At 37.2% G+C, this 144179-nt stretch overlaps 1 protein-coding gene and 1 long non-coding RNA gene across 2 annotated transcripts; both read right to left on the bottom strand.

Annotated features, from left to right (window-relative positions):
• Positions 1–85700: 85700 nt before the first annotated feature.
• LOC120749831 (uncharacterized) lies at positions 85701–86730 on the bottom strand. Its single transcript, XR_005699794.1, has 3 exons — positions 86691–86730; positions 86469–86564; positions 85701–85859 (listed from the first exon to the last, which is right to left on the bottom strand). It is a non-coding gene; the product is annotated as an uncharacterized LOC120749831 (long non-coding RNA).
• Positions 86731–89373: 2643 nt separating this feature from the next.
• On the bottom strand, positions 89374–136178 carry FRK (fyn related Src family tyrosine kinase). Its single transcript, XM_040058613.2, has 8 exons — positions 135748–136178; positions 115031–115152; positions 109299–109459; positions 108490–108658; positions 99491–99649; positions 94353–94534; positions 92189–92354; positions 89374–89613 (listed from the first exon to the last, which is right to left on the bottom strand). Exons 1-8 carry the CDS (start codon positions 136176–136178, stop codon positions 89387–89389), a joined length of 1617 nt encoding a protein of 538 aa, XP_039914547.1. The 3' UTR covers positions 89374–89386.
• Positions 136179–144179: the final 8001 nt, after the last annotated feature.

Genomic DNA, 144179 nt, shown 5'->3' with positions numbered 1-144179 from the left:
AATACAACTTTAAGTTTTGGGGTCTGCAGTTTGACATGTTACAAGGGTGGAAATTAAGCTTAGGTTGGCAGCACTGCAAATCAGAGTGAAAGTGATGGGCTGGATGTGTTTATATTTTCTGGGGAATAAATCCGTATTGGTTCATAGATCTGCAAATACAAATCTGTTTTTTTAAGAACAAATCTCTTCTTTTTTTAAAGAACAGGTCTACAAAAATACCTTAAGCATTAACAAAACACCTTAAACTCCAGTGTCTAAGCCATCTAAAAAGTTATCAGAATGCCTTTAGTGTTTTTTAGTAGTGCATAGGAGAGCTCATTTGAGCAGTGATACCGCTTTGAACAAGGGGTCAAGCTCAGCCACAAGATGTGAAATCAATTTGTAATAAATTTCCTAGAGAAATGGGCTATTTACTAAAGGGCACAAAACACCAACTTGTTAAGGAAAGCATTTTAAATATCCAGGGAAGGATCAGTTCTGCCCATTCTGTGGGAAATGACATGTAGTACAAGGACACTGGGAAAAAAAAGATAAGATAGTTCGGTTCTTCTGAATATAAGGAATGAGGATGTAAAGCTAGAAAAAATGGACAAGATTATGCATTTCCCAAGCTGTCTGACATGGTATGTCTTATTCCTCTGTGAAGGCTAGCTGCCTTCTGGTCTACAGAAGGCAGTCAATTAAATTAGAGGACAGACTATTTAACAATACTATTACTGCTTACACATCCCTTTCCCCATGTTTCCTGATATGGAGACCACATAATCCATAACTTGCAGTAGTGGAATTGTCAACTGTCTAAATATACTACTTTACTGTGTAAGATGGCCCCTTCTGTGTCTTCATGAGAGGACCTTAAAACATATTTTTACTGACTTAACAGGGCTTAATTTAGGGTCACCAGTCATCTGCCTCTCTGAAATACAAGGAAAAACTTTTGAAAGGAGTACGAAGCAATGCTGCCACAGAAACAAAAGGATTTGTAATATCTGTTTACAATCCTTCAAAAAGCTCCGTATTAAACTGAACTTTCCAAAGGACTCAAAATGAGACTTGAGATAAAAATCAGTTCCAATCTTTTCAGCTGGTCTGTTTAACATTTTAGTCATTTTGATTATGCAGTTTTTCATTTAAGATTAAGTACTGTATAGTCTGATGTATTTATTAGAAGCAAGATTGCCTCTCAAATAGACTTTATAAAATTAACTATACATGCCAATATAAATGTAAAATTGTTCAAAGTCAATGTTCTATGTAGGAGCATTCTGTATTTCCTCTGCTGGAAAATGATCAGGCTCTTACTGCATCATTCACGAAAGCTTTGGTTTGTATCTTGATTATCATTACACTTACTTTTCCTTTAAATGTAGGCTATGTTTATCCATAAAATGAGCAGTTTATTAATTCTAAATTAAGTGTTTGCTGAATTCTGAGGCTGACTGCAACAGGCCATCCACTTGTACATCTCTCACCTCTCATCCTACAAAATTATATTTCAGAGAAAAAAAAGGTAGAAAAGTACATCTTTTTATGATTTGTTTCAATAATTGTATTTCAGGAAAGTCTTTAATATCCCCCCTAATAATGATGAAGAGTATTACTCTTTATTCATTGTTGCTGGATTAGAATCAGTATGTCTAGACAAAGTTCATGTTTATCTCCTAGCAAACTAACAAGCAACAATTGTCAGCTTGTCCATTTTTAACAAATAAATAAATAAATGTTTATTTATTTATTTAACAAGAATGCTTTGAGAACTCAGACGCTCACAAAAAACCCATTCTTAGATGACAAACAGATCAATAGTGCTACATGATAAATTGCTTGGAAGTATCAGAGAGACGAAAGAAATTAAGCAATGAGGTCATTAATAAGATTTTTTACTTTGCATTTGATTTGCGAAGTTTGATGGCATTTGATTGCATTTGATTCTCTTGTCCTATGTAGAGAAGAAGTAAAGAATTCCCTTCTACATACAGCGAATATAAATATTTTCACATTTCTTGTACTTGTGTATTAAATTTATTATAACTCATCCCGTTACACTTTTTTGTAGAAGCATAGGGCAAGACCTAACATAAATTCCAGTTATATTTTATTGATTCCTATCCACACAACAGCTTTGCACAGAAAAATAGAATGAGTCCAATCTAATGTAATGAAATAGAAAGTTTATTTCTAAAGTCAAATGGCTTCTTTTACCAGTCATGACAAAGAATCAGAACTAAAACCTCCAGCAGTTACTCATATCCTGAGATTTTACTAACTGTCTTATTTTGTATATCTTGGATCATTTACTTCTTATTGAACTTCTTTAATTTTACAGTGTTGAGAAAAAAAAAAATCAAAAGACATTTTTAGATGTCTATAGCTAAGGTTTTGCACCTGAATTTTTTTTTTTATTTATTTTTTTTTTTTTTTTTAATCTGTGGGAATTTAAAAAAATTCCTTTTTTTTGTGGTATTTTTACGATATATGCAAAATAGATGGGTAGACAAATATGCAGTAGATGAGTAGATAGAAATTTAAAAGAAAAAAGACAAGAAACAAGACCATAGTTTCAGTGCATGTCTGAAGTTTGGTCTGAGAGTACTTGACATATTTCTGTCTCCTGAGAAATGCCCTTCTATTTCAACAGAGCTATTATAAAGAGAACACTGTGAGGAGTAGCAGGAGGTATGCCCTTGCTACAGCACTAGGACATACATAAAACTGATATAATATCAATTTGCTGATAATTCCCTCTTCCTCGTTCCTTTAATTAATAAACCTCTCTATATCCATGCTCTGCTGGTGTACTGTTTAACAGCTAGCATGTATTGACCCTGCGTTAATCGGTGTTTTGAAATACGCTATGTGAACAGCTTGCATAAATCACAGAATGACTGAGGTTTGAGGTTTTCTGGTCCAACTCTCTCTGCCCAGGGATGGTCAGCTTGGCAAGGTTGTACAGGAATATGTTCCGTAAGTCTAAACTTAAGTTTTGAGTATCGATATGATGGGAAACTCCATGATGTCTCTGGAGAACCTGCTGCAGCACTTGATCACACTCACAGTAAAGAAGTGTTTTTTTGCGTTCCGGTGATATTTCCTGTTTGGTTTTTGTTGTTGTTTATATTTGTGCCCAATGCCCAATCCCTTCAGTGTCAAGAAGCCACTGGCTTTTACCAAGAAGTGTCTGTCTGCCTCTTCTTCATTCCCTTCCATCAGGGATTTATCTACTTTCCCTCAAGCCTTTTCTTCTCCAAGCTGAGCAGCCCCAGCTGTCTCAGCCTCTCTTCACATGAAAGATGTTCCAGTACTTTAAGAAGAAGTGAGGGAGAAAGATGACATCTCAATATTAGTGGCAGAAGAACTGGATGCTGTATTTGTTTATTTGTTCTAAAAGATTGATTGAAAAGTCTTTTTCTTTCTAGTACTATGGATTGGAGAAGCCAAGTGAAGCTTAAATTTGCTGTTTGTGCCTGCTGCTCTACTTACTCTACTCTAACCAACATTTTTCCACTGCCCATGTTTATGTTCCTAGTAAGTGATTAAATGTTTTCAACAAAATATAAAGACTGTATTTGTGTGTTCATTTTTTTTAGTAGATCTGAACCACTTTAGCTGCATTTTTGGCAAACTTCATTCACTTCATCTTCTTGGCATTTCATTATATTTTGTGTGATCACAAAATCAACTCTCCAGCAACAAAGCGAAACACGACTCTTTGAAATAAATGTTGTCATTAACAAGCCATGCCAGGCACAGTGACAGATTTGCAGCTGTAATGAATAACATTTCCCACAAAGTCCTCCTGTCTGACAGAAAAGCTGTGACATTACTGCAGGCAACAGTGTTGGAAACTAAAAGATTGATTGATGCAAGTAGATAATTGAAACCTCAGCACTGTCACATGGATGCCAACCTAACAACCAAGCTAGCACTCTACAATAACATTTATCATACAATAGCCTCTCCATGAGTAATACACACACAGAGAAAACATGGAATATTTCTTCATGATCATGAATTACTGCTAATTTATCCTAACTAACTGATTAATTAAGTCTTGATCTCTATAACTTCTGGTATCTCAGGTTCCCAAATTCAGTTCAGAGCTGTTGTCAAAAGCCAAGGTTGCCTGGCAGGAATGAGGTGAGTAACACTCTACCTTTGAGACGGTAAGCGATAACATTGTTGTCATGTCTGATTTCCTGAAGTTAGATGCAATAATCCATATTTATTCTTGCCTAGATAAGGCAGTCACTGTCAGAAGTTCTGGGATTTAAGAAAGTATGACTAATTCATCCTTGTGCAAAAATGTTTCATACAAGACATCCACATGATTGTAGGATGGTTTTATTTTTTGTTTGAATGGATTTCAGAACACTAAAATTTTGTACAATAACCATAGTTAATTTAGATTCCAAAATCATATTTGAACATGTCTGTAAGGATACTTAGGACAGTTTGCATTTTGTTTTCATAATCTCATTAAAACTCACAATAGACATTTGCTCATTTAAGATAATTTTTCCTCTTTCACAGCTACTGTTAAAGAATGTTTTTATTATATGGTTTTCTCTCAAGAAAACATTAAAACCAAGTAATGTCTAACACATATCATCCTTGGAATAACTGGTGTATAATGTGATCTATGTGAAGCCGTGGGATCTAGTAGAATCATACTGTTTTGTAAAATTAAGTAGTAATTTACAAGTCCACCTTATCTTAACAAGTAACTGACAAAAAAATACATGGATATTTACAAAAAGACCACTCAGTATGTGGTATTAGCAAATTATCACATAGCAGCAGATCTGATGTGGCAAATGTCACTGATAGAAATACCAGGTAAAAAGGACAGAAACTATACCTCTAAAATCAGAAATAAATTCAAAGGTAGAGTAATTATTTTTTCTTTTTGTTTTTTATACCTTCACAGTATATATTTTAATTAATACTAAGGAAAAAAAGGAAAAACTAAAAATTGCAACCTTTTATTGTTTTATATCAGAAAAAATATGAAATTCGTCTAATAAAATGTCACCTGGAATAATACTCCAGATAAATTGTATCATTTTTACCCTGCTACTGATGTTAAATGTAATATATTTTACCTTTAGCCACAATTCTATAATCTATTTATCACTCTTCAACATACATGTCTGATAGGAACAGTCCATGAGATGGGTTAAATTGTCAGCCTCTGCTGAGAATCTGGCCCATGTCTTTCTGGTTTTGTCTTTTACTGATTGTCTCTGTAGACATTTCTTTCCTCACGTTCCCCTCAGGCTTCTTTCAATCTCCTTAAGATTTTTTTTTTCTTACTCTTCTCTCCATGAGCTTTGTTTCAAGTGTTCCAACAATCTGTTGACTGATTCCTGCAGTTCTTAAGCATTCATCATGTTCTAAGAAGCAGCTTTGGTTGACTTCACCAGGGGCAGCACAATTTTGCCTGTGGTTATTCAGTTTTCCTTACATCGCGTTTCCATTTCATTTCATTGACTGGAAATCTGATTCAATTTTTTTCTGCTCTGGCCTGGCGTCCTTCATTCCTACAGTACTTTGCTGCTGTCTTTATCCTTCATTGTTTTTCTGTCTCTCTTCTTTCCTACTGACAGAGTAACAGAAGAGTAATGAAATAGGAAGCAGTCTTTTGTTTGGGTAGGACCTCTAAAAGACTGAGACAAATACTGTCTGGGCTTAGGAAAGAATGAAGTCATAGAGAAATTTATTTCAATGAAATTTCTTACTTCCTAACTTTAAAAGCAGTTAAGCCATTAAAATGCTCAATAAAATGTTCAGTGTCTTTGTTTTCTTTTAAGGACTTTTTAATTCTTATGCTTGTTTAGGCTCACTCTCTTTTATTACAAGCAGGGAGTTACGTTGCTATTGTTTTTGACTGTTTAGATTTCATTTCATTCAGTATATTTTAGCTCATAGTCAGCTAAAAACCTCTCTAAGTTTAATACAGATTTTAATATTAGGAAACTAAATTTAAAGATGTGAAATTATTTTTAAAAAACCCACAAGCTTCCTTTTCTGATCAAATATTCATTTAGCTATTTTATAATCTGATCAATTTATCTGAAGTTCCTATATGTCAGAAAACTGACAGAAATTTGTTTTATGAGCAATATATGTGAATTAATTCAGATTAAACCTAATAATCGGATCAAGGTGCAGTTGCAGGGCTCAGTCTCAGCTGCCTTTGATAAGTCCCTGGACACAGCTCCAGGTTCCCTGTCTGGTCCTATTCTGCAGCTACAAATCTGCGTGTGAAGCAGGAGCCATCCTCCTGGGGCCACCATCTCCCAGTTCTGACCGTTCTGGGAGTCTCCATTTTGCAGCCTGATAAGCACAGGCTATCTTCTCCTTCACCACAGCTGGAGGTTCAGGCTCTTGGTGCTGCAGGGTCCCAGAGGAGATCCATCTACTCTTACTCCTTATCTCTGATGTTGCACAGTGTGCTGAGCTCCTCCCACAGTTTCTTTACCTGGTGGCAGAGATCCCTCACCAGCAGTCACACAATTCTGCTGGGAAGGTAAATTAGACAGCAGTCGCTGGGGCAAACCAGGAAATGCCACATCTTTTTCTCAGCAGAGGGTAAAAAACTTACCTTGAACTCTCCTCTCGTCTATAAAGACTCATTAATTGCACTCACAGGATGTGCTCTGGAATATCCTGTCTCTGTGATTGTACTTTAATTTCCCCATTTCTATGCAAAAAAGTCTTTGTACTGCAACAATACGTGAAACTAAGAGCATGACTAGTAGTTCATATTTTTAAATAGGAGACTGCAAGTACAAAAATAGAATTCTACGCAATTGCAATGAGAAAATATGCATGCTGTATTTATAAATAAATAATTGAATACATAGTGGAATAGCCATTGGAAAAGACCAAGTCATGACGTGTTCCTGTAAAAGACACAAACTATGAGAAGGTGGAGAAGGTGAGAATAGGAATCTCTTCTCTTTGTCTTCCTGCCAAGAGGCTGTCTTGACGTCAGTCTTTGTATTTTCCTTTCAGTTCAAGTGACTACCCAAATCTTCCACCATCTGCTCATGGCCAGCCCTCAAACTGGCAAAAAGCAGACAGCTTTCCTAGAACTAAACCATAAAATGCCAAATACCATATGAGACATAAAGCTCCTTTTTAGAAAAATGTAATGTTATATACCAATCAAAGTAATACAATAAATAGATAGATAAATAAATAAATAAACTACTCTGCGAGAAATTAACTCTTAATGCCATTAAAGTAATGAGGCATAAGGTCAAAGGAAAGGAAACGAGATTTTAAATTAGTATTTTCATTGTGGCAATGGAACCACTGCTGAGACCCCTAATCCATTCATGCTGACAGACCCATTATCTGCAATTATTCTTCATTCAAGTGTAAACCACCATTATGCATGGAGCTGTTGCTACTGCAATAAAAATTTTTAAAAGCCCTGTACTGTAAGGAGCAGCTGACTTCACCAAACTGCAGGGGCCTAATGTAAAAAAATATCCTTCTGTTTTCAATCACAACTTGGGTCTTACTGTGTCCATTCGAGTAAATGAAAATAAAATATTTTAAGTCTCTGCTTGAATCTCAGGGTCAGGGTCAAAGTTTATTTACCTATATCATCTGTATCACTATTCATGTATGTATTCATGTGTCTTCTGAAACATGAGGCTTCACGTGAGGCTCATTTTTGAAAAGTAGTAAACAAAGATGGTGTTGTGTTCTGTAGAAGGCACAATGCTTTTGAGAGTTTTCTTTGGAGAAGAGCTAGTCCTATCAGTTTCCATCTTCCTCAAACAATTGCAGGTTGTTCCACAGAATGAAAGTACCACTTCTTCAAATTTTCAGTAATCCTATTCCTTTCTAGTCTTGACCCTAAAAAAGTTATCTAAAAGTAGGGTGAAATCAAGAGGAATACTTTGCAAACCTAGGGGAGACTGAAGAAACTTAGTTTCAAAGAATTCATTTGCTCAAGTATCTAGGGCTATTGCCAAGAACTAGAAAGTATCTGAAATTAAAAATAAAATAAAATATGCATTCTTGTTATTAAAAAAAAAAAAAAAAAAGAAGAACACAAAAAAGTCGACAAAAAACCAAACCAAAACAAAGGAAAAAAAAAAAAATCAAACAAACAAAGCAGCAAACCCGCTTGTGCTATGCCATTGTTCACATGAAGATATATTCTGACTTCTAGTCATACCAGAAAAAATGATTTAGCTAGACTGGAAAACCTAATAAGCTTATGTCAGCTTTCTCATTTCTGACTTCATTCCTGTGAAACAAATAAGAGTAAGAAAATTAAGTATATAGAGAATATGGAAGTGTAGAATTGTTACCAGGGCTAAATAGATAGACATAATTATTGAAAATTAAGAAAAGACATATGTGCTTACAGGTGTGACGTAGACATAGAGAAATGTAAATGATGTCAGTAAAAACTCTCATACAAAGCTGATACAGTTTTTGATCTCATGATGAATATTCTGCCCTGTATTAAAATCTGTCACAGCATCATTATTGTATTTCTAAATCTGAGCCCAAATCCTCTAATAATCTATTAGATACAGACTTCCTTCCTGATACCAGAGAGGTCCTGTCTGAGCAAAACTAGTTCATATCATGGCCATTGTGCAAAGACATATTGCATCAAAATTAATGTATGGGAAAAAGGATTATAAGCAACCCCAGAAAAGCAATAAACTGAAGAAAAAACACTCCCTTTTCAAAATTCCTGCTTTATGACACAAAGTTCTTAACTATACAATCTGATGACATAGATTTTGTCTGATTTTTGTCTCATTGAGTCTGCTTGAACAGTAAGGATGCCAAGAGTGAGACCATCTCCTAATTTTCATTTCTTTTGCCTAGTGGTAGCACCCACAGCAAAGACCCATTTCAGTCACAGAAAGGCACCAAGGTACCTCTGTAAGGAAGATGGTGGTCACACATGTGCATACAGAGCTTGTCCCTTGGGTAGATATGGTGGAAAAAATGATGTGGGCTTCGTGCAAATGGTGTCTCTAAAGAGCTTGGTTCACACATGTTGAGAAGTCTGGTCTGAGCAGCTTAGTCAAATGCAGGCACATTTTCACCTGCTCAGCAGAAACCCTATCCAAGTGTGCAAAGCATTTAATTTCCTCTGTCACACCCAAATACATTGGAGTCACCAAAGATTTTCAATGAAATAAGTAAGAATAATTTAACAAGCAAAGCAACATACTCTTCTCTAATTATATACTTAAAAAATAAAAACTAAGGTTTTGTGGAACCGCTTCTAAAATACTCTGTTCTGAACTGAAGCTAATCATAGAAGATTTGAACCTTGATTTAATTCAAAGTTTAGCAGAGTTAAAGTAAAGTAAATGCATGAGTTTGTATTGTAAAGCATGAGGCAGCCTGAATGGGCTGAACCTGCATTTCCATTGCCAAAACCATACTGTCAAACTAAGAGACCAGAAGGAAAAGACAAGGGGAATTAGGTATCTTCCCATTTTTATATTTCTCAGACTTTCTTTTCTTAAATATATGGCCTTGAGCATGAAAGAGGTATTGGGACTTTAATGTACATCTTAAAATTATTAATGTCACCTAGTTAAACTTCTTCATCACACAAGGGTAATGGACAGTGGAAACAGGCAGGCTATTCATGTGGTATTCAGTATGATGACTTTAAAGTACCTACAAACAGTATGTTAAGCATGATTTCTGTTTAATTGGTGTAGGTGTGAATCTATCACACCCAAGCATCTTTGCTGCTGAGCAAATTGCTCGTACAGTCTTCTCACTGAAAATAAAGAAAGGCCATTACTATAGTAGCCACAGTGACATGAGATACCATTTTAAAGGGAAATATCCTGTACAAGAGATGCAGTTTGAATTCTTCAGTTTCATTTTTTATTACTTTTTCAGATGATAAAAGCACTTCTGGGTGTGATAAATGTAAACCTTTCAATGAAGGAATATGAAATTCAATTCCTTTGGGGATAATATGATATGATTTCACAATTCTTTAAGCGATATGTAGAAGGTCAAACAAGCATGAAAATTGTAAAGGTAAAATATCAGAAATAAGAATAATGGCCAAATGTAAAAACAGTAAAAAGAGATAAAAGATGGGCAATTTATACAATAGATGCGATATCTGTTAGATTTACTGAGTAATTTATACATGCAGTTCAGTGAAAATCCAGAATAATCATTCTGTGAACTTAAAATGTTCTTAGGATATTTGCATTCTGTGCTTTGCATCTTTCCCTTCCTATATTGAATTGGGCAGTACAGAAATATACTTTTACACTGAGGAGTTATACTCTGGAAATACAATATAAGATTTCAGAATATTCACTTCTTACAGGACTGTTTCTGGAAAAAGTGCTCTACCCCATCACTTGTGGGACGCATGGTCAAGTTTTGGACCCTACAAGGTATGGTGTCACCCAATAAGTGCTGGTGGTGATGGCTGGGAGACATTCCAGTGAGAGCCTGATGAAGTCATCGAAGTAGTGTTTGCAACACACAGAATGTAGAATAAACAGACCAAAACTAAAGCAATGACAGGTTTGATGACAAATAATTATGCAGCTTTCATATTTATTTTTCTTAGAGTCTTTTCTCTCTCTCATCATCTCTTTCATTCACTGTCACCAGTTGGCTATTTCCCTATCCATCAACACCTCTGTATTGGCTTTGGTTTAGTGTTTTCAATTTTTTTTCTTGTAGTTTGGTTTGATCTTCCATCCCAAGAAACAGTCATGTTAACCCATGTCATCTGCTGTTATATTTGCCTCAAATATATTGTAGGAAAGAAGAAAACAGAAACACATATTTCAAGGATTTAATATTTTAGAGATTTTATTCTCATGGTATAAACTGGGAATATTATGTTCTTAGGGAGCTGATTGTTCAGTATAGTAATTTATTACTTGCACACCTATGATTTATGATGCCTTCTTATATCCACTGCACTTTTATTACCAGTCATTCTCAGACAACAGCTTTTTCAAAGTGCTTTAATGAAGGTTGTTTTCTGAAACATAGCTGCAGAAGCTAGACAATCAAACTTGGACAAGATATTTTCCAAATTTACCAATGCTGAAGGATATGCAATTCCAGACCAAGTCAGAGTTTACTGCAGATAATGCTTGCATTAAAAAGGGTGTGATTAGTCTGTGACAAGAGGTGAGAGAGCTGAGTTATGCCCTGGGTTATGTTTTGGTGCACAGTTTAAAAAAATTAGTATTTGGCCTTTCCTATGCAAAGGTTTCATTGCCTTGAAGCACTCGGGCTCTGGATGCCTTCAGGAACAGCTCTCCCAGCAGCTACACTCCCAGATTCTGCTGGGGCTGCCAAACTTTGGCTTTGCCTTCAGCTGTTTTTCACCTCATTCATGAGCCCTGTTGTAGCACAAAACTCTGGAAGAACACCAGCACATTCTAAGCACCCTTCTAACTTCTTGTTCAGCCCATCTACAAGGCTACTTGGGGTTTCCACAGCCTCTGCTGGGGGAGTGGGCCTAAGGTGAACAATTCTCCCTCTTTCTTGACAAGAGGACAAAACTGCTGAAATTTAACTTCTTTCTGTATCAATGGACCAGATTGTCTGACAGAAAGAGAAAAGGGAAAGCAACAGTCTGCCAGTAACCTAAAACAGCTAAAAAAACCTAAATAACTGAAAAAAGTTCATTTTCCAGACATGGAAAAGCAGCATGAAAAATGTTAATTTCCCAAACATTGTACACAGAAAGAGTCAAAACTATTTGACATCAGTGTGATAACTCAGGGGATTCCTCTGATAATAACCATTCTGATAACCTTCATACACTGGTTGCTCATCCAGCTTACCATAAATACACATTTTGTCTATGTAACTTACGGAGACGTGACTAAAAACTACAAATCTTGTAGAGAGAAAAAAAAAAAAAAAAAGTATGATTAAGTGAGCTAAGTACTGCTTGGCAAGTATTTGACTGGCTCATCCTATGGCTGAGCCTGGATCTGATATCTTCTTTGGAGGAAAACACAGTCAATTTAGTCAATTTACGTGGCACTCTGCGTCATTCCTCTTCTCAGTTTTGTCTCAGTTGTTTTCACTAGTTGAAGGAATAGAAGTTGCAACACAGTTACTTAATGCCCAGCACAAAAAAGGGGGGAAAGATCTTTTAACTTTTTTTTTGTTCCTTTTTCGCCCATAGAGAATGAGGAAGGCCTACAGGTAACTTCTTTTTGAACCAATAGAAGCAGATACATAAAGTCAACTCACAGAGAGAAAATTACTCTCTCCTTGTAGAAAGTATGGAAATTCTACTACATCTTCTTAAACAGCACACCCTGGAACATCCTCTCTTTTATGAGAATACTATCTCACAAGCATTTACTTTCTGAAATTCTCGATTAACCTGGCTCTCTCTCCCTTGCTGCAGCTCATGCAGCAATTGCTATCTAATACTGAATAATTTTTCCAGTTACACATTTTCTCATTTGGAGTTATGTTCTGCTATAATCTGTGTTAGTTTCTGCAGGAGACTACTGTACTAAATTGCAGCTGTGACACAGTCCCTTTCTTGCTACATGAAGGTCAAGAACAGACTCATTTGTTTTTTTCTAAATGACTCTACCTAATTGCTCTTCCTTTCCTCATTGATTCTGAGAGGGGTTTCCAATTACATCCTCTTACTGTGGATAAATGCAGTGGGTGACAGACCCCAGTCTTGCAAGTATCCTCTGGTTTAGTGGGTCCTCATCAGTCTGCTTGGGACATAATTTTCTGTGTTATAATTCAGATTCATTAGTCCATATTAATATAAAGAGAAGTCATCCTTACAAGTCAGTTTCTTATGCTCTCTAATTCCTTTTCACCTTTTTTAAAACTGTCCTTGAAATAGGAAGAATGGCAGAGAGGTAAAAGCGCTATTTCTTAGATGATCATTGAAAACCTAGTGAAACAATGAGAGCAAAAACATGGATCAAGGCTCTAGTCTCATAAATTTTATGTTATTTTGAACAAAACACATTTCAGACTTCATAATAGTATCGCTTTTTTGAATAAATAGAAACAAATTTAATTTACAGCAAGGTAGCAGATCAGGGATTGAGCTTTTGAGGCATCTTTTCAATCAACTCCTTGCAAATACATTTACTTTTTTGATGAAAAAAAACCAGGCAGTTGGCCCTCAGGATTGCAGTTAACAGTGGATACTTACTGCAGAGCCTTGGATTAGGGAAAAATCTGCAGGAAAGCTCCCAAGTAATGTGGTTGTCAGATTCTCTACAACAATGGTTTTGCCCTCAGATCCTTTTGTACTGCACCACCCAGCTTACTAATTTAGTCAGAGATTTTCTGTGCTGCACTCTAATAACACAGTTAACCTTAATTGTTAAAACAGAAGAACTACCTGTAAAAAAGCTTACTGTATTTTTTCCATTGTGCTTTAAAATGTACATACCAGCATCTGATAAGAAAAAGAACTAAATGGTGGAGCTAAAAAGTAAGAAATTGCAGTGTAATTCTACCTTTATGGTCCAGGCAGTTGTTTCTCCTTGTGCAGAGATCTGTAAGAGTTTTATTTGTGATATAAAATTAGATCTAAAATGTCTAATAGTCTTTGTGAATGGGAAAGTAGCCTTATCTCAAGCATTACAAGTATAGGGGACCAAAGGACATCATGGAGCATTTGAACATGCACAGCTGTGTTGTAAAGAAAGAGCAAATGCTAACATGCACTTTATGTCTTTCATGAGCTATCCAATCCAAAATCAAAACCCTTGCAGTGCTTTAATTTTAAAACACCATGTTATTTTCTAGATGAGTACTGCTCATTTACTTCTGACAGAAACACAGGAAAGAAAACTTGAAAACACAGATATACAAGAAAGGTGGTTGCTGGTCCTTTTCCAGAGGAAAAGTGAGTTTAAGTTCCTACAACAATCAACTGTTCAATCAAGTGAAACCTCTTTCATGTGGTAAAATCCTTATAAATGCAAATCCTAATCATAAAATCAGACAGTAGGAGTGACTGTCCCACTGGGAACTTTAAATACAGCTTTTAATAAATGCTATATCCAAATTGCTAAAACCATAAGTCATTGTAGTGTCCCCACTGGTCTGATTAAAAGAAATGGTCAACATCATGAATATTTCAACAGAGATTTATTTCTAAATCTTGCTCACTTTCTTTCTCCAGAGACTGACAAACAACACAAAAAAAATTTTAGTGCAGAAATATTTTTGTGAGTACATAAAGCTGTAAAGACTAAGGAAGGATTTGTAGTTGCTCTGAAGTAAATGTGGAATTTCTTAAGGCTAAAGGATTGATACAAAAGCCCTAAAGATGAAGTCATACAAGAATTTGAAAAGGAGGGAACTCCCATTTTCACTGCCTGGTACTGAGACCAGGTCTGTGCATGCCTGGTCTAATCCCTTGGTATTCTCTTTTAGTTATTCTGATAACTAAACTATGGACAGGTTTAAGAGGCTATGAAAAACTATTTGAAAACTTTCTTATGGGTGAAGTCCCAAAGAGTGTTTACATCCTGAAGGGTTCCCTTCAAGCTGTAAAGGATACTTCTGTGATAGATTGGCTCAAATGCCTTGAAATTAGAAACTGCCACAAGGTAAACAGTGAAATTATATAATATAACTAGTATGTGTTTTTAAAACATTTGTTGCACTCATTTTAAAATAAATCTATTTAAAGCTCTTTCGTTTTTATATTAAATCTATTTAATCTTCTTCATTCTTCTTTAAACAGCAGTTAATAAGTGCACCTAGATCTTCATATGCAAACCTATGAAGTAGACAGACTTTACAACCTGAAGATCAATTACCCTGATGCTAGCCCCTCTTCTCAGCCCAACAGCTCCCTGGCATTGCCTCTGTTGCCTCCCTCCCCTTGCCTACCAGGTTAGAGTCACTGTACATTTTTTGTTTATTATTTGCCTCCTTATTATGGCCTTTACAATTAATTGGTTTTCCTTGACCAGATAACCATAGGGAATCAGATGATCTCACCTTCCATGTACCCTTACAGGAATCTCATCCCCAGGGTAACTCCTGAGTTCTCAGGTGAAGAAGAGCCCAACAGAACTCAGCAGAACTTCTGTCCCCAGGTCTCCTCTTTCTCTTTGGTTAGGCAGAGCTCTGATCATGATAAAGCCTCCTTGGATAGTTTTGATATTTGACGCTTGAGACCAGTAATGACCACTGCACCAAAAGACACAGTTAGGCATGCTCACCAATTTTCCTGTCTCTTCTTCCTGCTCCCTGCCACTCTCTAATTGCTCTGCCTGCAATCAGAAACCTGGATGTTTGAAGTTACATAAAAATATTAAGCATACACCACTGAAACCTGGCAAGAAGCTCTCACAGTGGGGTCTGGACAGGAAAAGAATTTTCAGTTCATCAGCAAAGAAGGCAATGGGATCACTCCTTAAGAACATAATTATTATTATAATTAAAAGAAAATTATCACAATTTTTTACGTTTAATTTACATTTTTGAATAATTATACTAGATTTTAAAATTGGCTGTTATGCAACAGAGCCTAAGAAGATTAACATAGTTATCTAAAGAAGCTTGCAGATCCTGATCTGTTTCATCTTTTCAACAAGGATAAATTTCAACTGTTTGTAAGTGGCAGCACTCACTCTTCTTATGAAGTACCATTTCATTAATAAAGGCTAGTATTTCAGAGTCAGACTTGCCAGAAATTCTGAAAACAAAGCTCAGCTCTATCACAGCCATTACTGTTGCATTGGGCAACCCTCTGAGATGGGTTTTAATGAAATCTGTTGATGACACTACAGACTTTAAGGATTCTTCATAGCTGCCAATTTTCAAGGTTGAAGGAACTTCATTTGAATGTTGAGGGGGTTTAACAAAGGCTTAATTTTTACTCAGTACTTCAATTTAAAACAGCAGTCCTCATTTATCACTAATTACAACTGATTCTGTTAATATTTTATGGCACTTAAGAAAAGAATGATGCAGATACTGATTTTTTTTTTAACTGTAGTTACATTCATCTGTCACATTGTACTTTTACACTGATTTTGTAAGCCCTTTAAAAAATCTAGCTTGACTATCATCTTTTTTTTCTGTCTTCTTTTGCACAACTGTTTTTGCTGTGTTTGTTTGCTTTTTCTGAAACTGAGTGCGTGCTTCAAGCTTTTGCCACAAAAGACAGAGGAATTGTAAATCATATTCTACTTTGTTAGTGCTGTGCATCAAAACCATTTTAATTGCTGTCAAGATTCCAAGTTATGCTATTAAACCTTAAAATTGTTACATACATTTTATATTATCTTGTCCTGTTTTGCTCAGTATTATGTTTTTTTTTCTGTTTTGTTTGTTGATTGGGGTGTGGGTTTTTTCTTGTATAATTTCTTGCTTCTCAAGTTAAAAAAAATTGAGAGAGATCAGGAGCCTTGCAGATTGCCTTTAGTTCTCAGGTCATTGTTATAAAGGCTTCAAAGTTACTGTGGGTATCTGGAACTGTAAATCTTGGCTGTTCTTGCAGATTGTTTATCTTTCAAAGCAACATTTCAAAGTCATGATAGGATTATGTTTTAAGCATCCTTCTAAATTCTCATCAAGGTGTTTTGTAGTTTCATTGGGGAACTCAATATTACGTCAATAAGCAGCATATATATGTTATCAAGGTGTTAGCATTACTAAGTCTAAAAATCACAAAACCTTTATAATGTTCAGCATTCTCCAGATTTTTTCAGTTAAGTTAGAGTAGAGAGAGCAACTATTCTCTTCCTTTTTGTTAAGGATTGCCAGACCAGTAGCTGGACAGAGGTGAGGTTGCTACAGCTCCACATCCCCAGACCAAGACAGTATTGAGGCTGAACATGTATTCCCAAGAGGCACTGATGCAGACATACAGGAATATACACAGGAGCAGCCAGCCTCACACAAAATGAAATCTTCTGCAAACACCGACATCACCAATGGCTTTGTCTCACTCCCGTCTCTGGTCAAAACCAGTGAAAAGCAAGTAGTGGGAAGTATCTACATTGTCTTAACCACTGACACGCACGTGCAAACAGGTTCCTCCAGCAGCTAGCCTTGACCCATGACCTTTACAGTAGCTGACCTCCAGATACCATGGTCTCTCCAGTATCTAGCATTGGCCTTCTGGACACTCCAGTAGCTGTCACACAGACATTCTGCTTTCTACAGTATCTGGACTTGTCAGTGGTCACACAGTCTCTGGCACCCCCCTGAACTTGAATCCACACAGCATTCACCGTTCCTTATGACCTGATCCTCTCCAGTGGCTGCACTCAGACCCCCTTACACATACACACAACACACTCATGCAGAGTCCCTCAACCAGGCAAACTGGTAGAAAAGGAGTTCAATGAGAAGCCAGGACCAACTGCAGGCACCAGGCACAGGGCACAACTCTGTACACAGAGAAGCGTATAACTTTGTGGGACGTTTACACCAAACAACCGCCTGTTACCTCCTGTTCCCTCTATTTTCCCTCATTTTTTTCCTTCTCAGTCCACTCTGATCCCTCCCTTCCTCAGCCTTTGTAATCTACATAAAATACCATAATTATTGCACAATTCCCAAATGCTTTCCACCCAGATGAGCTTGTACAACCAGCAGTGACACTCTCACACACACCCCCTGCCCCACTCTGTTGGTAATCTCAGGACAGCCTCTTTTAGTGGCTCACAATGGTGGGTGCCATTCCAAATTCATGGGGTTAATGCCCTCCTGGGATGCCCTGGAGGGCCAGGGCATGGGCCTATGTCTCTGGGTTATTGTGGTTTCCCTGCTTAGCTCCTTCCTGTCTGGAGAGACTGGCTCAAGTGTCACTCACAGCTTCCAGAAAAACAAGAAAAAATATGGGAAACTGTAGGGAAGCAGCTTCATTTCAGTCCCTGGGAACATGATGCTGCAAATAACTCTGGAAATTACAATACATGAAGGATAAGGAAGAGATCAGGAGTCATTGGCATGGACATATAAATGGGAAAATTTGCTTAGCCTACTTGATGACCTTCTACAATGATGGGAAGAGCCTGGTGGTTTAGGAGACAGCAGTGGTGCTTACATCTGTTTTAATCAGGCTTCCAACACAATTTCCCATAACATCCTCACAGACAAACTAGTGAAACTAATGAAATCTAGATGGTAGAGTAGACTGGACTAGACTAATGTCTCAATGGTGGACAATAGGGTCAACTGGAAACTGAATGGCTGGGCACAGAAGGTGGTGATCAGAGGCAAAAACGGTGTAAGCAGGTCTCGCCTAGTGTTATTTAAACTATTCATTGATGTTTTGAATTGGATTCAATGGCCTTGGAGGTCTTTTCCAACCTTAGTGTTCATGTGTGAGGTGTGACTGGGAGGTGTGACTGATATGCCACCAGCTGGGAAATTGGGCAGATAGGAACCTCATGAAGTTCATCAAAGGAAAATGCAATGTGCTCACCTGAGAAGCAGCAATCCAATGCTCCAGTGCATATTAAGAGCTGCCCAGGTGGAAAGCAGCTCCACAGAAAAGGACCTTGGCATCCTGGTGGACACCAAGTCAAGCATGTGCCAACTATAAAGCTTTATGTCAAAGAAGGCCCAAATCATCTCAGGCTGCTCTGGAAAAAATGCTACCAGCAGGTAAAGGGAAAGCGTTCCTTCGTTTCTACTGAGCACTGGTGGGATCACAACTGAAGTGCTGAGTCCAGTTCTGGACCTCCCTGTGCAACAAAGACATAGATATACTAAAGTGAGTCTAGCAAAGGGCCACAAAGATGATTAAGGGGCTGGAATGTGTCTTATAGGAGAGGCTGAGAGAGCTGGGACTGATCAACACAGAAATGTAGATATTCAGAGGGATTTATCAATCTGTTACTGGGAGGGTAGGAAGAGGAGCAGCTAGACTATTCTCTGTAGTGTTTGTCAGCTGTGCAAAAGGAAATGGGCACAGACTCCACCTGCACACAAGAGAATACTTTATTACTGTGAGGGTGGTCAAACACTGGAACTGGTTTCTCAGAGAGATTATGGATTCTCTCTACAATGAGATATTTGAAACCCAACTGGAAACAGTCATTGCCAATCTTGTCTAGTTAACCCAGCCTGAGCAGGGATTGAACTAGATCTCAAGTCCCTTTCAACGTGAATGATTATGTCATTCAGTGGGATGAGTCTTTATTCACAAAATCTAACACTTTTAAATTAAAATGTCCAAGTTGTTAATGTAGAAAAGTGCTAAACATCTTGAAATTCCATTTTCATTATCCAAGGAACACACTAGTAATTTTAAATATCTTGATACATTCACAATGCAGGCACGTTTACAGTACTACTGTCATGTACCAAATTAGTGTATTTTAGACTTCCAGTCACTATAATTTTTTCTTGGAATTTACATTATCTGTGTGGATTTGGAGTTATATATTTGTACAACTTTTAGGAAAAGAATATATGGTTGAATTGAAGCGAAAAATAAGAAAAGGTGACAGATTACTTTGGAGAATTGTAAATTTACCTGACATCTGTCCAGAACCACCAAACCAGGACAGAAAAGGAAAGCTGGCACAAAAAGGATTGAAGAAGGGAAATGCTTACTTATCTTCCTCATGCCAGAAACATCAAAAAAACCCAAAAAACTCCAAGTTGCTACTCTTGATTTAAAAAAATCTGAAAATACTACAGCTTTCATTGCATTATTAGCTAATTTAAACTGATTTGTAAGGAAACCTTTTTCTTTTGTAATGAGTCTGATTCAATGTAACTCTGTACCATATTCTGCTTGGTGAAGTCATGATGAATGCATGACCACAATATATTAGTAGAAATGTTTCAGCCTAATGGATGTATAATCCATGAACCAAATATCTTTGAGATATCATGATCTTAGAAGAGTTAGATATTAATGGCACCAAGGGAGCTATTATGATCTAGTTTGCTAAAAAGAGCATTCAGATTAATCAGATTCAGGGCCATTGTACTGTAGAGAGTGACTTATACTTCAGCTAATATGACAGTTGAACTCCCTTCACATGAAGTTGACTTGAAATTCTGTAGAGGTGTATTAAAGGAGATTTCAGATATATAAGCATAGCGAGGATGGTTGCATACTTTGTATTTTTTAGTTAAAATCACATTTGACTGGAGGATAAAATCTGAGACATTATAATTCAATTACTATTTTGACTTATTTTATTCCTTTACATACTGCTTTAAGCCACAGTTTGGGAAGTACTTAATTTTTTTCAATTAGGTTACACTTTATAAAAAACACTATAGATTAAAAAAAATATATAATGCATTTAGTAACTGATTTACAAACAGTCTAAGACATGCTTTTTATAAAACTCCTTGCCTTAAATCAACAAGAGACTGATTTCTGGAAAAGGGCTATAAAACCCTGCAATTATAATCAGGTTAAGAATGATGTTCCCATTTAATTACAAATCTTCATTAGAGTCTTCTATACTAAGTTCTCTTTAATATTAAGATTAAATAATGAGCTCCATAAAAGCTATCCAGTTTCCCTGACCTTTATATAACACTGGGTCAGATATCAGTGTACTGTAAAAGTGCCTTTTATGAGTCTGTTAGTTCAATCTATGTATCAACTGTATCTGAATTCCATTAATGCATCTGCTGTCAGAATGCAATCTAATAAAATAAAATATGGGCAAAAAATAATAAGAACCTGATTTTCTCAGTCTTTTGACCTAGAAAAGTATCCTAGGGGATAGTAAATTAGAGAATTTTCAGACATATGCCTCTGTCTTGTCAGAGATGCTTGAATTTGACACAAAGTATGGAGGTAATGCAGAGAAGTATAATTATTCATCGATAACAATCCTCTTTATAATTAAAGACTATTTTTAATCTTCTTAAACTCATTGGTTTAATTTTAAGATTCATAAGTTTATACATTTTATGAGACTAAAAAAAGTTAATACAGTAATTTGTCTACTGGAAAAAAAGATAACTGAGTGTTTTATGAGCATTCATTAAATACAGGGGGAAAAATACCATTGGGAAAGTCATGCTCAAGTTGTGATGATTTTCACAACCGTTTCAATGACAAAATTTAGCTTGCAAAAATGAATTTCAAGGTCACAGGCAGGTAAGTTCTAGCAACAAAGTTTAAAACAACTTCACTAGATCTGCCTGAAAATTGGCAATATTTCATAACACAGAAATATTATTAGCACTAAAGTGCAATTGCAATGTTTTTAAGTTCAAAATATAGTGCAATAATTTAATGTAAATCTCAAGTTGTTCTTTTCAAATGCGACTATCAGATACTTTGGGGATTAAGATTGCTCTTGCTCATTTTCTTAAGATTCTCTGGTCTTGGCTTTTTTCTTCATCAGAAAAAAGCAGTAATTAAGAAGGATACTTAGTAATTCTGGCCAGCAAATAGGAAAAGCAACACAAGTCACTGAGCTGCATTTTCCATTAAGTATCATTCAAGTATGCTCAAAACTGCAACAGTTCTGTTTTCCCTGCTCATTTTCAGCAGAATTTAAAATATTAGGTTTAAATGTGTTCAGTGTTTTCAACAAAAAAAGGAGGAAAAAAAAGGAGAAAAAAGGGAAGAAGAAAAAAAAAAAAAAAAAAAAAAAAAAAAGCAAATAAGCTCATTTGGTTAAAACATATGTTAGCCACAGTAGTATAAACTTGATATTAAAAGAATGGGATTCATGAAGCCTATGTAGAAAATTCTTTTCTTGTCATTCTTTTATTACAGGAGACTGAAAATGGCCCAAAACACAAACTGCTAGATGAGGACTTGTAAAAAAGCAGATTTGGCATTAGAAAACATAAAAATATTTTTCCATCCATTTAATATTGGTTCAAAAACACTGAAATATGAAAAATTACATTTTTTTCATAATGGCAACCTGTGCCAAATCCTTACTTTATTTATTTATTTATTATATATATTTTTATATAATATTTATTATATATAATATATAATATTATATATTTATTTATTATATTTATAATATTTATTTATATTTATTATATATAAACAGAATATTTATTATATATAAACCTCTTATTTCAAAACATATTTGTGTTGTAAAATTTTGCAGTACCTTTTACAATTTTAACCTGGAGTTCTCAAGATTTATGGTCAGATTTTATATCACAGTAGAAGTGTGATCTGGAAATCTGATTCTGCTATAAAATCTAGGGGAAAAAAATAAATAAAATAGAAGGTTGTGTAAATAGATCTCTTACTTGTCTGCAATGCTGTTAATGATTTCACTTTTGACATCTTTGCTTACTTTTGAGTCAATGCTATTGTCTCCTATATTCCCTCAGCAGCAATTTTTCTTCATTAAAAAATTCAGATTCTTCTTGTATAATATTATACCTGGGCATATATAATTTGACCTCTTCTGCTGACAATTGCGAGGTTCCTTTCAAATCTTTTAATATGTTTATATCACTGAAACCTCTGGGACTAATCAAACCAATTAAGTACCTCGCTGTGGGATGTATGTCAAACTGAACATCCTGAAGGAATTCTGGGACTGAATGCCATTTTGAAGAATCAGCTGTTCTGAACATTATATTCAACTTGAGACAAACCTGCCTCTGGAACTTGTTTTCGTCTCCATAGACTGCAGTCTGAAAAACCAGAGTAGGAGCCTATATTCTAAACATCTATCATTAGCTTGACTACTTGTTCTAAATGATGAACTGATTGTCTCCAACTCCTTTTCTCTTAAGCCAAGTGACATCTTCTCCACTGAAGGTGTTGACTCCAGTGGCTTTCATTTAGCTCTTCCTGAATCCTTCACACCTGTGTGGGTTCTGGCCAGGACAGGGTTAATTTTGCAGCAGCCAGGGAGGAGCATGGCCAGAACCTGAGATTGTTCTCTACCACCTGAGCTCATGCATGAATCTCTTCCCAAAAGGGAGGGGAAGCAGGGAGAGGCATCCTCCATTTAGGTGACAATCTTCAAGCCATCTCTCTCCTTATGACAAGTGAAGATGACAATGAATAAGAGCTCCTGTGAATCATGACATTAGCATAACATCTTACTAGATGACTGAAAGTACAAGGAGATCCTTGAAACTCCGAAGGGGTCAGTATTCTCTGTGATTGAATTGATGAAGTAGGTGCCTTACCGTGACAAAAACATGGGGTGAGCTTTCAGCACAAGCTGAAGTAGATATCCAGATAATCTGGGGAAAGCTAAATGCTATGATGTTGAAACTCTTACATGTTTTCAAGATTGCAAATAAGATGCAACAGAGTCTTTATAATTAGTAATCACAGTGGCACCAGAATCAAGTACAAAATCTGAAGAAAGACTATTTGTTTTAAAACAACCTTGCTTAATCATCCTGTGATCGCTCAAAGAATGATGAGACCTTTTAGAAAATCATTAGCAGTGCTGTCTTGGCCAGTACCTTAATTAGACTTTCTATGAACTTGGGAATTTCAGTAAAGGTGACATTTGCATCAGAGAATTTTCCCTTTTGTTTTTCAATGTATGATCATTTAAGAGAATACAGATCATTTATGCTGGCATTAAGAGCTTTTCATTCTTCTCCTGGTTCCAGGTATCATTCATGCAAATTAATTCACACAGCCATTAAAAAGCCTATTAATCTCTTTAATATCCAAGAGCCTACTGACTTAATCATTTTTACCTTTTGTTATGTTAGAAGAACTTGCCAGTTTTCTTGCTATTAACCTACAAATTTCATGATTTCATCAAGTTAAAGCCAGTTCTTCCAGTGAGAAAGGCAAGGGTGACACAGGTAAGTTAAATTATTTCCTTCTTAAGTATTGATCTTTACTTTGATATCTACTTAAGTTATGACATTCTTTTTTCCTTCTTGCTGTAAATGACATTTCTGTCACTGAAATTCTAATGTAGGATCTTCATATAAAATAAATATCTTATATTAAGGGAGTTTATTTTTAAAAATAATTTTTAAAAATTAAAAAAAAAAAAACAAACCCAAACAATTTCAGGTAATAGCATAGAATTGAAACGGATTTCCTTCTTCACATGTTTTGATGAAAATAAATTATTTTGATGAGAATGATTGTGAGGAAAAGATTTAAAAAAATATCTATTATGCATAGAAAACATCCAAAAAAGAAAAACCAGATACAGAAAACATCAAAAAGAAAAATTTCAAAGGTCTTTGTAATCATAGATTTCTTCTCTGCCTTGGCTTTGTCTATTGCTCTTATATATATGTGAATAGCACAGCTCCAATGAATGCATTATCAGTGTCTCTGTAAACAAGATCTTATTAATTTAATGCTTAAACACAGATCCAGGGACATTTCTTTAGGCATAGTGTTTCAAAAATATTGGTTCAAGTAAAACATTGCTCTGTCATGGTAGATTACTGGTTACATCCTCTGAGATATTTTGGAGTCATTCTGATCATGAATTCCTAATACTGATAAATTTTTGTTTGGCACAGAGGAAAGAACTACCTGAAATACATAAATACAAGTATAACGGGTCATATGTATATTAACAAGTGATGTACTGCTTCAGTATAACATAACATGAGTTTGAAGTAACTACCTTTAATGTCATAGGAAGACTTGTTTAAAACACCATCCCCTGCCTTTTTGTGGGTTTTGACAGATGAAGATTGCTTCTCAAAAATGTTTGTATAAAAAGTATTGGAAATAAATTTAATATGATGATAAACCTCCTGTCATGGCCTATAAAGCAGCATGCCTTTTTTGTCTTTAGGGCTGCTTAACAAGGCTATTGAACTCCTGTGCTCCATATATCCAAGTATACCAGTTTAACACAGAAATTATGAATGAATCATATAAGTACAGGACATCCCATTCAACTCAAATTTCAGGGAAGCATGGGGAGGATAAAGCCAAAGTTTTTAATGAAGTTCACCCTAAAGTCAAGAAGTCATGGTATATAAAAGAGACTAAGAATTAATATTTGAGTTCTCATATTCCTTTGCCAGATATGCTACTCCCATATGAAAGGAGTGATGACATTTTTTTCAGTTACTTTTGCACCACTAACAGTACAAGACAGACAACAGTGGAGCATCAGCGTGCAAAAATAACATCCCAGGTAATTTTGCATAGATTATCTTCTTTGTTTCTTTTTTTTTATGCCTTTGTTTTGTTAGGGGTTTGGGGCGGGGGAGGTGGGTGGCTTTTTAGAGCACAGGGGCAGAAGAGTCTTTCATAATTCTATTATTGCTGTGTTTGAACATTTATCCTCAAAATCTTCCTCCTTGCTTCTATTATTTACCTACCCTGTCCCCTCCCAAGAGAGATAAACACACATCCTCAATCATCTGGCAGCTTGAAGAATGGAAATACAGAGGTATAGCAATTTGCCAAGGGTCAAATAAAATACTTGTGGTGGAGCAAAGAATCATATCCAGGTCTCCTTGGAGCCAGATTAATGAGATAAACATTGAACTAGACACACTCTCTACACATTATCCATTTTCCATAGAGAAGTTTCAAGCAGCTTATTTTCAGTGCCAGAATAGTTTTAAAATAAAAACACAAAATCATTCAGCACCAGCATTCTTACTAGGATGCCTAATTTTAATACAAATAAGACAAAATGGATACATGCTTATATATCTATACATATATATGCACACATATGTGTACACACAGATGAAGAAAAATAAGATCTTTTTATTCAAAGTAAAAAACTGTTAAATAGAGAGGTAACTATTGCTTTAGAGACATTAATGCAAATAAAAGTGCACATAAAATAAGATTTAGCTCCATAACGAGGCGAAGAAATATTAAGAAATTCCATGTACGTTGATTTAAAACAGTATTTAACTGGAAAAAGAATGCTTAGGTATTGTTTTGGTTTGTGTTTTTATTGACTGATGAATTCATTTATTCATGTGAACAAAATCTCTCCAAATCCAATAGCATAAAAATTAATTTGAATTCTGAATCTAGAATATATCAAACTTTCAACAGGCATTTGTTTTCTCACCTTCCAACTATTAACAAAAGTTTTATGACATATATGATTTAAGTGAATGTGACAAAGACAAACATTTTGATTTACAGTATTTCCAGTGCTGCTACCCTGTTCTGAATTACCCTGTTCAGACTGCTAAAAAAAAAAAAAAAAAAAAAAAAAAGGAGGTAAAATGGTAAAATTCATATTTTTTAAACTTTCTTTTCCAAATGACCCTAACATTGCAGCTAGATCATGACCTAAGTCCTCCAGGTTTCTTTAATCAAAGCCTAAAAAACTGATTCTGAGTCCCTTGAAACTGATAAAAAGAAGATAAATTATTTTTTGGGTGACAGAGCTAGATCAGGATCTTAATAATAGTAGTGATTCCAGCCCACTGTTTTTGATTGTTTACTATTGGTTATTTCTGCCTATGTTAACACACACATTCTAATGTTTCATAAGCCACTGAAGTAGCTGTGCCAAGATACATATACCTCTGAAAAAATTGAGGGCAAATGTTAACTTTTTGGTTGTCACCATGGCACTAACATTAAGCCCTTAAGACACACAGTGAAACAAAAGGAAAGTCGAACTTTCTCATCAGCTTTTTTTCCTGGAACAATTCAAGAGAGAAAAATGTCACCACAGTTAATAGTGTAAAGCCTCTGAGTGGCCTGAAGCAAAAGCACCTGTCAAAACTGCAACCACAAAAAGCAAGGGTCACCAGAAGGACAAATGCTGTAGGTATATAGCTGTACAGCATTTCTCTGAAAAATCAAATTTGAATATGCTTTATTTCCACTGTTATATAAACAAATCCAAGTTTGCTGTGTTGGGGTTTTTTTCTAAGAGGAACTAAAGAATATCACAAAGAATATGAAGTCAGTGGGACTTGAAATGAAAATGACTACCCAGTAGGCAAGCTATATTGCTGAACGCCCTGTTGCAGTATTGAATTTGTGACTAAACTTGAATTAAACCAGAGAAAATATGCTTGTGGAATTTTAAACTCTAATGACAAGGAATTAGATGTTTTCCTACATTAAAATGCCAGCCTGCCTAATGGATTTTCTGTCTTCTATTGTGAAATCAGAAAGCCCAAAGAGGCAGTGTTCTTTTAGCAATAAGAAAAAAATACAGAACAAAAAGCATCTCGTTTATAAAAATTACAAATTCCATTTTGACTGGTGAATAAAGCAATTTACTAAATGGAAAAATATTGGTTTATCATAGCACTGGAAACAAACTAAACAATTTTTGTTTCCTTCCCTCAGCCAGGACTCAGCATTCACTTGAACTGGACTCACAGCCTCATCCTATCCCTCTCTCTGACTGATCAAGATTAGTATGATACATACATCTATATCTACAGAGAGATGAAGAATTGAAAAAGGAAGCAATTGTGCCAACAAAGTACTTCTGTTGCTTTGTTTTTCTCGTCCAAAAAATTTTTAAGATCTATTTGGTTGAAGTGGTGGGTCAGTCAGAAGCCAACTGCTGTGACAGTATCTTTGAATGACTCACAGGACCTGACTGGATAAGGACTGGCATGAAGTTTCTATGCCTCTGGGGTTCACAGACATAAACTGGGAAAGTTTTTACAAGCACTTAGTCCAAATATTCATCTAGCTTTGAGGTACTGAAATATCACCTTCAAGGTATTGTTCTAGAATATTTTTTATGGTAAACACTATTTTATGTAAAAGAAATCAATAACTGGACTAGTTCAGTTATTGATTTCTTTTACAAGGAAAGGAAAGGAAAGGAAAGGAAAGGAAAGGAAAGGAAAGGAAAGGAAAGGAAAGGAAAGGAAAGGAAAGGAAAGGAAAGGAAAGGAAAGGAAAGGAAAGGAAAGGAAAGGAAAGGAAAGGAAAGGAAAGGAAAGGAAAGGAAAGGAAAGGAAAGGAAAGGAAAGGAAAGGAAAGGAAAGGAAAGGAAAGGAAAGGAAAGGAAAGGAAAGTTGTGCGACATCAAGGGTTTACACATAAAACAAACTCTATAGAGAATTTTTTCCAGTAAAGACTAAATCTGCTCTGTTGTGTGTGGCCATTTAACCCAGGGCCCCAAATCGCTCTTAGGAGGCAGCTGCTTCACTGCCCTGGGGGTCTGGCTACCACACCCCCAGCCAGCTCTGCTGCTGTGTCAATGGGAGGTCCAACCCCGAACAGGGCTGGGCTGGGAGAACTCTACCAGCCAGGCTGCTGGGCTTTCCCATCACTCAGGATCTGGGATTCAGCCCCAGCCCTGCTGCTGCCCCTTGCCTGAGCTGCACCACAGGCATCCTGGCACTTGGCCCTTGGATGGCTGTTCAGGACCCTGAGTCAATGGTGCCACTTCCCCAGGCTGACCTGAGAGCACCTTGGACTTGGCACCATGAACTTGTCTCAATATCCAGACTCCTGGGTGGCCCTGGCCAGTGTCTGCCAACCTGCCCTGCTCTCCTATCCTGGTCCCCCAGCCCAGGCCACCACTGACCTGCTGGCCTTGCAAGCCAAACCTTTCTACAGCACTGAGCCTTGTGCTGACAAGTGCACAAAACCAAACTAGGTTGTGTCAGACTTTTTTTTTTCTTAGAGTTTTTGTACAACCTTAACGATAACAGGTTTTTAATGTAATAGTATCAGATTACATTATATTCACAACTTGCAATTTCTCATTTTCATTACATTCTTTTTTACCTAGCTGCTGTACTAAATTATTATTCTTCCCTATATATGAGATAAAATAATTTCATTCTTGCATCATGCAAACTCTCTGAATACTTTGTTTGAGATAGTCTTGCTGCTAGAAAATCTTAAATCTTTCTTTTCTAATTAATCTTCTTCTTTCTTGTCAACTTCCTTCTTGCATAGATGATGCATGGAATAAATTTCTATGCCCAAATGTTGCCAAGCTGAAATAGCTGACTGTTCTCACAGTCTGAAATTCTATCTGAGCATCTACTACTAGATTATTCAGTAGAAAGTATGCAAAGTAAGTGTAAGGATTGATGCATAAGCTCAGTTTTGGTCTCTGGAAGTCAACAGAATTGTTCTCAGTCTCCAAATTTAAAATTACGCTGACATTTCATGTCAGAATTTAATTCATATATATGTATATTTAAATTTAAGCACACATGTATGTCTTTTCATGATTATTTGGTTGATGGCTAATATGTAGCTGACCATCAAAATGGAAGGGCAGGAGCAAGCTGTAAGAAATAAAAATTATTTCCACCAAAATTTTTCATCTATATATTTCAATCATAATGTGGCAGGTTATTTGTATTACAAGCACTTTATGATATTAAAATTAATATATTTAGTTTCACAATTCATTTACCCTCAGTCATACCATGATAAACTTCACCACTACCCAGATTAACAAATCAGTGCTAATAAGAACAGAGCTCTCACTCCAGCTCATTGGTCTCAAATTGAACATCTGCTGGAAGTTACCCCACCTGATTTAAGAGGAAAGTACTTCCCAAAAGGGTGACAGACATAGGTTACATGACACCATGTAGTGGTTTAATGCTGGCTGGATACCAGGCACCCACCAAAGCCTCTTTATCACTCCACTCCACAGCTGGACAGGGAAGAATAAATGTAACAAAGTGTTCATGAGTTGATATTAGGGAGAGATCACTCATTAAATACTTTCACAGGCAAAACAGGTTAGAGTTAGTGATATTGATTGAATTTATTACTAACAGAATCAGAGCAGGATAATAAGAATAATAATAATGCCTTAAAAACACCTTCCCCCACCCCTCATTCTTTCCCACCTCTACCTCCTACCCCAGCAGGGCAGGGAAACAGGGAATGGGTGTTATAGTCAGTTCGTCACTCATGGTTTCTTCCACTGCTCAGGGAGAGGAGTCCTTCCCCTGCACCAGCATGGGTCTTCTCCATGGGCTGCAGGTGGATCCCTGCATCCCTGTGGTCCTCCATGGGCTGCAGGGGAACATCCTTCTTCACCATGGTCTGCACCACAGGCTGCAGGGGAATCTCAGCTCTGGTGCCTGGGGTACTTCCTCCTCCTCCACTGACCTTGGTGTCTGCAAGGCTGTTCCTCTCACATGTTCTCACCCTGCTCTTCTCCGGCCACAATTACAACTGCACAGTAACTTCTCTTCCTTCTTAAATATTTTATCCCAGAAGTGTTACCACCATTTCTGATCGGCCCAGCCCTGGCTAGTGACATATCCATTTGGGGCCAGATGGCATTAGCTTGGCTGGACATGGAGGAAGATTCCAACAGCTTCTCACAGAAACCACCCCTGTGCCCCTCCCACTACCAAAGCCTGGCCATGCAAACACAATACGCATCATTCCTAAATATTCTGTAAGTTATAGATATGCTAATACTATAAAAAAGAAGCTGTGAAGATTTAGTTTCTTTAGAAACAATAACACTAGGCAGCCACTAGAGAATAAATGTGAATAGCATAACAATAAAATTCACTGATCACACTGAATGTAAGAGGGATCCCAAATATAAGAATGATCATCAATCTCTTCGGACCAAATGTACCAGGCACTTTTGGCCATAGTTGTTACCTTCAACACCAGGAAGCTCATGATCTAATAATGTCCAATTATTGCATTTTGTCACATTTGACAATCACATTGTTCAATTACTGGTGCCAGTTCTGATTGTTTTGTCCAGTTTCTGGTTTCAAAACATGATTAAATCTATTTTCTCTGTATTGCAGAAATTAAATACTTCAGTGTAAAGAGGACAAAGATAAAGGCAAGCTCTATAACAATCAGAAATCTCCTTGTTAAAGAAATATCTGTACATTTAAAAGTTTATATGCATCTGGAAGAACCCATGAATAGCAGCAGATTCAAAAAAATACATTTTATAGAAGGTCGATGGAAACAATGGGGTTTCTGTCCCATGTGTAGATATAAAGTCTGAAAGGACAGAGTCCAAAAATTAGAGAGATTGCAAAACCCATCACAGTCTAATAGTCCTCTATCGATATTTAAGGTCAAAGTATATGTTGCATTTGCATCTGATACCAGGAGGAAGTTCAGAAGGGAGACTCCTACCTTTGCAGTGTGAGGCAATGATAAGTGCATCCAATGCTATTTTCAGTCTATTCCCACTTCTCTCCAGCCAGTAGGGGTAGAGAAAAAGTATTTTTAATTGCAGCATATAAACAGTTCCCATGCTTAGAGTGGGAGAGACATGTTTTCTCAGAGTTATGAATGAAAAAGGTGGTTCAGTCCCTTTCAGTCCAGAGGAGTGAGAACCCTCATCTCTAGCATTTCTTTTACTGTTGAACATCACAGATGGATGCACAAGTACTAGATCACCAGCCGGCAGCTCCCTGCTGTCTGTAAATCCTACTGCAATTCTTAGTCTAACTGACCCCTCTCCTCTCTTGCCACGGTGATCACACGTTGATTAAAAGTGACCAAAAGCAACCACTTCAGAGCAAAGTGCTTTGTAACTATTTACCAAGAATGTGTACCAGGTACAACATAGGCTATTTGTGTATTTTCCTCCTTCTAAAGCCCACTCATGCCTTGCATGTTCAGTAATTTCCCTTCAGCCCACTCAGTACCAACTTTTGTCTGAGACTGCTTTGCTGCTTCTTCCAAGCACTCCCTTTCAGGGGCTCCTGTTATTCACTTCATTGTGCCCTCCCATCTACCGGGACCTTTCTGAAGCAAGTATTGGTCTTTTCTGTATATCCAGCCTCGGCTAAGTAACTGCGTAACGCTGGAAAATAGCATTCTACAATTTCTAGCTGTTGTAGTCTTCCTCCAAATTTTGCACCTTGGTTTCTCATCTCATTATAATTTGATTTGCTGTTTGTTATCCCTTCAACAATTCCCTTCTGAATCCAGTTCCAGTAGGAAGGATAGTATTAAACATGAAAACTATTTTTCCATTCCAATCATTTAAAAGAAAATATCCTGATTTTAAAATTATAGTCTACATGTTTGCATCTAGATTGTTTCCCTTTTAGTGTACGGCTGTTTTTCAGTTATAGAAGTCTTCCTTAAGAAGATCATTTATTATTCAATGATGTTATGGAATACAACAGTAAGCTAAAGCTACAACATGTATGATTGCCCTTTTTCAGTTGTCAAGGACTGCTTTATGTGCAGCAGGTCACACTGTCAACTAGCCTGATCCCAATTAGGAACAAGATGTTCTTCAGAGGTTGAATCAGTCTTATCTTATGGATTTTTCTTGAATTAATCTTTGTGTTATGGTTTCTAGTTTCTGTTTCAGAACTCAAGGGAACATTTTTTCTTGTTAGGTATTTTTTTCACCATGACAGCCTGCTGGGTTATCAGCAAGGCACTCTTCTATCGATCCTGACTCCTCCATTCAACAGTTTTCATTACTGAATTTCATCTAGTCTCTAATCTTTAGTCCATATTGAGCTACTGTATTTCTAACAGGAAAGAGGGCGCATGCAGGGACCAGGCAGTTGTTGACATGCTTAACCTGGAATGAAATGCTCAACATTCCTATTTCTCCTGCCTCAGATCTGCCATTTTTCCCAGCCAGAGCAGGCACCCCTGGCCTACCATAAAACTCTTTTACATCATATCTCTAGATTCATTAAATCTCCAGTGTACTAATAAGCCCCTTACCCATACCTTTCCATTAAAAATACCCTAAATATTATGACTTGTAATATTAAAATATGAGATGAGAATTATATATTTTATTTTTAAATTATATTAAATAATGAATATGTACGTTGAATTTCCTCCTTCTTCCTACTGTTACTTTGTTCAGGTTCAGCTCTCCAGTAACCCTCCTAACCTCCTGCTTACTATATTCCCCAGGATCCTGGTGCTTGATGCCAAGGATTGGTGACAGCTGAAGCCAAGCCAAAAGTGTTCCACAGCCCTTCTTGCAGAAAACAAATGTTTCTGGCAGGAATATCAAGTAGACACTTCTTACAAGGAATGCAGAAAGCCAGAACTCCAGGAGCTAAATAATATAATGTGTCCAAAAAACCCTACAAACTGAGCTAAAATAATTTTAAACTCATAAAAATTTGAAATAGCCTGAAGGCCTCCAGGTGCAATTGTACTTCATTTTGCATTAAAAACTCATATAATCATGTAATTTAAAGCATACTTCTTTGCAAATTATCTGTATTTTTTAGCAAAACCTTAGGTATAGTTGCTGTTTCTTTGAGGTATCTTGTGTCAGAACTAGAAGATGTGTATGAGCAATATTACTGGCTACATCTATATGGCTATACATTTCTCAGGGATCTTTGTCAGTAACAGGTAACCCAGTTAGCTCAGTAAATTTTTTTCCACACCATAAAATAAACCTATTATTTTCCACCTCTGGTATTTCTGATTAGAAAATTTCATTTCTGTTTAACAGACACTATTAAGTCAGGAAGATTAATCAAAAAAAAAAAAAAAAAAAAAAAGGTATTAAAAAAAAATTCTTCAAATCCATAGGCTTTTTAAGTAATTATACCCAGAGTGGATTAGTGACTTGTAAATATAGTGACTCAGCTACCTTTCCTAGATCTCCAGCACTCCGCATTGTTGTCACACTCCACTGTGACTGAGACTCATCAGGCACATTGGGCTTAGCAAGCGATCTTGTCAAGTAAGCTTCAGTCATGCCTAAGGCTCAGAAGCTTGCTGCAGTCAAGCTGGGCTGCTCTGTCAGCAGAAACTGGAAGTAAAGCTCTAATTTAGATTTTGAATCTGAGGACCTGACTACCACAAAATACCCACGAGTTGCTCAAATGCTGTGCATTCAGAAAGTGTTAGTTTTGCTAGTTTGGTTTTTACCTTACACATGTTGCTTTTGTTGTGACACGTCTCCTCAGAGACACTTGAAAGGGAGAGAACTATCACCAGGATATACATAATTCCCTGAAGTGTTGAAGTAAGAAAACAAAAAGAATAGTACATCTTTCATTGTGCTCAATTATTTGCAGATCCACTGCAAAACAGAGCTATTTACTGCAGCGTTGTCTAGGTATTTCAGTAGAGGGATTATGCATTTCTTTTGAATTGAATGTACAACTAAGTGATTTTGGCAGTAAAATAAATGGAAGAACTGCTTGAAGAGTTTGGAATGTATTTCTGAAATAGTTAAATATACAGGATATACATGAACCATACTCTCTAGTTGTAGCTGTATCCTTTATATCACTCGGTAGTCAGGAGTACCTTCTGGACCACATCCTTCATTTCTGAAATGACAGAAGTTGCATTGCACATTTTGAGATAAGGGAGGAATACCAGAACAGAGAGGATTTATTCCTTTAATTTCTGCCTGTTCTCCAGTGGTTTATGTGCCTCAAAGCAAGCAGAAAAGAAACCTGACCCTAAATAAAAACCGTTTCCTGAAAATTTCAATTGCATTTCTCTGTGTAGATCTATGACACTGAACATAACATACCTCTTGATATTTACTATTTTTTTTCTTGTGATTTTAGGTAAACAAATTAATTTGTATAAAAATTGGAACTTTCTTTATAATTTAATACCATCCTAATGCATGTTCCTTGCTGAAATGTTCTCCTTCAAAGAACGGCTGTGACAATATAAACAGAAGACCATTGTTGCCATATTCTTTTTATTCTGATTGTTTGCATTTTTGTAGTGAAGTTTCTCATGGATTATAACATAAACAAAGTGATTGTTTTCACATTCTTCTTTAGCGGGGAGACAACTGATGGACTTCTAGTTTAACCAATGGGGTCGGAGAGGTGGCAACCTCATTCTCCAATCCCTGGTCACTGTCCAGAATCTATATAAATCGAGGTTGAGAAATAAACTGCCCTTCTTTTTGCTCTGACAATAGACTGCATGAGTATCATTCTTTTCATGTCCTCTAGCAACAGACCATCTTTTTGACAGATAAGCAAAAATCATTGATAGAGAAAATATCTGGCAATAAGATTCTGTGTTGCAATTCTACTGTTCTAATCCATGTCTGCACCCCTGTTGACTGAATTAGCACCAAACTTCAATAGGTATCACTATCACAAGGAGAAATATAGGAGGCAGTTAAACTCTGAAATTAGTTTTAAAGCTTCCAAATAAAATCTTTGTATCTCATTTCTGAATAACACAGAGCTGTTACATAAAGTAAATTATAAATTAATAATCACAAGTCTTCACAACAAAAACTCAATTCCCTCTGAGTTTCATGTGGACAGAAAGAGTAACATGACCTACTTTGCTAGTCAAAACAGTTTCTAATGGCAAATACTCACATGGAATGCATGGATCCCATACAGTTTAAGCTTACTACTAGTTGGAATTTGAAAAATTAATAATTATGTGCCTTTCTTGAATACAAAAAATACAATACATACGTGCTCACTTACACATTATGTATGCACTTGAATATGTGTACATTTAAATATATATTCATATCTTATTGAATTATAATTTAGTAATGGGAAAACCCAGCCTTCTTCACTATCTGCTTCTCTGTTTTATGAAAGCTGATGTTTTGAAATGGACTGGCAGAGTGTGGGTGAAGACATTCAAGTACAAGATCATTTAATTCATTCCTTGCAGACAGTCCCACTGTGCTAGGAGACTTTGGGCTGATTCAGCTGAAACCATGGCACGTGTCCAAATTATCTGGCATAAATTTTACCCTCTCATAAACCTACCCATGCTGTCCCTTCTCCTCAGAAGCCAAAGTAATCATCGGTGCCTTTTCTCTTCACTGTCTTCTCTGTTGACCTCAGTCATGGAGCCCTTGAAGAACTTAGCAGGCAATTTTCTCCCATTCAGTTTTTTCTTCATTGTTTAGGTTTGTATGAAGAAAGCCCTGCCCTCCTCCTTTCAGCGACCCCGATGTATTTTCGAGGGCCTTGGCTGTGCCCTCAGACTGGGGGCTATTAAGGCATAGAAATTTTCCAAGGCACCAGAAATTAATTCAGGATTTATGAAAAAGCAACCCCAAAGTTTGGCAAATATTTTCATGAAGAACTGTCTTAGCCACACAGGAAAACAAGCTTCTGGCAAGCAGTTAAAATTATTTCACTAACATATATAATTATATTAAGCTCTGGTAGTTACACTTCTGATTATGTAAGGAAATATTTATTTTTATTTTTTTAAAATAAGTATTCAAGGTTCACGCTTTTCTAGGAGGTGCAAGCACTTGAATTTGAACACACTGAAAAATCAATTAGTGATTACAAGGGGTTTTTAGTCAAGGAAATGTATATAATTTTATTAATGACATGAAATTAATATTTAGATAACTTAGGATTTCTTCCTCATGTTTTTTCAGTATTTGGAATGACTAATACATGGGAATACAGGTTCTAACATATTTGCCTGTTACAGTGACTGTCCTATCTATGCTATATGCCAGTCTTTTCAATGCGATCCTAGGCTCAACTCCAGACAAGCTTATTTATAGCTGTAACAAAAAGGTAACTGGTCTTTCATAACACTGTGCACAGAATCCTTTTTAGATGTTGCAATATAGCTCAAATGAGAAAAAATACAATATTTCATGTGTTTTGTAAATACCACCAACATATAAATATAATGTCATTCACTGGTGTTTAAGCTTCATGCCTTAGAGATGACCAAGATAAATAGCCAGAACCATGTTAATCTTCAAAAATAACTTGTTCTTCATGTTGTGAAAAATCCTTTCGTTCAAGTGATGGAGTTTACCCTGTAAATTAAATCTCTGAAGTAATGGAAGAAATAACCCATGACACTGGCAGGGGAAATTAAATTAGAGTCACTAATAGCAGGTCAGCACAGTACGACCAGAGGTAATAGAAGTGACCACATGAATGATAAGCAGGCCTTCCCAAGGCTGTGACATCTGTGTCCCAGTGACTGTGACAAACATTCATCCATGTGACAAGAAATTCCCAAGTCAGGTACTAGCATTTTTATTGTGCAGACTGACACTGGTGGAGCCAAAGCATGCCAGTCTTTCTCAACAGGGTGCTTTGATTCCCTAATGAAGACCACTAAGACAAGTAACAATCTTTGACCCCAGTCTCTGCTAAATCAATCTGCCAGTGCTTCAGATCATCTTTATGCTTTACTTATTTATTTATTTATTCATAAACACGGAAGATATTTTCAGAACTAATACAATTACCTTTCATCCCAACATTGCTAAGTTAATGTAATTCTACATTACAATAGAAGAAAAAAAAAAAAAAAAAAGAAAAAAAAAAAAAAAAAAAAAGGAAAAATACAAAGAACAGATTCTGGCTTGAATTGCAGAAATCCAGTGTATGCATTCTTTAAAGATTTTAACATCACTGCAATAGCCATTGGCAAAATAGCAGGGTGAGATTTTAAGGTAAAATGGAGTCTTGAATGTCGTACAAAGCACCCTTGAAGTTCACAGCTTTATTTATTTACTAATACCTGGGTATGATCACTGATCTTCTGAAGTAAACCTCATAGTGTAGCAAATAACATATGTCCAGAGAAAAAACAGGTTTCTATAAAACACAGAGATAAAGGATAAAATCATATTCTACCACGCCTTTTCTCTGCATTAAAACAACTTATTAATACACAACACCATTATTAGCAAATATTTTCAACAGGAATTAAGAATATAGACAGTAGAAGGAAGGACAGTAGTATGACAAATATCAAAGTACTTGGCAAAGTAGGCATGTAAGTAAGTAAACAAATAAACTAACCTCACAGCCTATGAGCCTCTGTTCAGAAAATAAGAGATTGAAATAAGTGCTAGTTTACATTATCTACAGGATACATGTGATCATGACCTCTTAGTCATTACATTGAAACAGACAACATATTAAAATGGAAATTTCCCCAGAGTTAGTGATTTACAAAGTGAAATAATGAACTTCACATTTCTCATTTTCTCATACTACTGTTTCCATTTAAGTGATGATTACACTTACTCAGATCAGGCTTACTAAAAATCATTTGGCAGTATTATTATGTGGCTTAAAAGTCCAGAGATACAACAAAAATGCCAGTCAGTGTTTTCTGGTGTTGCTGCAGATTTTGAGATTTCCAAACAACATCCTAGCACAACAGCTCCCTTGTTCCAAGACTCAGGCAGTTTTCAGAGGCAGAGTATCAACATCTCCAGCTCTGCAACACACTTCCTTACTACTGATAACTGCCTCCTGTGGACACTCTACACTCTCCTATGTGCACTGACATCTGTCCACTATAAACTGGTGTATGGTCATGTAGGAGAAGGGAATACAGGTGACCTCGTCCCTGATAAGTAACAGCTGTGTTAATTACCCAATGCAGCCTCGGCCCTGATGAGTCACAGCTGCATCCAATAAAGAAGTGAGATAAAAAGGAGAGGGTTAGCTGGTGAGAGGGAATCATGAAGGAGGAGGAGCCTTGAGGGGATGAGAGGATCAGGAAGTGGGAGGATCCTCAGGGGAGAGAATCACGGCTCTGAGGTCAGTCTGAGCCTGTAGTTGGAAGCTGCAGTCATAGTCTAGCTAGGTAAGAGCTAGTGTTCAGAGTCTGCAAGCAAATGCATGCAGGGAGAGTTTAGCAGGAAATAGCCAGCAGTCAGAGGCTGTGAGAGAAACCTACAGTAGGAGCTTGCTGCAGCCAGAGTCAGTGAATAGTTGGAGTCAGGATGGCTGAGCTTTAAGAGGAATAAACCAGGACCCTTTTCTTGTGGTGATGAAAAAGAAGTCTGTGTCTCAGCTCATTTCTACCCTCTAACAAGAGGGCTGCTGCAACAAGGTCAGACCGCACTGATAATAACAGGAGTCCTGAAGAAATGACCAGCTGAAGATTCATGAACAAAACAAAAATAAGGCATAGTGTGGATGTCAGGCAATACCCCACAATAAATTCTACTAATTAGTTAATTATTTAAAGCCCATTCAAAGCCCAGCTTTTATGTGTGCCATAGACTGGATTTCAGAGCTTGCTAACACTGAGATTCTCTTAGCTGAATTTTTTAAATTTTAACAACCAGTTCTAGAATCCATAAGCTTCACATGTAGTAATATCCTTTTTCTCAGATAAATACTCTGACAAAAGCATTGGACATGTCTTCCAAGAAGTCTAAAGACAAGGTGTAGATCTCCTTAGAACTAACTCTTCAGAAGCACAGAACTAATTAAAGTAAAGCCCTGTTTTGCTTCCAGATTTAGGAAAGAAAAAAATACTAGCTGCACATCTGTTTGAAAAAGAAATTTGATAAGGCAACTTTTCAAACTTCTACTGACCTACAGCTAAGGAAAATTTCAGGGATGACCAGCTGCAGAGTAAAGAGACGGGTAGACAGTTTCCTCTGGAAAGTTCTGGACATCAGAAGAGAAACAGCATCAGTATAAGAGGAAAAGTTGAGGACTCCATGTCTTCACAATTATTTTAGGACTGAATTTTCTAAAGATGTTATTAATCCTTTATGGGTTTTAACCATAAGAATTGTCCTTGTCAGACAGCCCTTTCCTAGGTCTGAGAAGCACTGCTCTGCTGCTTCCCAGCATTTCCAAATTTACTTCACACTTCCTTTCCTTCTTCAGAGAAACTAAGGCTGACTCTTTCATGAGTTGTAAGGAGGAAATTTAGCAAAATCAGACTTTCATCCTTTCTCCTGGGAAGCCTGTACTAGAAAGCAAAAAGAACTTTGAATGCAAAGAGATTTCTTTATGAAAAATTACACCAGATTTGGGGGGGGGGAGGGTTGGTTTTTTTGTTGTTTGTTTTGGTTTGTTTGTTTGTTTGTTTTTTGTTTGTTTGTTTTTTTAACTTGATGCAGCATTCAACACTTGAAATTGTCCTGGAGCTGATTCATGTCAGAAGGCTTTGAGAGCCCATCAAAAACAAGTATGGTGGCAGCCATGAGCCAGGAAAAAAAGGAAAAGTACCAGCTAGTTTAAACCTTTTAGCTGCCTCAATATGAATTATAGTTATCTGGGATGATAGATTATGTATTCAGACTCCTATGCACTTAGCTGGACCAAAACAATCAAAGGAGGCAAATATTTAATCTCATTCATACTTATTTTCTTATGTTAGTTTGATAACAAGTAAAGGCAAGAAGATAAACAAAAGCTCTTCTGAGCTCCTGATTCTCTTGGGATATGGACTCAAAGCAGATGTCGTCCTAGTCCATAGTTAAGTGAAGATTTGCATGGAAGTCCTGTGGCTGAGCAGAAAAAAGTATGCTGTAAGAATAGTGACTCTTTTTGCCTTCAGTGAGAGGTTCTTGGCATACAGATGTCAAATTACCCCCAAATACTGAGTCCTGATCATTTTTGGAAAATAAAAGCTTTGATCAGAAATTGATCTTCTGGGAGGTGGTAAAGAAAAAAAAAAAAAAAATTAAAAATTAAAACTAGTTGAAAATATCTTTCTCATGTATCCTTTTTCCCCTATGTCCAAACTTAAATCTAAAAATCGAGCAATAATGGGAAAGATTCTGACATCATGTCTAGTTACTTGAGTGTACTTACACTGGCTTGAGACCAGAATCATTTTTAGTGAAGCTTAGCTAATGATGTAATTTAAAAGCCAACCTAATTCAGCTCCTAATTCTTACAATTGTGAGCAAGCAGCATGTAAAAGGTAAGTTTTGAAGAAAGAAACTGTTTTAATTTAATTTAATTAAGGTTTAAATGATACACAAGGGAAAAGGACAAAGTGGGCACTGGGATAACAAAGTCCTTAAAAAGAACTCCCACACTTAAGTGCTGTGGTATATACAAAGATGATACCTGTGGTTTGAACTTTAAGATTTTACAGACATTTTTAGCTGCTCTAACTGTGAGTTGTAGACCAAAGAAATTATCTGGTTTATTTGCTCATCTTTGGGCACACATTCCCACTCCTCCTTTTGGGCTGCCTCTGGATAGTGTATATTTGAGATGCTTCCAGGGAATTTAGTATAATTTTAATGGATGTTTTGGTAGTTGCTTGCAGACCAGCAATGAATCACATGATGACAAGCACTGCAAAGAGACAACCTGAGAGTGGAAGCAGGTGAGGCAGGATTCCCCTTTTCATATGGAAATAGCCTCAGTTCGGTAAGTGTCAGAACTTGAGAGTCCGCCCTGAGTGGGGTGCTCTTTGCACTGGTCTGATGGATTTCTGGAATTTCCGTATTGATCCTCAACCCAGAGCAGAAGGAAATAGAGTTGGGGGCTTACACTAGCCTAGAAGCAGGCCCATGGCCATGAGCATGGCTTTGCCGAGGTATGTGTGTATATATTTCTGTAGATCTTCATGGTGTGACACGCAAGTTTGTCTATGTATGTTTATAAATATGTGCCTATTCAAATATATACATATCACATACAAGATACAGAGAGATGTTGAACATTCTTAAAAGCCTGTTCTCCTGCACTAGCAGCAGACTATTTCCAATATTACTTTGATTTGCAATACTTCTCTCACCTTCTAAAGACAATTAAGGAGGAAAAAGCTGCACATTAAGTAACACCATTATGAATTAATTTCCTACATTTTTTCATATTAGCATAGACAATGATGAATTAATTTCATATTCAAGTAATGCTCACTTCAGCCTCCAGTAAGAGTTCCCTCAAAACACCCCATTAGTTAAATGCACCATCACAACAGAAAAACTAACAAAAAAGGCATTTATGTTGCTTTAAATAATGACCTTAAAAAAATTCCAAACTTTGTTAATTTAAGTCATGAGCCCTCAGAGAAGCTGAATTAGCACTATAAATTAAGAAGCATTGCCATGTGGTAAGAATATATTTTTTTAGGTAATGTCAGTTCACAAGATCCAAGGTCAGTAGTTCTGTCATGCAGTTTAGAGAGGAGAAGAGGAGAAAAGTGAGAGAGGAGAAAAAAAAAAAAAAAAAAAAAAAAAAAAAAAAAAAAAAAAAAAAAAAAAAAAAAAAAAGAGAGAGAGAGAGAGAGAAAGAAAATCCTTCTCTGGGGCCCACACAGATTCCCCCATGTGCCCAGAGGGATAAAATGAAAATCATATATTCTAACTTCAGTATTATAAGAATAAATGCCAGACACCTACCCATGTGTCATTATCAAATTTCATTAGTACACACCTACTTGAATGCCTAAGCCTTTAATAGAAATATTATATAAGATAACATTGAAATACACATGCAGTCTATCCAGGCATGATTTTCCTTTTCAGTGCAACCAACTGTGCAACTGTCCTTCAGCTTGTTTCCTAATTATTGATGTACCAATTCACAGAGATCAATTTTACAACATAAACTTCCTCTAGTATATCAGAAATGCCATCTACACTTCTTTTTGTTTGTGCCATACACAAAATGCTGTAGAAATTCAGATATGTTTATCCTATGTATTACTCAGACTCTAAAATATCATGAAGGATATTTTTACTATTCTCCTTGATACTTCACTGTTTTTCCCTAAAATTTTTGTCATAAACAATGAAATTTTTCCTCAAGTTTCAAACTGCACCAGTCTACAGATTACAGATAGGAACAGTGAATACTCGCCCCAGAGATTTTGATGGAATTTTTCAATAAGAAAATCCAGTTAAGCTAAGAGATTCTATGGGCCTATGAATTTTTCATTTGATGAACACCTGCTCACCCATGCTCCGATGTAGACATAAAACCCAGTAACTAACACTGACAGCATTGAGCACAGAACAGGACCCAGGCTGTAAACACAGGCTACATCTATGCTAGTGAATTAAAAAACACAAGCAAGTTCCATGTTGTAGTTTTCCATACTCTTAGATGAATAGTGCAGTTTTGGCCTGAGCCAATCACTAATATACTTGGGAATGCCCAGAGTATTTCTAGAGTTGATCAGGCTGGAAACTATCAGGCTAACAAACTTTTTCACTGCAAAAAGGGAAGGAGAGCTCAGCCATGTGAATTCAAACTCTGCCATGGCAGTCAGCCTCAGGGCCAGAGAGCAATCTCTGGTTTACTTGCTGTGTAACTACAGACTTGCACCAGTAGAATACACCTCCTAAAAAACAGAGTTGTTCAGGAATTTCCAGCAAAATTATTACGCTTTTATTTCTTCTACTTCTTGAAGAATTTTATCAGTTTCAGCAAAGATAGAATAGCTGATCAAAATTAGAAACAATAATGAAATTAGCAACCAGAAAGATCAATGCTGATAGGATATTTACTTGGCATGTGGGGTAATGGAGTTCAAGTCCCTGTTTTGAATCAGCTAGAACAAAGGATTGTGCTTCTTACTCAACCTGCACAAATATTTTGAACTGCTAGTCTGAAATGAAATACAGACATTTTCTCATTCTCTATTTTTTAACCTGATAAAGTTTAGGTTTCAGTCCATGGGGAAGAGATTTTTAAGCCATTTCCTGCAAAGCTCTAACTGTAAATTATAAGTCCATCTTTACCCATTCTCTTCTTTGACATCCACCAAACACCAACTCAAAAATCTGTAAGCATTTCTATACATAGCAGGGGCTAAGTGCATAATTTTGATCCTTGATTTGATCCTGCAATAGGATTAAAGTGTAGATCAAAATAACAAGTGATTGACAAGAGTGGCAGAATGACATACAAAAAACATTCCACTAAAAGAAATGTAATCTGTACCTGGTTTCTTAGGGACATCAGTCAATACTTAATAACTTAGATAAGATGCACAACAAAAGATAAGGTTCTGATCACAGGAGTTACTCAATGGGAGATCACTGGAAAAAAATATAACGTATGGATATGGATACTTTCCTCCAAAAAGACACCATTTCTCTTGTCTTGGGAGTCAGGAAACAGGATGACTTCAGCAGTTCAGGCATAGCCAATAATACAACACTGAGCAGAAACAAAAATAAACAGAAGAATTGAAATTCATGTGCATGATTCAGTGAGGTTGTACAATGATTATATTACAATGTAGCTAACTTTCCTAAATTTATAGTATAGTAAACTGTGCGGAAAGTGTGAAACGCACAAGACAGGTTCGTCTGCAAATTGTTAAAATGATAACTTGCTTATTCTGTTTGTGTCTGTTTACTAGCAGTATTTATAGTCACCTAATTTTTTCATGATTAGTTATAGACATTTATATTTATGCTGGCTAAATTGAATAGTCCTGTCAGAAGAGTTCATGCTATATCCTTGTCCCAAAAATCTAATGTCTTCAATCTTATTCTGAACAAATTACATCTGTCGATAATCACTACATCTCTTAGACAATTGCCTCATCCTGGTGAACAGGAGATTTAAGCAGTTTCTTCAAAATAGGTCAGAGCTTCTCAACACCTCAACCAGCTCGTTTTCCATCATGAAGTGTCAGAAGATTCCTGCTCCACTTGCCTGTATATAAGGCCATGAGATGTGAATAAAAGTAGTCCTCTTTACTCCTTTGCATGTGCACGTGTCTTTATTCTATGTGCGAATTTATCCTTTTCTTTTTTTCCTACTTTTTCTTTTTTTTTTTTTTTTTCTTTTTTTCGGCACAAAAGAAGAAGCTTATATCTGTTCTTTTTGTTCTCACCATTTCATGTTCTCAACAACGAAAAAAGAGACTGAATTTAGTGCTTCTGTATTAGAAGATTTAGCATGCTTTTCAGCCTGTCACTGAACTGATGAAAGGCAGCGCAACTACACACTTTTCCCCACTGAGCTCAGATAGGTTTGTTCACTAGAGTTCAAGTCTCCTGCCAACAACTCACTGCAGTTCCAAAGTATTCTCCTTACATATTCAATCTGTATGTGTGGATCAGCCCATGCCCCTTCTTCCAGGCCATAAATTTGGTAGTTGTAAAGATTTAATAGCAAGGTTGCTGCAGTGACAGCTCTATTTGTGGCACACCTCCCTTCCCATAGTTGATAGAGGTCTGCTGATCAGCCATAAAGTTCAATTCTCCATCTCCTTATCAATCAGCTTTACTGTGTGACCCACCTCAGGAAAGATTTAAACAAGGTAGTGCAGATTCTTCCCAGTGAATATAATAATTGGAAGGAAGAATAAATCTTACATTGTTTTTCCAATACACCACTTCTTTCAATGGATTGTTTGTCTTTGATATTAATTCAAAGATGGTAAAGAATTTGGAATCTGCGGAATGGTGCAATAAGATTCTTAAACAAATTTAAACAAGTTATTTTTTGAAAATTCTAATGGCTTCCCTGTCATAGTCTAGGAATGGTACTCCCCAATTCTATGCCCCTACCAAGACTCTTCACGTGCTGTTCACCCATTCCCCTGCCTTCCCCTCCTCCTTCCCCTGTGGCAGGATGGAGAGGAGAATTGGAGGCACAAATGGTAAACATCATGGGTTGAGATCAAAACAATTTGCTGGAAACAGCAATGAGATAAGAAAATGAACAGTAACAGAAACAATACTAATGACAGAGGGTACTAGAGGGGAACAGTTCATGCAGACCCCCCCCTGGCTCCTTCTGCCGTACTCACTCTGGAAGGAACCTCTTCTCCCCCAAAGAGTTCCTTTTCCCCACATCCTACAATGATTTCATGTAGTATAGAATAACCTCCTAGTCCTGGGCATGCCCCCTCCTGGTTTCTGCAAAAATAAACCTTGTCTTAGACAAAACCAGGACATCTTCCAGCTTTAAATATTCTGTTCATGCCATGAAGCAAACAGCATTCTCTGTCAGTTTCATTTCAAACCAGCCAATCATAGTTCCCATTTTGAAATTCAAAAATATTGAGCTTCTCTCCCAGTCTTGGCTTATGTCTGCTACTCCAGAAAACATGAGTGGGAATAAATAGGGAGGTACTTCAGTCTTGTTGAGAAGTGGATTTCTTTCTCAGGAATAAAATAAGTTATCTGGCTTAACCAGTATAGATTTCCTTTCTCCCTTTATTAGTACAGATGGCACATTTGATTTAACTTGCTGGGCGGGGCTGCCTGGGATCTATTCTGAAATAATAGAACTTCCTGAATAAACAGATTTCCAGAGTGAGAGACTAGTTAAAAAAAGAGAACTCTCAGTCTCCTAAAAAGGAGGTGGGGAACAGTGCATGCACAAGCTGCAAAACTCTCATCTCCTTCATCATAAAGACTGTACTGAACTGTTTGGAAAAGGAAGCAAAGTTTCTCTCCATAGTTTCTACTTTCAGACCTGCCAACCACTGAGCAGTTACAACTGCTAAGGAATACATGGCCGTCTATCATAACAAAGGATATGGCAGAACTGTCAGTGTTAGGAAAACAACACTCACAAACCAAGCTGTAGACAGAAGAAACATGCAGAATTTCAATCAAAACCTACTGCTTTGCAGTTCTACCTATATTTGCATCTTTCAAAAACCTTATTGTCAAAATCTTTTTAATCAAGAATATGTCACTCCAGGTTTAAGGGTAATAAAATTATATATTTTGCAGTTAAAATTATTGAGAAGAAGCAGAAAATCAGAGAAGAAAACTAGAATATTAAGTAAACCAGAGAATAAGCCAAAATATTCTTGCATGACGCACTAAATTCAGCTCATTAACCTCTGCATCTTGTCCATTTCACATTCTTGCTTAACCTACTCTGAAACATTTGCAACCTTTGGTTAAGTTCCTGTACGCTGTCATGCACCCTTCTCCAAACCAGTCAAAAGGTTAAAACTTTACCATCTCTTGAATAGCATTAATCAAGCAACATCTTTTTAGAAAACTCTAGATTCCTGGTTTTTTGAATTAATGTCCACTTTGGAAACACAAAGGGGCAGAAATTCAGATCCAGACTGCTTTCAAAGTGTGAAACACAAAATAATAGAAAAGTGGCAAAAGTTAAAGCTGGTCCAGATACAATTTGCTGAACAGTCACAGCATTTTGAATCCTGACAGATTCAGGCCCTGCTTCAAACCAGGTCACTCATTTCTCAAGTATTTGAACCAACCACTGTGTTCCAGCAGTGGGGTTTCTCCAGTGCCCAGTGAGAAATAAAGAACTGACCTTGAACAATAAAGTTTAGAATATGAAAGACTAAATATCCCAGATACAGTGAGAAACCAAGGAGAAATCCTTGGTGTATCTTGATCAGTAAGTTAGGAATGTTGATGGATCCCTCATTCTGGGAATATCAGCCCAACAAATCTCATAAATTTGGACTCACCAGTGGTTATTTTATGTGTATGTTTTCAACTTTTCTTAAGTGATAAAAGACAGGTGTCTCCTGTACATGTCAGTGTAAACATTCCCAGCACTGTGGGACTGCGCTGCAGAAAGACATATGACTCATTATTAATGTTACTTGCATCTTCCTTGCTGACCAGCTCCTCAAAGAGAATTAGCACTTCTCCATTCCACTCTTGTTATCTCAGTCACAAGTCCAAGCCATGTATCTGAAACTTCAAATCTAGTTTGCTTTTTAACATGTGTGAGAGAAAAACATGTAATTTAATGTGAGAATAATGGAATAGCAATTTTTTAATAGAAGAAATATTTAGTGAAATTTTACCTAATAGTTAGTGTCAATTCATTAATAACAGAATCACAGAGTCAATTAGGTTGGAAAAAAAACCTCTGAGTCTGTGGAGTCCAACCTGTGATTGAACACCAGCATGTCAACCAGACTATGGCCCTCAGTGCCGTGTCTAGTCTTTCCTTAAAGACCTCCAGGGACAGTGACTCCACCACCACCATGGGCAGCCCATTTCAATATCTAATTTTCCTTTCTGTGAAGAAATTCTTTCTAATGTTCAGCCTAAATATTCCCTCTTGTGCTACTGTTAATTGTCTGTGAGAAGAGGCTTTTTTGAATAGCAGGTCACTAGGAGTGGCCCATTGACAATATTCTCACTGTTATTCATTTTGGTTAATGAATCATTAAGTCTTACATCAGTTTAGAGATACTGATTGTATTAATAAGCAATGGCTGAAAGTCCATCACCTGTATAGTTCTCCTTGAATATACCCTGACAGCCATCTTGTTTCCCTGCCTCCATGAATTATTTCTGGCAGCTGTCCTCAGACTTCAACCAAGTGACATGACTGCTTGAGATGATGAACAAAATGGAAAAGAAATGCTCAGAAGAAATTGAGATAAATTGAGAATGACCACACTGAAAGGTCTGGGGTTTATGAAAAGTAATGAAAAATCAAAATAAAGCAGTTGTTCTAGCTACTTTCAAAACAGAAGAATTCTGCACAGGAGACTCAGTTCTTACTGGTGGGATCACAGAAGAGGAACAAGTTTCTGGAAGAAAAAAATGCATTCCACAAAGCTCAAAGCATCTTTTCATGAGTCCAGGAACAAAAGCTCTTCCTAACTACTTATTTATATTTCTTTCACACAGTGACCCTCATTTCTTTTAATGTCATACTTCACTATATTTCGAATCAATCATGTTGTATGTGTTGATGTTGTAAAACCCATTTTCATGTATTTCATCTCCCTTCAATTTCACTGCCTTTGTTATAGAATAGAAACATACAAAACAAATCTCCCTTGAGCCAGAGTCATTGAGTTGGTTTTCAGAGATGCTAAATACTCACAGTTCACATCTCTGATTATCATGTCATTTATTACATTCCATGTCCTTGCACAGTTCAGCAAGGTATTCATTTTCACTGTTTCTCTCAATCACATCTATTCTTCTGGGTTTGGTTTATTTTCAGTATTTTGTACTCTTTCAAGGAGCTTTGTATCAGTATTCTCTTACTTTTTCCAGAAAGCTTCTGTAACTTTTTTATTGCATGTTCCATTTTGAACCTAGGAAACTTTTCCAGGAGAATGTCTACAAATGGGTAAAATTGACACAAAAATATATGTCACTATAATTGGCATAATCTTTGAGCACTGGTTAAGTTCCCTGCAGTCAGCCAAGAAGACAATTCTTATGTACATGCTTTCATAAGGGCTATAAACTGTAGCAGGCAAAACAGCCTCAACTGGGAGAATTTTTTTAATTTATTCCCAATAAACACAAACATGTATTCACTGATTCCAGTATTTATTTTTAAAAAAATCATTGTTTTGGCCACCATCTACAGACTGTCCCTCCAAATTGCTTCAGTAAGGTGACAGGCAGCACAGAATGCTGGAGTGGAGTGGATTGGTTTATTTCTGCTGTTTTTAATGTCCTAATGGCTTTTCCCTGCTCCTTTGTGCTCCTTACTGGGTTTTCTCCACTCCTCTGCGCATTTTAGTATCAGTCCATAGGCAACAGTCTTTTGGGGGTGTACTTGCCCCAGTTTGGGTCTGCTTGAGGGCCAAAGCCCCTTCAGACTGGAGTGCCTCCTTCCATGTGTACCCTGGGTACCATGTGCATATTTCCACAGCAGTCTTCCACCTCTCTGTGTGTTTCTTTGCATTTCTCCCAGCGTAACTCACCACATATCTCCTCATATGCCTCTTCCCCTCGTGGCTGCTGCCCTTTCTTTAGCAGGTTCGAGCAGATGCCTCATGCGCTTTCCTGGTTTACTGAATTTCTGGCACTGGATTGGTTTGGGCATGTGATTGATTTATTTCTCAAATAGATAACATCATTGCCACACTTTGCATCACTTTTCTAAAATTTGTTGAAATTAAGAAATGCAGAAGGTCTCCAAAAATATTAAAATAATTCTATGGGTTAACCATCAGAGTTTGCTGGAAGAATTATGCTGACCATATCCTTTTGTTTCCAAACTATACGCCACAACATTAATTTCAGGGATGTCTTAGCCCCCTTCCTGCCAATGAAGTCTACATTTAGTACACTCCCATGTATCAAGCTTTTCTGTGATGAAAATATATCTTGGTGTAAATGTTTCCTTAGTTCTATGCATGTTTAAGTTTTCCCATTTTAAACTTATCACATGCAAAAAAAAATATAGCAATCCCCCCACCCCTAAGCCCCTTCAAATAAAGGTCCTAATTAAAATCAAATAAAATATGCATGGAAGATATCAGACATAGTTGAAATTCCTGTTCCAAACTCTGTTTCTAACAGTCACTATCAGCTGTTTTTGTAAAGACTTCTCAGATTTAAGCCCAAATCACATCACATGGCATTGACCCTTAGAACAGCAAGTCAGCTATCCGTCACTACAGTACCCAGAACTGTAAACCCAGGAATGTGCATCAGCTTGTCAAATTCTCACAAAATATGTCCAGCGTGTCTCATCAGTCACAAACAGTGAAGGACAAATGCAACAACCACCTGGTCAAAGTGGTTGAGAGGAAGAGCAGTAAAATTAGTTCAGTTTCCTACTTTTCACCTTCCCAGCTAGAAGAGATTTGCATGTTTGCAAAGAGCAAGATAAGCTCCCTGTATGTTGTAGTGACTTTCAGAATTAATGCTCGAAGTCATCTTCATCTTCAAATACCCTTTATTCTTTTACTTACAATGTCTTAAAAGCAAAGGAGGGAGGAGGCAAATCAGTGCTTTCTCCTAATCTCTCTGACTGGAAATCCATACCAAGAAAATATGTGGACAAATGCTATTTTACATGAGTAAAAATACTATTAATCTGTCATCCTTTATCACACTTGGATGAACATTAAGCCAAGCAAGCAATCTGTTAATGTTTACAATATCTGATATTCCCTAAATTATACACAAACTAATAGGAGGAAAACAACTCTAATCCTGCCCTACTGTCAATGGGGATTAATTTCATTCAAATAAACATGTTTATGAAAATAAAGAAAAATTCTTTCTGCAAACAGCTGGTTAAGTTTGACTGGTTTCTTTAATTCATCCAAATAAACCATTTAGACTGGGTGCAGTAATTGTTCTTCTCCCCCTGCTGTTGCTTTGCTAATTGCTAATGTTGGTGTGTGTAAATACCAATTAAATCTGTTCCGATTTACTCTTTTCAACTGGTGTTTAGATTTTAAGGGGAAAAATGGTTTTCCAAATTTATATAGACAGTGTGTGTCCTTTGTGATTTTCACAGCCTGTTCCAGTTAACAACAAATGAAGATAAATACGAAGCAAAATCTGTTTGGTTCTTCTATAGAACAAATAGCCCCATTTACAAGGTGTTACCAAATACCTGGCATTTTCTTATCCTTTAGTTATTTATATTTTGACCATTAAATTCTAACCTTTTAGCCCATTTGGTCACTTGCTTGTGATTTTCTATGTATCAACCACAGAATAATGACAATGCCAAGGTAAATGTTATCTCACCAATTTACCTCAGTGTTAATTGCTAGTGCTTTGTTGGTGAAGGGTGACAGTAATGACAAAGCAGGTGACAAAGAGAAATGAAATTCAAGTGGAGCTAAAGAAAGTATGAAAATGACTCCTTGGGTTTTATGTGTTTTACCTGACCCAAGTAAACATCATTCCTTTATACCATCATTTCAGACTGCTTTCTTCTGACATTCAGAGGATAATTTAGCAAGCTGGTCTGGTAAGGATGATTGACTACAGATGTAGTACTAGGTAGACCAAACCAGAGGTGAAATGAAAGGAATAAGAAGGAGGGGGGAAAAAAAAACCCAAACTCAAACATTATTTCATTAAATTCATAGAGATTCAAGAGTGGATTTCAAATAAAAACTATGTGACACATTTTTACTTAGCTATGATTAAATGGCGAAAACAGAAAGGAATCTGAAAATTGTGTTTTCTCTGCAGCAATTGTTTTATTAAGTTTAGAGTGGTGAAGATCTATCACAGAGTTTTTGTGTTCGACAGTCCCATCAGTGCATCTTATTCCTGATCAGTGGGGTTCAGTCTACAGTAGAGAGTGCCAGGAGCCACACAGAGATTGTAGATTCAGCCAGCTCTGAGAGCCTGCTGCTGAGGGCAACACTGGGAATAGATGGGCAGCAACAGAGTGGAGTAATGAAATCAAAGGAACTTGTTTCACACTGGATTCCTCACAGCTATCTGACCTTTTTTTTTTGTTTTTTGCTTCTTGGGTCAGGGTCTGTTTTCAACCTCCAGTTATCCACTGGGGTTGTAACTCTGCAAACTGGGTCTGTGCATTAGAGCTGTGCTCATTGCACTTACTTAAACCATAAGAGAAGGTGGAGACAGCAAAAAAATAAATTGACAACTTCTGCTCACAGAAAGAAGAGCAGAACTCTCCAGTTTCCATCAAGGACTAAGATGAAAAAATCTCAAACATTCAAAAGTTCTACAGCTGGTTATATAGCTGTGACTAGTTTCTGATAAGCAGAACATTTACTCTAACTCTTAGTTGCAGTGCACTTCAAATACAACCCCCCTCATTCACCTTTTTCTAACATTAAAAATCAAGATTTACACCACTGAAGTGCTCATTTTCAGATTGACTACCCCCACTAAATGTTTCTAGTGGAAGTGGAGGTATTCAATAGAGGTTTTACAGACACGGATAGTAATACTGCTTTTTCTTTTGTTATGTTCAATGAGCACTTTAGAATGATTTAAAGGATACATTTTAAAGCAGAATCTGAGATCTATTCTTCATTGTTTGGATAAAAATTTTAAAAGATGCTAATATCCAAACTAGGATCTTCATATGTAATAAAATCTCTACAGTATCAGAAGTTATGTAGTAATTTACAACCAAAGTAGATGCTGATTTCTCCAGTGGGAATTCCCAAGGCTTTTCCTCAGGAGCTGGGCTATATTATGCTGCAGCTTTTCATGGTATTTGGTCAACACCTAGGTTATCAGCACAGAAGATCACAGAATCACAGAACCACTGAACAGTCAGGGCTGAGGCTCCCTGGGACCAGGTTGCACAGGATCACATCCAGGTGGGTTTTGAACATCTCTAACAGAGGAGACCACACAACCTCTCTGGAAAGCCTATTCCAGTACTCAATCAGTCTCAAAATAAGTAAATTTTTCCTTTCATTCAGATGAAACTTCCTGTGTTTCTGTTTGTGCCTATTGCCCCCTCTCCTGTTGCTGGGCATCGCTGAAAAGAGCCAGGCCCCACCCTCCTGACACTTACTCTTCAGGTAATAAGGGCACCCTGGCCTGGATCAGCAATGGTGCGGCCAGAGGGACCCGGACAGTGATTGTCCCAATGTACTCGGCACTGGTGAGGCCACTCCTTGCATGCCGTGTCCTGTTCTGGGCCACGCAATTCAGGAAGAACATTGAGGTGCTGAAGTAGCTCCAGAGAAGGACAGGGGAGCTGGGAAAGGTTCTGGCGCACAGCTGTGATGAGGAGTGCTGGGGTTGCTTAGCCTGGAGAAAAGGAGGCTCAGGGGAGCTTAATCACCCTCTACAACTGCCTAAATGGAGGCTGGAGTGAGGGGCTGCTTGGTCTTTTCTCCAATTTGACAAGTGATTAGACAAGAGGAAACAACCTCAAGATGCACCAGGAGAAGCTTAAATTGATAGTAGGAAAAAATTGCTTCACCAAAACTATTGCTAGTGAAGCATTGGGCCCAGGGAAGTGCTTGTCCCTGGAGAAATTTAAAGAATGTGTGGATGTGGCATTTGGGGACATGGTTTAGTGGTAGACTTGGCATATTAGTGATTGGACTCAATGATCTTAAAGGTATTTTCTAATCAGAAGTATTCTGTGATTCTATGATTTGCTAACCAAATAATTTGTTATGAATTTAATCTCAATTGGTAGAAAAGGTTCCATTTATTTCTTACTCATCCCTCTAAGCAAACCTGCAGTCCATGTCTACTTGTTAATAACTTGTAGAAACTGTATACAAAATTACATTTTAAATAAGGGAAATCAACTTCACATCATATATCCCTGTTTTCCTCTTTCCATTTTCACCATCTTCACTCACTGATGAGGAAGGTTAGTACTAAACATTCTGTTAATGGTTGTCAAATCAATCATGGTTTTCACTGCTAGAGTTATTCTAGAAAGAAGCAACACACTTTAGGAGAAATCAGAGAAGGCCTGAATGAGATAATGTAAAATCACTTAAACAGACACTCTGGAGATGGAACCCCATTTAATATTTAATACAGTCATTAACCTGAGAGTGGAAGGAAGAGGGTAATGGATGGCCTATTGCTTTTACCTACAGGACAATTTTCTGAAGCAAACTGTCTCCCTTGGGGTAGGGATCACACATGCTGAAAATCTATAAAGAGGGTCACAGATGAAAGGAGATTGAGCAGATTCGAGATTCCCATGTGAGCATGGTGAAAACTGCAGACAGACCAGGTGGTGAAACTCGTCATACTACACACAGCCGTGGGCCATTGCCATCCAAATGCTCAATTAGTTTATTATGGCAACAGACACACCATGCTGGTCAAATAACCAGCGCATCTGTGGAAACTACAGAAAACAATCAATTATTGAAGAAAGTTATCCACAAGGAACATTACTCTTACCCTTTCTTGTTCTTTTCTTTCTTTTTTTTTTTTTTTTCCTCTGCCCAGATGTCCAGCTGTTAGAGATTACCCCAGAGAGCTAGAAATCCATGAACTATATTTAGATATGAGACACATGGAGGGAAGGGGAGGAGAGGAGGAGCAATGGGGAGGGGAAAGGCATTAGGTTTCTTTGATTGGCTGATTTGGTTTGGATTGGATTTTGAGTGGGTTTTTTTTCAAGAAAAAGACTAAAAAACACATTAAACATTTCCAGATGACCTTCAAAATACTGTGAATATTTCCTATGTGGAAACAGCACAGGATACAATCTGTCTTTATGCAGTGTAGCATAATATACGTGTATATATATATATATATATGTAGGTCATAATAGACAATTTCTGACCTGAAGGAGAGTGAAATTTTTCCACAACAGGAGTGTCAAATCCTTAAAAAAAAATACAGAAATTGAGGTCCAGGGGTGCTAATATTTTACTGGCTTTTGCCACAATATTTTATATTGTATTAATTCTATGTAGTAGAGCTGGTTTCTTCCCTTAGGACTTCTTGCTATAGGGAACAAATGTACAGAAGTCGAGGTCATTTTTGGTGGGTTATAATTCATTATTTTTCAATTAATAGATTAGTTTGATAAGCATCGAAAAATATATTTTTTCTTGCAAGAGAAAGACTAGTTTTCTAAGAATTATCTCTTCCTAAAGAAGTTTATCTGTATTTTGAAATCTCATTATGTAAGATGACTAATTAAAAAAAGTTACTTCCAGAAGAATGTTAATGTAAGCTTTCAGGAGAAACAGCAAAACAATTTCTGCTGTGCCTGAGAATCCACAAAGGAAAATGTTAAGATGGATCTGATCTACCCGTTCTTTCACATCTGAAATCTAGCCGGTAGGCAACTCTGAGATGTTCCTATGACTTTGTTCTCAAAGATTCGGGTGCAGCCATTCATCTACAATTCACTGTTCTTTCAGCTTTTGTGTTTTCCAGACTACACCGTTTACTGTTTTAGGTAATAAGAACAGCATGTTGAGCCACAGCAATAGAAAAACTATGAATCATTTGATAACCCTAAGAAATTATGGTTGAACTCAGACATTTTTCTAATGGTTTAGTGAATCTAAAGTGGAAAATAGCTATATTTCTGTACCTGTAATTTCTGTCCACATATGAAAAATGCTAAAAGAGGCAGAGTTCAGAGCCAGAGGGAAAGTGGCCTTTACCATGAAGGAATTTTGTATAGTAATAATTAAAACTAAATTTAATCACTAAAACAGGCTGTAAGGTCAACTGTGTTATCCATAATTATGGTAAGCAATGGGGAGGTTAAGATGAAATACTGAACTCTTAGTACCTGGGGGAGGGGTAAGGAGAATATTTTAAAGCATGAAAACCAAAGCATACCGTTTTATGTGTCCTTTTCTTGGAGTTCCATTTGAACATGATAATTGCTCTTAATTCTGATAAAGCAGCAGAACTTTATAGCTTACACTGCTCTTATCGTGTTTCTCAGTTCATGGTCAGCTTTGGGATGTGTGAGCATACAGTATAGTGCCAGGAAGCTTTTGTGGGTTTGGGATAGAGATAAGAACATAGATGTTTCAAATTAAAAGGTAAAAAAACATGGTTAATATTATATTTCATTTTAAAACGAAAAGGAGATTATATACAGACAGATGGGTAGAAAATATTTATAGGCTTTTTTAAGAACCCTGGATGTCAACAGACCCTGATAAACTTCACCTATGAGTGCTGAGGCTGTCATATGTCACTGTGACACCACTTTTGATAATCTCTCATTGATCATGGCAATTAGGACAAGTATGTATGCACCCCAGGTCTCAGTACTGGGTTTGGTACCATTCAGCATCTTTATCCATGATCTGGATAACAAACCAATTTGATAATGATACAAAGCTGAGAGGAGCAGTGATATGCCGGAGGGTCATGCTGCCATCCAGAAAGACCTCAGAAGTCTGAAGAAATAGGTTGACGGAAATATCAGGCAGTTTAACAAGACGTACCAAGTCCTGTACCTGGGGACAAACAGCCCCAGACATTAATTTATGCTGGGGATAACCCTGCTAGAAAGCAACTTGTGGGAAAAGGACCTGAGGATCCTGGCTGACACCAAGCTGGCTTTGAGCAGGCAAAGTGTTGCTGTAAAAATATACATAATGGTATCCTGGTTTGCATTAGACAAAGTATTACCAGTAGGTCAAGGGAGGTGGTCCTTCCCCTCTGTTCTGTGCTGGTGAGTCCATGCCTGGAGTCCTGGGTCCAGTTCTGGGGTTCTTCGCCCAGGAGAGAGACAGAGCTACTGGAGAGAGTGCAGAGAAGGACCATTAAAATGAAGAAAGACCTTCACATAGGAGAAAAGGCTGAAAGAACTGGGACTGTTCAAACTGGATGAGGCTCAGAGAGGATCTTATCTATGGCTGTAAGTACCTGCAGAGAGGGTGGAAAGAGGGTAGAGCCAGGATCATTTCAGTGGTGCCCAGGGACAGAACCAGAGCCAATAGGCACACACTGCAACAAAGGAGGTTCCATCTCAACATCAGGATACACTTTTTTATTTTAAGGTGTTGTGGTTCTTTAGAGAGACCCAGACGACCACCAATGGCAAAAGGAAAGAGCCTGCTCTTGGTCCAGGGGGAAAAATTAGAGCTTTATTTGGTCCAGAGCTAGTTTAGCCCTTTTCCTGTCCTAGCCGGTGCCAGAGAGAGCCGCCCGCCCTGTGCTGGGGCTTTTTACCTGGGGGGACGGGCCCAGAGGCAGGGACAAGCCACTGCCCAATCAGGGATAAAGTGGGAGTGGAACAGAGTTGGGTTACATTCCAGTGTGGGAGATGGGCGCGGCCAAGCAGGGGCAAACCACGTGATACAGTTTCCAAGGGGAACAGGGAAAACATTACAAATCCAATGAAAGACAATATAAACCCAATTAATGCATTACAACAATAAGGGTAACTGAGCACTGGCCCAGTTTTCCTATAGATGTTGTGGCCCTCCTTGGATATACTTAAAAGCCATCTGGACACAGTCCTGGCCAAACAGTCCTGGGCAACAGTGGCCGTACTTGAGCAGTGCGTTGGACCAGACAGCCTCCTAGAGTCTCTCCCAACCTCAACCATTCTGCAATTCTGAGAATAACCACTTTTGTTCAGAAAGGAAGGCAGGATTCTTGCTTTGATTTCTCTAAAATCAAATGGTTAGCATATTAACGCATTAGGTAAAATATATGCTGGATTTGGTTCTTTATCAGGAATGCAAATATGAAAAAGAACTGTAGGAGGTGAATATTCTTATTTACCTCTGATATTATTGACATGGAATGACACACAGGCTGGCATTGCCCATATGTCAACAAAGGGGCCCAGTCACTTCAGGCAGGAGGACTAGATGCACAAATGATGAAAATCATGGGTGCAGTGAGTCATCTGTGTGAGTGGACATGACAGCAGTCATTGTTTCAGTGTTCAGCTACCAGTGGCTAGGCTAAGAATGTGTTCTGTGAAATAGTCTTTATGATTTTTTCAGTCCAAGGACAGTTGAGTATAGGTGCCTTTAAAAAGCTCAAGTATAATCAGTAGTTCATTTTCCAAGAAATCTGTCTAGTTTTCTTACCATATTTTCAAGGCTAGCAATCCTGGTGGTTAAAATCCAACACCAGAAATATATTTCCTTTTCTCTTAAAACAAAGTTCATTCACAGTATCAACTAAGTTTTCACAATTGGCTTTTATTTACAACATTTACAGAGATGTTGGAATGTCTTGATGTCATGAATTGAAGCTCATACTGTATATCCCAAATTAAAAAAAAAAAAAAAAAAAAAAAAAAAGCAGAAATAATTAAAAATATAAAGTGAGGATTATGCTACTAATAATTTCTTTTGTTTATAATTAGGACAATATAACCCAAACAATATTTTCTCAAGAGGAAAAATCAAATCATTTAATTAAAATCAACATTTATTTTATCACAAAAAAATTAATAAAAATTGACCATTTTTAATAACAGCACAAGTTCACTTGTATTATTTTTATCGACAGCAACATATGTAATTTTCACTCTTACATGCTAGCAAAGAATTAATCTGGTGATCTTATGTTAGTATATAAATATTAACAATTTAAATTGCTTGTGTTGCTACAAAAATAGGTTTTCCATGGATAATTCAAGTAAGTAACTATGCAGTCTTCTTCCCAAATAAAACTTGACTTTTAGGTAAAAAAATAATGCATTCTTCTTTTGGCCAGTACCATTATTAACCTAAGATGCGATGCATTGAAAATGAAAAATGAAAGTGTTAATAGAGAGGATGTTACATTAGCTGTAGGTGCAAAAATAACAATTATTAAAAAAGCATATACGTTTTCCACTACTGCCTGATGTTTATTTTTCCAAGAGACATTATTGTCTCTATAATGTAAATAAGTATGGCATACATAAAAGCATGTCAAAACTAGAGTAAATACTTAGGTTTTTTGTTTTTCAATAAAGCACCTCTAAACACGTGGTCTAAATGAATTTGGAATAAGCATAAGAAAACCATAATTAAAGTATCCTCCCTGGTGCTCAGAAAACAATCCTGTGGTGCAATGAAAAGGAAAAAGGATATTTAACACTGAGCTAAGAGTAATCTTAGTAAATTCACTTTTGAACTGACATTTCATATGTGGTAGGAAAGAGCTCAAGGTTAAGATTATACTGTGTTTAAGCAGCTGTCTAATTCCTTTGAAGACAACGGGAGTTGAACTTGTGTTCCTGAAGGCAAAACAGGCACAAACATCCACTCTGACAGCTCAGAGCCTGTATGGACACATTCCTGTTCATCTTCTAGAGCACTGCTGAGACAACAGTGTGATGTCAGATGAGCTCCAGATCTGGAGCCGCTGTCTGCATTCACAAAGTATCTCTAGGATATTTCATGCATGCCCCCTCTATGGGATTTGCATACACAGGTGAAGGATTTTAGGGATAATACTAAATCCCCAAGCCCAGGTATATGCTGGACATGTAATATTTAAGCCCTTATGGTAATTACATACATCTGGTTTCCTCTGTGTCATGCTGAACTTTGCAACATCCTTCATTGTAATAACAAGCCCAGTGCACCCCGTTATCCGTCCCTGACACTGATGCACCAGCAGGCTCATCCTAGCATTATTAGCAACACAGGAGAAAGATACAAGACAGAGGAGGAGAAAATAGCAAGAAGCTAGTTCCCACACAACTACATCATGTTGTGCAGATAACCTTGTAATTATCTGATTGCTTCATTGCTTAAGTGCAAGCATCAACCTTCCACCTCTTCCCAGGCGCACTAAACTGTATTCCTGCACATTGACACCCTTGTGGGAAATCACATCTCAACCTTTTGTATCTTGACAACTCCGGACTCACAGCTGCAGGAAGTTACGAATGTCCAAGAATTGGACAAAAGCCAATTTGTCTGTGTTCTGAAACAAAGGGAGACTGATTGCATCAGTCCTGAACTGATCAGATAATAGCCTTTGGAAGACATCTATACCAGACATGAACAGAACTTGCAGAGCAACAATTGTATCAGGAAGTCTATTGCTGTGGAGTGTAAAAAACTATCTACTGCATGGTCTACTTCTCTTGCTCATCTGTGACATTTTAAACATCAGCCCATCCCTAAAGCAGGGAAGTCAATTGCACCAGGAAGCTGGTAAGTGACTCTGCTAGGGAGATTTGAAATCATTCTTTTATTCTATTCTGACTCAAAAAAAAAAAAAAAATTGCAAGTCTTTTTTGCACAGTTAGACTAGTTTTAGAGGACAAGGGCAAAGGCAAAATGTCTGCATATTTCAGAGTTCAGGTATATCTTTCTCTGTGCTACTCTTGCAATATACTGCAGGGATACTGATAAGGTGAGGTACACTGCCTGCTTTGTTTTGTTGTCTAGAGGGAAAGCTTGCTTCACCCAGGAAGATAATTGCTTTCTCCTGGTACTCACACAGTAAACACTTGTAACCACAACACACAGAGCACACTAATGCATGCAAAGGAGTTGAGGATCCAAAAACTGCCAAACAAAAGGCATTTATTTTTCTTTGCATTCCATCTTCACCTTTCTGTCTTATCTTGAGGGAAGCTGATTCTGTTCATAACAGGAAGGAAGAAAGATTTCCAAGGTCTTACTAATACTGCCACCTGTTTGCCATTCTTTTACAGCATAGCACACAAAATTATTGGACCATGACCACTGTCTGCCTAGAGATTTTTCAGATATCACTTCCATTCTTATCCCCCTGATGAGTCAAGTGTAGCTGCCCTATCTAACAACCTTCTTCCGTTCTTACATCTGTCCATTCTCTTCCAGCCTGTGAACCTTACCATCCACTCCCACAAAAAGCTGCAGCTGGGTCCATCTAGGTGCTGTTGGGAGAATGTAATTTCTGCAGGTTTTCACAGGTATCGATTTAAGCTAACAAATACATATTATCCACTGTAAAAGAAAATTACTGTTTTCATTACTAAGAAAACACTTTCCTGTTGTCAAAAGAAAGCAGAAATGATGTCCTTGCATTAAAAGACTTTTAGAAAGAAAATAGGCATTGAAATAGGCATTGAACTCCTGCTTGCAGTCTATTTCTTATGAGACATTTTGTTCTTTCGAGAATGAAAAGGCCATACTTCCTTCATGCCTACTGTGATTAAATGGAGACTCTATCTGGAGAATATATTCACCTAAGACACCTTATCTCAACAGGGCAAACTCAATTTAGCCACAATGCTTTTAAAGGCATGGGGTGGGCCTCCATTTCTGGATCCGTCTAAAATCATATATATTCAGGCTTTCTTGTCTTCCATTTCTGGCCTCTCCAGAAAATGAAGACAAGAAGTATGAAAATATGGATTACTCCCACTTAGCCCTTAAAAGAGAAAAGAGTTGGGATTATACCAACACAGTAAAGAAGAATCTGCCATCTTAATTTATCTTTTTTTTTTTTTTTTTTTTTTTTTTTTTTTTTTTTTTTTTTTTAATATTGGGTGTGTTGGTAAACCAGGTCTATCATCTTCATGTTCAAGGTAAGTAATAACATCTATGATATGTCCCTGAAATATGTACTTATATTCAAGTCCAAGGGAAATTAGAGAGGATACTAAGATGGATTTAGGGATGAGACTTGGCCCTTTAGAGTGTGTAATATTTCTCCTGCTTCTTCTGTTTCCCCTCATCTAGGCAGTGCTAAAGAGCTGCAATGCATTGTGAGCCCTTCTAAGCTTTCCTTCCACCATCTGCAGGTGGGATATCCATGGGATAGCCATGTTTCTAGGGAGGAGATGAACAGGTTCCAACAAGGATACATGGTGTTTTCTTGCAGGTTGAGAGGTGGCAAACATTCCTTGAGTTCCACCCTTTTAGGAGATGTGACTGTAAGTCACCACAGTCTACTTCAGAAAGTGTCTCAGTGGAGGGCTTCTGGCTCGTGAGAGGGACTGGCAGTCTCCCTGAGGGGCCACCATGAGGAAAGGAAGCCTGTCTGCTCTATGACGTGGGTGGGGATGGAGGCTTAAGTAGGTGCACTTAGTGGCTGGTGGGTGGTCTGTGGTCTCTTTTCTGACCACCTTGTCTGGACTAGCAAACTGATTTATAACTGATAGAGTCCAGTGTTCTTCAGCCTTTTTCATCTTCTTTCAATCTTCCTCCCAGATCCAAAGATGATTCTCCTGACCTTACGGTGCAGCCCTAGAGATGTAAGGTGTGCCTATGATAAGAAAACAGAAAAATAAAAATAAGCAAAGCATGTAAACACCATCACCACCACAAGCCCTTGTGTCCCCCAATTCGATCCACAGCAATAATTATGTGGAAGAAAATCTCTGTGCTCTCCACAACCAGATAATTTTGCAGAGGTGAAACACAGCTACAATTTGCCATTAATGGTTGTGCTATGAGAGGTGGAAAGAGTGAGGCTAAGGCTGTCTGTTAGTGTCCTGACCCCCAGATTTATCTCATTCAACTTAGATGACTTTACACTACAAACCAAATCTAAGTTAGTTGTCCAGGTTGCCTCAAAAATCAGCATTCAGAGAAATAATTCCTTTCTCTGGGTCATTAATCTCTGGCACTGAACTTGGTATAGATTCTAATCTGTAGGTACTGAAAATTTAAGATGAAGAAAGCCCTCAATGTCCTGTTCAGAATTTTCTGACAAAATTCTTATTAGCTGAAACAAACATCTGGAGAATTGTGCCACTTTAAAACTATACAGAATACCCTGGTGCATTGAATTGGTGTACCAAAACTAGAGTAAAACCCACAGTCAAATAAAAGGACAAGGGATCCTTCAAACTCATCTCAATTTGAATTGAACTATTAACTTTCATTCCTTCTGGGGCCTGATCTGAATTGTTCCAGTTCTGCCATTTATACCAACCTCTCCTGGGATTTTAGTACTCATTGACAGTGCTGTATCTACTGAGACATGTGGTTTAAGGATATCAAGAAGTATGTAGTAATATTCCTTACATCTGCATCCTTGTAGAACAGTGATGTGGTAGCAGCCTCCAAGAACAATTCTAATGTAAATCTCCAGACAAATGCTCCTCCACAGTGTAAAATGCAGAATGCAGAGCACCTTCAGAAGCATTACAGAAACCAAGTGATAGAATATATTAATAAAATCACTCTGGACAATAAAAATTCTGCCGTTTCAACAATGTTTAATCATTACAACAAAAGGGGTCAATCTGGCTATTAAGACCTTGAAAAAAATACATCCTGTTTAATATAATCTTTTGTTAGACAAGTTAATTTCTGTAAAGAAATGCAATCTAGCAATTGTATTCTTCACTTCATAAAGAGTAGAACAGAATAACTGCTGAACTTCTGTAAATCATATTCTTTTCAGCAAACACACCCACAAAGTCTAAGGCTTCTGACAAATTCCACATCACGTTGAAGTTCAACTAACATAAGTAGGAAGAAGATTGCAAGCACACCACTAATGCCATCCAGAATGGATACGCAGACAATGCTATATAGCCAATCAATCTAACACGTAAGAACAGTAAGAAAATTAACTTCAAATTAATGGCTGGTAAAGAATTAGGCACACAATAAGCCAACTTCTCAGCTATGTAAATTGGCACAAATGTAGGACCTGGTCTGCTCTGTGCCACATAAATCATTGCAATTATAGACAGTAAGATTAGAAAACAATATCCAAAGGTTGTTTCATTTACCCTTGCCCAAAGATGGGAACATTTGTACTGACATCATTCCTCACAAAAGCTTGTCAAGTCTGTTTCAGAAACACCCAGAAATGTGAACTTTATAACTTCTAAGCAACCAGCTCCTATACTTAACTGTGAGAATGTTTTTTCTCAATGTCTGATCTAAGTCTTACCTCCTGCAATGAAACCATCCTTGTCCTACAGACATCAAGGGAGAGATTATTGCCTTCCATATCACTGCCATATTTTGCATATCCTTCTATCTTTTTCTCTCTTTTTTTCTAATGTATCTGAGATATTCTTGTCTTTCTGAATCAGCTATGGTTTATCTATTCTTTTTTCTCTACACTCTGATCCCTCTCACTAAATTTTTAACCACAGAGAAGAATTACTGCAATTACAGAATACATGGTAACCACTGGATAGCTAAGTCTGTGCTCTATAAAGGTACAGGCTTTTGAATTGCCAGAGGTTTCTCACACATTTTGAAGATAAATTCATAGATAAATATATCTGAGAATCTGAACTTCAGCATCTCCTGATAATAAGTATCCGTGAATTTCATCCTTCTGTTTTTGAAGATTGAAATTCATCCAATGATGACGACTCTCTCTATGAGAACGAGTTTATACACAGGAATGTACATAAAAGGATGCCCCAAATAGGATATAAATCGATTTTTTGTGCATGTATTCTGATCTGCTTTGATACTCTTCTTTTCATGAAGGGGTTAGTTTCCTTATTATAGACCTTAAAATTCTTTCAAGTAACACATCATTGCCTGCTGATTCTGATAATGAATTTTAACAGGGTGAATTTAATCCTAGAAAACAGACATTTGAATTCCGATACTTGCTATGTGATAGGAATGTATAATCCCTCATAATCTCAGTCTGTCATAGTGTAGTAGCAAGGAAATTAAAATAACCTGTTAATTATATTTATTCAATAGTGCAGTGTTAACCATTGCCTTTGCAGAATCACCTCAATCACTACTTACCCCCCAAAATGGAATTTATTAATTGATCATTTGAGTTCTGTTATTGCTAGACACAACCAACTTTTCTTTATGGTTTTGGCAGGGTGGGGGGGGGGGGCGTTGTGTGTGTGTTAAATTTTGCTGGAGCTCTACCACTGAAGTATCTCCTTCCTGCTTTGAACAAGTGACCAAGACTTTGTTCACTTCACTGATCTCAGCAATAGACATTGATAATAAAGTCCTGCTTGGATAACCAGACCACTCTGGATTTTGTTGGGGGTGAGGTGAAAGAATGTTACAAGTGGTGACGCCCCTGAAATCGTTTTTTCATAAACACCATTTCTTGGCAAAGTTTGTCAGGCCTAATTCTTTTGTTTTACCTGCTGGCTGTTGTTCATTGTATGGCTAACTTTTCACCTCAGTTATCACACCATTGTACATATTTCAAGATTCCTTTAATAACTCCCATTAATCTCCCTGTATTGACTCAAGTAACATCATATATCATCCTAACCTCCAGCAATTAAAGTCAGGGTGAATACTTCAAATGCAGCATATTTCTCTTGGTCCTTAAGTTAAGTCTGGCTATATTCATCTTTTAACAGAGCACAATGATATTAGTTCAGACCCTGAAAACAGTGAACATTTACTTAGATGTAGTACTGTGTTTATTCAATTCATGGGTCAGAGTGGGCCTGTGCAATACCAGTTCTGTGTGGAACATCACTCAGAGATGTAGATATTCTCTGGTATATTTCAGTTTAGCCAGAGGACTATCCTCCATTCAGCTCCAGATTCTGTTAATGTACCACTATGTATCTAAACTGTCTTTTTGCAGTTCTGAGGGAACAAGATACTGTCACAGTCCTTCCTATATTCATGCCCTGATTCCCTTGGGAAATTGGGAGAGTTCCAACTTGGAAAGAAAGTGCAAAGGTTAGAAGTTATGCATTACATGCTTCTGGGTTTCTCAGACTAAACAGAGAAGTACTGGGACAACAGGAGAAATTCTCTCATAAGCATAATTTATTCCTGTGTTTTTTCAGTAGCTGTCTTTTCTACATGATTCTTCATTAAGAATGTTTCTCACTGAAAACCCTCAGCACTATTTTTATATGCCAGTGCATTTTTTTTTCGCTATCTTTGCTTGAAAAGTTCTTTTTATATTCATCTTACCAAGAATAGCCATTGCAGGGACACACCCCCCATAAAAAAAGAGAAAAACTCATTTTTCCTAAGATCTTGGGCTTCTGCATTTGCCCCCCGCCCTTTTTTTTTTTTTTTTTCCTGTTTTTTGGGGGGTTTTGTTGGTGGGGGTTTTTTGTGTGTTTGTTGTTGTTGTTTTGGTTTGGTTTTTTGTGGTTTTTGTTGTTGTATGTTTTTGCTTTTCCCTTTATTTTCCTTATTTTTGAGGCAGAAGGAACCATAGCAAAAAGATTGTCTCACCCCCCATATGAGGTTCTACTGGTTGGATATCCCCAGTATCTGTCACACAGCTTAACATAAACTTCAATGTTTAGTTCCAAATGTGTGTTCTTAACTTGAAGATTGCAAATAAGAGAGAGCTGTTATCTTCCTAAATCATTCAAAATGGTTTTTAGTCTTCCAATTCTGAGTTTCACGTAATTCACTGGAGATGAAGGCTGCATGACTGAAATTAATTTATTTTACTGTTAGAGTAGAATATGCCCCTGTGATAAAATTGGGTTAACGGGGCAACAGAAATAAAAGAAACTGGTTCACTTTCTCGGAAGCATCTTGCACCTGTGAATACATTCTGGGAGAAAAGAAAGAGTTTGGTTTGGTTTGGTTTATTTTAACTATGGAAATTCAGAATTTCCTCTGAATATCCACAGAAAGACCTTGAACACAAACAGGTATTTCAGCAGGCACTTTAATGATGCAGTGATATTTAACTTGTCCGATCAAAATTCAAGTTAAAAGCCTGAAACCTTTGCATCATCCTCAAAGGGATGATGCAATTCCAAAAATAATAGATGAAGAAAGTATGTTAAGACAAGCTGTTATTATTTCTGTGGGCTCAGAAATAGTCTCTGCATGGCACTGCTGGCTTCAGTGTCTAAAGTACTTTCCAAACAAGTTGATTGAATTTCCACCACTCAGTGGATTGGAGGTAAAGGGAAAAGGGAGAATGAAAGTTTTATTCTACAGGTCATCAAGGGACATTTTTGTAAATATATTTCAAATTTTGTTTTGGTCATTTCATGGGAAATACAGAATCATATTCTGGGCTCACTGAAGTGTAAACTGAAAATGGAAGGTTATACCAAACTTTCTGAAAAAGTGAGAGAGCTGACCCAGGCAAACACAGCAGTATTTAACCACTGGTACTGACTGTGTCAGCCCACAGCTTCCCCATAAGCGGGAGGGGAGTAGAGGCAAGAGTTAGACATCTCTTTCAGTCCTCAAGTTGTTTATTTCTGCCTCTACCATTCAGGTTTCTTCTATTATCTCATCAAGCCCAAGGGCCAAGAAGGAGAGGTGAAAAGTCTGCTACCATCTGTAAGACATTTGTACTACTACAGACCCACAAACAATCCTAGCTTTTGTTTCCTCCCTTGACAAACCCGAGTTTACCCAGCATCATGACGTCTTGTTCAAATCCTCCTCAAGAAGAAAGTACTTCAAAACTTCAGAACAAACACCTCAGACAAGCCTATACTTTGAGAATACGGGCTCAAATCCACTTTTCTTGAAGTTGGGAAGAAATGGAAGAACTGAGGAGGCGCTGGGATCTTGTAAGGCAAGACCTTCTGGGCCATTGTCTGAACAATTCAGCCACCTTCCCCAGTGCAGGTATTTTTGCCAATCAAATGTACTGAATATATTAGACTCTGCCTGATATTCTTAAATTGTTTTTGTTTGCTGTGTGAGCTAGTGGAGATTCATGAATGGCACTGGTGATGAAGCACTTTGACACCTCTGTCCCTGGACACATTTCAGAGAAGCCAGCATACATAACAATATTTTCCCTGCAGATCCTCTGCAGAAAGATTTGTGAACTTACTGGCTCCATCAAGTGTCCTCCAGAGAACACTGCAAGGGGGAAAACGGTAATTGTTCATGTTTCTAAGTTTATAAATGAAAACATTCTGGTTTTAAAACAAACTCTCTGAGTTAGAAAAGACTCTGCAATGCCTCTGATGACTGCACCTGCCTGGCTGGGAATGAATAGTCATACCTGTTCCTCACGATAAGAAAATCCACCAAAGTAAACAGACAATCTTTTGGTTTTGTGTTCTACTCTCAAAGCTGAATTAGAATTTTTTTAACTTGTCAGTATTTTAGAGTAATGATGATTTTAGTTACCAGATTGAGGCATGGCTGCTACAGTCAGCATCAAACCTGACTGGTTCTTTTTAATTAGCTTGCTATGACTTTGAGCAAGTCGCATAATTTTCTGCTTTGGTTAATCTGCTGTTGGTAATTTGTTACGGGAGAAGCAAGTTTGATGGTATATGTGTGCAAGTCATGATAGAAATTTAGAAGATCTTGAAGGAAATCCAAATGTCACAATGTGCCCCCATAAATAGACAGTATTATTAAAATACCATGCACTCTATTAAACATTATTTAATTAATATTTCTTGCAGATTTTTTACAAGAGAGGTAGAATCACTGACTGGTTTTGTGAGATATCCTTCAAGTACTATGTACTTTCCTGAAAGATAAATTACAGAGAGTCATAATAGTACGTAGGACTATATTGTTCAGAATGTATACGAGCTGCCACTTCTGCTTGGTGCGACATGGTTAATGTAGCATCCTACAGGCAGCAGATTCATTAACTACTGTGTGAATGCAATTAATTAAACACAGGAGTCACCTGAATAAATGTACGATGTCAACAAATGTGTAAGTATACATCTGAGTTAGTCCCCCTCGACTCTCTTTGTCTTTCTTTTTCTTTCAGAAAAAAAAAGACTCTTTAAGAAGGGGTCCATCCTGATCTGAGACAACCAAGCAAACTATACCACATAAAGTGCAGTCTAAAACTTCCTTCCCATGTCTCTCCAATAACTACAAAAGGAGCTGCAATGATTAGTCAAACTGCAAACATTGAGACTGTTGTTATCTAAAGGAGAGTGAAATGAAATCTACATCAAAAGTTGGGGTATGTATACACAGGAACTTGATTCACAATTCTACCAGAAAAGTATCAGGTGGTCTTTAATAATTTGCTCCATTTCTTCATTTAAATGAAGGTGATAATGAGATTTATTCATTAAGAAGACTTGCAGAACTCAGGTGAGGGGAAATGTTTCATCTCAAGCAACATATGATGACAGGGAAGGGCCATTTTCACTTCCCTTTTGAAAATGTGTTTTGGTTTCAACCATTTGTCAAAGATGAAATACTCACTGCAGTGACTTCTTATCAGGTTAACTTTTCTCACTTTTCTCACTTTTCTTGCTTTTCTCACATTTCCAGTTTAATAATATTAAATAAACCACTTCTGGAAATATAAAAAATTGTGAACACATATAAATATCATCAAAATTACTTACTTTCTTTGTGCCAGCCTGTAAGTATATCTTTGTCATAGCATGGCTCCTTTCAGCATAACACAAGCATAACAAATAAAAGTCTGGATCTAAAGGCAATATATAAATGCTAATGGAGGTGTAGCATCATTTTTATCCCCTTCCAACAAAACTGTCCTAAATTAATATTCATTTAGTAACACAATGAAGTGCAGCAAGAATGAGAAACATAGAACTTCTTACATGACATTTAGACAGGCCTACAGGCATCCTGTCATCTGAATGTGAAAATCAAAGCATTAAGTTTAGAATGTGTACTAACTGGAGTACTAACAAATGTCTGTCACTGTTGAACTTAAGTACAAGAAAATACTTATTTAAGTATAATGGAATTTTACTCCAGACTGACTGTATACGACACTCTTAAAAGCCTTTATATCACTAAAATATATTCCTGATTCTGATAGTTGCTATGGCTGTCTCACAGTAAACAGCATTGCTCATTTCAGGTGGTATAAGCTGCCCCCCAAAGTCTAGAACTGTCAATATGTGAGAGGTGTGCGACTCCAGAATATTGCTTTTTTTGGCCTGGGAGTGGCTCAAAAGAAACGCATTATACAAGCATTGCACTAAAAAGCAACGCTCTCATTCCTAAGCCATCACAAAGGTTTGCTTGCTAATAAACTACATAACACAAGTATCACTCTCATTTAATGGTTGCTTTGCATCTAAGGGAAGTTGCAGCAACTTGAGGAGATGGATTAGTATACAAGGAAGACAAGACTTTGAGCCGAGAGTTGATCCAGCTGGAACCTACACCAAGGAGAAAATTCCAGGCTGAGTGGATAGAAAATCTCCAGTCGTGTGGGTTTTGTTTGCTTGAATTGTTTTGTCTTGGTTTTAGTTGGAAACTATCTACATTGGAAATAAAATCTTCTGATAAAAATACTCCACCTTTAATTTAGTTCTTGTTAAGTCATATTTTTGCATTATGTAACTCTGGTCGAAAATAGAACAGAAGGAGGAAGAAAATTAACATCTATTAGGTAGTCACTGTGTAACTAAGGTACTCCTCCTAAATATGGAAGACTCAAGTCTCCCATTGTACTCTTTTTGAAGATAACTGAATTTCCTTCAACTCAGATGAGCTGATTGCTTGAGTTTTTGTTACATTTTGGGATGAGATGAAGATAGCTATGAAAAATAAGGAAAATCTCAGTAATCAGTAGGAAAAGCATTTCTGAGTCTGGTTTTCCAGGGCAACAACAATCCTATCATGATGAAACAGGAGGATTAAGTTTTAACTGTGTATATGGTGCATTAAATTAATTATTAAAATTAATTTTCCTGAATAAGTCAAAGACCTCTGCTCTTTCACTCGCCAGGACTACCAGGACACTTGCTTGTTTGGGCTAAAAGATATTAATCCTGATACATGCTGGGACATGGACGCATTGCATCGCAGTGAGGAATGTGCATGTGTGTCCTTTGCAGAATCAGATCATCCCATCAGTATAATTTTCTGTCATAAATTGTTTAGTCTTATCCTAGTTGCTAACCTTTCCCCAGAAGTAAGGAGGAGTTAAAGAACTGCAATCTCTTTGCAACCTATGGCATCCACAATCTCATACATTTTCAACTATTATTATGGTTGAGAATGTGTGGGATGTGGATGTGTTCACCTCTTCCCCTTGCAACTAAAAAAATCTGGATGGACATTAAATAATTAAATTGTGTGCATTAAATTGAGATTAAGCCTTTTAATGCAGTTTGGTTGTTTACAGATCTCACTCTAACTAATTTATTGCCTTTGGTAATTAGGCACAATTCTTTCTTTTTTGCATAGAACTAAAAATATATGTTGAGCAACCAGTGAAAAAAAAATAATAAGTGAAACAGATGAAATTTATCTTTCCTTCTTTATGTGTTGTAATAAGCAAATTTTTGGGGGGTATACCAGTCTGACTTTATTAATATAAACAATTAGTCTGTCCCTTTTTTTTTTTTTTTCCTCCACAATTCCTTTCTACAATGTGTTTTGAAAAGTGACTACATAATAGGGAGTCATAAGAAAATATGTGTATTATTATTGTTATTATTATTATATTACTGAATAGATTTTATCTGTGCTTACACTAGAAATAAAATTAGAAATCCTCCACCAAGGGAAAAATAGGTAAGAATGAAGCAGGAAAAGAGCTGCATTTTATCCAGACATAGGACCAGTAAATGACACTCCATTTTCACGATACTCTCCTCTGAGAGCCCATTGTCATGCTTGTGCTCATGTGTTGGTTTCCATTAGATGTTTCTGGAGACACACAACACTTAAGAGCCATACATAAAAGGCACTAGGAGCAATAAGGTGCTTACCAGGCAGTTGCAGAACACAAATATCACAGCTTGTGTATCAGAGAAATGGAAAGGTGAGCAGGGTCTAAATATTTTTTTTCTGCCTTTTATGAATTTTGTGGCTTAAGACGAGGCCAAATAGTTCACCTGGTAATCAGAGTTGTGCAGCATCTCTAGAAGAATCTGCAGGAGTTCACAGATCTTCCAAAAAGCAGCTCTGAGCCTCAGAGTCAAAGATGTATTAAGAGATAAGACAGTCGTCAAAGTGGCAATGATATTTTCCCTACACCTTTTAAGGCAATTTGGACAGATTTCAACATATGCACAGTAGAAAGATTGCCCCTGACTTCAGCCTGGACAGGTTGATCCTTTGGAAAGGGAAAAGGGCAAGGAAGACTCCTTGTCTCTGGCATCTTTACCACCTTCTTTTATGAGCCTTGTCCTTGGCAGGAAATCTTGAACTGATGAAACGTGTTCACCATGTGTGCAGCCAGAATCAGACCCCCATGCTTTGGCCGGCTGTATGGTGGCCACAGGTAGGCTGGCAGCCCAGCTGGGAGAGGCTGGCTCAACAGCCCAGCTGTGGTTTGGAGCTGACCTCAGGGTCCATGTCTGCTCGGGGGTCAGCCGACCCAATAGTAATAGCTGGCCAAACCTCAGCTCCTTTATACTGACCAAGAGATGAGAGGGCCTAGGAAAGGTTTGAAACTAGTAAGGAAGAAGATATCTAATGTTTAAATCCAGGGTTTAAGCCCAGAGGTGACATGCAATATGAATGCAGCTGTAATATTGTGTAGTATAAGATTTTGGATTGTTTAGTGCTACTCTAACCGTAGGAGATTTTGATGCCAATAGTGTTTAGACATATGTAAATAAATGTTTCTTGATGGAGTAATTAGAATTACGACAGATGTAGAAAAGTAAAGAAAGTGCAAAGGCCTTTTCGCAAGCCATTACAAGGTCACTAATTCTGTCTATCTGGCATAATAAAAACCAATGTCTGCATCCACAGACTTTATCCCACTTTGCACACTTGCTTTAATCTACACCTAATAGCAAAACCCTGAAATAATCTGTTGATGAACCTTTGTATCCTTTAAAACTACATTAAAATGCCCGCAAGGTACTTCAAAGCCAAAGAATTAAAGAGGTACCAAATTCACTACTTTGGGTCCATTGTTGCCAAAATACTCACAGAGGGTCAACAAAATAATTTTCATTTCATGATGAATTGATAATGTGACTACAAACAATTCACAAACATTGAATTCTCCTTCCAGCCTAGAAGACTGCCTAAAGATGTGATTAAGTCCAAAGAATATCTCCGTTTGTTCATAAATATTCATGGTTAAAAATAAGGAGGAAAATATAAATACATGGTCAGCCACGTATTTTCTAAATATGTGCCCATTTCATTTAATTGTTTGATTTTGTACTGATTTATTCTTTTTTAATGGAAAACAAATCATGGTAGAAAGTCAGTACACGTCACACTTTCTGGCAAAAAGTCACATCTTTCCCTTTTTGTGTTGCACAGTGCTTCATTCATCATTGATTTCGGTATTTTTCTGTTACCGTCTTTAAAAGTTGACAAAGGAGAGATATCTTGTTTAAGGAAAAGTGAAACACTACACTCAGTTTCTTTTTCATTTTATTTAAAATTTCAATAGGTTTCCACTGCATGTTAATGTGGAATTTGTTATTGTTTCTCTATTTTCATGTTAAACTATCCAGGTTTTTTGGGCAACTTATAAATCTTTAATACTAGCTCTAATGTAATAACTTTTACAAATTAGAAAAACATAAATCGGAAGGCCATCTTAAATTACATAAACCCAGGGTGTATTCATAATTCTGAGCAACATAAGATTTGATAGTTCAGATAGGTTGGAGATAATTCATTTGACCAAAATATCAAATAGTCTCGGGATTCCAATAATAAAAATGCGATTTTTAGGTGTCTAAACATTCACTTCACTGTCTTAATTTCTTTAGGGGAGTTGGAAAATCTCTCTTAGAGATTATCTATGTGAATCAAGTTGTTCAAAGGAAAGTGGCATTCTATTTCTATAGAGATTTTAAGATTCTCCAGTTGGCTTATAATTAAAATGAAAAGCAAAAGTGCTCTCTTTGTTCAGACCAAATTTCAAAACCATTAGCATAAAAAGAAGTGAAGATGTTCTATTTCTAGTGAAATAAAACATTTTAACATCTGAAATTAATTTAGTATTTCACAGTATTGTTAAAAATCATATTGACATTTCAAGACAAAATTTTTTTTTGGATACACATTTTTAAAAGTTCTTTAATCTGATTGATAAAACAATGGGAAAATAGCAGAACTGGTGTCTTTTTCCATATTAATATATATATTTCAGATTTATGTGTGTGTCTGTTTTGAGTAGTTCTGTTGCCTAGCTTTCAGGAACAAACAGTATCTAAGGTCATCTTTTTGCGCTGGACAAACAGTGCTTTGCATAAATAGCGTTTTCAGTGGTGATAGCTTTTCTACCTTAACCACTTGGAGCAGAAGGAGGATTAGAATTCCTCTTTAATAAATCTGATAAAAGTTAAACAAGTATCTTCTTCAGGTTATACAGAAAATATCTTCAAAATGTGACACAGAGTAGTTAAAATATTTTAAATCCTATTGGTGTTACAGGTTTGCAAAACCATCAGCTGCAAGTGAAGGAAGGAAGAAGTCACTCAGGAGATTCTCAGCTTGAGAACCCTACTAAACTCTGGGTTTAAATACAACTTGCTCAGCAAACTTGTGCCTACCAGCAATTAGAGAGTCATTTTCAAGGGCACCATGAAGGACAGAATACTGAGGAGCATGTTGAGGAATTCCAACAACTTTAAAAAGACAAGAAATGATCAATCCTTTCCCTCCACACATTTCTTCTCTGTATGCCAGACACTTCACTTTGAATGCAAAAGAGCTTAGAGGTGGAACTTCTGGATAGATACCAAGGGTTATAAACCTTTCAGTTAGAAAAGTTCAGTTGAGCACTTCCTTTGCCTCCAATACCTGGCCTCTCATTTATTTTTATTTTGAAGAAAAATTCTAACCTATGAAATGAAAATTAGTTACAGGGCAAGTGTTTTGGACTTTTTATTCCAGAAGGATGTCTGTTTTCACAAAAAATAAATGTTACAAAAAAACAGATATAGAAGAAGTTAAATGGCATGTATTTGGTCTGAATGATTATAAATAACTACATGTTTAAACTATATTTTAAATTATAGATAAAAAATAAAAATATTAAGAAGTAAAGCGAGGATTTGAAATTAAATATTGAGTTAAAAGGAGAAATAATTAAAGATTTATAGAAAATCAAAAAATGAAAATTATTATTTCACTGTTATATAGTTATCTATTGAACACACTGAAAACAAATCATTACACAAAGTGAAATTTCTTTAGCACATAGAAAACAATCTGAAAAATATTATTCTTTCAGCAATTTGCTTGGAGGTTAAAAAAATTTAAACTTGCCTAAACCACACAAAAAAAAAAAAAAAAAGAGCAACAAAATCCACCTCAGGCTAAAATAACCAAACCCAGGCATTAATATACCAGAATAACAGATACCATGGTCTGGTCTCCCATCCCAAGTGCTTTGGATGTGGGTATTTGTTTTTCTGAAAAGAGCTCAAAGACTTTTCTACCCATGGCTACAGCTGAAATTCTGCACATAGACCAATTTCAATACATTTTAAGATTAAAGGTACCATGCTCTGGGCAAGTCTCCTTGGATTTTCTTCCATATTATTATTTGGAAACACTTTTTCTCCTCAGCGTAGATAGAAAGCCATAGAAATGGAATGGTGTTTTTCAAGTACTCTGCAACATGCATATTCACCCCAGACATCACATCTCAGTTGTGATTCTCTATGGGAAATCCCTTTTCATTGTACCACATTGCACAATTTATGCCTACATTTTCTTTTCTCCTGGATTCTCTTGAGCTTGATGTTTTTCCTGGGCCACCAAAATCGAAGCAAGTTATTAATATTATGCCTCCTTTAGGTATCCATAATGAATATTGATTAAAGAATTCCATATTTAGGCAGCAGCACATCTTCATTTGCCTTACACAATGCTTTGCAATGACCTATCTGGTTCAGACCCTTATGGTAAGTCTCAGGCACAGAAGGACACTGGGCTCAAGGAGAGATTGGAGTCTGTAATTTAAGCCCTGGCAGCTGGCACCACCTTACATGCTAGAGTACTTCACAATGATGCTTCAAGCAGATCCAAGAATCTGGCCCTGTAAAAACAATCATTTTGAGAGCCAGAAGATGACATCTGCAATTGTTTCCTCATCTTAAAGACAGAGAGACATTCTGCTTTCCCAGCACTTTGTGTGTTTATGAAAGCCATCAGCATTAGATACATCAAACTGCATTCACTACAAGCACCCCTGGATAACTTGCTTATTTCCACTGCTTCCAGTCTGATTTGCTGGGGAAGGTCTGCCAGCCCAGCCTGTTCAATAGCTATCCCCATGAGTCATAACACAGCAGCTCCAGATGGAAAACGGCAAACATCTCCCTCCAGAGTTATCACCAACTCAGTTCCCATCAATCAACCAGCAGCTGGGGCTGAAGAAACATTCACTGTTTTGCCTGGCTCACTCATGCTGAAGACTCGGCACATAAGAGCTATGCTTTCTCTCACATCCAGTCCTTGGAGGTGAAAAAGCCTGAAGACTCTCACAGATTTCCCATGTGGCTACTCAGCCTATCACCTTCAAGCAGCATGTCAAATTTAGTGAGCAAAAGAGATTTTGTCTTAGCACTTTGATTTGGTGTTTTTAATTCAGGGAATGAACCTTCCTGGCTTACAGGTGAGTCTTGTCAGTCTCGCCTCCATCCAAGAGACAGAGGAGCATTTACATGCGCAGGAGCAAGTGACTGGCAAGCCAAAGACACGTCTGGGTTAACATGTGGGAAGCATGCACACTGAGTAAATGTGACTGCTCATGTCCATTCTGCAGTTGGTAGAAGTAGTAGGAGTTGGCAGGTAACTGCGGTAATGGTGGGAATCCAGTTTTTGCTCTGTAGTAGCAGATGTGGCAGGAGGTGGCTGTTCCTTGAGCCAAGACAGAAATGGAGAGTGAACAGTTGCAGCACTCCAGCAGCAGAGTTTTGGCACAAGGCTTCCCACAAATGCTGCCTCTTGCCAGGGTGACCTGCTGTGCAGCGCTCTCAGCCATCACCTGTGTGTGGGGCACGCAGAAGCTGATACCTTGGGGGATACAAAAGAAACAAAACTGTGTGGCAAACAAATACATGGGGGAATAATATCTTCTGATGTGTTACAAACACAAGCTGCAAACACCAGAGAGCATTTCCCTGATCAGAATTACCTGGGCTGGACTAGATTTCCTGTGAGTTAATAGCCCCTCATTCCCAAGCAAGGATGCTTGCTTTTACAGGAGATGATGAGCCTGCCAAAGTGGGAACCTGGTATGCAGGTCTCACTGCTGTTTTCAGAAGGGACATTCAGTGCCTCAAATTTGCCGCTAAAGTTCTGAAGTCTCCTCTTGGGGCATTTAAAATAAATTTAACCTAGTATTTTCTGGCCCTGAATTCAATAACGAGAGGGAGCTAAAACGGATCTACACCACAAAATTTAGGGGCCATTTTAGGGGATGTTTTTATTTCATAAAAATTTAATCAAAGACATAGTTCTGAATCTTATCTTTCACTAACTATGCAAAGATGTTATTTTCCTGTGCTGCCTGGACAAAGCAGGCAGGATAATTTTGCATTATTTTAAATGTATTGATCTGTTAAAAAAATTGACTCAAATAGTATTGGCATTGTGTAGCTGAGGCAAAAAGGAATGATGAGCAGATAAAAAGAAAATCATACACTGCAGGACAGAGAAGAGGAAAAAAAGTCAGCCCAAGAGGGACAAAAACAGTAAAGAAAGAAATTCAGTTGGGAAATGAAATCGTACTATATACAAATTACATATGGAAAGAGAGAGAAGGAAACTGGCCTTTTGTGAGTATCACTTTTATGCCTAGCTTCTGTATAGGCAGTACACTTTGCTTTTGCAGAAAAGCTGCATTAGGAAGAGAAAGCTTGAATCACCTATAGGGAAAAAGAGAAAGGCCGTAGGGCTAAATCATAGAAGTCAAAGATTTGAAATATTGAGATAAAGGTACAAAGAAAAAAAATACAGTAACAAATTCATGAATTCTACAGTTTCTCCATTCAACATAAGGTATTGTTCACTGTCTCTGGTCCTGGGAGATATTTTATTCACCTGGAAAATTGCCTTCAGTCTGTCCAAAATAGTATTTTAGTTCTAAGATATAGGGATGTCATTAAATAGAGGGCATTTGACATTGCCGTAGGGCTTCCCAATTGAAAAAATGCTCTGTCAGATAAGGGAATTTCGCACCATTGTATTGTTACTATCTACTGAAGCTAAATAAAAAAATTACACCTTCTTTGCACCTCTTATACTTTGGAGTCTCCAGGGAAATCAGGCAGGTCACACCAAGTTAAGATTCCAGATTGTCAATCAGAAGAAAAAGGAGTTTTCAACAGTTTAAGCTGGGCAAGTGGATCACTCCCCAGTTTTAGCCAAAGGAGTGAAACAGCAAAGAAGCCCAGTTGGACTCTTATTCCTTTTTTTGATTTCCCATAGTAGTACTGAACAGAGCTTTTTTAGCCTATTGAAAAGAATCTGTAAGATTTTAATACATCCTGTTACACCCCCATCTCCCTTTTTCCCAAACCTCATAATCACTGGAAAATTCTGTGCAACTCAGTGATAAAGCAGATTTGTTTGTAGTTTAAAACAATGTGTCTGTTTCCTTAGAGCAGTGTTCTGCTCATTCTTAAGCTTTTTTTTTCCTTTCAATCCACCTATCACAATTCAAAAATGTCATGTTAATGTTTTATAGGCAGACTTCTTCTGGATTCTTCTTAGAAACAGCAGCATCCTTGAATAATTTATACCAGCCTGTTTCTGCTCTATTTTTTTCCTGCACTTCAGTAAACTTCCATGAAGGAGGGGGAGAAGGAATCAACTGCTAGCAAGTGCCAGCCTCTGCGTCCAGAATTTGTCTTTTATTATCCCCAACGCCCACCACATCAGGAAAGACAGGAAAGGGAATTCTCTCAGAGATGTTAAAGGTTGAATTCAAGTTCAAGACTAGCAAGGTTTTCCACAGCTAGAAGGATCACAGCGGGCAAAGTCAAGTTGAGCAAACACCTGCGGTATCATAAGTGAAAGATGATTTAGTGAAATTTGGGGTTAGGAGGCAGTTTGACCATGCTGGGGTCTCCACACAGGGTTTTACATTACCTCCCAGACTGTCTTATTACTTAAATTTTATATGCCTTTGCTGGAGAAAATTTAAAAACAAAGCAAAGCAAAATCAAACCACACACATACAAAACTCACAAACAATCACCACCTAAAAAAAAAAAAAAGTAACCTCCAAAGACTGTGGGACTGCTGGAGTGTTCCTTTTTGGTCTGAAACACAGAGAAGAGAAAAAGCAGAGAAGGCACCAGGGTGAGGGTCAGGCTGGAAAAACTCTACTTTGAAGGAATGAGCTTCTTGGTCACATCTTCCAGAAGTATGAAAACTAGAACTATACTGTTATTTTTTAGCTTCCTATTCATTACAGTAGAAATGTGGATAATGTAAGCTGCTAGATTCTGTGAGATGTGGGTCTGCCCCAGCTCTGCTCTGTGCCAAAGACCCTGGAGACAGAGTGACTGTTCTATAACTACACATCTCATCAATGCACTCACTACAGACTGTGCTGAAGGCTTGCTGATGTAATGCACCACATAAACTTTGAAAAATCGTTTTGTAAATTTTATCACAGCGCTACTACCTCCTATGCCAACACAAGGAATGCCAGTCAAACTGCCAAAGGAAATTGTGCCTTTGAAAAAACTTGATGGCTTTCTTTGAATTAATTTTTCCTAGCCAAAATAAACAAAGGACATCTAAATCCTCCTGGACTCACATAATGTCACAAGCAGACACAGCCTTTTAGCCTCATTATCTTCGAAACAACCAAAGGAGGACCCCAGGTATTCACCTGTCATGTTTAGGTGCAGTTCTGGTCTTTACACAGGAACATTTTATCTCCATGGGCATTCTCATTCTTTGCTTGTCTTTTAATACTCTTTCACCCAGTTAAACAAATTATTTTCAGTAGCTTTCACTGTAAATCAAAGTAAGTCTGCATTCTGTACAGGCCATTCCTCACCCATTTACTGAAACCAGTCACAGCATCTGAAGTAACAGAGGGTAAAAGCAGCATTCAGCTGAACACCTGCAATGTACTGAGCCCCAAGTCACCTGCGATGGGTATGAAACAATGGTATTTTAAGAGCTAGCTCAAAATACCACTCAGGAGACTCTTAAACTTTCATCTTCCGCTTTTGAAACCAAAACACTGAACATGGATGACCAGGTGATAAAGCCTTCACCTAAACAGTTTTCCAAAAGTACAGAGAATATATATCTTCATTGCAGTTATTGAAATTTATGCTAACCTACGTGATATAACTTCACCAGCTAGTGCAGGCTAACAGGGAGGCCAAGCAATCACGAAATTGCGGAGACTAACTTGGTGATACATTTTTCCAGCTTTCTCAGTTAGGCTGATAATAGGTTCTAATTTTCTACAATTATTTGGTAATGGTCCCAAGTTACCTTGTCATGTAAATCTTTCTCTATTATATCCATGGAGAATGAAGTTACACCTTTGCCTGCAGCATGGAAATACCATAGAGAAAACTGTTATTTCTTAATTTCAAAAAGCCTCTTTGAAGTGTTAGAAGGTTTCTAAGCTGCTTTCAGAGCCACAGAAATGTGTTAATGTAGAGAGTATGCAACAGCAAATTTTAATTTTAGAAAGAAGTTTAATTTTGTTAAAAAAATATAAAAGATGATAAAGTAAGGGGTCAGATGTTTGTAGCCTTAAGAAACAGCATCATTATGATTTAGATATCAGTCAAAAGTCAATGCCAGATCAATATTTGACACTTGCACTGTATTTAAATTATACTGCTCTAAAGTACATTAAGAATTCACTGTTGAGAATACAGTTATTCCACAGATCAGACTAAAGGAGGACCAATATAATAAACAACTCGTATCTGTAAGTTTGTTTCCTGCAATGATGTTCCAAAACCCACCCTAAATAAATCTTTTATAATAGCTCATTATAACCCATAATTTAGTTATACAAAGAATTAAAGAAGTAAAATATGGCTCTTCTCTAATACTCTGGATGTTTTATCTCTGCCCTTAAGAATCATTTCACATGATAACTGATGGCTGGAGCCACATTTCTTATATCAAGGCTGATTAAGAAAAACAAAATTATATTAGAGTTTTGGGACCTATGAGAGGATGTGATATGCACTTATCAGACCTCCAGAACCCACAAGTATATGAAACCTCTTATCACTGTATGAGGCAGGGATTAGCAAATACCCTTCCTTTATTAGCATGACAATTGATTAGAGGAAATCACGGCTACACTGCATGGTCCTGAAATGGAGAGGCTGTTTTCAGGAGACAGACATGCAGAGAGATACAACCATGTACCACTGCAATGCCAGGATGGAGAGAGCTGTTGGATCACCCTGAAGATATTTCATCTTATCAGTGACCTACTGTCTCGGTTTTGAAAAGACAGTTGTCTGCCAAGGAAAGCCAGACCCTCCCTTGGAATGGAGAATGTAAACCCCCTTCCCTCCAAATTATAATTTTCCAATTAGGGGCTCTCAGGCAAAGATATGGGAATAGGGGTAACAGTTCTTTACTAGGAATATTAAAAAAAAAAAAAAAAACCTGGAAAAACCTTGACAGAGTCAGGGATATGACCTGGCACCCTGGTAGTCAGGGTATTGGGAGCAGTCCAAGTAAATCCTCCTGGAGTAACAGATGTGGTTCTGTGGAGTAGAGATGGTCCTGTAGAAAGTCCAGTGGTGATGAGATGGGTCTGGTCTTCCTCCGGGAATCCAGTGGAAAAACTGGATGCCTTGTGTCCTTCAGTCCCAGTTTTTATCTGGCTAGGAAGAGTTGGCTCCTCCCCCACTGGGTGGAGCATCTCACAGTGGGATGATGGAATGTGTCATGTCATTGGCGGGCCCTAATGGCCCATTATCAGAAGATGTCCCTCTGGAGGATGGAGGGGTGGTGAAAGAGATAAGAAACACTGCCCCACCTGGTTTTAATGGCTGGGCCATTATCAGAAGGCATCTGCCCCCCTCCTCCATGGAGTTACAAGAGAAGGATAAAACATCTCCCAAAAAACAGCTTTCAGTAGATGAAATAGAATACATGTTTTTAGGTTACATAACCCAAGACACCTTCCAAGGGATCCCTGGCATTACTGGGATATACATAGCTAAAACTACAAGCTGGATGGGAAAAGAGCTTGGCATGGCAGTGCTTCCAACTTTTATCTAATTTGGTCAGTTTGACACTAAAAAGTTCCACTTGCCAAACTAAATTAAAATTAGCTTGAAATTCTAGACAATAGTAATGTCTCTGGCAAGGACTTGCTTTTCCTGAGAGGGGGAAAAAAAACCCCAACAAACTTTAGAAACTTCCAAATTTAAAGTGTAAAACACAATATCCATACAAACCTGAAGATTTAAATGGATAACTGATTCAAACCAAATTCATTTATTGCTCTGAACCCTCTGCTTCTTTTTTATCTCTTATTTATGTTCTCTTGAGAAACTATACTAACTTACCTAGGTCATTATCTACTTCTGCTGATACAGAAAATCAATAGCAGTAGGATTGGATCTTTTGCTGCTGAAACCTAAGGTCTTGTAAAATCTCTGAGAGATCATGGAAAAGCAGCTGAGCAAGGGTATAAGCACTCTCCAAAACAAAGCTTTTCCCTGCACAATTTCTGAGACAAGAACACAGTCTTGGTTGTGTGTGAACCAGTGTTATTTCAGAAATCAGATCTCATCCACATCAAAAGACAGAATTATCTCAATCAGGAACAGCTGTTTTCACATGCCATAGCCAGATGACAGCAGCTACTGAAGGCAGACAGCTCAAGCTAGTTGGGATATTCCTACACATATCCACAGTGTGCAAAAAAATACTTAAAGTTTCTCATCAGTGTTTGCCTTACAGGATTGTAAGGCAGAAGTTTTCTTAAAGGTAATTGACTGTGGTGAAATTTCCTCTCAGTTTTGGTCTCCAGTGTGTGTGTTTGCATTTTTAGACAAATGCCTTAGGAGCCAGACCCTTCTGTAGTCACAGTACAGACAGAAAAATATCTTGCCAACCTTCTCTCCCACCAGCCATGTTTGCAGATTTATGCTTTACTGACACCTTAGATTAGGGTTACATCCTGTACTACTGCTTTTTCCTACACCAAAAGTCTAGTCCATTTTCTAATTCTAGTTACACAAGAAAATGCCAGATAAATATTAAGACCCTCACATCAGGAATTTAGGGAACCATAACATTCTCTTGCGTGCCACCATCAATGAATTTCTCTTTCCATCACCTCTCTCCTAAAGAAACAGGCCTGCATTTCTCTTTCAGGGAAGGCTGTTATGAAGTTTGTAAAGTAGCAGCTCTCATACCTCATATTTTCCAAATTTCAGTACATTATTAATCTGACTATAGTAATGTTTGTCGTGCCTTGAGAGACGCCTTGAGTCATTTCTCATCAACTCCAAAGGCAGTCTGTCTGCTGCAATAGGAATTTATATTATTATTGTAATCCAATGTCCCTGTGCATGGCAGGACAGTTAAATAAATCAGGGCTGACTTCTGGGTTTCTAACTTGTTACTGTATGTCTCTCCATAACTGATCTGGCATCTGGCAGGTATGGTAGCATGGTTGAAAGCCAGCTTGCTAAGGAGACAGCCAACACTGATGGTAGAAGAGGAGACAGTTATGATCGAACTGGTGTGGTAAGAGTGTGGCTTCAGGTGACATTGCTGACCTTGGAGGACTGGTGCCTGTGTTTGGAAGATGAGGGAAAAGGAACAATGAAAGGTGCATTTTTCCAGCTTTTTATTTTGCTGCAAATTAATCCAGAGCTAAGGAGTTCTAGAAGAATACACAAGTTCAGTTTTCATTCTTCTGGCTTCTGAGAGGGCTGTGCAAATAAGATGCTGGTCATGACACAGAGCAGACAAGTATTTCTTATAAGGAGCTGCCTCAGAGAAGAAACAACCCACCAAATGCTTTGTGTTCTTTTTTGATAATTTTAATTTGATAATTTTATTTGATAATTTTAATTAATAATTTTAAACATTTGGCAGAGTAATAGAGCAGTTTGTAATGAGTGGGTTTTGCTCTTTGCAAATGTAAATAAATAGAACATAGCATAAAAACATCCAAGTAAATGTTTTTTTAAATATCAAGAACAGAAGAAAAAATAGTGAGAGAAAAAAAATAATGTTGAAAACCATGAAAATCATCATGACCAACAAGGGAAACTTTAGAATGTTTAGATATTCCTTTAAGCAGAGAGATATAGCTGTCCAGCTAGAGAGAGAAACAGGAACTAAAAGTGTTTTGATATTGCTGCACACATATATTTGAATTCTCTAACACATTAAAACACATAAGTCCAATCAGTATGCTCAGACAGTTATATCAAAGTAATTAAAGGAAAAGAATGCAATGCAATATGCTTTCCTTTAATAGTGTAAATATAATCAGCTTATTCAGAGCATTAGTTACACTTTCAGTAGCAGCTTTCTGAAATGCTCAATTCCTTTGCTCTGAAATGTTCCCCATTGTCTTTTCTAAAGATATGAACAAATGTGAAAGTACGAAAAATCATTCCTCTCTCTCTCTTTTTTTTTTTTTTTTAAGGTAGTTTTAGGAATAATCTTTAAGGCTCAACTTTTTCTTTCTCTTCTTTTTTACTTTAGAAAAAGAACAAAACAACCTCTTTATCTCTCAGCATATTTAAAGAGTCTTTTTACTCAGTGGCAATTCTAATCTTCCTGTAATGATATTGGTAAATAAACAGGGGAAGGAGAAAGAAATCAAGACCTTGTGTATGTCTTCTCCATATCTACCTAATTTTAGAGAATCAATTTTGTTGAAAATAGTGGTGGGATCCAAGGTGGTACAATTTCCATCATGGTTTTCATTTCTAGTGATGCTGAGACCCAGAAATTGGCTAAAATTCATTTCTGGGTTACTGAATTCTTTAAACATACATTTTAATTTTCTGTATACCAAACCAAAGCCAGACTGAATTCTTCAGCCCAATATAGCTGTGAAGATTAAAATGCCAAAGTACTTTTCAGTGATTTCCCCAGCTTGAATGTATGAGCAATGGCTCATGCATGCCATTGATTTTTTTTTCTTTCACATTAATCTTTCCTGAGAAGCCTGAGACTAAAAAAAAAAAAATTTACATGGACCTGCTAATAGTAAGCGTAGATAGTCTTTTTTCATAGACCTCAGTTCAGTATTTTCTTCAAGCACAGACAGTTCTTCTGAGTAAAATTTTGCAGCAGTGGCAGAGGCACACACTGGCCCATATCATGTTGAAACGTAATGAAAGCCACACAGCTTTCCATAAAAATATACCACACACTTATATCCCTTTGAGCACAGTGGAGCAGTTCCTACATGCAGCATTTTTATTTGCTCCAAGATCCATACATTACAACAGCTGACCTGTCACTATGGCTGTGGGGCAGTGAGTGGATGTGTTGCTACAGCAATTTTTAAAGTCATGAAACAGAAGCATGTGGGAGAGAGACCACAAGGAGTAATCACTTGAATAAATCATGTGCTCCATTTCTATGCGCTGATAATTTGTTGAGTCTGAACCACCACAAAATAATGCACTCAACTGGTTCAGTTTCTTGTTTGCTGTAAGTTTAAAAAATGCACAAAGAAAATTTCTGCTCATAGTCAAGTAATTTGGAGAGCAAGTATGAGATACAATGGACAACAAAAGAAAGCAGTATGAGAGACAGAAGGTTCCCTGTTACCCTATCATATGTTCTTGAGTGCAGATTAAGTGAGAAAAGTTCTCTAATAGAAGTAAAAAAACCAAACACCAGGGACTCTCTAATACTTACTTCTCAATTGCATAACTTTCTGAGGAATGGAGAGTTTAAGAAAAATAGAGGTTCTTTCTTTATGGCTGGACATTTTTAAGTTATCATTTGTGAAACCACATAAAATGATTTAGTTGTCAAAGAATAACTGAATTACATAAATAAAACATTGCATAAAAGACATCTCAGTACAATTTATGTGAAGTGAATTTCACAAGGACCAGTCTATTGTAGAAAATTCAACTTATCTCTTCCCAACCCTTTTATTCTATCTAAACATAGAAATTTATGTCAGTTCAAAAAAATCTATTACTGTTTCTCATAACTGAATCCATTATTTTCCCTCCATGATCCATCAGGTAAAAACAAGTGCAACAGACAGTTCTAGCAGAGCCTTGAACATAAAAGGCCTCAAGAATAGAATGAGATCTGTTAAACCTATCTTGCTGTGCACTATAACTGGAAATGATAACCTTGAGGTTTAATTTAAAACAAGTCATAGAAAAGACTTCTGACTGTAATTGTTATCTGTCACATAAATAAAATTATTATAAAATGGAAATAGGCTTGAAAAAGTACAGTTTTGCTTGTTGCATTGCCTGTAAGCAAATTGAACTCTGTGAAGGTTTATCACTCTTTGCTGCTTTATTCCTCCAGTCTTTCTTAATAATGGATCCATTGACTGCAAAAATACAGAAAGAAAGAGCGGAAAACAAATGATTAATTTTCCCTATTAGTTTTTATTTCCAGAGCTTTACTGATTCTGTTGCATTTAGTGATTTTTGTCTCCTTTGTTCCCCTGCTAGCCCAAGGAAAAACAAAAATCCAAAATTACACTTCATATTAGAGTGGCAGTATTTCCCTTGTATGGAAGCAGTTTCCAGACAGGCAAAATGAGGGAGTGAGTGCAAATGTATGGATTAAGCCAGAAAGAGGAATCAACAGATCTCAGATCAACACCTGTGGTTTCCAAGCTTGTCCTCCACTGGATCGTTCCTAGTGGAAAAGGGACTCTACCAGGCACCAGATTTAGTGTAATTAGAGCATAAGAAAAACAGCCTACTTTCCTGCTTTTCCTTACTTTTCAATTTGCTATGAAAAGAAAGCGCACTGGTCTCAGGACACATAGCAATGAGGTCGTAATGGAGCTCAGGCTTAGAAGACAAAGATTCATCGCACCTTTTCGCCTACAGTACATTTTGGGGAGGCCAGGCATGCATAGGCTACCTCAAGATGAACACAAAATTCATTTACTTGCTGCCTATAATGAGACACACCAAAGTGAACCTACCTGCTGCTTTTCAGACAGCACTGCAGGAAACTCCCACCCCGGGCCAGCACATAGGAGAGGCAGCTGGCAGAACCAAACTCCATTAAGCAGCTGCGGCTGTGCAGGCACGCAAAGAGAAAGACGAGATAAAGAGTCAGGCTGCAACTGCAGGGAAAGGTGCCTGCCAGCAGCAGCCCAGTGTGCCAGGCTAGAGGCCATCACATGCAGGTGCCTGTTCCTCACATAGCTCAGCAGAGTGCAGTTCACCTGCAGCTTCTGCTCCTTCCAGCCTAAGGTGGCTCCTGAAGGCCACGCTTGGTAGAAGGAGCTTGAAACAGCTGATTGCAGTTTGTAGCATGTGGATATTTTACACCCTCTTCAGCAAAGGGTCTCATCTCTGCCAGATTCCTTCACAGCAGCAAACACAGAGAACCCTGCCAAGGGTGCTTCAGAGGAGAAGTAAAGCTTTGGGGCACTGATTCATCATTTCAAGGAGCCTCTCTCTCCTTCGACTATAGAAAAAAATTAAGGAGACAAAGAAGTCAAATTAGCTGGACAAATAGACTTTCTACTCCATAAATGTTTGTTTAGGAATATATTCATTGCACAGGTGGGATTTCTTCAGAATTACTGGTGTCACTTCAGTGGAGTTCTGCAATATCCTGTTGACTTCCACCCAAGAGCAGAGGCCAGCACAGCTTGGACCTGTTGGTGTAATTTGGAATTCTGAAAACTTTCCTATTTCCCTGCTGTCTTTTTTTTTCTTTTTCCTGGCAGCTCTCCTGTGAAATGTACACATCTGTACTGACCTTTTATCAGTAGTCTTTGGGGGGGTTTTTTTGTGGTTTTTTTTTTGTTGTTGTTGTTGTTTTGGTTTGTTTTGGTTTGTTTTGGTTTGGGTTTTTTTGTTTTTTTCCGTTGGGCAAATTCAAATTCTATTTGCAACATTCTTGATGCCATATGTCTGAAAAATCCTGTTAGAAATACTGCTTGAATAGGAAGATCACAAGTTTGACATAGAGATCTTTCCACATAACAGCATTCCTATTATTATTACATAAACCCACTCTGTGGGATTTGTTAACCTCATACTGTAACAGTGTTAAACACAGCACCTGTGTTTAGATGAGAGATGCATGGATTGATGGAAGATTGATAATCATAAATAACATCTTGTTGAGGCCATGAGCCAGAAACTAGCACAAGTCTCAAGCATGGACAGAGAACAGCAGGAGAGTTTGCCTGGGAATCTCCCAGGTCCTTCCATGCCAGTTCTTATCAGATGGGTTTGGCAAAGCCATTTAACCTCTTCTTTCAGAGTGGATGATTACTTTCCAAAATCACATGGATGCTATGACAGCTAATTAATTATAGCTTTATTGTGCTTTACAGATTTAATTAGTATAAAAGAGGGTTTGTAGAGAGAAACACTGCACAGAAAATTAGGTTGAACATAGACACAGTGCTGGAGAGCCACTGTAGTGAGTTAGAGGAGAAAAACGATAAATAAGGAAAGGACTTTTGAATAATGAGTACTTAAGGGGTGTGTTTGAAAGAAACAAGCAGTGTGCTGCCTTCCAAAGGCAGAGGGGGGGAAAGGAAATTAAAAATTAGAAGCAAGGCAAGCAAACAAAATGAATAGATTTTAAATATAAAGTGAACATAATCATACAGAAAAGATATATTAAAAGCCACCCAGATCCTGTAATGGATCTTTTAGATATTAGAGGAAAATGGTAGCACGCTTGTATTGACCTCACACCATGTTAACACAATATAGCTCTTAATTCCTGGATTATGTTGTTAAATAATTAACTGATGAATCGTAAGTAAATAATTAAAACTTGGTTCTGTAAGCCTCACAACAGAGAATATAAAACTGTCCCAGTGATATCAGATTTTAGCAGTAACAATATTGTAGTTAGGGAAAGGGAGAAAAAAAATTAACATCTCTAACTACATAGACTGCTAGAAGAAGCTCCTGGGCTCCATTTCTCCATGGAACAAAATAAAATGGATCATCTATTACTTAAATCTCCTGTATTAAAATTGAATCTGAAGAAGATGGAAGAAACGACTACTAGTTGCTCTGCAAAATACCTAGATCTATCCTGTTGGAGAGCGTTCATGATTTGGGGAACCAGGATGGAAAAGGATGTCAATCTAAAACACTGAGACAGTCTTGAGTTCATGTTAAAATATCTTTTCTTCCAATATCCCTAAGATTAAGAACCATAAAATAAATCCTCACAGTTCAATCAACAATAACTCAATGGACGATAACTCATAGATATTCAACAATCTTAAGAACAAACAGCTTCAGGAACCTAATAATAATTTTGTTTATTCTTGTAAAAGAAGTACAGTAGACAAAATATAAAAAGATCAAGCTGTGCATCCACAAAACAAAATAATTCCCATGAATATCTGTTTATTTTCAGATATAGCAAAAGCACATGTACTTCAATTCTAAGCAAGGCAATTAATTTGGATTCTGCCAAATCAGAACCATCACAGTCGCAGGATTACTTTTATTATTTTTTACAAGGAAAGGACTCTGGGAGCACAGATCCTGCTGTGTAGAGCCATCACATACCTTCATGAGAACAAACTGATAGGAATGAAAAATCTAACAGTAAATAATTATTCAATAAAGAAACTACAAAAAGCTACAATAGTTATTTAACTAATTTCATTTGTTTGTTCTTGCAACATGTCATTTTTGAATAAATAGAAGACTCTATTTTTTGGAAACACTCTCCCTCCAGCTTCCTGATGTTTTGTCTTACAAAACATTTGCCAGCAGCAAAAATTTTAAGAGTCTTTGAAGATCAGGGTTTAAATGTACCAGGATTCTTCAGCACCCCCAAATAACCCCCACACCTGGGGTTAGGCTGACTCCACAGCCTCCGTTAGCTATGTTGGCTAGGACTTGTCCTTCAGGAGCATCCTGAGGGTTCATGTCCCATGGCTTGGGTCCAGGCAAAGGAATACCCTCGGAGGTAGACCTCTAGCTGCTCATTGAGGACCTCAAAGGTGGGCCGCTCATTGGGCTCCGTGTTCCAGCACTGCAGCATCATCTCGTAGAGTGGTGCTGGGCACTTCTTTGGCTGAGGAAGTCTGTACCCATTGTCCAGCATCTGGATCACCTGGTGTCCCGGCATACCTGCAAGCCAAAATGAGTTCATCCAGCTACTCAGGATCTGCTTACAGATACCATGTGTTCCCCTCTCTTCAGCACAGAATCACCATAGAATGGTTTGGGTTGGAAAGAACATTAATGATCACTGAGTTTAAAACCCCTGCCATGAGCAGGGACACCTTCCCCAAGATCAGGTTACTCAAAGCCCCTACCAGCCTGGCCTTGAACAATTCCAGGGACAGGGCCTTAACTCTTACTGTTTACCAGCGATTAAAAACCACCTCCAACATTTCCCAACCATCTCACCCTGACTGTGCCAGCTGCAAGGCATCACAAATAGGTTTGTCTGGGTGTGAGGCTTTTCCTCCACCATTCAGGTTTGTCAAAATCTTTCTGACACCTATTTAGCTTAAATAGTTCCTAAATGCCTCTAGTCCCAATGACTACAAAATCTCCTAAGAAAACCTAACCTTCTGCTGAAATTCCTCACATTTAGAAACTTTTTCCTAAAGTCAGCCTTAGGTTTCCTTGAGGGCAGTTGGGCAATAGTATCCTCCATGCTCCATCACCGCCAGTCATGGAGATGAAACCACTCCTATATCTTTGCTATACCTTTATATATAATAAAGACTACTGTCTTGTTCCTTTCCAATTTTTTACTGTTTAAATTAAATCTTGAATTGTGTTAACTTCTTTTCCCTAGAGCTCTGAATAGTGTTTCTCTGCACATTACCCACTGCCACCACAAATCAACATAACCTCTTCTAACTGATTACTGAGGACAAACTCCTGAAAGTAACACCAAGTAAGGAAATAGCCACAGCAAAACAACATTTTCTACTTTCAAGATACAGATAAACTATGCCTTTGGAAAAGGGTAATACTGAATGGATTGATTTTCATACAATATCCAAAGCCACGGTGTTACATATTTTTTATATTAAAATGATTTATTTATTGTTGGGAAGGATGAAACTAGAAAGCCTTATAAACATGATTGCTTAGATTTTTGAGAATATGAAACCAATAAGTGAAATAGAATCGAAAGCAAGTTTCGATGTCTGAGATGTCCTAGTTACTGAATGTCTGGAAAACAATGGTATGGCCAGCTGAAGGTAATCCTCCCTTGATTTAACAATGCCCTTCTCTTTACCAAAAGTCCAAGGGTCAGAGCAGACCCTGCTAGCTTGGCAAGAAGGGTTTGAAGAGCAACTCTTAAAGTGTAATACATAGGGTAATGTAATGACTCTTATAGGCTGCATGTAAATGCTATAGGATTTGTATCTCATACTAGATTGGCTAGTGTAGATTAGAATATTCGGTATAGAAAAGGATTTAATGTATTGCAACGGGAACTTCGCTCTCTTCACTCTGCCTCTTTGCTCTTCTCTTCCTCTCTGCTCTCTACTATGCTATTAGCTCTTCTTCTTCACTCTCTGACTTCACCCCCTTAGTTCTCTCCTAGCTCTCTTTCTCTCTCTCACGGGCGTGCTCTGAGCTGCGGCTAGCAGCTCTCAGCAGGGCCCCTTCACTCATGACCTATGCAATAAACCACATGCTCTAAGACCAGCCTTGACTCTAGAGATCTCTCGTCACCACCTGTCCCATCAGGCCCTACCATTTGTGTGTGTGTGTGTGTTTCTATATGCACACGCCTATAGTTTATATAAGACTTCAGGATATTTTGCTTTGATTTTATTTCTTCAGAACAATTTCACAGGAGGTGAGTGTGGGAATCAAAAAGCAAAATCAATTTTCCTTTTACAGAAAATATCAGTTTGGGACCCTGTGAAATGTAGTTTATGGCAAACACACCACCCTTAAGGCCTGTACAGACACAACATAACTTTTTTTTGCTTTAGTCCTTCCCTTGTGTTCTGCTCACCAGCACAAAATGAGTCACAGTCAATCATCTCACTGATATCTTGTGTTATTGGAGCCACAGTTCCTTGAGCATTTCTCACAGTACTAGAAATAGTAGCTGCTCTAAGACTACTATACCTACTTTTCGGGTTAGCAACATTTTATTTTTTAATTATTTCATTCTTGTGATCCTTTGCGTTATGAAGACTTTTCACTGCAACAATCAAATAAGAGGGAGGGGGATAAAAACACCCTGATTTATTTTTCAGACACCTTCTTCCTGAAGTGCTTGTGAAACACTTCATATATAATCTATTCTTCCATAAGCTATATTAAAAAAAAAAAAAAAAAAAAAAAAAAAAAAAAAAAAGGACCGGTTGGGGAATAAAAAACCTCTTCCTTTATTTCTTCCCTTTTTTCACATTCCAAGAAGTGGCATATTTGATCTGACGATGGAGGAAAATAGCCAGCTGGCTTAGGTGCCTGAGCAGTGCAGGCTGTCTCCAGCAAGAGGAAGCCTGGATGTGAGCTAACCACAGCCTTTGTAAATCTGCCAGGGTGTCTGGTGAAACCAGAAGGTCTGACCCACTAAATGGACCTTATCTGAACAACTTTCTTTCTCTCTTTAAAGTTTTAACCCTTTAACATGCCTGTAGTACAGGTATTCAAAACTCTTTTTTTGTGTCATTCTGAAATCAAGAAAAATAGACATTATTCTTTAGGTAAAAGTACTTACCATGATAAGGCATCTCCCCATAGGTGATTATTTCAAACAGAAGTATCCCAAATGACCAGACATCTGATTTAATGCTGAATCTGTTGTAGCGGATTGCCTCTGGGGCTGTCCATTTCACTGGGAGTTTTGTTTCTGTCCTAGGTTCATATACGTTTTCATTTTCTACCTATCATGGATAAAACAAAGCAGGCCTGGTTTCACATCTGCTTCAGCAAAGCATTTAAGCATCTAAGATCATTGTGTGCTTAATCTTATCATCTTTTAACCAAACTCCTGTTTCTCATGTAAGCACTCATTTTCTGAAGTCTATCATTGGATTCAGCTTTGCAGCTCAAAAATATGGAGGCTTCATCAGAGGCTTTTCTAAACTATTTATCATTTCAAGCAAGCACACAGCATTGGAGCAAATGAATTTTGGAACCTTTCTTCTGTGATTTATTGTGCTGCTGAAGAGCCATTGACTTTGATAACAGTCACTTAAGCAGGTTTTTGGGGAAGAAAGAATAAACTCTGACTGATTCAAATCAATATATTAGTTTCCAGTGAGCTAATTAATGTAAAGTGCAGGTGAAAGACAAAAAATCTGTTAGTTGAAAATTTGCAGAATCCCATCCTTAAAGTTTTATCCCACAGACATCTAAATTTTGTGAACATTTCTTCTCTCTGTAATTCCTACATGTAATTTAGTGTATACAAGTCACACCTAAGCCTTGGTCAAGTTTTTCACATGCAAGTCCAGGCATACAAATACCAGATTTTGGCTTTGATTGCTTAAATACAGAATGTATGTTTCCCAGCTGCAATGCTCAATAGTTTGGAAAATACTGGTTGTTATTGATATGTATCTCTATACTTATACAGTTGACATCTTGACCATAACACTCATCTTTAGAAACAAGAAAATATTTTATTACACTAAAAAAATACAGATTTTATTTCTCACCCTTGTAAGTGACCATGTTAGTGTTTTGGCTTAGGAGACAAAATATTCCTAAGAAAGTCTCCCCAAATAACTCTGTGACTGAGTATTTAAGTAAAGTTCATTTTTAACAAGAAATGACAACAGCTGTAAATTATTACCCTCTCTAGTGAGGACAGAAGAGAAATATCCATTTATGAGCATTGTTCATTTAAAAAGATTTTTTTTTTTTATGTGATGAACTTGTAATATGAACTTATGCATATTTAGAAGAATCAAAATTAAATTAAAAGAATTTTCAAAGTCCCTCGATGTCTTTGTTTAGCCATTATTCTATACTTCAGCATGTAATAAATCCAATTCTGTTATGAACTTCAATTTCTGCTGCTTGAATGGAAAAACAATATGAGAAGCAGAAGACTTTTTTCTCTGTTTTTCCTTCTCAATGCAAGAACACAAATAAGTAACAAGACCCAAACACAGACTCAGAAATTATGAATTTCATATTGAAATCCATAAAATATGGCAAAATAAATCTTTCCAATACTGATTAAATCATTTTCAGAGGTAGGAAATCTCATTTCTAAACCACAGCTCTTTCATAGGGAGACTCTGGGCAGTGATACTTGGCATTCTCTGCCTTCAAGGACTAGAGGAAAAAAAAAAAAAAAAAAAAAAAAAAAAAAAAAAAAAAAAACACAAAATGTGCAATGGCTTAGAAATCACAACTGCATCAGATTCAACGCTCTGAGAGCTCACTTTATGAACTTTGCTGTTAGCTTTGGAGAGGAATAAGGTCATTTTATGATTACTGCCTGTGATCACAAGCATCATGGTGTCAGCAGGGAAGTGAACAAGGAGAGAATATGTGTCAATACATTTTTATATGCCTTCCCTTACAGAACCAAGTGTATAATCTTTCCATCATTCTTCTCCATGTTGCAGACACTGTGGATAAAACTTGTCCAGCAAAGGGTATTGCTTGCCAGGATACTTCCTGGGTGGCTGGGTGGGAAGCAGACCCAAGGATTCTTCAGACTGATACAAAGGCGCAGGACAACTTCTAACCTTGCGTGGGATAATGCAGGTTGAAGATACAAGTGAACATGTTATAAGTCCTTTTCTCCCTGGGCTTGCCTTTGTCTGAATCAATCAATGCAAGGCTACATTTCATTCTTTAGTTGTCCTCTTCCACCTGGTTCTCCAGAGTTAAAAGCAGGGACAATTAACCCTCTCATAACATACCTTAAAAACTCTTGCAAGTCCAAAGTCTGCCACTTTGTAAACATTGTGTTCACCAACAAGAACATTCCTGGCTGCCAGATCCCGATGGATATAGTTCTGCGATTCAAGGTATGCCATCCCAGAAGCCACCTGAGCAGCCATGTCTACTTGATTTGTCAGGGAGATTTGAGAGCCTCCATCTTCTGTTTAAAAAAAGATGACAACAACAAGAGAACAAGATGCCCATTTCAGACATGAATTACTGAAAATCTGACTGGTTCAAAAAGCCAACACAAATAAACCAAACCATGCAACACAATAAAATAACAACCCAGCCAAATGACCACTGCTGACATAGCCCAAAGAGAAAATCTTTTATCTACTGGTAGTAACATAGTATGCACCTTTCTGACAGGTTCACAAAACCATTCCAAACTGTGAGTAAGAGTTAATGTCAGTAGCCAGTGGCTGTAGCCAGAGCTGACTAAAGATGGAAAAGCACAAAATTATCCTTGTTCTGCATTCTCTGATGATTCTGACTAGGAAAAATACCATCTGCTGTCAAGTATAACTCATTTTCACTTTCCAGTCCACTTGACTGCCTCACACTGTTATCTCTATTGTTGCTACTCAACAGTAGGACTCCTTGAGATGCTTTCAAGCTGCCTGCTTCTCCAGTAGAACTTTTTGAAGCAATGTGCATGTCATTCCCATGACACTAAGATAAGAAAATTCCAGAAATTGAGATTTGACCATCAAAGATCATTGTTCAAACAATGCAGTAGAAGAACTTTGAGCTGAGCAACTTGCCTCCACAAATGAAGGAAAGTCTTAGGCCATGAAAAAATGCAGCCAAAAATTTTAAGACAGATAAAAAAAAAAAAAAAAAAAAAAAAAAAAAAAAAAATTCATTGGGGTTTAAAACACATTAGAGTAGAAATTCAAATTCTAAAACACATTAGAGTACAAATTCAGAGCCCTTGAGGCTTTTTGGGGACAGCTAACCAACATTCTCAATACAAAGAATTTAAACCAGGAGGTAATCAATGGTAAACCAAACCAGTGTTACATTCAAGGACCATTGTCACCCAATCCCAAATGCTGCAGCACTGAGGCATGGCTTTCTGCCTCTGTAGCCTCTAACACTCAAAACCATTTCAACTTTCTGTTTCAGAACCTTAATATCAAAAAGCTGAATCCTTGCTGCTAGGCTTATTGGCAGTTCTTTGTCATCCGGTTGGTGACTTTTACTTACTGCCTCTGTGTTTGAGAAATAAAATTTTGTAGCTGGCAGTTTTCTCTAATTTATTTTTAGTTGATTTGCAGTGATAGTGTGCCTTAGCGTTGTTTTAAATAGCCTCCTCCAGTTCTGGCATTTTATTTAATGTAAACTTGTGATCCCACCTTATGAAGAGTGTGAAATGCCATTGTTCTAACAGATGATCTGTTCTATCATCTATCTATTCTGCAATCTCCACACCTTGAATTTCCTGCTCATTTGGATGCTCTGACATAATTAGGGAAAAAAAAAAAAAATCCTGTATGTGTCTTACTCTACATCCTTTTTGAGGCTAAACTCATTGTCACGATAAACCAGCACTAAGATTATTTACTTCTATTGTTGACTCAGAATGTCTTTGTCTCTCCTACACATGTATTTCATACTGCCTGGACTTTTAAAAGAGGGACAAAAAATCGGGCTGTGTGAAAATCCACTCATTCCACAGAATAATACAACACTTAAGAATTTCAGTTCTGATAACTGACAGGCATCAATATTTATTATTCATCTTGCTAGACAAAGATATAAATCCATGAATGACGCTCATATTGTATTTAATCGGAAAATAACTAAATGTTTTCAAGCACCTTGAATTAGCACTTGGGTTTTGGAAGTAAGCCTATGTCAGTCAGTTTCAAATATTCCCTTTCACACAACTTCATCTACATGTGCTGTGAACTACCTGCTGGTGAGATCAGACAAGGATACCAACAAACAAGGATGCCTGTTGAGCACAAGTTTGTCACTAGCCTGCTGATGCTCCAGGACAGCCTGGCTTAAGCTTGCTCCGAGAGGCAGATCAAGGCAATGCCACAGGAAAAAGGGGCGACTCATCAGCTTTGTGTTTAATGCGCTGCCTCGGTATAGAATAGGAGATAAAACTGCTAAACCTACTCTGTTTTATTCCCTGCAGGACACTCAGGTGCACCATGGTAAAGGACAAGGATGAGATCCACCTCTAACTCTTGAGTGGCAGCTGAAAGACCATTTCTTTCATTAGGGCCTGTTTAGAATACCAGACTGGGCTGACCTACTGCCTTTAGCCTGTGGGCTGAGGGAGGAGAAGAGGCCAGTGTTGCCCTGGCTGCTGCAGTATTTCTCAGATGACCTCTCTCTGTAAGCTGGTTCTGCACTGCAAATGTTTTGGAGCTAAAGAAAGGAAAGTTTTAATGTGGGGCCTCAGCTGACCAGGAGCTACAACTTGTGCACCAAGAGGATGAAATCACAGCTCTCTTTAGAATCTGAAGTGTAAATCATGTATGCCTGTATCATAAAGATTTCTGACTACATTCCAAAACTCCAGGCTGGGCCAGAAAGAGCACACAAGTTCAAGCACGACTTCTCTGGGCAAGGTATCCCAGGACCTCACCATCCTCATAGTGAATAATTTCTAATTACCTAATGTAAACCTACCATCTTTCAGTTTAAAGCCATTTCTCCTCATCATGTCACTAGCTAGCTGTGTAAAAAGTCCCTCTCTGTCTCTCTTGTAGGCTCCCTTTGGGCACTAAAAGGCTGCTCTAAGTTGATTGATAGATAGATTGATAGATAGATAGATAGATAGATAGATAGATAGATATGTAGATATAGATATGCTTATATAACTTCCACACTCAAAATCAGGCACTACTGCTGAATTTCTAAAATTTTCCCATGGATTATTCTTTAACTGATAAAGAAAATGTAGCACCTCCATGTCCTTTTTTACTAATATTTTTTGACAAAACCCTCAACATCATATGAAAAATGTATTAGAGAAAATATTAAAGAAGTCTTGAGGTCTCCGCCCTGTTCTAAGCAATCCATCACAATCATTCATATAGAAAAGACAGGAAAATATTCTCATTGACAAATATCTCACAATAAAAAAAAGAGAAAAATAAATAAGCAGCACTTTCTCCAGTGAGGGCATTGCCTCCACAATAATTCACTGAACTTCAAGACTGCATAACTGCCAGAACAAGCCCCAGGTCCATCAGAATTGATAAAAGCACTCATACATTTATGAAAATTTCATTCACTTCCAATAACAAAGGGAAGTTTTCAGGTGCATTTTTCTCATACTGGTGGCAGCTCAATAACTCTGCACAGCAGTGCTCATCAAGGACTCTCCCAAAGTACATTTACAGTGTGCACAGGGAATTCACATGTCCATCATTATTAAGTAGCTGTCATTATGGGGAAATGTGATAGTAATTGTGAATAAAATATTAGGGACTTTAAAAGCTGGAAAAGCATACCATGCAGTTCTAGGAGGGGAATAGGAGCAAAGAATATCTCTGGACTTTGCTCTGCTCTAGTTTGCCCTATTTTTACTCATAGTGCACAGAGAGACAGAAGCCTTCTGGAAATATTTTCCTGTTTCCTGCAGAGGCTGAGTCTCAAGTAAACTTTTCAGGAGCTGTACACTCCAGCTGATATTTAATTTCCAGTCACAGAGCTCTATACAAGCTTCAAATCTCTTTCCTTATTAGTCTCACTGACAGCAGTGACTTTGACCACAATACCTATCTCTGGGTCCCTGCCCCCACCTCTTAGTTCTGTGCACCACTCTGTGCATTGGCCATCGGACAAGGAGGGATACCACTAGGCTGGGTTTAAACCGGACATTTTTCTGGATATCCTGGAAACCAGCTGACCTTCTACAGCCTCTGATGAGGAGCTACAGGAGTGAGCACTTAGGCAAGGAGTAGGGTGCTGTGCATATGCTGGCAACTGATCCACACACAGGCTGCAGCCCTGATGTGCTCCGGACATGTTTACTCTATGCACACCAACAGGCCAATTTTCACCTCTGCAATAGCTGTGATTCATCCTGGCTTTCTCAGAGCTATTTCTCCAGTACAATAAATGTTTCCATGCACAGCAATCATTTCCTGATGTGCCAGGCTCTTTCAATCAGATAAGCTGCAATCTGCACACAAAGGCACCAAAGATGAGAATTTAACAGAAATTTGTGCCTTGCTACCTCTGGCCAGCAAATACCTGCAAAACTGTGAATGATCTGGCCCAAGGTCATGGCAGACCCACTCTGGGCTGTTCCTGGTAGGGCTGTCTCTGTGTCAGAGATTTCTTTAGCTGTAATTGTGCATGGACAGACCCTCATTTAAAAATGGTTCCGCAGAGAAGATGGGGGAAGGCATGTGTCATGGTAAATGCTGTCTGTGGTATTATTACACAGGGCTTTACTTTATGGGCTGGAAACAGAGTAGAAATTCAGCATGACAACCGTGGCAAACATTTTGTCTTCAAGAAATCATTACAGCTTTAAAGACATTTAGCATCTCACAGACATCTGCTAAACTGAAAATGGGTAACAACACTAGAATCAAGCATTTCCCAATAACAGGAGTGAACTTAGAAGTGCAATCATTATGCTAGTCTGTTCCAAGCTGTACAATTTTATTTTTAATTATTATTTGCCTTCAAAAGAGCACTTTGAAGTGCTGCTGAGATAAAAGCCCTGGTGAGATAGGCAAGGGACAAATTTCTAGTGAAAAGCTATCCCTGACTAGTGATAGTTTTCAAAGCTGTTAAGTACATTTTGTGGAAGTGCCTCTATTTCATGTCAAATATGATGACCTATCCTTCTGGATACTTATGTTTTTATTCCTTTGTGTATGTTCCCATCTACTCATAGAACTGGATGAAAAAGTATGGGCCATTATAAGGCAAGAATCAGAGAGTGAATGTGATTTTTTCCTACTTCTCAAATATTTTGGCACGTCAAACATTCATAAACATTTCTTTCCACTTTTCTCACCCCAACACATGACAAATAATGCAGCTTTTACATTAAAAAAAGGTGTTGTACTTCTATCTTTTATGTTAGAGTATTTTCTAAACCCTTAAAATGAGTTTAGAGTAATTTGCTTACTTTTAAGGTATTCTAGAAGACTTCCATGTCTCATCAGCTCAGTAATAATATAAATTGGGTCTTCCAAAGTGCAGACAGCATAAAGCTGTATAAGCTTTGGATGTCTCAAGTTCTTCATTATTTGTGCTTCCCTGAGAAAGTCTTTTGGATCCATTGAACCTGAAACAACAGCATATAACAAAACATAAACTGAGGTTATTAAAGGGCTTTCTACCAGCCTGGCAGTCTTAAGGGAGTAACAGATATTGTTTTCTGTCTTTGAAAGTACATTAGCATCTCAAATCTTCACAGTTCCCACAGAAAACAGACAGTGCAGCTGAAACAAACAATTAATGAGTGAAACATGCCAATTGCGTAGGGACAGAGAACATATGTGTCCCAGCCACCAGAAATATAAAGACTAAAATCAACCACCCCCAGGCCTCCTCCAAACAGGAAAAAAAGTGAGGCTACAGTGTTAAGGGATACACTTTAAACAAACAACTGGTTAACAAAAAGACCAGAAACTGAGGTGAGAGTGTTAAGGTAATGAACATAAAATTTCTGAGAGAAAACTAGTGCTGCAATAAAAATTTGTCGCACTATATTTTCAGCTTCACCAATCAAAGCCTGAAAGCACTGAAATTGGTTTAGCATATGCAGAGGAGATGTGTGCATTTTATATATACAAAAACAAAGAGCTATTTATAATGATCATGCAATAGCAACCTTATCAAAAATACCAATGAATGCACAGATGTAACATTAATTCTACAATCCCTTAAATACCAAAGTGTCTTAACAGAAAATAATGCCAACTTTTTAAGTGCTATATAAGATCATAACATCTCTAGTTCTATTCATATACATAGTGAACCAATGCAAAAACTATGTCAAAAAAGCAATAAGAAATGGCACAGGAAGCTAAAGTCATGGCAAATGTAGGATTAAAGATCATATGTCCTGAATAGGGGATTAATAAATGCACAAATAAAGAAGCAAAGCTTTCTAGATGAATGATCCAGTACTGATCAGATATTGTCGAATGTTTGAGGAAGTTGGTGAATAATATCTCCTTCAAAATGTTTGTACAAACAAATGTGAAATTATTCAACTACTCAAATGTCTTCTTCCTCCCAAATCAAAACACTTTAATTAAGAAAATATTACAGTTAAGATTGGGGAAGAAAATATCTAGTTATCCAAGTTATTCTGCTTTATGTCAAACAAACTCATCTTACTCAGTAAGCAGACTAAGTAATTTGAGAAGCCAAGACTGCAAGAGGAAGAGTCTATATGAGTTTTTTAATATTAGGTAACATATAAGGTTCATTTGGGAGTTTTACTCTGTTCCAAAAATGGATGTTTAAATTAGGTAAAATTCTTGGAGGGTGTTAAATAGCTCAGCAATAAAATTCCAACAGAAAAATCTGTTCTACAGAAAGGCTTAGAAAATCGTCCAGTTCACCCAACACCTACCTTGAATGCCACCTCCTGAAAATTACCCCAGCCTATTTCCCAAAACATAGTAATGATGTGTGATTTCATATCCGTGCATCAATACAGGAGGAATGATTCAGAAATGTCCCGGACATAGACTTTATGAAAAAAGAGCCATTTGACATTGCTGCTTGGGAGAGCAAAGATTACACTACAAGGAACAGGTACTCCTCACTTCTGTTTCCTCATACTTCCCTTGGCAACCCCATATTGCCCAGTTTGACAAGACTTTATAGGATGTCATTAGAAGGAATAGTCAAAGTTTATGGATTTCCATGCCACCAATAAATGGCAAGCAGCCAATACTACATCTCCTCAGCAGGTACAAGCTATATTCATTTTCTTTAGTCACTGTCAGAGGAAAGTGAGGCCCTGCATGAAGACTAAATGATCACACATGGTCTGGATAAAGCAGAGATTATGACAGAGAGAAAACCCAAAATATCTGCAATGCTTATTCAATGTCCTTTTCTTGTTTAGGACAGCACAATCTTTACCGATTTACTTGAACTTTCCACCAATACTAGATTTTTTAAAAAGTCTAGGGTTGTCTGCATAGGATTTGAACTCACTTTGATATCAATTTAAAATTTTGCCCCATTTGCTTACTTGTTTCAAGTTACATGCATTGTCATAAAAATCAACCTAAAATCTACAGAGAAGCTGCATGGTGTGAAGCATTCTACCTCCAAAAGCAAATGCATCAGCCTGACTAATGATTTAGCATCAGTGCCAAAATTTGACAAGCTGATTCTAAAAAGGATAAGCTACTTGCTCACTTAGGGTCTTTCAAATCATGGACCCTCTATGGATCATTATACAGGATTTCTTCACACCATAGAATTTGACAGTCTGATTTGCTCCCACCATCAAAGTTTGCCTACAAGGAATTTCTCAGTTTAATCATGCTATAAACTTCTTCCAACAAACTGAAACAAAACAAAAAACAAAACACGTTTTTCACATACGACAACTTTAAATAAATTGATCAAGAAGGAAGTATTCCATTAGCTGAATAGCTGCAAACCCTTTTCTACACTGTAAAAGCAAATAACAGTGACAATAATGATAACAAACCAGAAAAAGATCAATAAGTATTTCCTGCATATTTTATAGAGCATATGTAACCTTCAGTTTTACTTAGTTGATAGCTTTAAATAGTATAAGTAGCAGACAGCTCCCCAACCCCCCACAGCCCTGTAGATCTTATATTGTACTTAATAAGAAGATTGGATGCCAACTGAAAACAAATTAAAAGTGTCTTTATGAGTGTTCAGCCTAAGATTAGGTTGCAGCAACTGAATATCAAGCAAATTAAAATCTGCCTCTAAAAGCAACCAAACATGCTTGTAACAAATTAGTTGGATAAAGCCTGTCACAATAGTGGCAAAGAATTTACAGTATATCCCTTTGAGGAAGGACACACATGCCACATGGAGTTTCAAATAAGTGCCAGGGGTTTAGCTTCTGGTTGAATATGTGTGTTTTTAATGAAATATACATTTTCACCTGTAAGTGGTAAACACCGGCGAAAGAGCAGGTTACTGCAAGTAGAAACCACTTGGTCATAAAATGATTAGTTAACATAAGTCTTTATTGAAACAAGTAGAGCCTTCTTTTGTGTAAGATACCAGTCTAGGAGTGGATTTATCAAGACCTGAAGAAAATATGGTCTTGATAATCTGTTTTTTGAATGAAAAATATTTTTCTAAATGTCAGTCATTCTTAAGAACAAAATATTGGAATCTCTGTCTTTGAGATGTCCTATGTTGTGCTGCTTTGCCAGGAAGAGCCTCTAACTCAGGACTACTTAAAACAGATATATGTTCTCATTAACTTCTCTTTGAAAATATTTTGTTCTAGATCTAAAGAAACTTCACATTCTAAGATAAACACTGATAACATGGAAATGAGCTAGAGATGAAGTTATTTTCCAGATTCCACTGGCCTAAATGTAAATGGCCCTTAAATATTTTTGATAAAACCATCACAAGGCCCTTTGTTTGCAACTTTTCAATAAACCTTCCCAAATTGCTTCAAAGTACCCTTTCACTTCGTAGGAACCTAGCCCTCTAAGTAAAGTTTATAGGAAATTAATTTATATGGAGACTGCATTAAGCATATAACTATGATCTTCTGAAGAAGTTTATGGGTAAATAAAGAAATAACATTTAAAAATGAAGTTTTTGGCAACACAAGAGACTAAAATAGTCTATTCACACTAATAGATGAATAATACATGTTTTTGGATGTTCTCAAGCAGCTTTGTGACCACACAGAAGTAAACTTACAAGTCAGTATAAGGCCACATACTAAATTAAATGAAATTTAAAAATCTGTTTTTTTCAGGGAAATTGGGATATTTCCTTGAGTGCAAAGCTTTTTACACTGCACATGTATTAAAGAGATGACAAACTAAAGAACTGAAAATGGTACCAAAAACTCCACTGACACTACCAACCTAGACTATCTTGGGAAGCCTCCTGAAAATCATGTTTGGACAGTTTCCATGCAGAAAGAAGCTCAAGAGATGTTTTACAGTGTGCTAATGACAAATGTATCCGTCAACTTCAACAGGCATAAAGAACTTTATCTGTTACAATTAACTGGTGATGATAGATGTCTGCTTCACATGCTGACAGCTGGAGAAGCAAGCTAGCCCAGACAATAGGTTCTAGAAAATCCATCACACTCAACATAGGACAAAGTGCAAATCCCTGCTGCAATGATTTCTACTTAAATAGAAAAAAACCTCAGTGTCTCAGTGAGGAAATAAAAACAGAAACGTGAAATGACATGTTCAGGGACCTGCACTGGGATGTGAATCAAGTGCTATGCAAAGCCAAAACCAGAAATAGCAACTGCTGGTTTCTAGACTGTTTTCCTATCTACTGATCCCTGCACCTCTTTGAAAACTGCGGGTCAACCGCTCAAAAGTCAGAGATGTTCCTTAAGGCAAAGATGCTCTTTTGTTTTGATTTTTCATTCACACATTCATAGCTATGGTTGTGGCTGATAAAATGTCACAGTTGTCTCCAAAGCAGAGACAAGTGAACCAGTGAACAAATAAGAGAATAATCTGAACAAAAGCATCACATTACTACTGCTTTTTATTTATAGTCACACTGATCAACAGATTGTAAAAGGAATAAGGAGAGGTAATGGGCAAGACATTGACAATGATATTTGAGAGCAAAAAGTGGAATGATCTCAGGGAGTTTCAGTTGTTGTAATTCTGCTGGAGGGACAAGGGGTAGATTGTGTGCAAATTGTTAACTTTGGTTTCGTGATTATGGTGTTTTGCTTTTTGTTGTGGAGAATTCTTTTTCTTGATGTTAGTGAAGTTTATGAATGGGGATTATGCCCAGAAGCATATATGCAGTCTGCTCCTGGAGGACTGCATCCAATGGAAGAGACCCCTACTGGAGCAGTTGGTGGAGAACTGCAGCCTGGAGGCAGAACTTAAACTGGGGAAGATTGTGGAGGACTCTCCTGTGGTAGGGACTCCTTGCTGGAGCAGGGGAAGAATGTGAGCATCCTCTGAGAAGGAGCATCAGAGACACCATGTGATGCATTAACCACAACCCTCATTCCCTGTGAAGCTGTGCCACCGTGGAGGAGGAGGTAGAAAGTTCAGAAGTGAAGTTAAGCAAGGGAAGAAGGCAGTAGGGAGAAAGCTGTTTTAAAATTTTTGGATTCCTGAAGTCCAGACTTACAATCAATATAAAGAAATGTGCTTTAATAGCATGTTACTTTCTCATTGTAATGTGCATTTTTAATCTAGAATATGTTTTATCTGATATGTGTTTATTTTTTCTTGCTAATTATTGAAAAAATCCTGATATATCTGAGATGCCAGATACCTAAAGAGAGGAAAAATGTTACTAGTATGCTGCACATCAATGTTTCTGAAAGAAACAATTGTGAAATTTTAAGTTTGTATAAAATATTTGAAAAAATGGCTCTTGCTGCAAACTGGAACAGACTTCTGAATACCCTAATTACTCACAAGTCAGGAATCACACATTTGCATCAAGGGAGAACTGACTTTGGGGAAAACTCATTACTGCCATCTCACCAGAATTCTGGGAGAATAATTTTCCCTGTATGTTGGAACGTCATAGAGTCATAGAATCATACATTCATTAAGGTTGGAAAAGATCTACAAGATCACTGAGTCCAACCATTCCCCCAGTACTGCCATGTTCCCCACTAAACCTTGACCCCAAGCACCACATACATCCATGTCTCCTGAGCCCTTCCAGGCATGACAATTCCATCAATTCCCCAGGCAGCCTGTTCCAGCTTGACAACCTTTTGCATGAAAAATATTTTCACAATATCCAATCTAAGCCTCCCCTGACACAATTGAGGCTGTTTCCTCTTCTTCCTGTTGCTTGTTACCTGGGAGAAAAACACCAATCCTCACCTCACTACAACCTCCTCTCTGGCAGTTGTAGAGAGTGGAAAGATCTTCCCTGAGCCTCCCCTTTTCCAGACGAAACAACCCCAATTCCCTCAGTTACTTCTCACAGGATCTACCCTTCAGACCCTTCACCAGCTCCATTGCCATTCTCTGGACACACTCTAGGACCTCAGTGTTCTTTTTCTACTGAGAGGCCCAGAACTGGACACAACACTTGAGGTGTGGCCTCACCAGCGCTGAGCACAGAGGGAAAATCACTGCCCTGGTCCCCCTGGTCACACTATTTCTGATACAGGCCAAGATGCCATTGGCATCATTGGTTTTAAGCCTTTTAATAGCAATAGCTAGAGATTAGTTTAAGTGCAGAAAAAAAATGTTAGAGATAAGAGAAAGATACTATATAACAAGAAACTGCATTTAGCCTTTCTAAGGACAACTGAAAACTGATTTAACCTACTCCATTTTTACCTCCAGAACGGAAAGAAAAATTAATACATTCAAATAGGCTTTTATTTTATTACAAGAAGACATAGCAAGGCTTAAAGAGAAGATATCAGGCGAATTCAAATGTAAAAGTAGGTCCACCACATGCTTACTGTGCCTTTATCTTAGGACTAGAGGACTTCTCATTAATGTGCAGTCAAGAACAAGCTGTGTTTTGATTAAATACAAATGCTAATCTCAGCAGAGGGATGACGTGTAATGGCCTATAACAGCAAAGTATTCCAACTATATACGGTCTAGAACAGATGTACAATGCAAAATAATGCTCAACAGAAAAACCCAAAGCAACAGAAATACTTTCTGGCCTTCAGACCTATAAATCTTTGACATTCTGATTGCATTATGCTCTTCTCTATTCACCGTGTGATTACCCTTGATCAATTTGCTACTGCTTGGTAATAAGAGCATTGTTCCATTTCACAATTTCTCAGGTGGTAAAGACTTTTTAACAGAACGCTTTCCATCTCAGCCCCTTATATTTGCCATATCACTTTGCGTTTAACACACTTCTCTGTTTTTCTGAGCACGTGCTTGTACAGAGAGTCTACACTGTGAAACAGCTTAGTGAAAAGCCTGTAGTTTAAAATACACCCCCTCCTGCCCCAGTGTAAAGACAAGCGATTCCGATCTTTGAACCAAGCAACAGGAGAGGCTCATTTTACCGTGTGTTACACTGGAAGCCTGAAAGATTGCTTATGTTAATATTGGAAGCGTCAGTCATTAACACAATGTATTTCTTGATTACTCATTAACTATTATGTTTTCCACTCATTTATCAACTTTATGTTACGGTGAATGAAATTACCATACCCACCCTTTGCTTAAATTTTATTAGTATCAAGGTAAACATTTATTACTCAGATTCGGGTGAGGGTATTGTGGTTTGTCTTTAATTAGCGAAGTGTTATTCCTCATGAGTAACAATGAGAACAAGCTATGGAAAACCAATGTGATGATTACTGTAAGACACTACAAATGCCTTCCACTACACAGTGAAAAACACTGTATAGAAGAGGATAAATCCCCGGAGAAGTAATACTACAAGGTTAAATGCTTACATTTGTGACTATTTGAATTGTTCTTGTAGAATGAGATAGTTCACAAAGTACAGTGATAAGAGATTCAGCATTAACTACATAATTTATCAAGATGGCTTTGGGAATCAAAGTCTTCATTCTGAGCAAGTCTATATGCAATGCACGCTTCCTTATCACAGTGTCAGATCACAAACTCTGCTCTACAAGCACCACATCCAGGTGGGGCTTCTGTCTGCCCTAACTCAATAAAATCCACCATGCAATCAGTGAAACTACTGCTGTTGACCCTAGCAAGAGTCAGACTAGAGTGGAAAAAACTGAGATAGAAAAAGTATTGATTAATCGAGCCCTTTTTCCCAGAGGAACTATGATAGTACAAAAAGAATCACAATTGAAGGAGTTTCTTCCATTATACTGTGCTAGTCTACACGTGATAACAAGTTTACAGTTAGTCTTGTATTTAGTCCAGTGAAAAAGAGATTTCAAGCTGATTTTCTGTTTGCTGAGTCACTAGGGAGATGCACTTGTTCACTGAAAAAAAGCATTGTCTTTCATATGAATTATAGAAGGTCCTTAGTCTGAGCAGTTTTTATATTTTCAGTTAAGCAGAGGGAAAAAAAAAAAAAAAAAAAAGTGCTTATTTTCTTTCAGTTTGCATGTCCTGAAACACAAAAGATATCCTGATACAAGAGAGCCTTAAAACATATGTTTGAATTCCTCCCTGTTCAGGAGACCATTGAAGCAGTTCTCAAGCATATTGATGTTATTCTGAATCAAAGGTCTGAATCTGTTCTGCTTCCTGAATCAGGTTCATTAGTGCCCAACACAAGCTTTTTCAATTAGCCACAGCTCATGTTGTTATCTCTTTTTTAAAAAAATGTATATCATCCAGGCTACCTCTCTTATCTATGTGGTTTTTGCCATCTGCTGGCAGATATGTTGTCAATTGAAAATGCACAAATTATTGAAGTTAATGAAATATAATTAAGAAAAATGCTAAAAGCTGTATTAGTCACAATCTTATATTACATGCAAATAGTGGGTATAAATGTTGTGTACCAAAAACTTTGAAAAATTTTATTCAGGCAAAACTAGGATTAAAGCACTCCTTAAGTACAAACTTAGCATAGTAAATATTCTATATTACCAAAGAAATCACTGTACTATAGCACCTAATCACTAGAAAAATCTGACAGATGACAAACTGCTAGTAAATCAATTACTTCACCTACAGATTACTCAATCTACAGTTACTCATTTCCATACAAACAATACCACAAAAAATAGGTACAACCCTTGTTGCAGTTGCCTTTTTATGTGACATAGATGTTGAATTAATTCAGCTCCTCTAGAAACCAAAAACTATGTAAAATTCTAATTCAAAATGCCAAAAACTATCTGGACCTAGAGCTTTACTATCTTTGTGTCTAGGTGTGTAGATTTTAAGAATGAGTAGCTATACAGATAGGCTCTCTTTGCTGTAGCATTTAATAAGTAAAGAAGCAGTCTTGCTAATATTTAATGTTATTAACATTTAAGAATAATTCACATACCTGGTTTTAATGTTTTGATTGCCACAGGGGTGGTATTATTCCACAATCCTTCCCATACTTCACCAAACTGACCAGATCCTAATTTTTTCACCAGTTTCAGAGATCGTCTGTCTATCTCCCACTGATCAACAGTTTTGTAAGACAGATCAAAAGTAGCAGGAGTTTGTATCTGTTAAAAGAAAATAAATAATACAATAATTGAGACCTGCAATATTTTTTCAACAACATACACAAATCATTGTTAGTTATGTCATGTAAATCTGGAACAGATATAAATAATGTTTCCTTAGAGCACACACATGCAATCAAGTGAGCCGAGAACATAAAATACAACCCCCATACTGGGTGCTCTTTGTTAGAAATAAGAAACATGCTAAAGAAAATATCCTCCCATTAAAAGCAAAAAATTAGAAATCATCTCTCCAACAAGCTTTTTGAACAGTGAGGTATTGTTTGCCAGACCTTCTGGTTTTGTCTCAGTAATTACTTATGTACAGCTAGAGTTATGAAGCTGGAGATTTCATCTCCATATATATTTATAAAAAGGTATTCATAAATCATGATTTGGCATAGTGTCCCATCCCCCCACCCTGACACTTGATGATTTTTTTTCAAAATTGCATGGTACTTTATCATTAATTTGTCAACCCCAAGAATGAAACTCTAACACTACCCAGAACTTCCTGTAAACAAGCAGATCATTAACATTCTGAAGTGGTGGAAGCAGATATGGGGTCAACACTTCCTTACAGTATCTGATGAGTTAGCTCACAAAAAATATTTTGCACAGTGTAGCATCCACTCCTTACCTTTAGGCATGGCTGTCCAAGCAACACGCAGAGGCCATCACTGTTCTTGCTATAATACTCAACTAAATTATTCACAGTATTGAAAGTTTTCCTTTTAGTTAGGAAAAAGCTTCCATCCGTCTTTTTGATCCTGTAGTGCTTCACAGATGTACCATCAAAAACTAAAAAGATTTAAATCTATTAAATGTCCAGGAATTATTGCAGCGGTACAATATAATTTATACCCAAACCATCATAATGTTCCAAAATATATTTATGACAATCTTAAAATAAATTATTTTCATTCCAAATATGACAACTATAAGAAGCCTCTTTCAAACCAAAGCCCATTGTTCAGATAGCTTAATGCATCTTGTCTATTAATCTTCACCTATTCAGATTTGGAGGTTCTCCACCATAAGAATGGATGTAGAAGTACATAAACACATCTTCTGTGAGGCAACTCATGTTTCCCTTCTTTGAAGACACCAGCCAAAATCTTCTGACAGCAATTATTTAGTCGGGTTTTAATATTTCCTTTCTTCTCCTTTATTTTAGTTTAACATTCCAAATAGCAGTTGCTGGGCTGGCAGGCATTTTAGAGGAAACAGATACACCCTCCACATAGCCACAGTTCTCTGAAAAGCATTCACACCTTCCAAGAGGTTTTTTCTTAATTTTGTGCATGTTTGGAATATGTAAAATCAGGTGAATAATGTTCTGTTTCAGGTAGTGGATTAATTCCTTTTCAGTGCAGTGTACCGTGCGATTGTCATCCAAGACCACCAGAGAGCAGACAGGAGCTTTTCAAAGTTCTCCAGCTCAGGTAGTACTTTTAAGAATCTGGGAACTTACAATTCTGCATGAGGACAGGAATGAGAATATTTGTAAACAAAATCTATATTCCATCCCACTTTTCAAATTATATTTCTTTTTATTGACACCTATAATTACTATTTTTTAACTGTAGAATTTATGAATGTTTTTGTTATGTGTCATTTGGAAATGGAGCTGAAGCAAAATGAAGGAAAGAGTAATTCAGTAATAACAGACTGAAAATGTAATGACTTTTCCAAAGTTCACAGGAAAATTAATCCAGACCAATTAATTAGTCTTTATGATTCATTGAACAAAAGGCCAACAGGATGACTGTGCTAATCCAGTCTCAGTTGTATATCAAAAATAATAGTAGTTTGACTACCTGATTTATTTATTAGCAGTAGTAAAACTATTGCTTATGAAGTAGCTAATATTAATAATGCAAGAGCTGGTTGAAGGATGTGCTCTAATTTCTTAAATGAGTCTTTTACAAAGCCTTATGCTTGACAGCATCCAGGTCAGGTGGTGATTTGTGTGGAGACGCTGGAGAAAATTTCCGCACTGATACCATCTCATCTTGTAATAAGTAGCTGAGATTAGTGCAGTATTTGCTAGAGGGTTGTTGACTTGTATTTTAGGGCTGAGTTTGGCTGTACAAGTCCTGCAGCACACACTCTGTGTTCTGCAGCACGGTGTGGCTCCTCTGCCAAAGTTATACAGAGCACATATCACTCAGGAAAGAACTATCCATAACCCCTTCCAGTCTTATCTACATCCATGACAGACTACTAAACAGGACAGGATTGCAACTTCAGTTTCACACAGCTTGACAGTAGCTGGGCTTGAAGACTGCAGAGGTTTTCTCCTCAACTTGCCCTTTCTAAATGAATTACAGCTCCCCATTAGATTTCTACATGGTTTCAGTCTAACAGAAGGATTATCCTCTCCCAGCTATCCATCTTCACATGACCGGGTTAAGCAGAAGTAGATTTTGCCACCTGAAGAATGTGAATAAAATATTTACTACTTCTTCCCCAGGGCACAAAAATTTATGGTGGCATCAGCAGAGTCAACAGCTTCACCAAATGAATCATGGAGACACTAATGTTCCATTACTGCCAAAAACCATGTGTCTCAACACGGCTGCTGTGAACAGCGCTCCCCCAGCACTCACCCTGAAGCGCTGCCACCAGCACCTCTGCTCTGCCTCCATGCCCAGAGTGGATGTGGGAGGAAGGTGACTCAGAGAGCCCTCTCACCAGCACAGAATGGGTGCAGAGACAGATCCAAAATCATCCTCTTAGTATAGCCATGGTTTTGCCATACTGCCTTAAACAACTACCTGTTTTTCCTGTGCTGGAACTCAAGAGGAAAGCACACAATATTCTTTTAGGAGCATGATAAAAATAGCTGAAGAAAACACAAAGCATTTACATTGTTATTTAATGCAATAAGTCTTTCAGATACTATTATTCAGTGACGGGCTAAGTGCAGAGCCTCCTGCTATCATTGGCAATGACACTCAATTAAGCTGAGCACATCTAAATTATGGCTTTTAATTAAAAAGAGGCAACATCTAAGATGGCACCAACATGTTTAAATTTTAATGCATTTCACACCAGATGCTGGAGTCATCAACATAAAAATCTGTCGACAACATGTGCATTTTTCAAATGGGAAAACCTATTTTTAAAATGTCAAACACTCTAAATTTATAATAACACATCAGTGGCCTATCTGGCTTGAAGAGCTTTCCATTTCACTATTTGCAGATGATAAAAACCTTTTTGAACATGAAGTTTTGTTGTTAATTTAAATAATTATTTATTATCCAAGTCTTACAAATTGAGAGTTTTCCCAACAAGGCAAGTTAGAATTAAAAAGTGTAATTTTCATGAAAGATTGATTTTTTAAAAAAAAATTTTTTCTTACTAAGAAGATCATTTGTCTCCTTAATAAACATTAAATCTTTTATATATCTCATTACCCATATGAGTATGAAATCAAGCATGAAAGTCATAAAATCAGTTCATGGGTTCTTGAGCAAAATCTCTCTTCCTTTTCAACTTTTCTTTTTTACCTAAATGTCATGCTGGACAGAGAATTGAGATATTTTCTTAAAGACCTTAATTCTGAAAGCCAGGTTTTCACTCTTCAAGCCATTATCACCTATTCTGCAATGAAACCAAAACAGCAATAAAAGCTAGAGCAAAACCAATCAGACCTAGCGAAGATGGGACTTTTGACATTTAATGTTTCTGGACTGAAAAAATTGGAAAAAAAAATTAGGGACTTATTCCAAAATATTGGGTTGTGACTTCTCCTGTTAGTGTATCAGCTACCACAGAGATAGAAGCCATCTTTCTGCCTCAGCTTTAGTGTCTCATAATTCCTACGGATGGCACAAACAGGAAAGATGCAGGAAAACTCTTCTCTGTAGCACCTGGTGAACTGAGCAACCTTCTTTCCTACTAATGCTTCCCATGATACAAACCATTTCACTGTTTGCTTTAGAATGCAGTAGTTTTCCAAGTAGGCAGCAAGTAATGAGATTATGGACATAAAACATCTAGACCATGATGTATACTATTAGGTTGGAAGCAAAAGAGCTTGCACAACACAAACAGATGCCATTCAGCTAAGCTGATTCAGTAAGCAGCAAATAATATTTAGCTCTTTGGGATGAAGTAGCATGTTAAGGATAAACAGTGTTCCCCTCTGGGAAGCTGCTAAAAGATATAGCAGCACTGGGAAATGATGCCAGCAATAGTGTATATAGATTGCTTCAGAGTTTATCCTCTTTCTTTGCCTAAAAGAGCACAAATGTTTAATAAATCGGAGATGCTACATATATTCATGCATACATTTTCAGAGGACAACCCATGTTTGTACATGAAGGAGAGCTGCCTCCTGCTGCTGGAGCCTTGCCTCTGAGTATATTCTTTTCTTCAGTACCACTCTTACCTTCGTTAATCAAACAAACCAGCATTAAATAAATCCATGCTGTTGGTTTCATATCTTTGTATCTGTCATCATCAAATCTCCTCTTCCTAAATAAGCTTATAGAAAAAAAAATGTAAAAAATTCTACCAAAAGCTTTCATAATTAAATCAAATATCAGATGGAATAAATTTTCTATCCAAAGTTTGTAATGAAAAAACCAAACAGCAGCATCAAAGGATGATCTTATACTACTACAAATGCTGGCCTAATATTTATTTTCTTTCTCTTAGATTTTTTCCTGGAGTATCCCTGAGATACTTCTACTTTCTTGTTAGAGAAGTGGTTAAGATGTGGGATAATAAATTAAGACTTTAAATCTTTCCTAAAAGGCTGTAGGTGGAGAATAATAAAAAGAATTTGCATTTCCACCCCCAGATGCACAAGTGAAAGATTTTTCACTGATTTTTAGTAATGTGCCATGTATTCAAGTGCCATCATTAGGAAGATAATACAGGCTTGTCGTTCCTTCCCTACATAACACCACCCTGTTATTAGTCTAGCACTGTCTTTGGATGAAATCAGTTCACTGATGAACAACACTTGAAGGAAGCTGAAACCATGTAGCACAGCAACAAGTTGGTGCATGGAGAGAAAGCATTTTGAAAGGTCTGTGGCTGTAATTCAGTCCTTGGATGAAACTGTGCACACAGAAAGGGGTCAGTTCTGTCACAGCTCAGAACGGTCTGATTCCTTGTTAAAGGTAGTTTTCCTTTAAGCACTTCATTGCAAGGACCAACTTCCTTGAGGGCAAACTGAATACCGTGGAGTAAACTGTCCCAGTACTGTAAATATCACATTTATTTCAATAAACTTCCCTGTACTTCACTCCACATTTCTTTGTCTTGGCAATAAAAACCATTCCTCACATTACCACAAGATATTGCAGGTATATACACTCTGCTTATAATTGGGAAAGTGAAACCAAGAATGTGACAAAATTTTATCAAACTCTGTTTCTGTGTAATGTTCAGAAGGTGAATAACACATAATCATCCAGGCAAAATAGGAGTCAATATAAAAAAATTTGGTTATGAACAAGGTGCCTCTCATTTCACTGACATAATTCTGCACATGACTACTCATTGTTTATTCACGAACATCAATGTCTTTCCTGACTCTGGAATTAATATAGGTAGAACACATTAGGAAGTTTGGGTGCACAGCCCTATTGTCTCAAGGACAACACTATACTTCTGACTCACAGTTGCATGACAAGTTTGATAGTAAATGTTCACAGAAAACAACCAATGAACAATCACATTTGCTATCTAAAATGGCAAATATCTACAGCATGAGAAAACATGATTTACTTAGATGTGAGTAAAATTCAAATAAGTGTCCTAATTTGATAATCATTCAGATGCAAATAAAGGACTTAAATTTCAAAATGCATCATCATTATCAACCTAATTTTTCACTGATGTTTACATTGAAATTTTCAATGAAACATCACTGATTCTAAAGTACAGCTTTGAAGATTTTCCTATGATTTTATCCCTGAAAACAAATAAATATAAACCTAAGTTTGAGCTCTAACAGAAATCACCTTTTCTTAAATTGCAGATATCTGTCAATAGGCTTTTATTTTTATTTTCGTTTTGTGTACTAATCAGAACAGTAGTGTACAACTGTAACGTAATTTTTTATGCTTTGGTCATGAAAATACTATCTATTTTAAGGCAGCTAGAACACTGGAAGTACTAAGCATAAAAAAGATAATTTCTGTTCTGAGTATATTGATAAACAAAGTCTATAAAGTATAAACTCAAACTATTTTTGCCAAGTTTTCTTTATATATCTCCTGGGGGGAGGAAAAATTATGAACTTAATTTCATTTTCATGCCCACAGTTTATTGTTCTCAAAGATGAAAAAGCCCAGATCACCTGAGAAATTTTAAAAACATTGCTCCAGATGAAAAACTAGAACATACCTGAAAGTGAATATTCGCCTTTTAGACTTTCGCTCTCTCGGATTAGGAAGGCTCCTTCCTCGTTTCCAGGGTACAACAGTTGTCTCTCGGCATCTGCTCGTTTGATTGGGCCAAAGAACCATCTGAACAAGTAAAAACCATTAATTTTACCACTCAGTGAAACATACCAGGAAGGCAGTTAAGCTTTTATAAACATGCTGAATATTTACTAAGAGATAATTTGTGCTATGTTAATTAAATGTCAATAGTATGGGAGGGAAAAGCCAATGAGAACTACAGAACAAATTTATTGCTAGAAAACATCACTTACACATTTGAGTGAAATTTCAGCTTTACTGCTGATGAAAAGTCTTACTACTTTCAAGGCAACAAGCATTCAGAAGCAACAAACTGTTCTTGAGTCAGAAAAAAATCACCAAGAAAATTTACCAAGGCTACAAGGGCAGAAATTGATGCCAAGTCCATTGACGCCACTTGAACGATGTAGAGCTGCAGGTATGTGCTAATAACCCATCTTAAAAGCCAAAAGATCTCTGAAACTGCAGAAGGGCTCTCAGATTAAATCACCCTGCTTCCCCATTCCACTGCCATGTCAATACCTCAAATGAGTTACTGGCAATTTTTCAGCTTTGTTGTTTTTTGACAAACAAAACCAGTGTAACCCTCAAGTCACTACAAACATCTCAACACCTGTGTTCTGTGATACGCTACTCCGATCTATGTGTTTTAAAACATTTTTCCTTCCTCACTAAACCCTGTGGTTCACAAAGGCTTGTTCAAGCAATAATTTTAATTTGCTCCACTGAAGATAAAATTTAGCTCCCTTGCTGCTTTGTGCTGAGTTTAAATTAAAAAAAAAAAAAAAAAAAAAAAAGACAGAGGTGAGTCAGCATTTTCAACTGGGGTGATGTTCAGCTTCCTTCCGATAAGCATGTAAACCTTTTTCAAATATTATCTCCACCTCTTATTTAAAGCAAATGATGATAAATAAATAGGTATCAGAAATATGCCATATGCTCATAGGAGAATTCCTTTTAAATTAATCATAGCTAAAACTATTATGCAAACTTCAAATATAAATAAATGCACCACAAGTAAGTTGCCCGCTTGATTTGTCAATTACTAATGAAAAGTACAGATGGAGTCATCAACAAACTACTTTAGTATCTGCAAGGCTTGTAGTCATCAAGAGGAATGGAGGAAGTAAATGAGAACACTGGGTGATACCTTAGCTGATCAAGCATGAGGCTGATAAATGGGTTTGTATTAACAAAGAGGAAATAAAAAGAGGCAGACAGCACTAACCCACGCTGAATATGCTTGATTAACAAAACCAAAAAATTAAAGACAGATTTTCCAGACCATATTCCTGTCTGCTGAGTTGAAGTAGATTTGGATTAAATAGGACTTGATACATATTTGGCAAGCAAAGTAATCTCACTAGAAAGCTGGAATATGTTAGTAGTAATTTTAATTAGTTAAATGTGTTCATTAATTCAACTAATTAATTTAATTAATTCATTCATTGGACAGTAGGAAACTAAGTAATCAATAAATGTTCAAATCCTTGACTAAGGTTCTTGTCAAAGAAATGAGAGTAAAAGATCAACTGTATTCAAATCCCAAAGAAAATCTGTCTGCCCTAAAATCTGAATTAAAATCTTTCTGAAATTTCTAAATACACCTGCTCTGAAAATAACATCTGAAATCTAACAAATTATATGAGCCAAAAAAAAATTAATATTTTTCCCCTTGAAGTATTAGATATCACTCAATAATGTCCAAAGTGACTGATCCTCATAAGGGTATATAAGAAGAGGTGTTTTAATTTTTGTCTCCTCTGTTCCTTGGTTACAAGGGTAGAACACTTTCAAAATAATTTAGTTTTGTACCAAACCCAAAAGAGCTCCCAATGCATTATTAGCAAGACTGGATTTTATGGTCAGGATAGTCAAAATACAGTCTTTATGTGACTCGACATTTGAATATACACCGTGAGTAATTCAAAATGTAAAGCAGAAAACTAGAGCAGTAATACAATCTATGCAACTAGAGATAATCATTGCTTTAATTTGGAAATGTAAATTAATGTACTATTACTCTGTGTATGTAAAACCATGTCTACAATATAAACCATGATTTGGGAAAATAATATGCACACAAGTACATTGCATTTAGGCATAAGTATCTGCTTCTTTGATTTCAAAACATTTCAGCTTATATGCTGATTTTTATAAGGCTGGAAAAACTTCACTTAAATCGATATGAAATTACCATTAAAGGTTACATATATAATATGTAGCTTCTGACTTCAGATAAGCTTAGCAGTTTAAAAGATCCTAACTTGCAAAATAAGATAATTATAGCAACAGTAATAGAGGAGGTAAGTGTAACTGAAGCAATTATTATGGAGGGTGAAAAGTGGACACATATTGTGTATTACCTCATTTTCCCGACTTTATACGATCTGATTAAAATGTTTCAGAAATATACAGGGAAAATTACTTTTAATAGCACTTGAATATTTGATTCTTAGTTCAAAGCCATTTGGTTTGTGATAATAATTATACAGTACCAAAAGTAATACTGAACGTTATAAAACCAATCTCTTGACTTCAAAGCAAATCATTTAATTTGTTATTCACTTTCCTTTTTTTTTTTAACAAAAGCACATCTGAATTTAAAGTACTATTTTAAGTGTAATGGAAGTTAAAATTCCTTTTATAAATGTGAAGAGCTTATTTCTATTTCTAGCAATTGAATTTATGCTTCAAAAGGTTTAATATTTTACTTCATCCAAAAGTGTGTATCTTAGAGGGAAAAGCGCTCTAAAAAGTAATAATGAATCAAAGTAATTGCGCACCGCAAGATGTTGCTCTGCAGGATAGGAAGGTCAGACCAAAACAACACCCAATCCTTAGTAAATCTATTCAGGTTTTATAGCTCAAAGAGAGATAAAAGTTTAAAACAGAACTCTTGGAAAACAAGAACTAAACAGGAAGCACAATCTATTGAGCAAGTTAACTTCTCTGACTTCAGTGGCAGTGTATTGGCGCTAGTTCAGGAGAAGTTTGAATTAGCAATTCTTACACAGTATCAACCTGAATTCCAGCTCACAGCCAGGTCACTTTGGGTCATGACTGTCGGTGCTGGATCACTAGATTACCAGGTATGGCACAAATGAGTGCATTCAGAACTGGGCACAATTTTCCATTTCTAGCAGGAGCTATCTGGCTAGCATAGTGCTGTTCCATCAGCGAGACCCAGGAACAAGCTTTCTTGGCCAACACTGCATCCAACACCTCAACTCCCTTTTAAGTGTAGGATATCTGGTTTTTGGAGATTGTTTCTAGCATCTTCCTCTGAATCCCTTTCTTACACCATCATTCATAGCTCTTGGGAACATGTTGATTAAAAATTCCAGGGTCATTTTGGCCACCACATATAGGATGACTTTGCAGCCACAGAACATGACCTTTATGTAGGTCCATAACAAACACAGTCCTCACTTGTTGCAGATGATGCTCAGTACTGGAATACCAGTGAGATTTGTTGTAGTTATTGAGAGCGACTGGTTATTGAGAGAGTTATTACAATCACATCTGGTTATGCTTGAAGGGCAATTTTTTTAAGAAACAGAGATCACATCACTTACACTCATTCCTGCCTAACTATTCAGCCCAGTTTGTGCTAAAATGGAGTCATGAGTTCAAGGGAAGTTGTCACTGCTACCTGGTTCCATCACTGCCTTCCCTGAGAAGCCTTCTGCCCTCCAGGGTGCAATGAGCTGCTGATCTCCATCTAAATGTGAAAGCCGCACTTACCTGTCTCTGCTTTCTGTCCCTCAGTGCTTTGTTATATAAAAATCAGCTATAATAAAAATAGTCACTCCTACTTCTGAACTTTTCTTCTTCTGGCAGGAAGACATGGCAGGAACTTTCAAGCCGGACAGTAGAAGATAGGAAGAGTAACATGGGCCAAGAGCTAAAGGAAAAAAAAGTGGGGGCAAAGTTCTCCAATGCTATATGACTGGCAACATTTCCAGTGCCTGATAAAATGCCTAGAAAAGGAAAAAAGCCCAGTGGAAAAAAAAAAAAAAAAAAAAAAAAAAAAAAAAAAAAAAAAAAAAAAAAAAAAAAAAACAAATATCCCTATAAAAAAGAGAACGAGTTTTCTTCTCTCTCATTAGTGCAAAATCCCCCTCTGATCAAATCTGTGCAATGCACTTATCTGAGATAGAGACTGAAGACTTTACAGAAGATCTCGACTAATCTGGGAGCTATGGGCTTCTCTGTCCTGAACTCTATCCAGCACAGAGAACTAAGTCCCTCCCAAAAAAAAGCCATGCTCCAGATGAAAAGGCTCTCAGGGGAAACATTTTTTTGGCAGCCTGCCATTCCTACAACACCCCTTTCACAGATCCCACACCTCCCTATATTCAACCTCTCTTCTTGGTCTCTCCTAAATCCCTAACATGTTAAATCCCAACCGTAACACAAGGTATGTGCTGAGCCGTAACCAAAGCACCCCACTCAGGGGCCAGACAAAATATTTCTTTGGACATGTCACTCATAGGGCAGCTCCTTTGCAATTGTTTTCCAACAGAAACTCTAAATATAGGATTAAGGACTCTGTGAGCATCCCCCTTTGGGATGTGGGTAAGATGCTCATGACCAAGCTAAACACCAACACGGAAGTAACATTTACAATCTTTAACTTTCTTGGAAATCTCAGCAGATCCCTCTATGTTCTTTTGTTATTCTCACTGAAAACCAGCAGAGAAAATGATGTGGAGTTTTTCACTTATCTCCTTTAAGGCTCACCGGTTTCCCATTTTTATGCTCTACCATTATTTAGATTTAATATGTACAGGAGAAAAGTCAGAATTAACTCTACAATGTCATATCTGAAATCACTGAATTTCCTTTAATAAGTAGTTGTAGCTGGGATGTGGGGAGATTATTTCAGTTTTTCATTCAAGTTGCAGGACACTGGAGGTAAGATAAGGCTAATATCAGAGGTCTGTGGCATACTTATAATTTTGTTAATGTTCAATTAAAAGCAAAAATCCTGAGGGCTGAGTCAGCAGTAAGGTAGAACCACACATAAAATCTGTGATCAGTAGAACAGGAATGAAGAGGGAGGAAAAGGGACAAAAATTGCTGAAAAATACCATGGAGAAATAACAGAATGAGTAACAGCAAATCAGTCTCGTAACATTTATTTTCAAAAATTACAGAAGATGTTAAAATGAACAGCAGAATCCTGGATCAGCACTTTGCAGAATAAGGGCATCTTGCTTCTCACTTTTCATAAGTGCTTACAACTGGGATTTACTTTCTCATGTTATGGTAAGTTTCCTGAGACTGGTAAATGTCAACAGCTGAGAGGGTTTGTTGAGATTCCTGTAGTTCTCTACCAGAAATCTCCATTAGGGAACAAATGGTGCTGGCAAAAATGTTATCTAACCCTCCAGAAGATTAACTCAAGTGTGTTAACTGTGTCTGCAGTACTAGGCTGAGGAGAATACGTTCTTTGACTGAGAAAAGTAAAGAATTACTGCATTTAGAGCAAAATTCTTGGGTGAGGACAGAAAAAAACGCCAGATATTATCTTTGCTGAAACCACATATATCCCAGTTCCTTTTGGAATGAATAAAAGCTTGTATAAGAGCTAAAACAAATACAGAAAATCTCCAAAAGCATATGAAGTTTACATTTTAAATGCCTCAAAATCTACTGTCATAGAAATCTGTAACTACGCACTCAAGCACTTCAAAGTTAGGAGGTGACAATATTAATATTGCTTTCATGGCATCCACTCAGCCAGTTTCAGAAGATCCACTGTGATACCATCTTTAATTACATGGTCATATCTAGTGCTCCCTACAGTGTTAATATGAATGCTGCTCACTAAATAGTCACCCTCTATTTTGTTTCGTCCTTGTATAGATAGAGTTAATTTACTGTTTTAAACAATTTACATTGTTTAGCATCCGCTCTCAATGCCAGTTACAAAATTACATGAATGGCTTCTTTCCTAGCAGCCTCTATTACAGCATTCATGACTGTAATATCCAAATGCTTTATAAACATTCATTAAATTCTTTTTGTGTCTCTTTTCCTTGTAATATACCTTCTGCGGAGAAACAGCCCAGAAAGGAACTAGGGCAATATGAAAATACTATTAGTATTTTCTACTAATTTTGTATGTTCAACTTGAAAAGTCCAGGGCCTGCCTTTCAGGGAATTTGACGTTCTGCAGTATGTAGTGGCTTATTTGGACAGCAACAGCTGCTAACTTCTGTGCCGCAGCAGAAAAGGAGAAATGCATGGAAAGCTAAAGAGACAGAGAAAGAGACACAGAAATCCTCCAGAGTCTTATTCAATTACTTTCATCATATGACCACCCTGTGACCAGTGCCCTTACTCAGCACATGGAAACCTGAACAGCCTTGCGTGCACCACTCTTCACTGCTGTCATCCATGTAGGACAAAAAGGGCTGCTGAACCAGCTTTTAATCCATGCCAGGTTTGCAGTCTGCTGTGGGTAAAGAGTAGTGCAGAAACCGGCAGAAGTTTACCAAGGGAGCCACCAGCAAGTCCTCTCTATGCTGAAAATAAGACTCCAAGCACTTTTGGGTTTTCCCAAAATATCAAAAATAGAGAATGCAACTTTCAAATTTTAATGAATATGTTCAGTTAATACATATAAAGTCTAATTGTATTTTCAAAACCTTGGCTATTTTGAAGCAAAATTTTCTTAGCAAAATCACACACTTTAGTGCAGCAATCTTCCTGACTAAACATCAAGCCCTTTCTCCAAAACACATGAACAAAAGATTTCTTGTATTGTTTCAAGCCATTGCTTTCAGTCAGAGAAAGAGGCAGTCTGTGCCTGGTATGAATCCTGGAAAATTCTCACCCGATCAGGTAAAGCCTGGAAAAATAAAAAAGCAACTAAGCAAGCTCTTCTGATAGAAAAATCAGGTTGTTTTTATTATAAGGCTAATGAAGTAATGAAGAGCTGATTTTTCAAAAAAAATTATGAAGTATCACTGCATAGATGAAAGCCTTCCAGATATAACATAATTAAGAAAAAATGTGCTTTACAAATGATGAGTGTGCATGGAGAGAGTGGGAGATGAGCTTTGGCTGCTTCAATTTTCCCCTGTATAGTTTACAGTGAACCTGATGACAGTTTCCAGGGGAAAACAAACAAACAAACAAACAAAAACCCCACCAAACAGACCAGTCTGTTAGACTGGCTAAACCATGAAGATGAATACTTGCCAGGAAGATTCCTTTCAAAAGCATTTTCAAAACCACAAACCTTCCCATAAATGGCATAAGAATCTACACAGTGAAAAGTCAGGGATTTCTCTAGGGCTTGCAGACTTTAATTGGGCAGAATCCAGAAAATTTAAGATAGGGTTTCAGGCAGAGCTCTTCAGAAAGAGTTTCCTCCTTACTTCTTTCTACAGGCTTGCCTAGGATCATTTTTAATTATGTCTTTCATTGTCATTTTTTATCAGATACTGAAGGGTACGTGGAAGGACAGAATTTAAGAGGAAGGAATTTAAAGCTAACGGTAAAGGAAGTCATAGGACATTGCAGGAGAAAAGAAGAAATGGGACAGTAAAAATTCAAAGCTGAGAGGACCATAGAATATTAGCAAGTGGATGGATTGAGAGAAGAAAGTCACAGTTAGTAGGCAATGGTGAGAAAAGAAAGACAAAGCTGAGGACTGCATTCAGTGCCCAAGGGCTATTGCCTGCTGCTGAGCTGCTGCACTGCTCAGCAAATGCTGGTTTTCACCTTATCCTGCTTCCAGAAGGAGCCTGGCCTTTGGCAACCATTTCAGTCCTACTTGGGAAAACAATTTTACAGAACATCTCTTGAAACAATTTCACAGACTAACTCTCACTGCGAGGATTGGTCTATAGAGATCTTTTCTCTTTCACTTTCTTAGTTCATCACACCACTCATTTTTGTACTTGCCAAAAGAATACTTTAACATTAGTTTTCCTCACATATATTTATTGTCTAGAAGTCATTGCTTTAAACCTCATTCACCAAAGGACCTTCAGCAAAAAATAAGTCAGGGGAGGTTGTTAAAAACGTTTATGTAAGAACACCCTTCTCTGTCTAATAAGTAAATCATCTGAGATCTTAACACCCTGCAGAGAGTACCTGACTTGGACTTGAAATAAAAAACCAATTAAACTGTTTATGTATAGTGACTCAGCACAGTTCTGGCTACTTATTTACCACAATTAAAATCTAAATCCCTCCAAGTGAAACCAGAAATTCAGGTTTTCAGGAATGGTTATGTCAGGCATCACACTTAACCTTTGGCAACTACGATTAGTTTGCTTCATACAGAAAGAACTGAGTCATGTATATTGCTCAGAACCCTGTTGTTGAATAACATATCACAAACTAAAATGAAGCCTACTATGTGTGCATTGTGTATGGCACTTGGAGCTTCTGAGTCTTTCCACAGTGGGTGGAATAAGTTTTTCTTTCCACAGAGAAAAACATAGAACATGTGAATAGATGTGTATAAAATAGTTGCGTAAAAAATGGCTCATTTCTACACTATGTAAGCATCTGAGATCTATCAAAGCAATAGAGCAACACTAGTTTATGTTGTCAAAAGTCTGTCTGCATGTTTGAAAGTGACTGTCTGTAGCAACGTGCTCTAAGTTTTGCTGTATTTTCCACACTTTGAGATCAACATTGCAATTTTTCTTTGAATAACCATTACAGTGTGAAATACAGTTTTAGAAAATAACAGATCCCATTTTGCTCTTGGCTTTTGGATAACATTTTCCTAGTGCTCTTGTCAGCAGATATAGCTGACTGGTTGGTGTTTTTCCAGAAACGCTAAATTTATGTTAGACTTGACAGAGTTTTATTGGTGAGATGGCAAAATATAAGAGGAGATATGAGAAGAGGCATAGAAGCAAAAAGGGAAAGAGAATTAAATTATACTTCTCCATCTATTTTCTAAACAAAATTTTATAGTAAATTTGGGAAAGTACTCAACTTGGATAATTTTAAAATTTAAAGGGTTTTTTTTTTTTTTCTATTTTCAAATGGAAGTCCCAACAAAATATAAGCTTTTTTTTTTTTTTCCTTTTAATTTTCTTCAGAAGTGATTACATGGTCTGAACAAGCAATACTGTTCATATTATTTCAGGGCATATTTTGATTTCATACAAAGCTAAAATGAAGAACTCTTGCAAAATTGCTCAGCTTCTTTCTTCCAGAAGAAAGGAGACATTTTTTCTTTCTCTCATCCCATACTTATTTGATAATGAATATGCTCACTAGAATACAAGTGATACATTCATCCATGTAAAAGGGGACCTTTAGCAAGACAAGTCAACTAAAACCTATGATTCTAATATATTATAGCCACTATCTTGCTGGAATTTACAATGTGCATAGATGCTTAAATATCATGATATTGGAAAACATAGCACTTAAATAAACAGAGGTAATATTTTGGGGACTGAATATCTGTGAGCCAGCTACCAAAATTGGGCATTACTTTTGCTACCATTTCTTTGTAGCAAGATGGTAATTGGCAGGTTATTGCCAGACACAAAGTCATCATACTTCTAGACTGAAGGAGCAGATTCACCACACTTCCATTGGGTTTTGTCTTTAAAAGCAGATGGTTTCAGTCTACTAATCACTGAGAATCTGACTGTAACACTGAACAAACTGTAGCTTACTCCACACAATCTCCATGGCTGCAAATGTATAACTCCCACCTACCCTGGCAAATAGATCTTATGTGTATCTGAGACTCAAAAGGAGCCCCAGGTTCCACTAACGAATCCCTGGGGCAGAGATGAACAAACTGCAGGGGATTACTTTCTCACATCAAGACGGCAACAGATGCGTCAAAAAGAGCTCTGAACCCCTAAAGTCTGTTTTGGTGCAAGAAGTATCTTTGTTTTGTGTGATGCCATTGTTTTTAGCATAATAAATAATGAGCTGTGCCTTAAATAAAGAGCCCTAAATAAAGGGCCTGTCAGGGCTTCACAGGCTTTTACAGTAAAGTAACTGTGTGGGATTGTTTAGGTAAGGGAAAATTCAACAGTGAGTAAATTGGTTTTAGCCCACCACAATGACAGGCATTTCCTCTTCCAGTCAAAAACAAATTTACTGTCTTGTAAACATAAATACCAAGATTACCTGTGCATTAGTCTAAAAAATCTGTGACATGTGTGTAAACCTTTCCTGCAAGGATACAGTGGGTCATGTCCATACTGTCACCTTATTGTGTTGTAAGGGATTACAGATAATATTACATTCATTTTTCAGTAGCTGATAATGGCAGCTGACCATGCTCCAAACATGAAAATTGATTTGCTCTGAGTCTGCTGCAGGATGACAAACCATTGTACCTTTGGCTACTCTTTGCACTCAGTAATGACTGGAAGTGACTCTTTCTCCTGTAGGAACAGTATTTCAAGGCAAAGAGCATGAGGTGTGTAATTTAGCATAGCTCACCCAATACTGGGTTCACTGCGCAATAGGAACCAAATCACAATCTGATAGGATTAATTTGTGGAAATATCCATAAATACATCTAATTTTGTGAGTCCCTGCTTTGCTATTGTGTAATTAATTTTAACATTTGTATTCATTCTCCACAATATTAGTCATCTGCATGCTATATTATTTAATCTGCTCTGAAGTTCTTTTATATGAGAAAACAAACAGTAAGTGAAAGTGATATCATAATGTTTTTTGTGCTATTTTAGTTACACAAGTCCCATTTAAGAGATTAAAGTCAACTGTCAAATTTGTTCTCTGTGATAGTTTTGTACCTGAATAAGGGTTCCAATGCATTTAAAGTTTGTTCAGAAAAAATGACTTGCATTTGGAGTCAATGAAAGGCTACTGCTGTCTTTAATATCCATTTGCTTTAGGATTTGGGGTGTGAAATTCAGCCATAAAATCACCTCTTTAAAAAAACCCCAAACTTAAAATACATTCTTGAGACTCTATTTCCGCTGCATAGAGTCTTTAAAATAGCATTGTAAAATCTTGCAACAATGCTAGTAGTACCTGTATACATTTGTACTTCTATACTGACATAATATACTGTAAAAGTAGCAATAACTCTGCTGTTCATAACCAAGGAACAAACTGGAAATCCTGAGGTAGCCCTTATGTTAACACGGTACAGAGAACACAAATAACATTAACTGATTTAACACTGTGGGAAACTCAAATAGACAAGAAATTTTTCAATCATACATTCACTTAATTTCCTGAACACTCAGGTTTACATCCTTAACATCTGCATAGTCTGAGTTTGCCTGCAACTTCCTGATAGCTCATCAGCTAGTCTGATTGAGTTTATTTCTGAGTATTGCCTTTGTTAACATTAACTTGTCAGGTTTGGTATCCATGTGTTTGTTTCCCTCCCTTTCCTTGCTGGCAAGGTCCTCAGATGATCCTGAAAAAGCAATGTTCCCACACTCCACATGCCCTTCTCTGTCAGTGCAACTGAGCAGCTCCTCCTCCTCACCACCACCCTCCTCGTGTGCCCCTCAGGTTTGTCTGCCTGTTCTTGTTTATGGCTCCCTTCACTACACACCCTTAGAGGAGCAAAGACTCCTTCCATATTTCCTTACAGAGACTTCCACTAAATGAAAAGATCAGTAATTTCAAAATGAAAACTGGGTTTGGTGAGTTCTCAACATTTCTGAAATTCATGGTACATATTCATTCTCACATGTGAGTCTTAGATTTCTTTTTTTCCTCTTCTTTTGCAGTGATGTTTAAAAAGCTGTGCTGCAAAAATTTTTATGCTATAAATACTGGAAAAAAATTAATTAAGCTAGAAATATATCTAATTTAGTGAGAGAAAGCCAAGGAAAAATTCTGACTGACATCACTGCAGATAAATTTATAATGTAAAGTATTACAGGGTACTCTGCACAGAAGTAATGGAATTTCAATTAATGCAATCCTTTATGGAGCCATCACATCACTTAAATCACTGCTTTGTTTTTTTCCATTTTTTATTGATTAAGGTTAGTGTACTAGAATGAAAAAAAAAAATGTATATCTATGTGGTTTAAGTGACAGAGAAAAAGAATAATTTTTCATTATCAATATTTTGTTTGATTTTCTGAAAAGCTATTTCTAGGCCTGTCTGGAGAACTGAAAACTGCAAAGACATCAATTTCCATTCTAATTTCTTATAACACTCATGGTTTTCTTTACACAGATATGAGTTGAAAACCTGAATGTCAACATTTAAGAAAATTCTGATGAAGGACAAACTTCTTATGTAAAGAAGTTTAATCTCTTATTTTTAAAGTTTTAACACAAGAAGGGCCTTTGAATATATCCTATATAGTATTGTTAAAAAATAACTGAAAAACTTACTTTTCCTTTTACACAGAATAGTAAATATGTAATAATATTTTGTCCTTTCTTTTTAAATATCATCCAATAAATTACATTCTTTCTCTGCTATGCATCCCTTGCTTACATAGCTTGAAAAAGAACAAAACATTTTACTACAGAAAAGCATGTGAGACTGATGAATCGTTAACCTCTTTTATGTCAACTGTGTTGCTGGAAGGCTGCTCAGTATCAAAGTCTTTGCAATGTCTGCTATAGCCTCATGTTGGAACATAATGTCCTTAGGTTAATAACAGGACATATCCTGGGTTTAGCACTGCATCTTCGGTAGGGAGCGAAATTAATTGATGGATAAATCTGTGAGGGTAAAGTCATTGATGCCTGCAGCCTGGGTTGACTTAGAGGCATTAGTGTAGACGGGGCAGATAGTTGAGATCTGTAAAGGACCAGTCCCTGAATGTCACAGGGACCTGTGCAGTGCTAGCATTTCCTTTTTTGCCTATTTATTTTCAGCATGTCTTTTTTTTGTGTCACTCATGACTGAGCAATCAACAATCTAGTAAAAAGAATAAAAAGAGGCCAAACACTTGTTTGGAAATAAAAAACTTTTTGCAGAGATGAGAGGGGTTTTTTGTGGGGTTGGTTGTTTTTTTGTCCTAATAACTTGGTCTTTGCCCACTGACAGAAATAAAGAATTGTGCAGTGTCAACACCTATGGTTTTGCTAAGCAGACTTGACAATAGGTCCGTAATTAGACATGGCAGTGATGACTTTGCTTATACAACAGTTCCAGCCCGTGGTGACGTACAAAGGTAAGAGACCAAAGAAAGTAGATGGGCTTGTGCACTTTTCACAAAATCCTTTCTGAAAGTAATAGGGCTAGAGGGAGCCATTGGTTTGACCTTGTAGGGTATCTCTTATGTTTTTATCTCTTAATCTCTTCAATACAGATAGAATCTTACACAAAGAAAGTCTTCTATATCCAACAGTGCTTTTCACATGTGACAAAATAATTCTTCACAGAGATACCTGACCTAGTTTGTATAAAATGAGCCCAGCTTTAGGACTTCTTAGCCTGGCTGAACTGTTGGTTACTATTTCTCAGTTCTAAACCGGGTCAGAGATCACTCAGCTCTGCACAGTTCTGTATTGTCCTAGGCAGAGAGCCATCAAAGGCGGCTATTGGGGAAACATTGTACAATACCTGGAGAATGTTTTTGCCAACAACATTATTCAAACACAACTAATCTATGCAAGTATGCACAATGCTTATTCATACTGAGTCGGGAAAAAACCTACCAAACAGGACTATTGAGTTGTGTGGCCTTTTTTTTTTTTCTTTTCTTTTCTTTATTTTTTTTCCTTTTTTTTATTTCTTTCTCTAAAAGACACTGTAAAGACCACCAAGGCTTAGGGAAAGCTAACTGGTTGTGTTTGCAGGATGTGTTTTAAGGACATTTTTTGGGAGGTTCATGTAATTCATTGCCATATTCTTTAAAATACATTAATGAAAACTAGTATCTAATGATTATAATTAACACTCACACTGATTTCAAGACAAGGTAGGATGAAATTTCCTAATTTCTCAGAATTTGAATAGACAAAGCGCACATATTATTATCTATATACACGACATACATAGAAAGCCACATTGCCAGAAAATAGGTGACCTTAATTCGACAAGTTTTCATGAACTGCTCATCTACAATGCCACAACTCCTTCCACTTTTCTGAGCAGAGACACATTTTCTGGATGTGGATATGCATATGGATGTAAAAATAGTACTGGCACTTGAAAAAAATTGTCATTTTACAGTTGATAAACCATTTCCTTTAGTGTTCAGTATAGACTTTGAATATTTAAGAAATAAGCAGAAATTAAATCAAAGTTTGATATGTGCTTGAAGAGAGCACTGGAATACTTAACCATCGTTAAAGAAGTTAAATTAATTATTTAATGGTCTTCTTGCAGTATTCCATTGTTTAAATTTAAGAGAGGCACTTCCAAGTCAAAAACCATCAAAAACATGATCTATCTTTGTAATACACACCTCATCTCACAGGACCGTATTGCATGATCTTAAAAGTATCAGTCTTGCAAAATTTCTCTATTGTGTGTGTGTACACACGTATACACACACAGAGGAAAAAAAAAAAAAAACAACCCATAGATAAAGTATATCAATTGAAAGAAAAGATGGAATTCCACATATAGGCTTTTCAATGTTTTATATAACATACATATTTTGGTGACAGAGACCTTTTTTACCAAAAAAAGTATAAGAATGACTTACAATACTTCGCAGGTTCCAAGAATGTGCAACAAACCTACTGGTACTTTGTGTAGTCATGTTAGCAATGAACAATTTTTACAAGTTCATTTCAGTACAAGGGTTAGTAGACATTCTGGTGGTGTCCTCTGGAGTTTGTACTGTGACAGAATAAGGAACTATGAGAGCAAGAGAGGAAGCACACAGAAACCACACTGGATTACATTCAGTTTTCTGAAATACTCTGTAGAATCTAAGGTTTCACTTATAAAAAAGCCTCTTGACATTTTGACTGTGAATACAACTTTGAAAAATGACCCACATGAATCAAAGGAACCCCAAAATCCTCACTTTGCAGGAAGTCTAAAACAAATCAGCCCAGTGAAAACTTTATTTGTCACATATAGTAATTGAGATTCAGTCAATGTGTGAAATAGTTAAAGCTGAGTCAGGTAAGAGAAGGTGAAGGAATTATGGAGATTGACAAAAATAACCTACAAGACATTTCTGCTTTCAGAAGGTAGTTTAAAAAGCTCACTCTGGAATTGACTAGTGAGGTTTCACTGATTAGGTCTGGGACTCAGTTTCCACCAGCTGGGAGATACTTACATAAGATATAAGAGATAAGAAATATTTTCAAAACTGACAAAAGTTAAAAGCAGTTGCTATGATCTTCTTTGACCTAATCTACTAGGAATTTGTATGGATTTGCTTCCCTCAGCACAGCAGTCCTGTGTCAATAATGCTGGCATGAACACATGGAATTAGTAATGGCCAATGGCACCTTGGCCTGCATCAGCAATAGTGTGGCCAGCAGGACCAGGACAGTGATCGTCCCTCTGTACTTGGCGCTGGTGAGTCCTATGCTCAGTTTTGGACTCTCTCATTACAAGAAGGGCACTGAGGTACTGGAGCATGTCCAGAGAAAGTCAGTGGAGTTGGGAAAGGTCTGGAGCACAAGGAGGAGGAGCAGCTGAGGGAGCTGGGATTGTTTAGTCTAGCGAAAAAAGGGTTCAGGGGTGATCTTACTGCTCTCTGTAACTACCTAGAAGGAGGTTGTTGTGAGGTGGGGGTGAGTGTCTTCCAGATAACAAAGGACAGGAAGAGAGGAAAAGTTGTGCCAAGGAAGGGGATTGGTTATTTTAAAAAATTTCTTGATGAAAAGGATTGCCAAGCACTGGAATAAGTTTCCTGGGGAACTGGTGGAATCACCATGCCTGAAAATGTTCAAAAGGCATGTGGATGTGGCTTTTGGGGCCAGTGGTGAACAGAGTGGTGCTGGATTAATGATTGGACTAGATTATCTTAGAGGTCTTTTTCAACCTCAGTGATTCTATGATTTTACGATTGTAAGTCTTTCAATAAACAATCAGCAGGTCCATCAGGATGGCAGGCAAGAGCCCCCTCTAACTATACTCTGTGTTTCCTCTATCAAAACCAGAATTCACATCTCTCCAGCAGTGAGGTGTTTTCTTTTATTTTTGCTTCATTAAAATTAACTGTAGAGCTAGGCTATATTTTTTATCCAGAACAATTTGCACTATGTCATTTTCTTGTTTAGTTTAAACAACTGGCAGCAACAAAACAAGAGCAGGTGAATGTGTTACTATGGTTCCTGTTTGAAGTGCAGAATAACAGATGCAGAAAAAGAGCACAGAGACAGGAAGGTCACACTATTTGCCAAGAAGTTCTATCTTTTAATGCAGACTTTGGTATTTGTCAAGTTGTTCTTTCTGATCATCCTTTGTTGGATGTGAAAATTAAATTATGTGATTTTATCTCCAATAATTTTGTTTTCCTTTTTCTAAGTGTTATATGTCTAAACACAGAAAGAGGAGCATTCCAAATTCATGTGATGCAGCAGATACAACCTCATTCAAACTACCTTAGAAATGAAAAATCTGTCTGGCTCATGGTTTTGACTGCTACCTCTGGCACAGAGAGAAGAAAAGCACCGAGTGCTCTTACAGTTGCTAATATATCATTAGCATAGTTTGTGTCTGCTTTTGGTCAGATATTATTTAAAATAATGTTTTCATGATGCCAGATTTACTTCCTCATGAAGAGAAAGTTCATTATGTGATTATGGTTTGCCAGATTAATGCTTCCACTCCCCAACTGCCTTGTCCCACCTACCCCAGGTGAGGCCAGGACAACACACCTGTCTCCAGAGACACTAAACACAATTCCTTCATGATCTCTCCACCTGACAGGTTGTTTTTGGTATAAGAAGTACTGCAGGTGCTAGAAGAGCTCAGCAATGAGAAGATGCTTTACTGGTAAATATAAAAATGAAGGGCCTTGTTTCCTCTGCCTGTCCAAAACAGACTTCATTGCAGCAGGTGTGCACTTCTTGGATGCATTTCATCTTGTGCAGCACGTGTTTGGACCAAAATGTTGCAGCAGACAGAACTTAAGCCATGGATTTACCTTTTCTTCCCCCTATTCACACATATTGTTGTTAATTTCATCCAAGTCATCCACCTATGAAGAGATCGCTCAAGCGATCAAAAGGAAGGAAGCAAAATGACCTTTTTTTCTTAAAAAAAAGTCATGCACAAATAAGAAGTGTTTGACTTTTGATATCATAATTTATATCTATTATATAATATACTTGCAAAATATAATATAAAAATGCTCCCTTCAATTGTATCATACAACTTCTACCAATAACCTTTGGTCTGAGGAGGGCAACACAGTAAAGAAATCTCATTTCTTCTCACTTCTGATAGCCAAGGATACATGAAAATTGCCTTTGGTATGAATAGTGTTTATTTTTTTTGTTTTCCCCAGATGAGATATTGCAAATCCTTTCTGCCCTTTCCCCCAGATATTGATCCACCTTATCAGCTCTACCTCAGTCAAATCGGACAGTCAGAGACATCCCAGAAGAAAAATTGTTATTGAAAGAACTTTCTCACTTTCTTTCTTGCTTTACTTCATTCTCTTTCTTACTGAGGAAAAGTGAAGAAAAACATGCCTTTCTCCCTGATAAAAATTCACAGACACTTCAGCAAGGGGTCAAACTGGTCTGCTGCAGCACTTGCTCAGAACAAGCAATGGCCCAGCATTATTCTCTGCCAGAACTGACAACACAGATTCAGATGGACTATCTGATCTCCAAGTGTCTTTATTATAAAGGCCATGTCAATATGTTGATAAGGGAGGGCCAGATACATTTGCTTGTTAATACTCTTGAAGGTCACAGGCAAAACTGAAATTATAAGCAAAAGGAATTTGACTACTCTGAAAGCAGCTCTCAAGCATCTATTGGCTAAACTTACTGACTGGCCCTGTCATCTTGCACTATGGAACCTTTCATGACCCTCTATTCCTTTGTTTCAGTGACTTTATGGAGTAGCCATGCAGGCATATGAATGCAATTTTTAAAATTCTTTCTACACAAACATGCTGAAATCAGCTGCTAAAGAATGTGATCAGTCTGGTTTTCTTCCCAAGCTTCCTAAGAGTCACACCAGGAATTAAGTCTGTTTCTCGGAGCAGAATAGCCAGTGTTTCTTTGTCTAATGAGATGGAGATGCAATGCAGAAGAAAAATTCCTGTTGTCTCTGTAGATGTACAGAAGCTGGCTGGTGCTACAAAATGTGCATTCAATTAAGTCAAAGACTGTTGAACAACTCTGCCTGGCAAATATTGCAAGCATAAAAAACACGCTGCAAATATATGGTAAATGTGCATTTTGGCAATGAACACGAGATTGTGAGCCTTCCATTCATTGTCAGTGCTGTGCTGCCATAAAGGACTGCCATACAGGATGCAAGGATGCATTAGAAACTTTGTGTATTTCCACAAATGTCTATATCATGGCCATGAAAAATTGGCCAACACCAAAGGGAATTAAAACCAAAATAGAGATGAGAAAAGATAAACTAAGGTCGGCAGAGAGAATGATTTAATCTTTGAATTTTAATTATAGAGACACTAGAACAACCTTTTTTCTAATGGCAATCTTTACTTTAGGGAAAAGAAAGGGTAGTTCTTTACACCATCATTACCCTTGTTCTTATTGTTTCACTACAATAACAGAGGTGTAAACTACAGAGGGTAGGTGAAAGGGAATTCTTGGAGGAAATTGTAGCAAGGGATCTTCAAATTTGATGCAAGGCAATAAAAGTCCTCACTATGAGGATGAACAGCGCAACAGGAAATGCCCAACAAAGCAAAGAGGTCTAGTTTTATTTTGGCCATGTTTGAGTTGGGATGATTCTTTAAATGTCCTGCAGAGGTCCTTTCTAATCTCAGTTAGTCTATTGTTGTATCTGTGTGGGCTGACAGCAGACAGGCTGGTATATACATGAAGATCACTAAAGCCAAATGACAAAGAAATCTGAGAAAAGACAACATGTTTAAGCCACATTAATTTTGCTGTGAAATAAAAAACTCATTTTGGAGAAATTACTTCATCTGAGAGCTGGAAAACTTTCCTCTCCAGTGTCCTAACAATCTATAGAGAAAAATGCTTTCTTTTAACTTAGTCTTTACTTTAAAGGGAGAAAGGTATATAAAAAAAAGTAAAAAATTATAAAATTGATTCAGTAACAAGTAAAAAAACAGAGGTTACACAACAACACACTTTGGCAAACAACTTTGCATTTGAAGCTCTAGATATAGAAAGATAAGGACATTAGGAGCTGAGATGTATAACAGAAAAATTACTTTCAAAGTATTAGCAGCATGAAGAAATCTGATTATATCAAAGAAAACTAGCTCTTGAAAGAGAGCAAAGGCTAAGCTGAGCTAAATTAGAGCCTACCACCATTTATCTAGTAATGCAGAAAATGCCTCCCCTGCAGATTAATTTCTCCAGCTGGAAGAATTTTTTTGAACCTGACCATTGAAAATGTTGGCTGCCTGAATAGAGAAATAGAAACAGCTGGTCAAACTCTGGAAATTAAGGTCTTCAGGTTAGAGATTAATCTTAGTTTTGCCTTAAAATGCCTCTAGCAAAAATCTTGCAGCTGATAAAAGACTGGCATAATCATATCTGATATGCCATATTTTCCTAGCCTGCAGCATTACAGTGGGCAGATCAGGTCATAGATGATGTTTCAGGTCCAAATGAGATTTAACTAAAAGGCTGCATCACCATCCCTCTAAAGTCAACATTCATTCTGAGACTAATAATGAATGTTGCTTATGGCATTTCTTTACACAGTGATAATTTTTGCCAAAACATACCTTGGGAACTGCAGTCAGACCTGTTTCAGCAAACATTTCCTCTGACTTCAACATACAGAAGTAACTGTGCAGCCCAGGCTGATTCAGACCCAACTTATCATCACTAGGGAGCCAAGTAACTGGTTCTGTGTGATTCCTGATCTATTTCAGAATATTTCATAAGATCTGGCATGCTTTGAAGCAGCAGAAGAAGAAGGGGTGTATAATTAAACTCTGTGAAAGTTTAACAACTTCTACTGTACTCTGTTGTTGTATCCACTTTTGGCCTTTGCAGTACTTGCTTTAGTTAACTTTGTCCTGAGAGCAGAGATATGCTTCCAGAGAAGATGCACAGTCTAGAAGAAACCATTAGAAACTTATCTGTTAGAGACTCGCCCATCATTTGAAAGAATATGAAAAGGTGTAAAGGTAGCTTGGTTTAACTGATTAACTAGTAACTTTGCAGCTGGTTAAGCTGAACACTATTCAGGGCAGGGGTTAGATATTTCTATTCTCTGGGTATCATCTGATACACACTAACTCTTATACAAATACAAATAATGAACCAGAACAGGATTAACCAACTTGATCTTCCCAGATGATTTTTAAACAACCGATTAGTGTATATCACAGAAGGAAATTATTTAAAACAAAATAAAACCCCTCCACATTCTCCCTCTGGTAATTTATTTTTCTGTGACCATGGTGTCTTTTCTTTGCACATGCCAACTAGTGCTACCACCTCTAGGGCCACTGGAGGTTGAACGTGGCAGGGTACTACCCAGCAGGAGAAAAGGCCGTGACCTCCTGTCTCAAACCCATTTAACATAACAGAAGAGTCTCATTTCACACAACGTGGGCTACTCACGGCTCAGCCTCGATGCTCTGGTCAGCAGCTATGTAGTTGGCGGGGATGTAGCCCGTGAGCTTGCGGCCAGGACAGACTGACCCCTCTGGCAGGAGGAGCTTGGCGTACCACCATCCCTCATGGGATGCATTCAGCACTTGCAGTTTATCCCCAGCTCGGAAGCTCAAGTCGTCCTCAGTGCGAGCCTCGTAGTCAAACAGAGCCACAAAGTTGCAAATGTTTGCTAGATCCTGGCCGGGCAGTGGAGGTAAAGGTTTCTCTTTTATCTTACCCTCTAAGTCCTTCTGTCCTGCTTGGAGATCAGGTTTTACCACAGCAAGGTTGGCGAAGACCTGGCCTCCTTTGTCTTCCTGCTCACCGTTATTCCCAAAGAATAAGCAAGGAAGGTAAGGCTCCAAACAGGGACAGTGCTTCCGGAAGAAGTTTCCCATCCTGATTCTTTGTTGCTTCCTCTGCTTCTGCTTTTCTTTTGCTTTTCCTGGTTGCAAGACCCTTAGACCAATTTTTGCATCCTCCACATCTTAGCTTTTTGCACACTTCTTTTCCCCCTTCTCCTTTGGCAAAAAATGAAGCAATTCCTGGCACAGCTGGAAGCTCCTCTCTGGGTCCCACAGAGAGCACATTACACACGGCTCCCAATCAGGGAGTGAAACCCAAGCATTCAAGTGCCAGAGCACGTGTGGAGGGAATTTTTCACTTCCTCTTCAGAATAGGAAAGCAACACAACAGCTGTGCTGGCCTGAGCTCTGAGAACAACAGTGAAGTGTGGAGCCTTTTCTGTTATAGCAAAACAAAGCCAGAACATGTAAATAAGGGAGGCTTTTCAATTCCTTCTGTTTGGGATGGGTGTTTTCTTATCTCAGATGTGGTCCGGTCATACGATCAGTGGTGAATGTCTGTCTTGGCAATGATTAACCAAACTGACCTGCCTGGTTCCTCAGCAGTCTGACGTGGACAGCTTGAATGAATATTTCTTTTTGTTTCCTGGTTTGTACTGGTTTCGGTTCGCAGTGGGAAGCCTTTGCTTGCCTGAGACTGGCAGATGCCCTCACTGGGAGTGCACCTGTGGCTCCTGCCCTCGCTCACACCCAGGCACATTCCCTGCCAAGTACATGCCCCACAGACCAGCCCTCTGGCTTTTTTTTATTTTTATTTTTTTATTCAGCTGAGATGGGCACTTTTTACAAGGAAAACCAAATATGGCTTACAGTAATAAAGCAGAATATTTTAAGGCATTCGATATTCTGCATTTTAAGGAAACCAAGGCACTAGTGAAAAAGCATTTCTCTAGGAGGCTGGCTAATTAGATCAACCCTATATAAAAATAATGGCTGTTTTCCAGTCACCATGTAACCAATGACACTGAATTGACCATTTCTAAAGCATCTCTAACCCAGCATACAGACCAAGCCTGGGATACTGCTGTGCCAAAGCAGGCTGAAAGGTTGGCTGCCATATCGTAGTGGTGCAACCCTAGCTTGGTAACTCCTGGAAATCACCACAGCGACAGAATGGCTGAATCAGGAGCAGGAAGTACAGAAGATACAGTGACAGCTTGTCTGCACACAGTGGTGGGATTTTCAGTAAGAGACAAACTCTTACAGATCAGAGTCTATTTACTGAGATTAATCAAAACTCACAGACAGACATATAAGTTCCTGGAGATTAAAAAACCTGAGTTCTTAGGGATTTTTTATGGGCGGTTTTTTTGTTGTTGTTGTTTGTTTGTTGGGTTTTTTGTTTTGATTTGTTTTGGTTTTGGTGTGGGTTTTTTGTTGTTGTTGTTTTTGTTTTTTGTGGTGTTGTTGTTGTTGGTTGGTTGCTTGTTTTTTTCCCAGGAATTTGTTGCTGTTTTCCCAAACCAGTTACACATCTCTCAGTTCCATTTAGAGTTGCTGACTTCTGTGGTTTTACTTTACTAGAAAGAAAACAACTAAATAATAGAAACCAAAGTCACTTGCTTCCGACATGTCTCTCATTCATTTGAATGAGACCAGTGGCAGAGGCAGAAGGCTACTGAAGAGCTATGGACTGTGGGATGACTAAACGGTACCACCATTGAAAGTGATAATGCTAATATCAGGTGCATCTCCACTGAAGAGGAATGGGGAACTGCTTACACACACTTCTGCAAAGCTGCAAAAGAAATTAAATAAAGGAGGAAGTATACACATCTAGTCATCACTAAACCTCATCATCTTTAGGGTCTGATAAAAAAAGGTGTGCCGATTTTGCGTTTAGTTGATATTTAGTTTCTGAAGCACCAGTGGAGATGATTTTTCACCAGCAATTATGACCACATAATAGTAAGAACACATATATCCAAGAGATATTTATTTTTCCTTGGTGTGAGTAACACTGTCCAAAGGAAAGGAAAGCCTGTGTCGATAAAGAAACTACCTTCACTGGTCTTGTTTAAAGAATTTTCTACATTTACTGAGAGCAGAGAATATTAGAAAATACTAATAAGTGAACTGGCAATTTTCAGTTTGCATATTTGATTGACTTTTCCTGTAATGGTTTTTGGTTCTGGCAACTTGGACATTCATTTGGGAAAACTTTGCAAACTCAGTTACTGCCCAGAATAATTTCATCATGACAACAAAGCCATTTGCATCATACAGAATCAAGCTGTACAATACAAAACCATTTTCAGGATCAAGTCCCACCTTTACACACAGGAACCAATATACAAACACATTAGAAATCACACTACATTCACTGAGACCAGACAAGCATTTATAACTGTAGCTACAACTGGGCTTAAACCTACAAATAATTGTGTATATGATGGCTACCTTATCTCAAAGAGTTCCAGGCATTAAATTCATCTTCTCCCTCAATTCGTGTCCCTGCTTGGCTTTAGAAGAACAGAAAGACTTTTTCTGGAAGTGATCAATAACTATAAATCAGATTCTTTTCATCCTGATCTTCAGGACCAGTTCTATGTATTAACTAAGCAGACTTTAACAAATAGTCATTAAATTCATTAATCAGATTTAAAAGACTTCTCAAAAAGAGAGAAGATTGGAGCTGCTCCCATCCTGGTGACTTTATTGAGGATTCACAGCATTACTGAAAATAAGAAAGTACTCTTAATGGTTTAGAGACTATATAATTTTATCACAGGCAAGAAAAGAAAATTAGCATGTAATAAAAATGTTCTTGCTGGTTTTACAGAAAAAAATAAAATCTGATAAATCCCATAATCCTGATTTTCATATTCAGAGTTTGGAACAAATGAGGGTAATCATGTATAATCAGGGGCTTTTCAATATAAGCCATTGTCCAAGTCCTCTACATTTGTATTACAAATAATTTAATAATCTTTGCATTACTTATTCCTTGGCTTAACTAATTTCTTTCATCTTGCATACCGTTATATTTTCATTTTTTTGCAAAAGGAGGCCAAACAGTTCTGCCCTTTGGCCTTCTATATCTTTATTTAATTTTTTTTTGGAGTCTGAATATCAGAGCAGAAATTGTTCAAAAATATAAGCTACTGGAGGTAAAGTGACAGTAAAAGACTTAATCAGAGATATTGATTAATTATATTGGTATAAGTGCTTTAAGAAGGATACAAGGATCCCACCTCATTCTTGCAGACAGCGCTAGCTGGCGAGAAAGATGAATTTATTATAACCAGCATGGCACATTTACAGTATGAATAATCAAATGAAATATTCAGGTCCCTATATTATAAAAAATGCCAAGCACTAATATTGTAAGTAATTTCCTAAAATATGCAACACCTTGAAACAAAGATCGATCATTTAAAAGCTATGTCTGACAGGACTACATAAAGTTTAGAAAAGAGAGCAAATCTATTCAATCAAGCAGTACTTTCCCCCTTCAATGGTCATTTCCCATTGATTTAATGTATATTTCCTTGTTCCATAAAGAAAAGAGTGCACACTGATGCTATAGGTTTGAGGATGACAGATATCTGAAGTTACCTTTTATATTCTATATATCGCCTATAAAGTCCAGTGTAAGTAAGGCTCTTGCAAGGAGCCTTATGCCTGCTTAAAGGGTTAATTTGAAATCCTCTAAATCCATTAAATCAAATTCTAATTAACTTAGAGTCAATATCCCTTAGGCCTTATTCTACAAAACAATCATGTTTAAAGATGGTGTTGAAATATATTTCTCTTAGCTGACTGAATGGACAGAAGAATAACTTGTTTACATCCTTTAGTAAACTTAGTACAAAACTAATCTGCAACACTGACATTAATTGATCTTAGAATCAGGTCCTTTTCTGCACGAATTAAGGTATCAGACTAAGTTGTATAAAATAAGTACAGATAAAATTTGAATCCACAACATTTCAAAAGCCTTGTTTTGATATAAGTTCAATTTGCACTCCATGCCTTCAAAAACTATTTTGTATGAGTTTGCATTATAGATATTTCCTACAATAATTGGTTTGTATGTGCTCTGTATGGAACTACTGGCATAGATACATAAAAACTTGGGAGTTTCAGAAAAAATGAACCCTCCTTCAACACATAAATATGCTGATTCATATTTCAGAGACAAGGAGTGAATTCACTGTGACTCAGTCTTCAGTACTGATGATACATGGTCTTTGAAACTCTTCCCCTATGTCATGCAGAGAAGAATTGCAGTCTGAATAGTGCTCTGCTGGGGTAAAAAGAATATTCCAAGGCAATATCCATTAATAGTATTGTTATGAAATATGAGTCAGTTTAAATTGGAAATTGAAAAAGAGAGTGCCTTTTCTTAATGAGATCACAACAGAAACAAATATTTTCCTTCATAATTGTGTTGAATTCTGTAAAAGGAAAAAACTCCATGTAGGGAAATGAGAAATTAAGGTATAAAATACAAGAATAGTAATTAAATAATCTATGATGCTTGTAGCATCACTTTCCATATGGTATAATCTTTTTCAAGCCAGAAGCTATACTGTTGTATCTAATGTATGTTAGTTTAAATATCTGACATTATTACCTTGCTGAAAAACTTACTAATGTGTTACGATAAAGCAAGTCAAACTTTTCAGCAAAGTAAAATATTCAAATAATGTGATCTTTAAAGAAGTTAGCAGAAAACCAAAAGCATATTACTTTAAATCTGTTCTTGGGGAATAATTTAAATGACTAACCATTTTAAAGTTGTGTAGTTTTTTTAAGGTAACAAACTGAAATAAAGCACAGTGATTTTTTTACTACAGCTGTCTTTTCAGCTATATTTCTTTCCATTTACCCATTAAAATGGAACACATTACTACCACTTTGTAGCTTTTTTATATTCCTTTTAATCAGCACTTCCATTTTGTTTCTCTGATTTGCAAATTGACATTTTTTTTAGTGAAAATAAATTACATGCATAATTTTGCCCTTGACAAAATTGTTTACTCTTATTGATTAATCTCTTTCTTGGTTTTGTCTATTATCTTAAACCATAAATCCACAAAGACGTAGAGTTATACTTGATTCTGCATTTTCCAACTTGAAATCTTTTTGCATTTGTAATGAGAAAACTCTGGCTATTCATTTCCATAAGGCTGATCCAGTAATCCATCTCTACCCTTGAAAACATTAAAAGTATACTTTCAAGTGATTTGCTGATGAGGGTTGTTTATTTATTAGCCGAATTTGGGCCTGAAACACACTACATCTGACAACAAATTAACAGAGAGGAATAAGGTTCTGTCAAGGATTGACAGAATAGAGACTTCCTCTATTTGTTCAAACAAACAGATCCCACTTTGCTCAAACTTAATGTGAGTTCTGCCATTATCTGCAGTGGGACCAGACCTCAGCCATTATTTTTCATTTCAGTGTACATTATTCTAAATGATATACAACCCACAGTGTTAAAAATTGTAACTTAATTTGCTTTCTATGAAGCAGCTTCTCTGAATAAAACTAAAGAGCTGTAGCTCTCTAAGGCACGAAAAATATGTCTAATCAAATTTATCTCTGAGTGGGAAAAAATTGGCAAGTGGATGACAAAGAATTATCAGCAAACATGAATTTGCCATTCTTTTAAAAAAATGTATTTCAAACCTGACCCTGTTATAAATAGGTTTTAAATTTAGAATATGTATATATTTATGAAGATTTTATGATGGGTCAAGATCATTTCTCACATAACTATATCAAAGTCTGCATGCCACAACACAGATGACTTGTTAACATGATTTACCATTTTTATCTTAAGCTGGAATTGCAGCAAAAGAAGCAGAGAAGTCCAAAGAGAGATAGATGTAAAGGAGGAGTGTATCAAAGTACTGTGCTCATTGTTTCACCTGTGAGCGAAAGTGCCCAGGGCTTTTTCCAAAAATAAACCTACCACTATCTCCTGACCTTCGCTGTACCTCAAAAAGGCAGCATCTCAAAGAGAGATGAAATTTACTATTACACTATATTGATATACCGTATAAAGGAACTCATCTTATTAATTACTTTAGATTACTGAAATATGACATGCCAAAACAGTAGAAAAACTAGCTGTTAATTCTAGAATAGAATAGAACAGAGCAGAACAGAACAGTTCAGCTGAAGGTGACGTGTAATGGTCATCTGCCTGACCACTTCAGGAATGGCCAAAAATTAAAGCACTTCTTAAACCCTAATAGGCTTGGAGTGCCAACTACCTGTCTAGGAAGATCATTCCAGTGTTTGACCACCCTCTCAGTAAAAAAAGCTTCCTAACACCCAGCTGGAACCTCCCCTGATGCAACTTTGGACCATTTCTACACACTCTGTTACTGGATCTCAGGGGCAAGAGATCAGCACCTCCCTCTCTACTCCATCTTACTTTTATTCTTCCTGCTAGATCATATTTAAATAAAACACATTTCCATGAATTGTGCAGGTATTAGGATCTAAAATCTCTCAATAGGGAAAGGACTGGTTCTGTAATCATTTTCTATGTCTGTATGAATCCTGTGCATGGTCCACCCACCTTCCTGACCCCTCTCTCCTTGTATGTTTTCTAAATAGTTTTCTACTTCCTGTTTTCTCTCTGTTGTATCTGCCTTTCACAGTGAGATGCCATGTAAAGAACATTACCTAAAATGTAAGATACTCTTTATAAGCCAGAGGAAAGGGAATTGAATGTGCTCCATAGCAACCTCACAATGTGCACTTACCTATTTCCCCTATGAAAAGGAAAGGATAGGAAGAAAGAAAATTTTAAAGCTGGGGTACGCTTCAAAATTATGTTAAGAAGTAGCAGCCAGGGTATGTGTTAAACTCTGGAAACTAAAATCTTAAGTACCATAGTGTAGCCACGGCCAAGGGCACAACTGATTTAAAAAACATTATCTTACCTACTCATCTTCAGATACATAGGTACAATCTGAGAGTCAACAAATACCAATACTTATATGACTCATGTCTATATTTGATGCAGTAAAAAAAGGTCTTAAAATCACGTTTTTCTCACTATGAAGAAGTGACAAGATATTCACTGGTTTAACTGAGAGTAGGACTACCTTTTTACCCCAGTTCAGGTATCATTATTTTTTAATTAGTTTTTGACTTATATTTAGAGTAGTTTTACTGTAAAAGTAAAAAAAAAAAGTGTTATATGAAGTCATTTCTTTGCTGTGTTTCAGTCTGACCTGTTCTGTGTGTTCGAAATTGAAAGTTTCACAAAAAGATGCAACGTATCTTGCAAATATGTATCTTCTTACTGTTCTTCCTTTCCTTTTATTTCAGTATTCTTCTCTCTCTCTAGAGTATAGTTTCCTACCTCTTCTTTTCTTTCTGCTGCATGTCTTTCACAGCTGCACAAGACGCTGTACAAAGCATTACCTGGCATGCAAGACGTGATCTTTATAAACACAGGGACAGTGGATAGGAAGCCACCAGCTTTGGTGATACTTTCAGTAAGGACTTCTGATACAGAATTCCATTGTTGTAGACAAAATAATTCACCTTCTTGCTCTGAAAATTTCTTCCAAAATTCATATGCCTTTGTCTTTGCTTCCATAGCTTTAAGCCTTATCAGACTTGTCTCTCCCCCTGTTAAGAACATGAAGGTAGATAAATGCAGACATATGGTTTTCCTAAAACCAGAAGAGGTTGCTCTGACCTGCTTCACTGGCATACAAAGAAACAGAGTACAGATATTTAAACAGTTATATCAGCATGACGAACTCTTCTTGATGCTTAGCATATATTCTTCTACATCACCTCTTTCTTATCAAAATGCAGCATATTTTTTTTTTAATCCTTCCATCAGACCACTACTAGACACCCTCTAAAGGCAGAAGTAGAACAGTAAATATCAAATGAAATTTATATTCAAAATAAGCTCTTATATTTCAGATTTGTAAGCATTAATATTAGCTTTTTGTTATTGCAGCCCCAGGGAATATCACTCTCATTATAATCAGCAATGAACACATACAGAAAAAAAAATGTATTGAATAGAAGATCAAATACTCTTTA

Source organism: Hirundo rustica, chromosome 3 (genome assembly GCF_015227805.2).
Source record: "Hirundo rustica isolate bHirRus1 chromosome 3, bHirRus1.pri.v3, whole genome shotgun sequence".
NCBI classification, from domain to species: domain Eukaryota; kingdom Metazoa; phylum Chordata; class Aves; order Passeriformes; family Hirundinidae; genus Hirundo; species Hirundo rustica.
This window is presented reverse-complemented; position numbering and strand designations above follow the sequence as displayed.

Bases quoted from the DNA above. Each gene is read 5' to 3' on its own strand.
- FRK (XM_040058613.2), bottom strand. From the start codon at position 136,178: ATGGGAAACTTCTTCCGGAAGCACTGTCCCTGTTTGGAGCCTTACCTT. The intron at 109,460-115,030 runs GTATGTTCTAGT...AAATCTTTTTAG, and splicing joins AGGCGAATATTCACTTTCAG to TTTTTGATGGTACATCTGTG. The intron at 99,650-108,489 runs GTATGTGAATTA...CTGTTGTTTCAG, and splicing joins AATCAAAACATTAAAACCAG to GTTCAATGGATCCAAAAGAC.